Raw genomic sequence first — 144,179 nt, forward strand, 5'->3', positions numbered from 1 at the left:
AACATTGAGACAGTCTTTATCACATCAAAGAATGAAATATTATTGACCATACTCTAAAAGCTGGATGAATTTTTGTAGAGCAGCTTTTGAAATAATTGGGTCCACATTTTCGTACACTTTTTCAAAAAGCACATATCTTTGTTGGGTGCTTTGAGTGCCAAAATGCATTGAAGCCATGGTTTCACGTATATTGTTACTACAAAAAAGGGACACATAATGTTTCATTTTCCTTCGTATCTAATTTTAGTTGTGAACTAAATAGTAATAGTTGACGGGAGTAAATCGCTCGAGCCGTCCATCGAGCTTGGAGCATGGCTCCCGGTGGTCTTATTTTAAATTCATTTTCTGTATCTCCACCTAAAAATATGATAGGCAGTTCTATCAACTCTTTATAGCCATCCCTGACCGTAATATTAGCGAGTTCAGCACGGTAAAAGTCAAATAAATTTTCCAAGTTAATGTACAATTCGGAACAACTCCGCAGCTCCTCCATAGCACTGTATTTTAGTGGGATAGATCAGTTCATATATATGATGGCGGCAAGCAAAGGAAAGCATTTCTCTATCAAATATTTGCTCAAGAATAGCGCAAGAACTACTGAAAGGACCTGTTTTGGAAGCTGCAGTATCACAACAAAAGAGTTTTGAACTTTGTCTTCAAGATTCCAATATAAAACTGCCTTTCAAACAGCCTGTTTTTGTTCTTTTCTTGTAGAATTATCCAGTTTAGACTCAATGAGTTGTTTGTCACATCCATATGAAATAACCATAGATAACCGATATTCATTTGATTTTTGAGCGCTCAAAACAGGCAACATTTTCATATCCCAAGGTAAATTCACTACATGTGGTACCTCGTACTGAAAACCAATTTTATTCTTTCCTCGTGCTCCTTCCGCTTTTCGATTCGAATTCTTTGAATTGAAGATTTACCTTTGGGAAATTCATCAATGTTACACCCAAGTGCGTCAATAGTAGCTTCAAGAATAAACACATAATCTCGTACACTTTGACACCAGTCCAATGCATCAACTGACTTCGGAGTAACAAAATCGTTCCTCATTACATATTTACTTGTTCCAGGTTCTGATAATTCTTGTTCCAGGTTCTAATATACTAGTTCCAGGTTCTGATAAACTTGTTCCAGGTACTGCTTTATATGTTTCAGGGAAATCTTCTGAATTAATATTTTTACTAGAGCTCGAAGAGGAATTTTCTTGTACAGGTTCTTACAATTCCGAGGATGTTGAAGCGGAATCGTATTTTATGCGCCTGTTTTCTTCTTTGACAGCTCTGCCTGAATACTTCTTGCAGTTTTTTGTTTTGTATTTTTTTGTAAGTCTCTCTAAATTTGATACAGATTTTTAAGGTTATTCACACAATTTGGCAACGATTTGGTGGAAATGCGTGCCTTTTCCCAAAAGGTGATGCATTTTGGAATAGCGAGATTTGCACTTTCACTGATGGTTAAATTTACTTCTCGAATGTTATAAAACAAAACAGACAGAACTTGTCCGTTAGAGGGAAGTTTCAAAACTGTAATTTGGTGTTTTACGACTCCTATTAAAAATATCTCTTTTTTCGAACTTCGCAACTTTAGTGCCATGTTTCGTTCCCTATGGAACGACTATATTGCGCTCGCTGACCGGAATGTATTCGTACTGACACGTTTGACGGTTTGAAAATTGCCACGGATACCCCCCCCCCCCTCCCCAACATATGTTTTTTCTGTTTTCATTTGTTTTCTGTGTACTATTTACAGCTGTTTTGAGCTTCGCAAAGTATCGCGTCGCCAGCGTTCGCTTGCTTATGAATACACGTGCTATTTGCACGTTTAGGCCTTTAGGCGCAAGTCGGCACGGGTTACCGTGCTTCAAATTGCATGAAACTTTTTTTACAACGGTTTTGATGTAAAAGGAAAAAAATAAGAGGGTATGCGTTTAAAAAAAAATACTTTCATTTTTTTGGGACACCCTAGTGTATACGTTCTTAGGTATATATGTACGTGTTGTCGGGTCGAAAAAAAAAACTCAACCTTCATTTGGGGGTGAGCAAGATGGAAATTAAGGCCGATTTTTGAGTGAAAATTTTTTCGCGAATACAATACTTCCTTTTTTGTAAAAGGAAGTAAAAGGAACATCGGATTTTCGAAAAATCGCTTCGAGGTATTCACTCCTATGACAAGAACTAACTTGGCTTTTCTTGAAAATTAGCCGAAAGATCTAGGCACTAAGTTCGTATCCACAGACAGACTTTCAGCTTCATTATTAGGAAAGTTTTTACGACAATGACATTTTGCTGTAATATAATGACTGTCATAGTGATACTAGTAAGAAAAGCATAATAGAAAACTTTTGGAGAAACCAAATATAATGTGTTTTTATTGTTTAAACCTGCTAGTATTTTTCAATGAAGTATTTAGTGCTATTATAAACGTTATTAATTCGCATTATTGCCTGTTGCATTTTTCAGGCATGGAAACGAATAAAATTGCATTTTTTCTTTCAAAGTAATTTAAAAACTCGTTTCAACTCAGTTGCCTCCTAATTACACCTTTTAACAGAATGCAATAAGTATTGTGGAAAATGTTTAAGAAGATTAAAACTAAAAGACAGCTTTTTTTACGTGTACAAAGAATATTAGGTGTATTATGTCTAATATAAGTACCTAATCCAAATACAATAGTGTAAAAAAAAAGCTTATTAAAACACAAAAACACTTTATGATTTTTTAGACGTAATGTCATGGCGGAGCGTGAATGAAAACAATTTTACATATGTGCACGAAACAAGACAATAAATGGAATTATTATTATTCAAATGAAATTTCTTAGGACGCAATTACTATATGTGAGCTTTTATTTTTCAAGAACGTTCTCGTTTCAATTTCAAATTCGTGGAATAAGAATTTTCTTTTTTTGAGTGGTGTTAAGTTATACATGGTTGAAACAAATTGCATTTTGTTCCAAGATGAATTTAATGTTTCTTATCAGCTTATTTCGAAGATTTTTATTTTCTGTATAATTTCACCAGAATATGCTTTTTACACATGAGTCGTTTAGAGCTGAAGTGGATCAAGTCCATGAGCGACTTGACTCACTTTAGCACTAAACGTCTCGTTTAAGACAAATCACTTTGGGCTCTTACTATTGGACGAGTTTAGAGCTAAAGTGGATCAAGTCTTTCATATAGCTGATCACCCTAACGATTCGATAAAGAATCTCATAAGGTTTTCTGTATAAAGTATACCATAATGTGGTTCAAATAAAAATAAATCTTTAATTCATGTGCATTAGATTCAAATTGCCCACGCAATTGCAAAATATATTATTTTTTTTTACTTACAGTTCAGTGAACCTTAATGCAAAAAAAAAAAATCTTTTCAAAAAAGTTGTACATATTAGATGGTTAATGTATATAATAAAGTAAACCAGTAAATGGAAGGAGCAAAAATCCCACATACGTCCATAAAACAAACAAAACAACAGTAAAACTTAAACAGACAATAAAATATGATTGACTTAAACAAATAATCATAAATTTGAGACTCTTATCTCAATTTTTCTTATCTCTCTCTCCTTTTTCAATCATAAAAATTGAGCCCTTCCAACAGAAAAAGAAGCAGGAAATATGTGCCTTAATCGATTTTTAGTGATCTTTCCACGTTCGAGTTATTTCGATTCAGTTTCTAAACACACTTATCTAAAGTGGAAATTCGCATGTGATTTGCTGTTTGAGACGACGCGATCTTTCGCCGATATTTACTTTATTACTTCTTTAGTTCATGGAGAGATAAAAAGATGCTTAAACGGATTCATTTTTCTTCCTGACCTCTCCTTTTTCCATGAACCACGAAATGTGTAATTGATTTGGTTTGTTATATTGACTCGGTTTAACTCAAGAGTCATAAAATAGAAATCAGATACATTCATGAATTTAGTGCATTTTGAGCAATAAATCCAGCTGTGTTTTTACAAACTCAAGTTAAAATGTTTTTAAGGACTCTTTGTGAATCAGTTTCTCTAGATAATGGTATTTTTAACACAAACATTTTGCATCATTTAGAAACTGAATGAATATGTGAATGAATGTATTTTTTTCAGAAAAATATTGCTGTATTTGTTGATAGTCCATTTTTTCTGGTTTTTACTAAATGATGATTACACATAAAAAGAATAAATCTTAATCCGGGTGTAGTCGCGTCTTTTTATATTACGTTACCGCTCGCGTTACGGTCTTTTCCTCATCCTAGCAATCCGTGAGACAAAAAAAAAAAAAAAAAAGAATGATTTATTTTAGTGTTTGCTTCATCTAATAAAATAGGCACAATTAACGTAACTGTGTAGGTTTAGTTTTAAAGACTAGTTTCGCGTATAGTTAAATTAGTGTTTAATTCAGGATTCGGTGTGTTGTCAGTTACGTTATGGTAGTTGTTTATAGGAGGCCTCGACTTCAAAAGGTTATTAAAAATTAAGAGAGATCGTATATAATTAGTTAGGTATTTAAAATAATTCATCGTATAGTAATTTAAATCAGTGTTTATTTTATAATTCGGCGTTTAGTTTAGTTGATTGTTGTACTGGAATTGTAAAATAAATTTCATTTCTATGTTTGGGTAGGAAATAGAATGCACGTGTAATCAGTTATGTTTTGCTTTTTAGTTCCTGGGTATTTTTTGAAGGCGTTTTTTTATTATTATTTATAAGCAATCAATGAAATGGATGGTGGGATAGAGCGAAATATATGACAACGGACCGGGAATAGACCAGTAAGTGTCTACTTCTGTGCTAATTGAGAATGCAGAAAGCTAAAGAAAAGAAAATATGAGAACTTTCTTTGTTTTTAATTCTTTCTTCAGAATGAGAAAAAAGAAAACACTCTGACTTGGACATTCAAGAGCCAAGTATAAGTATTGATTCAAAGTAAAGGGCATCAGCAGCTTGAGCAAAGACATTTCAGAATGCAATATTGCGTGTTAAAATACAAACAGCCAGGGCCGTGCTAAGGGGATGGCAAACTGTGTGGCCGCAGAGGGCCCCTAAAATATTTTAAAATTAAGGGGACACTAAATTATTGTGAAAAAATATCTTCTTTGTAATGGTACCAACGAACATAAGATGTAAGGGGACAAACTTGAGTTACAGCGCAATAAAAGTAGGCTATTTTTCATGTGAACGAGTTTAACAGTCACTTTGGATGCCAATATCTTTTAGAAAATCAATATTTACGCTCTGCAACTACTATAACCCATTAAAAGCATGTATATTGACAATACAATTACAAAGTACAGTGAACTTGTGTAAGTTGACCACCTACGGTGCACTACTTTAATGGTCAACTTTAACAAGTGATCAACTTACAGAGGTTGATTTATATGATAAGGGCTGATTCCGTACCTGAAAATGCGGTCAACTTAGACAGGTGGTCAAATTACAAGGGTGCTCAACTTTTCTGGTTTTACTATAAGAGCTTTTGAATCATTTTTGTTCAGAATTTATGACATTATAAAATCCAGGAACAAGTCCCTCCACTGCGTTTTTCCTGCGTCTTTGCATGCGTGCTATACAAAAGTTAATGAACTCAAATTCATAAAAATACTAGAACGTATTAACAACCAAAAGTACTTTGAGCTCCTAAAATTTCAGGCTTCCAGTGTGATAAAATTTCCCGTAATCTGAACCTAAACATGGCAATTCGTTACGACTGACAGAATTTCAAACTCATTTTTCTATCCTTATTCGAAAGAACACCATCAAAGAAAAATCTTATTTTGAAAGGAAAAATATATGTTCTTTCTAATGATAAAGTAAAACCACTTCTAACGGACACCCCTCTATTGCGGACAAAGAAAAATTATCCTGTTAGTATCCTCATTTAAGGGATTTTACTGTCTTAACGTAAAGAAGATGCAAGGTGACAAACTTAGCTACAGCGCTTTGAAAATAAGCCGTTTTTCACTTGAACGGTTTTTATAGTCACTATGGATGACAATATTTTTTAGAAAATAGATATTTAAGTTCTGAAACTGTAACCCATTAAAAACAAGTATTTTTACACTGTAATCACGAAGTACGACCCTTTGAATAAGTTTTGTTCTGATTTTATGACAACCTAAAATCCAGGAATAACTTTCTCCACCGCGCTTTTTCACGAGTTTACACGCGTGCTATAAAAAATCTAATGAGCACAAATTTCAAAAAATATTTGAGTGTATTAACAGCGATGCCCAAGCTGAAATATTAGTGGAAGTCCGTTGAATAAAAATAAAAAAAAAATTGACGCCTCACACCAGTATAGAACTTATAATATTTTTTTTAAAAAAAGTTGAATATATATTTGTTATAGTATTAAATTGCTATATGATTTTTTAACCTTGTATTTTCCGGCATGCCGGAAAGGACCGGGAAAGAATTGTTGAAAATCTGGTGAACCTCATATTTTGCGGCACGCTGGCAAATGCGGGGTAATAAGGTAGTTTGTTTTAATTATGTACAACTTTTCACAGTTTAAAACTCTAAATCAAGAGAGATATTTTAAATATAACCAATCGCAAAAATGTTTTTGTTTTGAAAATAAATTTAAAGATGTAATACTGTTTTAAAATGTTAATTTTAAATAAATGTTATCACCATAAACAAACCACAAGGTTAAGCTTAAATCTAAAACGATAAAATTGGAGTATCATTATGACATGACTAGGATCTATAATTTGCCCCCCCCCCCTCCTGCAAAAATCACCTGGGACCCTAACCGCACACTTTATTGGATCCCCCCCCCCCAAATAACTAACTTTTTAACGAGTGATTGTTTTAAAGTTTAAGTCAATTTAGATTTTATTCTGTGATACACAAATTAAACGTTTATTTATTATTTTTTGTTTTCTCGTTAGTCCCCAACCCCCGCGTTGCGGGGTCTGCGGGGATGAAGTTCGATTAAAATATGTACACCTTATCACAGTTCAAAACCGTAAATGAAGCGAGATATTTTTAGTATAACTAACCGCAAAAATGTTTCTGTTTTGAAAATAAAATTAAAGATTAAATGCTGTTTTGAATATATATTGTTTACAATGTAATTGGTATTATATTGTATTATTAAACTCACCTTTTGTTAGGAGATTGCTTTATGTTGCGACGATCATCCATCTTCTGTTAGTTTCATTACTTTTTCTACTATCACTTAACGCTTAAGGCTGACCCAAATAATAAAGAAACAAAATTTCCCCGACCATGCGCGCTTCTGTGGTATGCGCGAACGAAAGTAATGCCAGACGAGAGTTGCGCCGTTACGCGCGTTATGTCACAAAACGGTTTACCCTCCCATGAGAAATTATCACTTTAAGAAAAAATCACGAAAAACACTAAAATTTCTGCCTCCTAAACGGGTTTCCCCCCCCCCCCCCCACCTTAAGACGAAAGAAGAATTTCAGAAAGAGTTGAGAAATCAGTCAGCTGAATTCCGACCGTTGCCGGAACCCTCATCGCCTGGTGCTCTTGTAGATGATACGCCAGACACTATTGAAATGACCCAGTTCCTCAGTGTCAAATTTCCGGATCATCCATTATCTTTTGATGAGTATGTTGCGGTAGACGAAAATTTACAGTGCAGCGATTTGATTGAAATTTGAATAAGCACGATTTTAGTGCCCGTACTATCGAAATGAAGAAATCTGCGATTTCGGAAATGAAGAAATCTGCGGAGAAGAAATCGTCGAAACCTTTGAAGAAGTAAATGAAAAAGAAGCCTTCACAATGCAATCAATGTCTTGTGTCAATATTTTGAAGGACAATTTAATTCTGAAGATTTCCTTCAAAATCTATCGGATATGGAATCAGTGATAGTGAAAAATTCCCAGATGAACTTGAAACAGGCATGAATCAAAGACTTTTTTTTTCAAAAATACAGTAATGTGACAAATAAATACTTGAAGTGTTCTCTAGGTATGTACTGTTGCATCATTGCTTTGCTTATTCTTTAAATATATTTTTTTCAATTCGTTACAACGACCATATGATGTTGTTCTCATAGGGGGTCGTTATACCGATGTTTTACTAAACATTCAATAAAAACTTTAATCATGCAGCTTACATTTTAAAAAAAAATCTGTAAAGATGGTAAAGGAATATTTATTGAAAAAAAAAAAACCATTGAAAATAATATGAATGACTTTAGAAGTTTAACTGGTTCCATGTCGAGGACAAAAATATTTTTCTGTATAAAACACTTCGAGCCATTGTTACCTCTTTTGCTAAACAAACACAAGTTGCAAATCATTCATGAATACATTTCAGAATTCTTAAAAAATAAATTTACGCTACAAATATTTAGTTATTCTGTATGTAATGACGCTAATTAGTGTATATTTCTCGAATGCTCCGTAAAGAGCTCTTAAGGATTTTATGTTCCAAAAACTTTCGAATTACAAAAGAAATAGAGAATTGCTCATCCCTGCAATATTGTAAAATTGCTTTCCAATTATTTAAAGTACATAAAAATGCCGACAAAAATGTTCTATAATGTTAAATTTTCGCCTGAATCGGTTTAGTAGATGGTAGTTTTATTACATGAGTCGGTAACTTATTAGAATGCAAAGGAAAATACTAACGGCAGATAATTACTTCTGCCTGAGTTATTTTCCTTAATACTTGTATCTAATTATTTCCACTACATCAACATGTTTATTTTGTGAAATACTGCTAAAAAAGCTTTTAGTCTAGAAAAACTAGCATTGCAATATTCTAATTCCTAAAAAACTGAATTTTAATTTTTAATCATTTAGGGATTATCGTTTTGTGCTAAGAGAATATAGCTTTGGTTAAAAATGACTAATTAGTTAATGACTGAGTAAATCTTTTCTGTAGGTTAGCGTAGTTTTTAAATAATTAGATACTGCTTTCTTAAACATAAAATTTCATTTTTACTATATGCTTATACTTATTGAGATTTTGTGGACTTGTATTTATAAAGAATCCGTAAAATTAAAACTGCAATCTAATTTCATCTTTCTTCTATAAAAAGTTAAACTAGCATGTCGTTTTCCACATCAAGTGAAATAAAATATATTTTATACACTGACTTTTTTTTTTCTAACTCTAGTGTTTTTTTTTTTTTTTTTTTTGACTTTAATGAATTATTTTTGGACTCATCTTGTGAATGACGCATAGGAATAACATCAGATACCGTGATATATTTAGAAGAATTTATTTTTTATCATCAGTACCCGTTATTATAAACCATGTTAGAGTTTCCTTAATGTCTGACAGTTACCGCTGCTACAAGCCGTGGCATTGAATGAAAGAGCTTCTCGATGTGCTGTTGGTTTTTTTCAGCCCATGCCGTCTCATACGTAGCCAAACTGAATCTGATGTGCACTCGCGTGCGGCATTCCTAGCTCATCACTCTCCAACCACTGACAATGCATGTTCTATGAACAACAGATAGCAGGCAGGTCCTATTCCTATTCCTATTCAGAGTCACAACTGACTACAACTGCATTTATGTCGAGGACTGCATACAAAGTGCCTTGCCTCCATTATTTTATATACCGATAGATGGCAGTACCATCACCGGATCGAACAGTTAATGAGAATTTGGAACTAGTCCAGAAGCTAATAGCTACCTGGTGCTAGCACCTCCAGAGGTATCGTTTCACTTGGAGGACATTGAGACCACGAGCATATTTAACGTCGCCCAGTCCCCTTTAATGACGACGGTGGGTCTTCGACCATCGAGATTCGAACTCAGGACCCTCCGGCCCCGAATCCGACACTCTACCGATCGGGCTACCACGGCCCCAGCAGGCAGGTCAAAAGAACGATGCAGGCCGAAAGACGGTGAGTTGAGGAGGATTAAGCATTTAGTGATATACTGCCGTGGGCAGATACACGGCAGTATCTGCAGAAATGAGTTTTTGAGATATTTGAAGAAACGCGTCTTGGATTCCATACCAACAGTAGGGAAATGTTGGAATTAAACGTTCTTTTTGCTCCTTTTTTTCAGCGGAAACCTAATAAGCGAGCTTGTACAGTAAAGCTAACATACAACAGATGACAAAAATGCAAAAAAAAAAAAAAGAGAAATTTGCAGTTACTGCCCTTTACCTGCACACGACAGGATAGGGGTAAAGAGGAAAAATAATTGAAATAGTCTCTATATTTAAACGGCAATCAAAGTGAAAACCATCAGCGCATGTCTAACCTCTATGATCTTAACCCCAAGGCTGTTTAAACTTTTTGCAACGCTATATTTTATGAATGATTTTTGCTAGACCTAACTATACGTCGACACTAAGAGCTCTTAAGTCTATCACTTCATATTGCAACTTTGATAGGATAAAGACACCACATTTCGTCCTTCATAAGTTTTCTGACCTCTGATTAGCATATGTTTCGGTCAATTAATTTAAAAAAAAAACATGTATAATACCAGCGACAAAGCCTACACATGGCGTTTCCGCTTAAATACATTAAACACAATTTGTGCTCCTTTATTTTTTTAATGCACTTTTAACTGTATTCAAAATTGTCGTCCTATTTTTGTCCCCATTCCAATACATATTGTAAAAAGAAAGTAATAATGAGTTAAAACCTAATAACAATAAATAAATAAAAAAATCACAAATTGTGAAGTTTATGCAAAATACTTAAACTGACGAATGTAAGAGTGATTTTTTAAGCATCAGAATTTTTTATTTGTTCTTCGTCCCGCGTGCATTTTGTGTTTATCACGAGGTGCCCAGAGGGCAACTTTCCTATAGTTCCAGAGCATTTTTTAACATTGGGACTACGCGACACCAATGTCGCCTAGTGAAAAAATCTGTCTCCTAGAAGATGCGAAATCAAACCACTGGGCGACATTGGAAAATCTGAAATTGGCTCACTCATTTTTGTAAACGGATTTCAAATCTTCGTAAAAATCTTAGGAAGACCCTTGCCTTAAAAAAAAAAAAAAACTGTCGACTCGTACATGACGAAAGCCTTCTTTTTCTTCCCTTGTGGACCGGCCCATCACGCACTCGGTGCCAGATTAAGCAATTGATTTAGCACCCCACCTCATTAGCCCTTTCATTGATGATAGCCGATAACTATTCCACGGTTATCTGTGTACAGGGTACAGGCAGCGATATTAGCCACAGAACAAACAGTACTTACAGAAATACCATTTTGAGGCGACGATTATGCATACATTTGTTTTGAAAAATGCTGTAACCTTCTCAATAATTTAAACTCTTATGATAAACTTGTGTCGCCTAGTAAAAATTCCTTAAAAAATGCTCTGTATAGTTCTACAGGTTTGTCTTCATAAAAACGTTTTTGGCACGTAGGGTGCTTTGCATTAAGGTCTTGACTCCAATCTTGGTACGGGACAAAGATAGGGAACATGATGTTCGCCAATATGACTGCTTCCTGCTCTACGGAAAGTGAACTTAAACGTAGCAAAGCTCTAAAATGATGTAGTGTTAAGCTTACTCTATACCACTTTGTCAAATACAACTGAATAAACATATTCTAATAAATGCAAAAGAACATTAAATCAAGTTTCTAAAATTTAGAAAAAGTGCTCCCAAACAATAAAGCAGTGGTCTAGACTCATGAAACTACTAAAAATAAGCAGCGATATTGACTGAAGCTAAAAAATCATGGTGGCGACACCTGGTGTCAGGCGAGATGATCTTAAAGGGACGAAATTGCGCTTGGGCACGAAACATGAATACCCTTACCCTAATGTCCAGGACAGTCTGGAAAATCCATTTTCGATTTTATTTGTCTTGGCTTAACTACTATGTCTGTATGCCTGTATGTTCTATTCTCTGCAGCTACTCATACAGAAGCAAAGCAATGTTTTTCATAATATTTTGAAAAAGCGTATTTGATATAAATAGTAACATTACATTTATCGCAATGGACTTAATGGCCTTAATACTGTCTGCCTACAGATGCCATGGGACTGGCAAGCGTCCAGTTAGGACGAGTCTATCTGAATGAGCGAAAAAATAAATTTCATGCGCATGTTTTGCTCATCTCAATGTGACTCTGTTTAATTTAGAGGTGAATGCACATCTGAAAAAGCTGACATCCCTGAAAATTAATAGATGCGTCCCTTCCCATTTGAGAACCGGATGTTAGCCTTTCCCATCTCATCGGTGGACATACGGTACCTCAACAAGGACCTCAGTTTTGTAGAGCTTTTTGATCACCAACTATGGAGTCAAGAAGATGAATTATCGGGTATGTCATTACAAAAGGGTACTTGTATGACATGTAATGTTACGGAGATATATCTAGTACTAGCCCATCTAGGTTTCGGAATGCAACGTCCATTTGCGACACATTCCGTAAGACACTCAACGGTGGTCTTCAAGTTGATTTATGGTCGAAATTAATTAAGGATTTGCGAAATTAGCAGTGTGTAATTTTCTATCGCAAAGTCATTTTAGACGTACATTGTATTTCATTTAATGACATTAAAAACACAATACTCAAATTTATTAAACGCTTAAGTGTCTTCTTTTGACACTCATATCTTATCTCTATGCAATATTCATGATTAACTAAATTGCACTAATTTTGTACGTTAAAAAAAAGGAAAGAGAGAAAAGAATAAATAATATTCTATAAATAAATTATTGTTTTTAAGCAAAAATGTTTTTGTTTTTAGAACAAAACCTTATTTTCTAGAATATCTGCAAGATTAAAGAAATTTTGTTTCATTTTTTTCTTTTTCAGTGCAGCCAATACCCGCCTTCTCGAACACACATTAAAAAAAATATTCTTCCCACGGTAGCTATATTAAAAGGTGCTCTCTCGAAGTGCATTCTTCCTGTCGCAGGAGCGCATTTACTATGTGCTGCCCTGCCGACGCATCAGTCATTCTAAGGAACGATTTTCGATATAATCTCGTATTTTAAGTGCTATGCAGAGTGACGAAAATGTCCCCGATTCTGCGGATGATGAATGACCCCTTCAGTGCTGTTAAGTTGCCATTAAGGCACCCGGTGACAGACGAAAAGTTAAAAAGTCTTCCAGAAATCAAAGGAAGTTTACGGGCGACAATATTTGATAGCTGAAGTATTTTGATGGATGACTTAAGGGCACTAAAGGTAATTAGTTCTACGTATGTTATAATTTTTAACTATGTATCGGTTGTAATCTTTTTCAAAATTAATGAGGCATTAAAAAATTCTTTTGGTTTTAGCATTTTCTATGCAAATAGATCGATCATTTTTGATGAAATCGTCTGATTTAAGAAATGAACTAGTCATAGACGGTTTTTAAAACTAGCTCATAATACAACGCAAGCTAGCAGCTGAGTACATCTTTTAGTTTTTTTTTTTTTAGTTATAAATTTCCATTTCTTAATATAAGCAGACATTCGATAAAGAGATTTTGCAGCATCAGCATAACAGGCTTTTATATTATTACTCTTAAAAACTTTGCATGTGCTTTTTTAATGATATTAACTAAAATGTTATTGCATTTAATATCAGAATAAAACTTGATAATCACTATATACAAATTGTTCAAAAAAATACATACTTTAAAACAGATGGAAAAGAATGCTGATGCTGATGATAATAATAATAATATTTAATCAAAATCAAGAATAAAAAAATATTTTTTTTTTTGACAATTAAATGCTAAATATTAACTTGTTTACAGTTAAATCGCAGTTTATGCAACAAGATAACCAATCTTCTCGATGGTGGAACGACATATTTGTTGATGTTTCCAATATATCGATGTTTTTGTCAGTTGTTTTGTTGTAAACAGCATCGATGTTTGTTGTGTTGTGTCGAAGGTTTTGCTCAAATAAACAAACAAAAGATCGATGTTTTGCTTTGTTACATTTTGTTTCGTTTGTTGTTAATGTCGATGTTTTCACCATCGAAGTTTTATGGTCAATGTTTTTTCCTAACATGAACGTTTTAAGTTCGATGTGTTTTTTTTTTTTTTTTCATTGTCGATGTTTTATACCTGAAACCAAAAATATCCTTACAAAAGTGAAATGATGTTTGCAGTTATGATGAAAGCTTTATTTTTGATTAGCTATTGGGACATTCATCACAATGGAAACAGTTCTCCATTGATAGCTGTCGATGGCATTAGAGTTATATTGCAGAAATGTGAACTCTGTTTTTTGCCAACCCACTGTGAGTTAGACAATTGAATGCTAAATGTGCGACATTGATTGTATGCATCAGTAGGGATATATCGACAGATGAACATTGATATTTTGAAACATCGGTATTTTGAAACATCGAGCTTATTACTATTTTTTTAAGACTTTTTACTTCAAATACAGAACATTGACTTCGAAAAATTATGAAACAAAAAATATAGATGAAAAAAAAATAAATAAACAAATAAATTCATAAAAAGTCAGTCCACACACATCAATGATGAAAACATTTATCTGTTGATAATAACATTAATATTTCGAAAACATGGACATCAATGTCACACTCTCCCTTGCCTGCAGTGCTTGCCTTGCTAAGCTGCAGCTATCCAGTGACTCTCATTGGGAGCTTAGTCAAGCTGGACGGGCAATCATTGAGCTAAAGCTGGTACACTTAATAATCACTCGTAGTCAATCTTTAAACTAGGAGCTAAAAATAGTTTTCTCATTTGCAAAGATACTTGACTTTACTGGGAAATAGAAGCAAACCTGTGAGATTCCGATACGTTCCACGGAAATAATCAGTAATATTTCGAAATTTTTTCATGGTCAAGTTAAAAAATCTTAGTTAGTTATTAGTTCATAAATGCTGGCAAAGAATTTATCTGTATCATTAACTCAGTTATTGGAGATAATTAGGCAGCAAAATACATTGAAAAGTTCGATATTTCTAAATATCGACTTTTTAAAGCGTCGAAGTTTTTGTTCGATGTATCGACATCGTCGATATTTTTATTTTTAACACCGATATTTTTGAAACTTCGATGTTACACCACAAAATACAAGAACGTTTTTTCAAATGAAAAATAATTTCTCAAACTCTAAAAACGGATTTATTGCGATTTTCATTCCAGATTTTAAACAAAAAATGTTGATTTTGTGAAGTTGTTTCTACCGCTTAAATGTAGGCTTATAAGCTAGTTTTTTGTTACTGATTTTCAGCTCTTCTTTGCATTCACGAATTTCTTTCGCTAATTAGAATGTTTTAGCTGTAATTTAAAAGACTGAATAAAATTACATCTCTTACAAAAACCTCTCTACCAAAAAAAAAACGTTTTTTTTTTTTAAATTATCACATTGCAAAAAATACTTTGAACATTATATTAAATCATTGTTTAAAACTTTAAAAAAATGTTTTTAATTCAAATTAAATCAACACTTTTTAAGCCTACAAAAACTCGTTCAAGTAAAAAATGCACATACAGTCGAATGTCGATAACTCGAAGCTTATAACTTGAATATTCCAATTATCTCTCGAAATTTTCATTGGGTCGCTAACTCTTGAGACTGTTGTGAAAACTTTCCATAACTCGAACTACCAATGACTCGAACGTTTTATCTGGCGCCTTACGACTTCGAGTTATCGAGTGTTGGCTGTATATGTGTTGTTACGATAATTTATGTTGGAATATTATGGTATTATATAACAACAGTGGTTGAAACATATATGCATTAAAAAAAATAACATCGATTACAAATCAATTAATTTTAAATTTAAAAATTCCAAGACAGCAAATTTTTATTTAAAAATAATATTTCATTCCCACTATATGCCAAGTTTATTATTTTGTCAAGTTATGTCGCTTTAAGGAAATGCGTAGTCCTTACAACATATTTTCTAACACGTTTTCGAAACATCTTCTTCACATTTTTTACCTATCTTTTTCGCTTTGATAACAGCGTTTTATTTTTCTTTTTTTTAAATTTCATATTATGTTAAAAATGGTAACAAACATCATTATACATGGAACTAACCGAGCGTAAAACTGCATATTGTATAAATTCTTAAAAAATCAAGTACTATCAAGAAGCATATGCTTGTTTTCTTTATTGATACGATCAGAAAACAAATCCCTTCTAGCGAGAAACAATCGAAGCAAGTCAAAGGATACATCTTAATTGATTCATTAGAGATATCTCTCTGCGTTAGAGTACTTTCTATCTGGTTTCTAAGCACACTTATCTAAAGTACTATTTCACTTGTGATTTCCTGTTTCGGTCAACGCAATTTTTCTTCGATACTCGAGAACTGATTTTCACACATAAATAGTCTTTATTACTTCCTTAATTCTTCGGAGCCGGAGTTAAGGTTTTAAACTAAGTTCTCCTGTCGATTTTAATCTTTATGGACCGTAAGGTAAATAACTGGGTAAAGAGTAGATCCGTGTCTCTGTTTTGCAAAATGTGTATAATGGGGTTTGTTTCCATCATTTAAAAGTACTCATTTTAGTCACTGAAGTTGATAGAATGAGCAAAAATAATAATAATAATAATAATAATAATAAATAAATAAATAAATAAATAAAACATAGAGCGAGTAAAAGCTTTTCTTTTCAAAACGTTTAATTTTTAATTAATTTTTTTTAAAATGTCCAATTTTTCAAACAAGGCGTGGTCTTTATGATGTCGCAAATGATCAACTTTGGCACGCTGAATGCTCACCTTGTTTGTCTACTGCGTTTCCAGATTATGATAATTGAGATGCGAATTAAATATTGCGATCTACGCTTGCTATCAACCATATCGTTACCAGTACATGTGAGTAAAGAAGCGAATTAAATATTACACTATGCGTTAATTTTCATCAGTGAATGACAGTTCGTCATTTGTGATGTCGTGTACAGAAGCGCAATAAATGAAATTGAATCTGCGCAGAGATTAAAAAATTGTTAAGAAATATTAAACCTTGTTAAATCATTTTAAAAATGGTCAAGTCATATGTTTTTAAGCATGCTCTTTCAGAAAAAAATGCTTTTGAAAATTTCGGAACCGTCCCCATTATACATTTTTGTTCATCATTCCATTTTAGAGAGTGTTACAACTTAAGATATTAGTGAGCATTGCTGTTATGTGCCAAAAATGCTTACTCGCATTGATTTTAATGTTTTTTACCTAGCTATTTCCTGCTTTTTACAATCAGCATCCTTCTTCCAGATAATGCAGTCAATATTCTTAGACTGCATTATCTTCAAGAAGATCTGGATTCTTATAGCCTTCTAAACTTCTGTTTATGCGTAACTGTTTCCTAAAGAGTCACAAAAATTCAAACAAAATAATTACCGTATAACTGAGCTCCCATGAGCTGATGTGCAAATTTCGTGATTGGTTGATGCAACGAATTTTTTTTAAAAAAAAGTATTTATGTTAAATGAATGAGTTACCAACATTGAGATGCACAAAGATTTCAAATTACTCCAGACACATGTTTCGGTGCTTTTCAATGCGAAGAAGTGTGAGCTTTGGATGATAAGTCATTCCGGAAAAGCCAAATTTTCATGCAAAAGCTCACATTTATTTGCATTAAAAAAGGTGTTCCTCGTAACACCGGAACACGTGCCTGCAGTAATTTGCAAATTTGTGCTTAAAACATTGGTAATTCATTCATTAACTTTTCAAGCACAGAGGTATTTGTTCGTTAATTATTTATGTGTTACCTTTTGTTTGATTTATATATTCGTTTATTTGCACGACACTGGATAATAATGAATGGTATGAAAGATGTTTTTCAGTTAGTGGACATCAAATGAATTATAGAATGCATCTAAATAAATAATTTCCATAATTGCGAAATGAATGTAAAAGATAATCCAAAACTCTGGAACTTGCAAATAATGGAAAGTTTCAAGTGTTTCTTTTAACTTTTTTCGTGTCATTTACGATCTTGAACTCTAGAAATTGACGGCTAGATTCACTAAGCATTCCGAAATCGCCATACATTAAGTTACAACATGCCTCGTTAGCCCAATCCTTGAGTTTCTCCTGTGTTGGTAGGACCCAAGCTGTCTTACCCCTAAAAATACTCAACCTGTATACAAATCAATTGACAATAAAGGGAAGAGAAAGTCTGCCCATTATTTACCTACTGAGTAGTCGCTTCAAATATAACAGCAACAGCACTGACTCTTGGCACCTGAATGTCAAGTCTCTATATCCGTTTCACACAAATATTTACACAAACCCTCTACCATTTTTGGGTTTCGTACGCACTTTATCAGAAAATATTTCATGTTCAATGTACTCCCTGTAACGTTTTGAGGACTGCAGAGAGAATTTTCGTCTGCAGCACCGTAGATAGAATGCACGTTCACCTTTCTTTTATTAAAGAAACCACAATTGCTTTTAAAATTCAGGTCACAAAAAATAGCCCTAAGCATCCAACTTAAAGTATTAATTTCAGTTTTTACATTTTGAATTCAAATTACGTTTTTCTCAATAACAAATTGCGATATGAACACCCCTAGTCGTTGGATTTTTATCTCCTACAAATGGCTCCTATTACAATGATAAATGCAAAAAAAAAGTCATAATTTGACTTGAAGACGTCAAACTTCAAATGAATATCAGGGATTGGGTGCGAGGTGTTGTGCGGTAGAATGCTAGATGTTGTACGCTGGATGTTGTTTTTGTTTAAAGATAATTGAGAATAGTCGGTTGGGCATAAATAAAGGCAATTCCTTGAGACATGGACGTCACTGTCCTGAACGCCAATCAAGAGAAGACAGTTATGAATGCATTATTGCTCAGTAAAAATGAAACAATTTTTTATAAGTTAAGTTACTATGTAGAAGTAACGTACACATATTGTAAAACGGAAATTTAGCCTTCATCGTCTTTTTTATAGATTTATGTAATGGCGAGCAAGTATCGACAGCAAGGGAATACTGTAAAAAAGTGTTTATATTATTCCAGCTATATTCTGAGGCAATAATTTTAAAATGCGCATATTTACTAGACTTTTTTTTGTAATAACGTTTTGAAATTTGCCTCCATTAGCTATTATGATAACTACATTTCTCGAGGGCGATCCTTATTCCGTAAGAACGCATTCGTTAAAAGAAAGTCGTCTGGCGCATCAGTCATCTAAGAAAGAACGATTTGGGATAGAATTTCACATTTACGAACTGCGCAGAGGGAGAATATGTACCTGGTTCGAGAAATGATAAATGACCTGCTTAGTAATGTTGAATGGTGACATTAATGGACACGGCGACAGTCAAAGAGCTTATATTTTCACAGAAATCGAAACAAGAAAGGTGCTGCAATATTTGATAGCTGAAATCATCTGATGGATGACTGTATGGACAGTAAAGTTAGTTCTTAGCTTTTCTAAATGTTCAAAGATTTTTCCTTTGCAAGAGTTACATCAATTTTGTGAAGCGAAAAAAAAATCATCTTAGAGTAAAATCGTTTCGCTCATCAGTAAATTACAGCTTTTTAAATGCATTATAAAATTGAATTTGTACTCTAAGTAAATAAAACATCTTTTTTCAGTCATCACTTATACGGTGAGAACGCCAAATAAGGCCATGCACACCTAAAACGGCAACATTAATTTTCCTACATAGGACAGCAAAAATTCTCTAGACTGTTTTTTTGTCATCAGAAAGCCTAACTGATGAGAAAGAATTGTCGACAAAATGTTCGATATCAGCAGGTGAAATTAGTCTTGTGCAAATTGCTTGATATTATTTTACAGAACAATTTATTTCTTTGTCGCTAACTGTAGGTTATTAGCATAGAAAAAAATCCTTAATTGATTTTGAAAGCTTAATTCATGTAGTGGACGAATTCAAAATGAAAAATGTCGCTGTTTTCCGCCATTTTTTCTAGTGATTTGATAACCCTAAAAAAGTAGAGTGAAACCCAAAAAGGCCAAGGTAGTCTTTAATAGACTTCCGGTGGCCATATTAAGATACCTAAGGATTGGGTGGAGCATATGATGCTGTGCTGCATATAGGTGCACGCACTGTGCACTGGAGTGACCAAAAAACCGAAAATAACGGAGTGTTTTTGTGCAATGTTATACAAGTGGTTGCGTTTCGTTGAAGATTATGGGGAGTTGGTACCCAAAAACCCTCAAAAAAAGTCTTTTTTTTTATAATTTTTATGTACCCAAATAGCTTCTGAACGACACTCCGTTCATGTCTTTAAAGAAATTAAAGGTTGCTCAATTTAATTATTTAAAACATGACTTGTGATCAGCTGACTCTACTTTACAGATGAAAAAGTAAATAAACACTTTTTGATGAGATTTTCCATGCTCTGCTTCAGGAAAGCCTTACTTTTCTTTTTCATTTCTGCTTAAACGAAGTTTGTACATTAACTGTAACTATGTTTAGAATGATTGTTTACATTTAGCCGATTTCGAACACGTTTTTTCCGACTGATTTACCGCTATTAATTTGCTCTTACGAGATTGATTTCCTGTGTTTCTCAACATCGAAGTTTGTAAAAATTGAGTCTTGTAGGGAGTCTAGTATTTAAAATTGTATTTTGTATGCTACAAAGCAACGTATTGGAAACGTAACGATAAAAAACGTAAAGTAATACATTTTAAGGGAAATTCTGCAACTGTGAATGAATTTGATGCATTTCAAGGTGTTCCTTTTTCTGATAAAGAAAAATCAAGGAAAACATATCTGCACGAGAAAAGAAAATTTTGTGTATATGATGCCATATGTTCCGTCAATGAAGGTAACATTCTTAGATTTAAAGCTTTTCAGAATTTAAACATTGGGCCTGGAGAAAACTGTGTCAAAGCCACTCAAATTGAGAGCAAGGTTATGCTTACAAAAATTGAAAAAAAAACTGAATTTGTGGAGCTGGAATGTATTAATGTAAGTACAATTTAACTTTTAAACGCAATTTTCTCAAAGCGTCCTTTTTTTGAAATCATGTTCCTTTTTCTAGAAAACTACTTTTCATATTGCTATGATATTTGTACCACATGTTACATAGATGTTCATAACTGTACTAAAGTGAAATTTTCAAGTTAAGTTAAATAGTTTTCTTAAAAAGCTGTTTTCGTGGTAAAAACCACGGTCCCTTTTTTTTTTCATTTTAAAATGGGTTTTTAATAAAAGTGCAATAAATCAGCAAATAAACAAAACTGTCTAAAACTTTTACTTCATTAGGCTCTTTAATATCTATTGCATACACTGAAAATTGTGTGCTTTTATCATAAAAACTTCTGAGAAAAAGGTACTTAAAATTAGCAATTTAACATTCCGCGCAAAAAAGGTACCGACTCCCCTTAAAATTGCTTAAAAAGTAATTTCCATGTAGAATCGATAATCGCAAAAATTCAAACAAATAACATTGAAAATAATGTCATAACATTAAAGAAATCTACGGACTTTCTAATCCCCCCTCCCACCCGAAAAAAAAAATTAATTAAATATAGTTCACTTTTTAATTTATAGTTTTAATAACATATATTGAATAATTTTTGAGCATAAAAAAAATTCATCCGGTTAAAAAAATTCCAAAAAAATCGAAGAAACTGGTATATCGCAAAAAATTTATATGTCAGAGAATTATTCTGAGGAGAAAAAATGTCGATTCTTTATAATGACACATGACTTGTGAAATTTAAGTTTCGTCTTTTATCTAAGTTTCCCATAATGGGAAGTCAATGTGGCATAAAGGAGGTTTCTTGCATATAAATGCGATTAAGTGGGAAAAGAACAGGAAAATAAATGTCGTTAAGAATGAACTGCAATTCCGAAGTTTCCCGGAATGGAAGAAAGGAACAGGATGAAAAAAGATGCATTCAATGAAACCATTTGTCAGCTAACAGAAAGAAACACCATCTACATTCGTAGTATCAATCACCCGGTTTCAACGTGTCGTCCCAGCCCAAGAGATCATTGTAGAGTTTTGTAACTACTTCAAGGGCTTAACACTCTAAATTTGTTTTCATTTGGATTTGAAATTAGAGGTTTTAGACCTTGCTACTTGATTTTTCTTCTTTTTTAACTTACGTTAGCGGAGAACAATGTTATTTTTTTCTGAAGAAAACAAGTTTACATTTTAAGTTGTTTCGGTTGTGTTGGAAAAAATGCGCTTGAGACTGAGAATCTAATGCAAGTGTATCTGATACCTTGAATGAAAAAGGAAAATAACAGATGAGTTTGATCATTTTAAGCTGTAGACAGTTCTATTTAATTTGGTTTGATGGGCATGTTTAAAATATAAAATGAGTTTTGTTATTAGTTAGACCAAAACCCAAAAAATGTTTAAAAATAACAAACTTAATAAGTCATTATGTCACAAAGTTAATTCAGAATATTTTTGCAGTACGAGGACGTTGTTTAATTTTAGTTATTATGCTTACTTTTCTTTGTATTCTGTACTCCTTTCGCTAATCAAATGCGAAAAATAAATTAAAAAATCACTTGTTAAAAACGAAAAGCGCCTATTGTTAAGCAGAACACGATTATTCAACCGATTCTAGATACTAAGAAACTTCCGTCGAATTGTCTGTAACGAATAGCTTAGTAATAAATACTCAAAGTAAAGAAACTACATGACATACATATTTTCTTACGTTGCGATACTGAACAGCAGCAGTATAAATCAGAGAACTGGATAAAACTTTACAAAAACCTTACAAATGTCTTTACAACTTTATTCTCTGTATGTTTTGTGGTTTAAAAGTTTTATTTAAGTAGCAGTTAATTAGGTAACACATGAGTTTAATCATACTTTTATTTTTTTAAATGCCTTTTTTTTTCAAATTTAATTAACCTTAACCCTTTTAAAGACTAGCTCTGACCGCAAATGTTTATTTTCTCTCTCTATTACAGTTGTACATATTTCTCTCTACATAAATAAATCATTATTTGATTGCTGCTGCATGCACTACGGTATAACCTTTAATGCATTTCCAGTTGTTAGTGTGGTTTTTTTAGGGGGAGGGATGAGATATTTAATATAAGTACATGATCTAGAAATATAGTCCAAACGTTTTTCAAAAGTGTAACAAACACTTAAATTTATCAACTGCAGATCATAGACGTTTGAGGACAGAAATAGGTACTGGCAGATATGAAGTTAAGTAACTAAAAGAATCCATTGGATTATCTGCATTATTAATCAAGTTCCTGCGTTTGAATTGTTTAATGGGGGGGGGGGTGAAGGACGAAATCTAGATCTTTCCTCTTACACTTTAATGTCCCAGTCCTAACTTGTCTTTGCAGAATAGATCTGAAAAATCGAATGTTGCACATCCAATTTGTTTTTGAAATACATATAAAAAGGTAAAAATAATTTTTTTAGAAGCAGTTGTAAAATTGTATTCTGAGAAATCATTTTTAGAAAGTTATTAAAATACATACAGCTAAAGGTTTTTTAGAAAATTAAAATTTTTGTCATGAAAGAAAAGGGAAACTTCTAGCAATCGAGAAGTATTGAACCTATCGACGTAAGTCCTAAAACAATCAGGTGATGAATTTTATTACCATTAAAGGTAGATTGTGGCAGTAAATATTTCATTTCATGTACTACGCTATTGAATCTACATATGTTCGTAATGTAGCTAAATTAAACAAATATATTAACAAATAAAAAAGCAGAGATTGCAAAGCATTGCTATAAAATAAGAACACAAAATACGCATGATGTTTGCTTTTTACTCTTTTTTTATATACATATTAGTAAATAAATTTCCACCCGCTCCAATACGTGCAGTAAAATAAGTTTAGAATTCTATGAAATTTGCTTACAAATGCCACAAAAAAAAACTGCCTTTGATAAATATAGCTTGCAAATTTCTTTGTATTTATCTGATAAAAATTATTTTTTAGAAATGTTTTTTTTTATGTACGTATTGAAGCAAGGCTGTTATAATTCTCACGCTAAAATCTTTAATTAATGCATAGCATATGTAGTATTAAACAAAATACCCAAAACAAATATCATTTGCTAAAATTAAAACGAATGGAAATAGACGGTTGAACAATCGTGTTGAATTTGCCGATGCCAAAAAATGAAAATAAAATAAAACATATCGATACAAATAAAAAAATAATAAAATAAAAACTTAGCTTCTTCAAGAGCCAGATGAAGCAAAGCTTTAAATAACAACAAGATCACGTGACAAAGAAGGATTGCCCATGCGTGACTACCGGAGAGGCTTGTTCTGAATTGGAAGGAAATGTTAGTCACGTAAATCGCACCTCAAAAAAGAAGAAACTAATATAAAAATGAAGATGTCACGAAGGTTGCAAATAAGTTCCACTTCATCATTCCAAGAAAGAATATTTTCTTTGCAACGCCAAATAAATCACTTTACCAACTATTTTTCAAGTTGATTAAAAAATCTTGTTTGATCTATAAATATTTTTCAAATAATTAAGGTTATGTTTATGTAATTATACATCAGTATTAATCAATGTTATTGATATTGTATTTAGATCACAATATATCGACCTGCTTATTTTTTCCATATCAGAAAGAGTCATTATTTAAAACATTTAAACTTTCTTTAATATGAGTAAAATGTTTCCCTGGAACAAGATTCACCAATGTACTTTGTAAGTTAGTGCTGCTTGTTAGAGGTATTATAAGGGTGACACAATATATCCTATTAAAGGGTGTCAAGAAAAAGACTACCTGGTTTCAAAGTTAAATATCTCAAAAATAAAGGACGATATTGGAATTAAGTAAACGGTATGCTTATTGTGAAACCCATAAAAATCATATACAGGAACTTGGAATTTAGTTTTAAAAATTGCCAACAGGTGGCGCTGCACGCTGTAATTACAATAAAAGTATCCATAAATAATGCAGCGAAGAGGTTAGTTGTTTAGCAGTAGTTTAGCCTCTCAGATATGCTTACATACATGCTAGAAATTATTGTCCAACCTCTTCGCAGATATTTCTATTGCAACTACAGCGTGCAGCGCCAACTGTTGGCAATTTTTTGAAACTAATTTCCAAGTTCCTTTATATGATTTGTATAGGTTTTACAATAAACATACCGTTTATTTCATTCCAATATAGTTTTTTGTTTTAGAGACATTTAATTTTGAAACCAGGGAGTTCTTCGCTGGACACCCTGTATTTTGAGTAGAAAAAATTATGTTTTTAGGATGTTAAAGATTTAAGTTGAAACAAATTACAGTAGATTCGGAATTATCTATATATTTTTTTCATATATTAAGTCAACCTAAAAATTAGTTAAGTTCAAATTTATAATTTGTTCTGGAAACAGAAATTCATTAGAACTAATCGATGCGATAATCACGCAAATGTGCTGTCGCTCTGTAGCTTTGAAGAAATCTTTGTTTCGTTATCGACAAATTAAATGGTAAAATTGACTCAGTTTTTAACAGTTGTTAAGGCTATATTGCCATGGGCCTATATTTGATTCTTTTATCTGACCTATGTAATACGATCCAAAAGTTAGGTGACGAGTTGGAAAAAAACTTACGCTGAATTGTTCATATCATCGAAGCACATCCACTTTTAAAACTGACTTTGAGTGACTATGCACTTTTGCCAACGTTCGTATAACTTTTGAAAGCACTCCTGAAAGCCATTTTTCTCAACCTCCTAAAGTCTCCTGCGATGTAGCTTTAACTTCATTGTGGTGAAGAAGGCAACTTATATACTAACCAGGGAACCACATGAGTTCAGTAATCATGAAAACAGTTCAAAACGCTCGCATTCAAAAGAGCATATTTAGACATTTTTTTTTTGACCCATGAACTGTATGCTTTCGTCCTAACGTTTTTCAGACATGAGGTCCTAAAATCAGTCGAAATCACAATAAAATTCGGCAAATTTAAAGACATGGCAAGAAATTTAAAACACCGCGTTATTTCATCGTATGCGTCTTGCAAGGCATCTCATTTTCATTTTGGGCCATCTGCAATGCCTGTGGAAGATGTTCTGCATTAAACCTTTATTTTGTGTGTGTTAAATTAAAGAATCACTATAAAGCTCATGAAGTGGAAAGTAGAAAGCTTTATCCAGAGGAACAACAACTTTACAACGAAATTAAACCTAAATTTAAAAATTCCATTCGTGATAATAATACATTCAGAATATTACTTTTTTAAGTGCGTTAAGTGTTAACTCTTATTAATGAAATATGTTTTATTTCTTAATAATCTGTATGAATTACTATAAATAAGTACACAAAACAGTGTAATTTGAGCTCATACACAATATAGATAATAAAATGGATAGTCTTTGATGTTGAAATAAAATGGTCACAGATTATAGTATCATTTTGTTTTTTTTAAGTTATTATCTATACATGGATTTTTATTGTCTGACCGCTACAAGGAAAACAAAATAATTTTTAAATTAAAATGGAAATAAAACCTAAAGTGTTTAGTAAAAACAATGGATAGTCAGTTGTAAATAATTTTTCAATAATTTCGAAGTGTAATATGCATTTCAAACTTATCAATATCGGAAAGTACATCCTGGATAGATGGAAATAGATATTTTAATTCTTTATAACTATTAATATATTCGACGTTCGGTATAACAACCCCTATCATCCGTACAAAACCTGTCATTACAGCTAAAAGTGGCTCTAACGTAAATGCACAACATATTGCCTGTTATTTATTCATTTTTAAAAATACTGGAATAATTTTTACAAGTTTTGTTTCAACTAAACTACAATCACTTATTATCAGAATAGTGTACCACAATACTCGTGCATGATACAATATGCCTGGTTTAAGCCTAAGTTATTACAAACTCGGCCGCCTCCATTTGAAACACCTTTGCAATTTTGATTTTCAAAGGAGTTCGACCACTGCAATATTTGTACAAGACTTAAATTGATGAATCGTTCATCTTGCCACAATTTAACCAATTTTCTACCTTTTAATCATTTTTTTGTTTAGTATCATATTTGTCAGAGTCAGTAGCATATTTTTTTCCCTTTCGACAGGCTTTCATTTTTATTTTCTTTTTCTCTTATTTGTATTTCAATAATCTGCTAATTACAATATTTTAATAAGAAGTTCTTTTAAATTTACGTTGCCTAAAGTAAACAAATTAGTTTTTCACTAAAAGAAATACTCATAATTAATACTTATAAGAGCAATAATAAGACATTACTTAAAATATGTTTCATCATTAATATTGTAATTAGCATTTAAAGTAGGTACTAAAGTAAAATCTACTTAAAATTCACTAAAATACAAAAATATACTTTTATTCGACCAGTCTCTTAAAAATTTTACTGGGGAAAGGGTCAATTCTGCCGTGAGAAGTTAATGTGCAGTATCAGCAGAAATGAATTTTTGAGATATTTGAAGAACCGCGTTTCGGATTCCATAAAGAGAAACAATAGAATATAACGTTCTTTTCGTGCTTCATTTTCAGCGAAAACCAAATAGGCAAACTTGTACCCTAAAGCTTAACCACAGGAAGCGACAAAACAGGGGAGAAAAAAATTGGCAGACATTACGCTTTACCTTCCCACGGCAAATGTTTATTATACCGAAAAGCAAGATAAACATACACATTGCTTTAGTTGAAAAAAAATGTTTGGTGAAACTCACCTTAGGGTTTAGGGGATACTCGCAAAGAGGGAGAGAAAAAGGTGGTTTAAATAAAATTTCATAATAATTGCAATGTTTTTACAATTAAAAAAAAATCGTAGTGGCAGCGTTTCCCCGTGTCCCCCTCCCCTATCATAGTACAACACTTTTGCAAATACATGTAACTAATTTTTCTTTAAGTACCAGGAGGATCAACTGCCACCTCCTGACCCCGTTAAGTGGTGGGCCTGCTTTCATCGCCAATAAGATAAAACTTAAGTGTAATCTTGCATTAAAGTTGTCGTTTCTCTGAAGAAACTTTCCACTTGATAAGTTTGATAGTGGTTCTTAACTTTAACACACACAAGTAAAGCAGGGTTTCCTATTCCCCCCAAGAGGGATAGTGCAACCCCCCCCCCCTCCTGGAAGGCCTCGCAAAAACAGAAGCCATCCGCCTCAGACGAGAAACGAATACTCCTAAAATGACACCCTAAAAATTTTAATGGAACAGTCTGTGCCACTACTCCCCCCCCCCCGGTAGTTACCCCTGAGTAAATAATTTACTTAAAAAATCTTTCACGCACTTTCTCCAAAAAATGACCAAAAATGGCAATGAGCTGTCTTGTTAGATGCAGATGTTGAATTTGCACCGTACATTCCATTTCCGAACGAAACTCGTTAAATTTGGCGACTTAACTTAAAATTTCGACAAACTTTAAAACCTCATATTTCGATAATGGGGCCACGAGGGCACGTAATTTTTGTGCCACAAACTTATTTTACGATGCTCTTCCAAATGCTACCAGTTTGGATTTTTTTCGAATTTTCTTGATCGTGTGGTTTGCTCGTAAGAATGCAAGCTTCGATTGGATGTCAAACAAATAACACCACGTTTCGTCGGACTTAGACCCGTGTGACTTTTACCTATTCCCAACAGTTAAAGCAGGGACTTCGCTTTCTTTCGTCAGATGAAGTCAAAGATGCGTTGCAGGAGGCCTTACAGGAGGATTCGAAAAATGGCTTGCAGGAGTGTTTCCAAAAGTTATACAAATGTTGGCAGAAGTGCAAGCAGCAGGCTTGTTGGCAGTGGCTTAAGGTCAGGATTTTAAAGGTGGATGTGAACTTGCTTCGGTGATGTGAACTATTCAGGATAAGGTTTTTTACAACTTGTCCCCGAACTTTTGGATCGTACTACGTATTGCATTTTGCCCTCTATTCTAAACTTCTTTTCCACAATGGTTTATTCTGTTCTTTTCAATAAATGATAGTAACTATGAAAACACAATTCCGTGAGTTCACGATTTTATTGCTAATGGTACAACAAGGATATGTTCATTTTATATGTATATATATAATATATTTATATTCATTAATATGTACATAAATGTGATAAAATATAAAAGAAGATAGTATCACGCATAATGTTTAGTACATTTCTCATTGGCGTGATTGGATATGTACAAATGACAGACACATTTTACAAATTAGTACAGTTACATGTAACAAAGACAGACGAAACATACACGTAGTACTTCTACACAGAAAATATTGTGCATTGAAGCTCAAAGCAGTTGAAAAAACAAATATCATGTACAAAACTTTATTTTTGATTTTTATGTAGTTTTGGATGTTCAATAGTAAAGAAAAAGAGAAATAAAACTTTTTGATTACGATTATTTAACCTGCTTAAACTGCCGGTCGCGTTTTTTTTTTAATTTAAATATTTCGTTTTAAATTTCTGTTTTAGAAAATCTGATTCAACTTGTACAGTTGCTCATTTAATTACTCTGCTATATTTAAAGTTATTAATAATAGCATGTTCATGAATTCTATAGAATTAATCAAAAACAGTTTTGAAGAAATTCGTAAATGCCTTTTTTTGGCTCCTTTTTCAATTCAGTAAGTAAACAAGCAGCGATAAAATACATAGATCTGTAATATGTACAGTTTAATAAAAATCGTAGATTAAAACGTTTTTAGTAGAAATTCATTTCAGATTCAAAACTTTTCTAGTTTCAATTCGAAGTTTATTTATTTATATTCTTTTTGAAAGGCATCAACAGATTATATGCCTTACTTTTTTCACACAAGAGATTACAATAAACGAATTAAAAAATAAATAAAAATAACTTTAAATTATCAATAGTAAATATCGTACGGAAGAGTTCAGAATGAAATCCTTTCCGGATAGTAAAAGAAAAAAAAAAGAAACATGTTGCATTTCACTTTTGGATCAATGATACATATGTGTTAACATTTTTAAAAAAACGTAATTTAAGGTATATTAAACATATGAATATTAAAATTAAAATATTTTTATCGTAGTTTTGTGGCATTGTTTTTGTAAAATAATTGACAGCAATGGGAACGAAAATTGCTAAGATTGGTACAAGACTTTTTCAACTTCTCCAGTATTCCTTTATTTTGATATTGAAGTTCTTATTTCTTCACCATTAAAAATGTATATCATTCAAATATCATTATAAAAGTGTGTTTAATTATTTTTTATTATCTACACATAAAAAACATGAAAATTGACAGGAAAATCAGAGAAAATACTCCAAAGGTATTGGTCGGTGCGCTAGTTAGTCCAAAAGCACACGAACAGGCAAAACTGCTGTTGGCCAGTTTGACGATGGGCTTCTGCGCATGCTGTTTAGGAGCAGCACATTTTGTCTCTTTTGGAAGATTTACCACGTTTTGTCCTTTACTTACTAACCAGTCTCGGAACCACAATGTGTCACACTCACAAGCAAACGGATTATCTGCAAAAACAAAATATTTTTTTAGATAGAGACAGGAATCAGAAAACATATCCTTTGGTCATTTTATCGTCTAATTTATTAAAAATTATATTTTTATCATTATAGCTGAAACTAATATTGATTTCGACCTGCGGTGGGCAGGTAAACGGCAATATTAGTAGAAATGAGTTTCTGAGATAGTAGAAGAAACACGTTTTGGATTTCATTCAAACAATAGAGACATTTTGGAATTAGACTTTTTTTTTTCTTTTTTTTTCAGCAGAAATCAAATAAACAAGCTTGTACAATAAAGCTAACGTAAAATGTATGACAAAAAAAATATGTTACTACCCTTAACCTGACAACTGCAGTAATGATCATAAAACACATAAAATAATAAAATATTTATAAAGTTAAAGAATAACTTAGTTACTATTTTGCGTTATTTTATTACTGTTATTGGTTGATAGTAGTACAAAATTGATAACTGTATGTTATTTATTGATAACATTATATGTAAATTAATTACGATGCGTAATTTTATGATAATTTTTCGTTGCGTTTTCATTGCTTTATAATTATAAATGATAACATTTTTTAATGGTGTTGAAAACTGCAAATAAGTTTAGAGAAATTTTATTTTGCTCTCTATGAAAAAGCATTACGAACCTATGGACATTACCTGTGAAAAAAAAATATTTGTCCTTTACGCTATACAAAAATTTGCACGTAACTTTTAGCCTTACCCCATTGTGTAGAGATAGAAAGTAGAGTTCTTGTGTTTAAACCTTAATGTATTATGCTTCCCATTGATGTAAAAATGTATTATCCATTCAGAAATGGTGAAATAGTTTATTAGAGACACTACACGTGTCTATAATAGATTTAAGATTAGAAACTCTAACTCTTTTAGCATTAGTTTAACTTAAAGAAAATTTATTTAACACTGCTTTAATCAAGATTAAGTAATAATGAAACATGTTATGCATGAATAACTGTTAAACGATAGTTGAGGCAAACTTTACTTGGCAGCGTCGTCATGATGTGATTAGGATCTGCGTAGCCTTCTCAATGCTGCCAGGTTAGGTTCTTTGACTTTTTAACGCTACATTAAAATTTTAAAATTATCATTCGGATTCAAATTAGTCAAGGGGGGGGGGATGTTTAGTCCGTTAGACCATAAAAACAAATGCATGTAACTCTAAGCCTTACCCCATTTTGTAGACAGATAGACAGATAAAGTAGAGTTATTCTTGTGTTTAAACCTTTATATATTATGTTTCTCATTGATGTAGAAATGTATTATCCATTCAGGAATGGTGAAATAGTTTATAAAGACACTAAACCAGATTAGAGACTAACTTATTGAACTTGGAAGTATATTTATTACTTCCTTATTCAAGGTTAAGTTATAAAGAAACATGTTGCTCAGGAATAACTGATAAATTATTATGGTCAGTTAAGGTAAATGGAATCAAGCCCTATTACCACACTTCTTGTAATTTTTTTAACTAAATTGTTGTGACTTAACACAAGGCATCACAAGGCATCGTCTAGAAGATATTCTGATAGTTAAGGTCTTTCCAAACAGTTATGTAGGCGCTATCATCGCTTGAATTGAATTAGGAGAAAAAAAGGTACTTTTTTAGAGTTAAATGATCTTACATTTTTATATGTCCAGCAGGTACATAAGTGCGAAGTTACTGATTTTACCTAGTTTTACATGTTATGTGGAAAATTACCGAAAATATTTTTCTATGCATTTAACCAGTTAACTTATTTTTGATGGGCAATACATGTTTTTTCATCTCCCCATAAACACTGTGCTCTGGTGGAAACTACGAAGTTTTTTATTCTTCCTATTTTCGGAAGGAGAAATTGTCATGAACAATACTTAATATGTGTCTCGAAGGTTGCATTCGACTCTTTGAATACATGTTATGTACCCTAAAAATCGTTCAAAGAAGAAAAAAAAATTCATAAATTCAAAGTATGCCTTGAAATTATATAAAATAGAAACAAAAGTAACCTACATTAAAATTTACCCTTCCAAAAAAAGGAAGAATGAAAAAGTTAGTTGTTTTTATTTCCTTTTTAAATCCCAGTTACTCTCAGAGAGTAGTTTAGAGCTCAATGAACAAAATTTTATGTTTCAATAAATCCAAAATAGCAGATTGATCTAAAGTTGAAACAGTGAAATTCAGTTTATTTTATCCAAAGCCCCTTAGCGAAGTAGTTTGACTTAGTAGGAACAAATTGTCATAATTTCCTACTGAAGGATCAGGAAGAAATTTCCACTGCCATAGTGGTACACAGTAAGTACGAACTTATATTTTTTATCAATTAAGCAAGAGCCCAAATGACTTTCAAGAGTAAATATTTAGAAATAATTCTTATTTAGATAAGTAAGTTAATAGAAGCGTACCTATTGAAAACTAAATATCTGCTCATTTTATATACTTCTAGTCATATCGCACAACCTGACATACAGCTTGAATTTAAAAGGAACATTTTGGTGAAAAAATAAATAAATAAATAAATAACCGCATATTTTAGATTTAGTTAGTTTTCATTAGTTTCGTAAGAGCAAAATAGAAAAATCGATTACAGTTGCTATTGTTATCTGAACAAAATGCCTACCATGAAGATCCAGTACATGCAAATTGTCAATCACAGATTTGAATGTGTCATATTTTAATTCCGTCAGCTGATTTGAATGAAGATATAACCACTGTGCTGATTCCAATACATCTAGAGCACCATCTTCTATCGTCTGAATGCTAAAATCGAAAAAAGAGGTTTAAAACTTGAACATTAACAACTTAGCCAAAACAAAGGAAAAAAAATCGTTAACGATTACATATTAACCATAACGTTAATTTTAACAATGCATCAAAATAAGAGTGTTTTTACATTACTAATAGCATGATGTATATGTATTTTTTCGTGATAAAATGATTAAATAGCGCGTTAGCTATCCTGGTCACCGGCTTTTAATTTTCGTTCAAACTGAGGAAACATCTTTAATTTGTAACCACTTGGAAACTTATCGCCAAGTTCGTTTTTTCTCATGGTGATACTTCTCCAAGTTGGCGACGAATCTGAACTCTAAATAAATGGTGCTAATCAACGCCAGAACTGCCAAACTGACGATGGATTCGTCTTCTTGTGTTAGATCCAAAATAGCAATAAATAGCGGAGTGGTTTACAACTATTGTCAATCCGTTAGTTTTCCTTTTAACTCCCCCCCCCCCATCCCACTCCCAACAGGAAAAATAACGACTTCCCATGTGCTTACTCCAATGCAATTCAATCATTATCTTTCTTCTACCCTCATACGTCACGTAAGTATTCTCAATATATCGCACCATAGTAAGCAATGAAACGGAAAAGGTTTCGTATTGAGCAAAGTTGACGTTTTTACGAAATCTCTGAGTGTCTATAGAACATATTAGTTCATAAACAAATTCTATTATTTTAAACAAAAAATAAATTTAACCGCAGTAATATCTTTCTCATACGACTGCGTAAGTCATCCTCTCAGACCTATAAATGAATATTGGTTTTTCATCAAATTCAGTTCAAGGAAAACAAATAGCAAAACAAAGAAATATTATTTCATTTAATAAGTTAACTTGCAAGTCAAAAACTAAGGTAAAAATAATGAAATAAAATACGAGAACATAATTTACATAAAAAAGTGAAAATTTTCTTCACTGTTTAAAAAATACCTTTGACTTTTTAAAAATTTTTACACCTAAAAAACACATAATCATTTTGTATAGCATTGTTTTTGACGATTCAAAGAATTGAAAATATTAGAAGGTTATCTGAGACACACACACACATACTTTTTAAAGTCAGATATTAATGAAAATTGAACTACTTGTGGTCTTCATAGAACTTAGGGATACCTAAAAGAATGATTACTTTGCTATAGTTGTTAATAAATTCTAGTGTTATGTCAAATTATTCAACTAATTGCTGGTTGCACTATGTTACTTGTGCATTGTAAAGCACTGAACACTTCATCAGGAAACCATACGATAGAGCAGTAATGTTTAAAAAAATCTAAATTAGTCGCAGTCAAACGTGTTTTTGGACACATAAATCATTTTTCCTTGTTTCTCCATTACCGAAATTAAAGCTCTTTAGCTCTCTGCCCATGTTTTAAGAAAAATCACTAAATTTAGCGGGTTTCTGTAAGAAATTAACGACAATTTTCACACGCTTTGCAGATGCAAATGTGAAACCGAGTGATACTTTCAATTTCTCGCCCAAGTCATAAAAAATAACAACTTTTCTTAAAATTTCTGCAGACTTTTCAGACTATATATTGATAACGTGGAACGAGGCAAGTAAGGTATGACGAAAAAAAAAGTGTCCATAACTATGTTTTTATGAGTGCTACCTATTAGTTTATTTTTCATTGTTAAATTTGTTTAGTAACGTGCTCCTCAAATGAAATTCACCATATTTTGTTTTTGTAACAAGTAAAATAGGAATAAAAAAAGAAAGCCACCATGGTGAAGAATAATAAGTTTTAGTATGTCTAATAAAATATGCAAAAATGAAACTTGCCTATTCTTTTGCAAAAATATGAACTTCAGACTCTTTCCGTAAGCTTCAAAAGACCTCAGCGAGACTTTTGTGACTAAGTTACAACGAAGATCTAGCTGCCTTAAGCGAGAAAAATTTTGGAACGCAGAATGGGGTATAGAAGTTAGCTGGTTTCCGCCTAATTTAAGCCATTCCAGGGAATCTGAAAGAAAAAATGATGAAGTTTTACATAAAAATCATGCTGATAAAGTATGTACAGATAAAAAATGTTTTTAAAATATTTATTTTGGTCATAAAGCTCATCCTAAATTTAACCGTTTTTTTAAATACTTCATTGCAACAACTGGACTTGAGAATGATAATGGCATAGGTAAAAAGCGTTACTACTTTAGCATAGAATGAAGTTTCTCTTTAGTTCCTCTCAAACGTGCATCAATGTTCCAAAAATACTAAAATATTCTAGCCGACCAATGCCGCTCTCGAGATTTTTAGCCTTGCTGTAAAAGAACCAGGTATAAAAATTAACATGTTTGTTAGTTAGAATCTTACGAACTCAATAACTCACGAATTAATAGAGATACAGAGGTAGATCGTCTGAACAGTGATTTGAACTTTGAAACTCTCAGTTAAAGGCCTAATGCTATGTCAAACTGTATATTTCAGTCAATTATCGATAACTCGAAATTCCAAACTGACCAGATAAAATATGTTTTTAATTTTAGAAAGTTTTCACAGCCAAGTGCTTGAACTCCAATGAAAACTTCATGATAAAGGAATATTCGAGTCATGAAGCTTCAAATTATGGAGATTCGACTGGATTTATTTATTTTTCACTAAAAGCGGAAGCAGACATTATCAACATGATACATTATTTATGAAGATTCATAACGTGTAAAAGAAATTATGGCGTTCCCACAAAAAATACTCCAGAGAAAAAAAATATATATACGTACTTGTCCACTAGGACCACAGACAAGTTTACCCCTAAGCTAAACTGAATACCGATGGAGCAAGTCAGTTTCTTTGTTGCTGAGTGAACCAGCAGATAGAATTTTCTTCCTTCTTTTCACTCACTCATAACACTAATTGCATGTATTTGCTTTTCTTTAAGTAAACCCGTCGTAAGTATAGAATGGCGATAGTGTAAATCATAAAATTGATATTTAAAAATATACAAGCAGCTATTCATAAAAGTTGGTGCATAATAAAGATAAAAATGTCCCTATGACACAAAGTCTCCTAATAAAAGTAATTTTTTGTAGCCCTGATTTTGATTTCTTTTTTTGTACATGTTTTTAAAAACCTTCAATTACTTGAAACTATATTAGAATGACTTATGCTGCTCTCATTCTAATCATGATAACTAAGATGGGATCCGGGGAATCGTAGTGATGCTTCCCTATTGGTCTTCTAATTTATGATTGGAGTATCACAGGATCGATGTCCGAGATCCTGCAGATCCGGCGTATGCAACGCTGGAGGAGCTTGTTAAATTTTGGACTTGAAAATCCTGTGACCTATTGTTAATATGTTCACTACGGGTATAGAAGGCAGGAGAAAATTTCCGTCCTTATCACCATTGTGTCTAAATTGTGTAAGTGGAGGTAATGGGTCACAAGATGTCTCGGGGGATAAGTCGTTTATCGGAAGTCTGTATTAGGGTCCCTAATGACCTAGATACTAGCTGTCCCTTTGACAAACACTCAGTTTTGTGACATTGAAAATGCACAAAAAATGCTGAAATGGCATATCTACCGCAAATCAAAAAATAATAATAATAAATTAAAAAAAAAAAAAAAAACAAATACATTGTTTGGCAGTCCAAGTAGAAAGTTAATACTCTTCCCCTTAGTAAATGTACAGTTTGTATTTTTTCTCAAAAATAAGCAAAAAAAAATTCTTTTTAATTGAGCAGTAGTAATCTTCTACTGTACAATTTCAAAGTGAAAACGGCAAAATAATTTTCTTTTTCCCACTGGTTGGACTTGTGTTTTTACTGCATTAGAGCAGTTTCTTTTACAAACGCACCAACAAACCAGAAACGAAACCAAAAATCTTCTAGGGAGAGGGGGGAAAGGGAAATCATAACACTCTGCGTAAACCTTCTCTTTTCTCATCGTACGATACATTTTTTGTTGTAAATATTTCACTCTGCTGCCTTGATTTAGAGGAATGCAAGTCGTTTTTAGTTTACCCTTATTTGTTTACATAGCCAGTTAAAACGCTTCTTTTAATTCTTATCTTTGATCTTTAACGAATTGAAACTTCCGTCTCAAACAACTTAGTGGAAAATTATTTGAACTTTAATTGGTTGAAGTTTAAAAGTAAAAATGTATGTTTCAAAACTTTAGCAAGTGCTTGAAATGTTCCTTAGCAACTTTTCAAAGTTAGAACGTTTAGTTCAAAGTTTTGCACGTTAAAAGCGACAACGGGGGATTTTTACTTTTTGATGATGTCTCCCTAATAATCGATATTTATAATAACTTTATATGAGTAATTCCACGGGTAACTGACTGACATTTTTTGTGCAAAACAATACTTATTGTAAAATTCAATGCAAAATATATGTAATGCAAAACATCTTTTTCCCTTTAATATTGTATTTTTTAACCTGAATTTAATGGTATAATTAAGTTTCCGAAGTACATTTGGATGATTTTTAAATATTTATAAAAAACATGGTAACCCCCCCCTGACTGACATTTTAAAAACAAATACGTCAGTCAGTTACTATGATTTTTTTAATCGCCCAAAATGTATTTTGAGAATTTAATTATGCCATTATGCTTAAAAAATACAATTTTCTACGGCGAAAGATTTTTTTTAATGTATATTTTGTGTTTAATATTACAAAATACTTATTTATTTGCTTAAAAAAATGTCAGTCAGCTACCCGTGGAAATGCCAAGGTACAGATAAAAGTATGCCAAGGTACAGTATAAACATATTCTAGATCGCTTTACAAAATTAATTTTTTTAACAAAATGGAAGTTCACTTTTTGAAAGTTAGAGGTCTCGCTCGTGGTGTATTATTAATGGACTTGCTTTACTTTTAATCCTTACATTTTGTTTCATAAACAAGTTTATTTTCTCCTAAAGAAAAAAGTATTTGAAAATGTTTATTAAAATTTGTTTCGACGTTGATTGGGTTTATATTCTAAAAATCGCACGGCTTTTTTTTTTTTTTTGTATGTTTTGCGTTGTCAGTGACTTTTTTCTATCCTTCTTTTATATGTTTAACTATTAATATTATTATTATTCTTATAATTATTGTTATTACTATCATCATTATCACCATTATTTTTGCTGTTATTATTATTATTATTATATTATTAGTATTTGTGGTAGTTGAAGTGATTTTGTTGATCACATGCTATTTCGAAAATATTACTTATCATTGCCCCAAACCTTAATGGTGCAATTCAATTTCGTTCCTGAGCTAACCCTTTTTCTCAAATTTCAATGCAAGAGAGCGATATAGATTATTCAAAATTAAGTTTAAAGTATCGGATATAATGGTTTTTTTTTTGCATTAGTTAATGAAAATCAAGAAGTATAACTGTTCTAATCGTTTTACTGATTACTCTGCGAAATTGATATGTAGGACACTTGTAGTTTTGTTCTTTTTGCACGTTTTATTTTTTTTTTTTCTGTTTCGGTTTTTGATCTTATATGCCAAAAAACACATCCAATTTCTTCAAACGTGATAGTGCAATTATCTATAACTACCACAGTCATTATGTGTAAGGGCTTAAGTTTTTTTAAGGTTTAAAAAAGTAATACTTCTAAATCGGAGGTAAAATTAAAATCCTCTTTACTTCGTAAAACATCTCAGCTAAAATCAGATTAAAACCCAATGCAGAAAAATAAGACCTTACATTCATTTATTTAAAAAAAAAACATTATTTCTTAAACTTCATTTTTTAAAGGAATATTTAACTTAAAAGAAATTTTTTTTCTTGTTCAGTTTATAATTCTTTAAAAGGTTATTGAAACTACAACTTTACATATTTAGATAACATTCTACTTCACTGAAAATCGGCAATTTTCTGAACTTAAATTACAATCAATTTACTAAATTTTTAACGTTAGCGTTAAATTTTCAAGCTCTTTACTTAACTACTTTTGTTTTTGTATCAATTTACACATACGTCGGACATTGATATTTTATTATTCAGAAAAAAATAGAATAATGCTGAAAGTTAAAAAATCCTTATTTAGTAGTTATCAATATAAATACTTGCACAATATCAGTACTTGGAATTTTTAAGACAAAAGACAGCGATAGTTCGTTGGAGTATCAATGATATTCATGGGAGGAGGGACTTTCCCTCGTTCTGAAAAAGACAGCCGTTAGGTTATGTTGTTTAGGTTCATGGGATTTGTTAGACACTGTTCATAAGTTCGCATGCTTATTTTATTATTATTACTATTTTTTTTTCATTTTATTTGAAAACATTGGTTTTTTGATAGGCATACTTGAAAGTCCTATTGTGGCCAAATCAGATTTATTTTTCAATAGAAGTTGATAAAAATAACAGTAGTTATTACACGTTTTTCTCAATAGTCAGAATTAGCTTCATGTTGATATTGGAGTGTGAAAGAAAGAAACCCTTTTAAATAGATGATTATTATTCTAGTCCAGGCAAAAGGCTGCTGTTAAGGACATAGTTTGTTTTACCCGTGTAAAAAATGTTTTCGCTTCGTTACGGGTAATTTAATCAGGCGACGTGATGATTTGGGAGAAAAGACAACGTAAAACTGCAGTTAACAACGCGAGTCATGTTCACAAGTGTCTATTGAAAAACTTATCACCGCAATTCGTATCAATCAAACGATAAACGAGAGAATTGCAAGTAGCTTCCAGTTTATAAACTCTTTTTCGCTTAATGAAATGTCAGTTCACAATTCTACAAACGGAGGAAACTTATTTGTTTGTACATAGCTGGTGGAGAATATTAAAAATTTGAAATTGTTGACATTTCTCTTCAAACACTTTATCATCATTATTATTTGAAATTATTTGAAATCATTGAATTAAATTTATCATGAAATGTCATTCATCTTCATGATTAATTTTCTCAAAAATATATAACGAGTCATGACGTAGATTAGCATAGCAATTAATGCAAATGAGACAAAAGTGGTCAGTGCTCCTCAGGTAAACAACTCTCAAAAAGTAGAACTGTTTAATTTATTAGTATTGTTATGAATGTATCATGAAACTTCATTATTTTTCATTTTTGATATTCCCAAAAATGCATAATGTGTCATATCGTAAGTTAACATATTAAGTAAGAAAAATGAATCAAAAGTTACCAGTTTTACTAAGGTAGACTAACGCCGAAAAGTAGAATTATTTAATTTTTTATCCCAAAATGACGGTGCTAAACTGTAAAATATGAATCTGCAGAACCCAAAGAAGTTACCTATTTGTTTGCAAATACTTGCATTGATTTCATTTTTGAGGAGAAATAATTATAATTAAAGGAAATAATATGTTTCAATGTACACGTGTTTCATTTTTTATAACCTCGAGTTTTTTTTTTTTTTTTTGTTTTTTTTTTATTTATTCATTTATACAAAAGATAAGCAGCTTTGCATACATAAAGTATTGCATTCAAAGTGACACACACAGGAAAGATTTACAACACAAAAGAAGGAAATAACACTCAGGGCACATTTACCCAGGCTTATTTTGAAAAATATATTTGCGATAAATATTGACTTTTTTAGCATTATACTATTGTTTTGTATAAACTTATGTTTGTGACTGAAGTTTTAATAACACGTTTGCTTTTCTACTCGGTACAAAGTTGTGCTAATGTAGGGGTTGCTCAAAGGATCGGTCAATGCTTATTGGAGTTGTTTTATTATTATGTTGTTAGCGTTGTATATCGCACACATATCGTCGCGCCAGATCAACAGTCAGATATTTAATTCCAGAAATAATACTAAGATATCTTACTTTTGCTCTGAGGTGACGATATGCAGTATTTAATTTTTTGTGCAAGTTGCAATATTCTAAAGTTCGTATCAGGCTTGGAGTAATCGTAATCTGCGTAATCGATTACATTTTTGTGTAATCGTATTCATAATCATAATCTGGCAATGAGACATTCATAATCTTGTAGTCGTAATTTTAATCAACTGTTTCTTGCATAATCGTAACTGTAATCTTAATTTCAATAATCGTAATTTCTCTTTGTAGTCGTGTATGCCTGACTTGCTGCAAGTGAAAACTTGTTAGCTGAGATTCTACTATGGTATAAAGGAGATGGAATCCGGAGAGGAGAAGAAAAAACTTCAATAGAAGCGTAAAAATGAGGATCTTTAGGCACTGCTGACAGTTGTCAAATGAGGATCATAAACGAGCCGTATCGTATGTCGCATTTGTCAAGCCTGTAATCGTAATCGTAATCGATTAGATTCTACCGTAATCGACTCCAAGCCTGGTTCGTATGTTTCTTTTTAACGTTTCATATACAAAGCACTATAAAAAGGTTGGGAGGTGAAAAAGTGAACTGTCCTAACGAATGCATTAAGCTACTTATTCTGAAACTGGTGGTCGTGCTGGACCTTGGGCCCTGAGGTGACATCTTTCAAAACAAATTGAGAAATGTCAATTGTTTTCTGACTTCATACCGTAGATACACATTCTGAATTCAAAATTTTGAAATGCTCATTTAGGTTCGGTCTTATCAAAATGTTAAATTATTTACAAAAGTTACTACTTTTAGGCATGTTTTCACTCCGACTAATCTTATCAGAAGAGCTCAGAAGAGTGATGCTAAGTGAACAGACAAACATAAATTCATTTGAATGGCATGGAGCCTCGAAATCCTTTGCACCCACCAAATGCGTAATTACGAGAACTTTTAAATTCCAACAAAAAAAGAAATTAAAATGCTTATAAAAACAGTTTTTGCTTTATGTATAATATATAAAGTTAATTATTGTCGGATGAAGCACCTTTAGGAAATAAAATACATTTAAATGTTCTGCTTATTACGTTTCTTTAGCACCAAAAAACATATCGTATATGTACAATGTTTCTCCTAGTAAGTTCTCGAAAACAATTTTACTTTTATCAACCGAAAAAAAAAGTCTAGTGTATTTTCAGCTAATTTCTTCCTAATTAAATACATTTGTAAACCAAACTACGTTTTATGTTGTATTCTATTCCTCTTTTCACGTTGAATTTTTACTACAACTGAAGAAGGAATGCGACCCAAGCTTAATAAAGAACGTGGGTAAAAAATACGTGGAAACTAGAAAAAACAGCGCTTAATTAAAAATAGCCTAATTAAATCTTAAGAAGAGCAATGCGTGTCATGTTCTAGCAATTAAACAGACATGTAATGAACGGAAAAGAACCAGTCTTGTTTGAAGTCCTGAGAATTTTTCTATTCCCAGTATGCTTTCATCCTTGATTGCCCGAATTTCTCGTTTTATAAAACTCGCAGTGAATCTTTCCTTTCTTTTGCAGCCTATACTTAATTAAAAAAGTGAAATATGTGTCAATGTAATTGCAGTTATTGCAAGTTTTTATGTGGCGGCGGACCCAATACAGTTTAACGTGGTGTCTCAGAACTCAATTAACGTTGCTAAACGTAATTGAAAAGGTTCTTCGGGTTTTTTTTATGAGCAAATATATGTCCGAGAGAAAAAATGTCTTCACTTCGTTTTTCTTCTTTTAGTGATCGAGAAATTTTCATCCAATATTGAAGTCATTTTATCATTAGACGTCATTCAAGCACTTGTTTAATTTATCTTCAACTTTGTAGACATTGATTCTTATTACGTCGTCGGGTGGTGACGTCTGTGGCATTTGTATATAATCAGATGTAGTTGCTTTTTAATCTAAAGTGTTTCAAAATTTACTTCAAATATACTTTTTCGTTTGTTTTTTCTTGAAAATATACGACAATATAACACTGGTGAATATTACGAGAGTTTTCCATGGTTATGAAATTCAAAACGAAGGAGTGCATATACTTGAACATGGGGACTCCACGAAATTCGATTTTTCAAGTCACACACCATCTTATATTTTTTGTTTTTAGTCAAAACAATTGTAAAAATAGTTTCATTTAATTTGAGCAACGGCAACTCGTGCCCATTTGCGCCTGAAAGTGTAAACCAGCATTGTGTACTAGACCGATTTTCATGTGTTCAAAATATTTTTGTGGTACATGTAGAGCTATAGGGGCAAATTTTTATTCACATTTAATTTTGAACTTACAAAACATTTTTTTTTTATTCGGCCTAGTACACAGTGCTGGTTCACACTTTCATGCGAAAGCCGGCACGGATTTCCGTTGTTCAAATTAAATGAAACTGTTTTTACAATTGTTTTGACCTAAAAACAAAAATATAGGAGGGAGTGTGACTTGAAAAATCTACTTTCGTTTTTTTTTTAATTTTTTTAGGACATTTTAATGTTCACTTTCAACGCTTGAATTGAGACCTACATAGATTTAGCAACATATAAGTAATTCAAAACAACAGAAAATCTCATTAGTTATTATTAAGACGTGCACAAGTACCAGAATATCGAAATATTCCAAGAGTAGGTATTAACAGCATAAGAAATATATATTATGCATTGAGAAGCAAGGAGTGTAAGTGGGAAAATTAAAACTTTCGAGATAAACAGTACAAATGGTAGGTGAACTTCTCCTCTGTATTGAACAAAGACATACATTAACCCTGGTTGGTCCAACCGCACAGGATGATTTAGAAAAAAATCAATGAAAGCCTACCTAGAAAGTTATCTTTAAACGCGTTTTACTCAAAATTTGAAAATGTCCACTTACATCCTTTGCTTCTCACTGCTTCATATATAAAAGCGCAATATCAAGATAATTTCTTTGTTTCCACCGTTGAAAAGAAGCTGACCGTGTTGACTGCATTAGTATACCTTTTGTGCATAAAAAAAGCTTACAATTTTAAACAACTTAGCCCTCTTTGCGCATATTTTAGCCAAAAATAAATGTGTTGGAAATATGACATGGTCTACAACAGGGACTTTGAACCTCTGAGTCTCAGCCCTCCTTTGTTTTCTGATATGAGGCCACGCCCCATCTCTCATATGCGGTAGTAAAGCCGGGAAAACGGGATTTAAAACTGGAACTGATTTGAATGGCTAAAGATAGTTGTTATATAAGAATATGATAAGTCTGTAAATAAAATTTGTTACCACACATCACTTAATTATGAGAACATATGAAATCAAAGAACTATGTGCAATTTAACTTCAGATAATATAAGATACAGGTAAGAATGGCATGCAACACCAGTTACCCTCATAACATAAATGGCGGGGCTGTCACTCTTTTGTTACTTCCTTTTACAAAAAAAGGAAACATTGTATTCGCGAAAAAATTTCACTCAAAATGTGGCCTTAATTTCCACGTTGCTCACCCCCGAACTAATGATTGATAAGTTTTTTTTTTTTTTTTTTTTTTTTTTTTTACAATCACACGCGGATAAGTGCCTAAGAACGTATAGACACCCGAAATATCCATTTTGACATTCCCCGAGTTAAATACAACGACTTTTCTCGTGACGTCCGTATGTACGTATGTATGTGTGTATGTGCGTATGTATGTCGCATAACTTAGGAACGGTATGTCCTAGAAAGTTGAAATTTGGTACGTACATTCCTAGTGTTATCTAGTTGTTCACCTCCCTTTTTGGTTGCATTCGGATGTTTCAAAGGGGATGTTTCACACTTTTTTGGGGGAAATCATTGTTAATTCTGATGCAAACTTAAGTCATGTTATAATTTGGCGGACACGTGGCAATATATCGACAGTCTTTTGGTCGCCAAGTTTTGTCGCCAAGTTTTGACGATTTTTTTTAAATCGCCAAAATGGCGATTTTTTTTTTTTTTTTTCTTATCTGATTTCAAATTGGCCACTGTTGGTGATATTTAGAGAGTTAACTATTGAATCACATTAAATTTTCCAATAATGGGAAAATAACATTAAATTGGTGTAAAAGGAAATCATGTGATGCACACACCAGGTCGTTCTATATTAGGTTACAACTATCATAAATGACACCATCAATGCCTTCTCAGATATTTTGCTCTTTTATGAATGCTGATGCAGAAAATTCACGGAGATACGTAGATGAAAAACACTAAAAACCTCAAGGGATGGAATGATAATGCGAAAATATAGACATACCGTTACAAAATAAAGCAAATTTTTGCCCTCCTTGAAATTATTCTACCCCCTCCTTTCTCTAGGATTGAAAACCCCTAGATTAAAAGCTGTTGGTGAAGAAGACATTTAGTTTTTTTTTTTGTACAAGCACTGAAAATTTAATAGATTTATTAACTGTACGCGACCATTTGAAAATTTGTGCTTAAAAAACATTAATGCTTAAAAAAAATCCCGTACAAAAGGCAACAATTTTTATTTCTTATTATGTTATCAATTCCATTTCTTGCCGTTTAAAGCAAGAAACGTTGTCTTTTTGTGTGTAGAAGTTCTTACTTTTTAATATTGCAATGCATCTGTTCTTTATTTTTGAAACAAAAAACATAGTGCATGCCACATAACTCATGAATAAAATTTAAGGTGAAAAAATACTTTAACTAATACAATTGTATTTGCGTCTGTCAACTATTTTTAATGATAGAAACTTCTCTTTTAAAATATTTTCGTATGATTTTTCGCAAATGTAAGGGGGGAAAGGACGTTTTGCCAGAAGAAAAATGACCCCCCCCCCTTCTAAATACAAAAAGATGATAATACTCATATATACTATTTTTCTATCATCTAAATTTATTCAGAAAATGTTCTCGTTTTTTTCGTAGCTTAAAATAATACTTCATATTTTTTCAGTTTTATTATTTTCTCAAGAATATATTTTAGAAAAAAATGAACGGTAGCTTTTTTTTTTTTTTCTTGCTTCTTTATTTTACGTCTTGCAGCTAATTATTTTAATATGAAGCTCTCTTATTGTCGGGGAGAAACTTTTTTATAATATCTAAATGTTCTTTTTCAGGAATATATACAATAACTCCTCTTTATATCGCACCCAATTATGTTGCTCATTCGGATACATCGTGCTATTTGTTGCTTCCAAAAAAATTAAGAGTAAATAAAACCTTACTTTACTTTAAATTTGAGACAACTGATGGGAAAATGTTGCAATCTCCGCTTAAATTGTATTTCTTGTTTTCTATTAATCAAAATTAAGCTTGAACTTGCAATTGTTATTTTATCTTAAGACATTTTAAATATGTTTATTCCCTTTTTTTAGTCTTAAAATGAAAAACCGTGAGCTATATTTCGTCTGTTTACATTAAGAAAGTCATTCTATAATAACATTTATCAAAATCTGTTTGAAGATAGCCACATCACTTATTTTTACGCTAAATAAAAGGGAACGTTTTAAGGTTTGAGATAAGTCGCAGTTTTAAATTCACCATGCTTTTTTGTTGTCTCACCAAAAGAGGAATTTAGGTTGTTTTAGGTTTATATTCCTGCTCTAACCCATGAAGAACGACGCACTACGGGATAGATTTGTGAATAAAATTCAAAAGAAATTTAACAATATTTTTACAATAATTTTTCAAATAAATAATTTTTATCTGTTGTCAATTGCTGAAATGTTGTAGATACATAACATTGCACTGCCGTGGTTAGTTAGTATAGCTTGACCACGAAAAGAAGGTGAATGACCTTAAAGCAAAATCATAATTAGTATCATTTGTAACAGCTTTTTTGGTATTATTCTGGAATAGATATGATTAGCGAGACCGTACCTCTTACTATTCGGTACTTTTTGGCAGATTCTACCTATTACGAATGATACAAATGATGTTTTGCTTCAAGGTCATCCGCCATCTATCCGTGGTCAACCTTTAAAACAGTGAACAATACTTCGCGGTGAAAAAAGAAAAAAATAAACATAATCAGAATATGGGTAGCCCAGGTACTCTTAATTGGGCATTTCTGCAAACTAAGCACAAGGGCGGTTATATCTTTTATTCCGTAGGGACTCATTAATGCCATATGAACACACGAATAGGAATTAACGAGAATGAGTGTAAAATGTGGACCAAAATAAAAGATCTGGGTCTAGCCCCTAGTCGTTTCTTTAAATTGAAGTACTCCCTGTCTATAAAACCTAATACCCAATCTATAATTGCCTCTTGGCTTCCGCGTCTGCAGCGACCACAGTATTCGGCAATGTTGGAAGAAATCTTCGTACTGAGATTGACTGAAAGTGACGAACAGAAAGACGAATGACAGAAAGAACGAATGAGAGCGATGAGTTCTTCTGTCGAAATGAGCCCTAATTCGAAGCGAAGTTATTTACTGGAGACGTTTTTAGAACAGTGATAGGAAAACTAACTGCTTGCAGTCAAACATGTAACCCCACATCCAGGACTTATTAAACGTACTAGAAAATCACCCGTAAAGATATGACAGGTGATATTGCTTCTAACTTTGAACGAAGCAATTGCGTGTTTGGTAACACTTTGATAGTTGAAATTTTAACTCTTATTCCAGTCGATTAGACCTAAACTCCATTAGACAGCGTTCATTGTCAACTATTTTTTCGTTGCTTCATTCCCCTTAAATGACACCCAATCTTACCAGTAGAATAGTTAAGTTACCGGATCGAGTTCAGCCTTGTCACAGAAGCATTTCCAAGCATGTTAAACATTACTAAAACATATTATCAAATGACGTCAGGAGCGTAACGCGATCATTGGCAATTATATATATGAGGATGTGTCCTTAAACTTGAATGCTGGATTCTATCAGTTGCAAAAAATGACATATTAAGGTTACTTTCACTGTGACTGCGACGGCAACAGAATATGTCTGTTGCTACAGACTAGTATCATATCATTATATGCGTGAGAAGCTGCTGTACCCACTGACGGTTGTACCTACGGATGCTGGTCGGGAAATTCCGGGTATCGTCGAGAGGGATCCTAATTTGGGTTCAACGTGTGTGTCACAGCCCTCTCCAATACCCCAGAAAGTTTCAACCCCATCAAACCAACATTTAAGATTCTATCATATTTTTTTCGGTTTTAGTAGGATCTAAGTAAAAAATAACATCAGCAATATCTTTTTTTTTCCGTCGTGTATTGTATTACTCATTTTTGTTGTAGGTATCATGATTCCCTATATTTTGAAGGTTTTGTTTCGGCATAACTTTATACCCAAGGACGCACAACCATGTGTACCCACAGACAGCAATTTTTAGTCTCCTTGGGTCATACTTTAGTCTTCTTACAATGAGAAGTGCCTCAAAATGGTGCCTTGTCATCAAAGTCCGAATTTTACTTTCAACAATGATGATGAATTTGAAATAGAGCTAGAAGATATAGTGTTGAAGTAACCCCCACCTGTTCTCGGATCTTCAGACCGTCAATCCCAACTATTTTCATTTGAAGTCGACTTCTCTAGATTTTTGTTGATTTAATCTAAACTGAGTTTTTTGTGATGGGTTAATTTTGGTTAAAGATTTCAATTTGTATATAAATTGAAGTTATTATGTAGGTACATAGAGAGCCATACTATCATGAATCTAGTTATTTTTTTTTTTGTTTAAAAACATATTAATTATTCATAACATTATTAACTCTCTTAAGACTAACAACTTTTTTAAAGAGTTCACTGATGTTAGTGATTAAGGCAAATTAAAAAAAGGGAAAAAACTTCGATTGATTTTCAAAGTTTAATTTTCGTTTGACATTTTATTTAATGTTATTTTCAATGGGTGTTTGAAGTATTTCAATATAAAATGACTTACGAAAATGTATTGAGTATAATATAGTTTCTCAGACCTAGTTATATATTATTTTTTAATATGTCTGTTACATCTCAACTCTAGAAATAATGCGCATGTGGCACCATCACAGTTGTTAAAAGGCTCGCACATTGTGCTTCGGCAGTCGTTGCCTGAAGACTCAGGTGCACCAAGATTTGTTTACACATTATGTTTAGTTACATAATAAAAGTGTTCTACCTACGTTTTTCAATTTACCTTTTAAAAAATACAGTCCACTATAAATTAATGAAGTGAACCTTAACAATGTCCATGGGAACAAAGGCATCTGTCCGTGGGGGTGAACATGTTGTTGTACCCACGGACAAAAAATATGGTTTTTACGAAATTTTTTCGAGATTGAAAGCATTGAGATTTTCACCTGACAAAAATTGCCCAATTAGATGATAAGCTGTAAATTCTGCCAGAAAATTTTTCCGATCGATTATCCATTCCCGGAGACCAACAAAAATTGAAAAGTAAATTTTGTCCGTGGGTACAGCAGCTTCCCCTACTATATTGCTTTGTCAACATGTTTAATTCACAATGACCAAATTTCGGCAAATCTTGGATTCCAGGTCTCCTGGGTGAATTAAGAAATATTACTGCGTCTATATCTTTTAGAAAAAGAGTTTTTCATAAACCATGATACACAAAATTTTCCATTAAAACCAGAAATAGCTTGTTTACACATAAGGACTTTCCTGGCTTTTCAGATTTTACAATTTTAGTTCAGTCTTAGGTTGTGACTATTGCCTAGAATCAGACAATTTTAACTCTTTTACATTTAGAAAAGGTTTTTTGTGTCCCAAACACACGTTCAAGTATTGTATTTAGACAATAATTGCTGTATTAAGTCGTTGTTTAAAAAAATCTGTAAAAGTTAAAAAAAATACATGTGATCATTAAAAACATGCTTGGTATAAAATAAATGAAAAAAAAAAGAAAACTAATTCCTCAAGGAAAAAAAACCTTTTTGAAAAAATACAAATCCTCAATCATATATTTAAATTAATCCCTTAGAATCAATGGCAGAAACAAATCCATGTAGACCTGATTAATTTTGATTGTAACTAAACAGTTTTCTTCATTCACAAGCTAAGAGTAATCAAGACACATTTCAACATCACACTAATTAATTAAAGAAATATATCTTGAACACACCAAGAACTGTCAGAAAAATACTGCCTTTTTTATAAAATCAACCTAACACTAAATATAAAAATGTCAGTCAGGAATTCGAGACATGTTCCTCGCTGACAACCAAAAGAGTTATATCGAATATTTTTGCCTTAGGTACGAAAGGAATAGTAATTGAAGTTAATATCCGCTACCAATCGCTTCACCTTGTCACGTAGCTATGCACTTTCCAATCACGACAATTAATCATACAAACTTAGATCGAAATAAATTGCTCGTGTATGATTTATGGCGAATTTTCCAGGTGGCATGAAATAAATTTCGGATATTAGGGTTGGTTGACGTACTCGTTTTAGGTGATTGAAAAATATTTCGTTATAGAAATAATAACGAGGAAATTTAGGATTAAGGTTTAAAATACTTTTATAAATATATTTTAACGAATTTTTATTTTGTTTTTCATCGGGGGAGGGGGTACTTCCTTTAGGAGCAGGCCCCAATTACCGCACACATTCCTCATCTTCCTAAAGAGCAACAAATTTTTGAAAAACCTACGCATAACATTTAACAATCGTGTATTTTTCAGAAAATAAGAGAAAGTCAATGATTTATTAATAATAAAAAAAACTTCTTCACAGATACTTTATTGGTATTTATCTCATTTGAATAGTTCTGTATGAGTAAGAGAGCTTTATCTCTTGAATTTCATTAGAATTTCAAGCAAAATTAAGGATAGTAACTAATTTTGTGCAATATATTTTTCTTTTATATACTGACGAATGAAGTAAGAATACTCTAAAAAAAGAATTGTTAGGTAAATGAGCATTTTTTAATATGTGTCGGGGGGGGGGGGGCAATATCCTCTTCAATATTTAATTTATATATAAAAATATTAATGTCTAAAAATGAATGTAAAAATACAGTTGTAAGCCTAAGCACAAGCAAACAATGTGACGGACCAGGGCTTCGCAGTGCTATGTACAACGGCCACGAAAGAACACTGCGACACTGTGGAAAAGTAACCGACACTGTGGAAAAGTAAACGACACTGCAGAAAAGTAAACGACACTGCAGAAAAGCAAACGACACTGCAGAGAAATAAACGACACTGCAGAAAAGTAACCGACACTGCGGAAAAGTTACCGAAACTGTGGAAAAGTGACCGACATTGCGGAAAAGTTAAATATAATTTTGCATTTACTTAAAGGAATAGCTTGGGCGTCAAGTTAGTCGAGCCCTGCTTAAGAACAATGACGCTCTCAAACAAATATTACGGAAAACTCTCCGGGAACAAATCCTTCCCTTAATGAGACTTAATATCTGAGATACGGTCTGCTCCATGACCCACCTCCTCGTAGGCACCCATGTTGTTATATTTTCTGCAATAATAAGAAGGATGATATAGCACAAGTCAAAAAACAGTATGGATAGCGCATGTTGCAATTATGTTTCAGCGGTAGTTAATGAAGTAGTTGATAATACAGAGGAAAGTTAGGTAAGTGAAAAACAAATCTTGGGATAAAATTGTATTGAAATTACTTATTAACGATCCATTAGCGAACTGAGATGCCCAAAGTATATGATTACTGAAAAAAAAGAGCATTTCAGTTGTATGTATAAAACAACAATATCCCAACAACGCCAATAAAATTTAGGCACTTTCAAAAACTCATATTTTTTCTAACTTCTAGAGAAGTTCGACCTTACTAATTCAATGTAAAAAAGAATTCCGAAACATCCCTGATTAATTCCATAGAACGTTTCGGGATTTCACATGTTTTCACCAACTTCCTGAGAAAATTATGTATATTTGTCAAAACGGTTATTAAATTACTACAAACTGCACAAATACAGATTTCTCTCGTTGTTGTGAAAAATATTGTTGGCTTCAAATTTAAAAATTACCTAAGCTCGTTTATTTAGCGCATCTGCTTCAACTTGCTTACGACCCGTACAGATTTACGAAGGCCCCAATGAGAGTAAACTAGTCTCCGGATTGCACAGCATTGCAAGAGTTTAAGGAAAGTGAAGTGCTTGGTACTTGCTTGTAGTTCTGTTTTAGTTGTGGCCTTGGTTGCAATTAGGCTGTAGTGACTTTTTTAATAAATTAGGAAAGGCCAAGCGATTACTTAAAACCTTATTTCGTTTTCTCTCAAGGTTAAAGAAACCTGAATGACTTTTAATCGTTTAGATTTCTGTATTATTTAGAAACGTTCAAGGATAATTTCAGGAAGGGTACTGACTTTTAGCGGAAAACGTTCCTGTTTTTTGCAAGATATGGGAGTGGCAGAAATTGGGCACAGTAGCTGTCCATTATTTTCCAGGAACGTTTCTGAATTGTTTTTAAAGTGTTGTTCTGTTGTTTTCATATAGGATTGGTTGAGGTAAGTGGGTCACCCCTCTAAAACTAAAATATGGATCAAGTTTTCAAAATTTTTTGCACTGATGATGTTAAATTTCATCACAGTGATTGGTTATGCACATATTTGGACATCGTGGATTTTTTTTTTCATAGCACTTAATCGAAAAGAAATTCTGAAAAAAAAAAATTTTTTTTGCGACTTCAAGCATAATTTTCCAAAGAAGTGTTTTTTTTTCTAAATAAGTTTTCATTCATTTTTATAATAATTATTTTTTATGAAGTTATACAGCAACAAAATTTTTGTATGAAATTAGATTAATAATTGTTTAAGTGAGGTCCCACTCATCCCGTAAATTTTTGCTATAATGGGTAAATGGGTCCCGTAACTATTTGGTACGTAGATCCCCCTGTAATAATGGGGATTTTAAAATCAAAAGCAACTGTGACTAAATATATGTATTAGTGAAATATAAGACAACTATGATGATTCCTAGTAGGAATTAATAGTTCAACTACAAAAACTGTTAAAGCTGGTGATTATGCATTTCTTAAACTTACATCAAAGTAAACCATGAAGTAGGTCTGATGTTGGAAGTTGATAGTACAAACTAAAAAATACTGTTGAATTTGCAAGAACGAATAGAAATAGTAACTCCTTTTCTTGGCATGGTGCAGATGGTGTTGGAGTAATTACTAAGGATGAAGTAATAATGATTCTCCCTTAGCCAACTTTATATAGAAGCAATCTCATTTAACGTTTCCAATCGCTTTTTCAACTTATAGTTTTGGCTAATTCACCAAAATTGATCTTAATTTTGAAATTTTCTGTGATACAGATTAACAGACAATACATATCTCACAAATGGACGCATTTACAAAAACATAAATCACACTAAACATTAAAATACTTTATCATGTAAGGCCCTCTAACCCGTTTTTTAGGTATGTTTCATCTAAATTTAAATGAAAGGAGGGTGTTCCACTTACCCCTCGCTGTGGGGTAAGTATAACACCAATCCGATTTTTTACAAAATATAATCATTAAGAATAGTTAAAACATTATTTTAGAAAATAATTATGAACTTTTGTTTATTAATGATGTCCAAGATAAAATAAGACAATAAGTTTCTATTTGTTTCAAAACTTTTGTATAAGGTATTAAAAACGAACTATTCTCTAAAGGGGTCCCACTTACCCAACCAACCCTAAATGATATGCTTCGTTTTTTCCATCCAGTGAAATTTTTATCACGTATACACACTTAGTGCGGTATTTCTAACGTAGAGGAACTTCAAGGGGATCTTTTGGTTATCTATATATATAAAAATGAATGTTTGTCTGTATGTCATCCATGAACTCAAAAACTACCCGGCAGATTTGGCTGAAACTTTCACCGTTTGTTATTTTTGGTACTGAGAATGTTTATAGACCAGTTCGAAAAAAATCCGATTGATAGTTCCTTTTTTATTCCAATTTAAGTCACAATCCATTGGATAAATACGAATAAAATTATCGGCTGCAGAAATTAATTCGCGTGAAAGATCTCATTGATAAGAAGTTAGCTGTTATCATTTTTCTTGAGTTTGAACAAATAAATTCTTTATTTATTGTTTTATGGATTTTCATGCAACGGGGGGAGTTAAAACTTTTTCTATTTGATATTTTTAGCAATTGACTGATCTTGCAAACTGCGTGAGTACAAAATTTGAGTATTGTCACGGCTTCACTTGATACCTGGACCGATTATTATGAAAATTGCTATATATATGTATTTTTCCACGGAGAAGGTGCATAATATGCTCATTGAAGCCACTCGCCACCAGGTGCCACTGCAGAGTAGCAACTTCTTCCCCGTTTAACCGATTGTCATGAAAATCAGTATAATGATGTATTTTTTTGTTGGCGTAGCAACGCGTGTCGGGTACAGATAGTATCAGATAAAAAAATAAATCAAACAAACAATGACTTATCCAATTTAGTGCTCACATGCGAATACTAAATAACAATGTCAAGACGCTATATTTGTGTCTAATTAGAATAATTAAATTTTCCTTAAATATTCTCTTAAATTAATATTGAGAAAGTGACTAATGTAAACGCCAAACTCACCTACATCCTAAATTACCTCAGAAACTTGTGTTTACTTCTTTGGTTCTTGAATTTCATATTTAAGAATGAAATCCTATCATTCTGAAATGTTTCATTGACAAACAAAAGGATGCTTTTTGGATGAGCAAAATATATTTCTAATGATTTCATGCATTATTCCGTGTTACCCGCAATGAGTGTACTACAGAAATCTTTTTACTTTTTACCGCTACTGTTTTTACTTGTGTACTTGTCCAAACATGCAGTGCTCTATTACACAATTTATATATAGAAGGCATATTATATGGTTTATGTAGATTTAAATGTAGATTCAAAGTTCTCATTTTTAACGATCCACACTATTAACTACATTCTTCTATCGTTTGCATAAAAATAATAATTAATGGTAAGCTTCTTATAAATAACTTAAGAAAAAAAATCTTTTTTTTTTTCAAAGTTTTCAGATTTACACTCAGTATAACCGACAAAGGCTTCATATACATCTTCATTCAATAAATATTGTATACATAACATGTTTTAAAATTGCATGAATCTTGTTTTTCAATGCGTTTAAACTACATTTTACAGAAAAAGGGTACATAAAAAGTAATTTTCCCGGTTGCATATTTTATTTATTTTTTATTATATACGTGCATTTTAATTACATGTTTTAATGATTATGTATCGAATTGCTGAGTTTTTCCAAACAAGGTACATGCCCAATCTCTAACTTTTATCACACTTATAGGATTTTCTTTGAACTACTTTTATTATGTCCTTCGGTCTATTTTATTTAATTTCAGTTTAATAGTGTTTTCGTTCTGTAGCCTTGAATTTATTCCTATTCTTCCCTTTTCCTTGGAACGTACATTAAGCTATTTCAAACATTAATCTCAATCAGTAAGGTTAGTTTTAGAAGCACGTACTGATGGGCCTATTTGGGGGGGGGTGAACAGCTAAATGTAGAAGGAGCAAAGTTCTTTTTTGTTTTTACTTTCCTTGATCCTATATCAAGAGTCTTTAGTTCTTTTTTTTTTCAGTCTCCTATTTTAGAACTACTGGAGCAATGTTTTTCACATCTTCAATGTTTCCTCTTATGCATTGCGCTATGTTTAAAATACATAGTTTCATAAACTTTTTTTTTCTTATATATTTCACACATGTTTCTAATACAGAGTGGGGCGTGGGAACTTCCTTTTTTGAAAATGAAATTGAAAAAAATACATACCTAAAAATTCTCAAACATAGATACATAGATAAATAGGTACATACGCTCAGTTTTTAATTCTATAAGAGAAACAATGTACACTTACATTTGGGTCAACCATTTTTTATTATTCGAAAATGAATTCTCACAACCTCAAAAATTGTTCAATACGTTAAATATTAAGTTGTAATTTGAAATACTTTAACCTGTATCTGATAAATCAACACAGTTAAGATCACGTAAAACAAATATTTCGAATAAGTCCTGATATATCCTGTTATAATACAATTTATATATATATATATATATATATATATATATATATATATATATATATATATATATATATATATATATATATATATATATATATATATATATATATATTTTTTTTTTTTTTCAGTTTGAAATATCAACATAGATTTCAAAATATTGTATTGTTTTTTTTGTGATAATAGAATGATTTAATTTGATTGAATTGAGCGATGTATCATCCCTTTTTCTGTACTTAATAATGATTTCCGTTTAAAACAAATTACATTCCCATATACAAAGCTTTAGAAATTTGAATAAATGTTTAAACAATCTGTTGAAACAATTTTAAAAACCTTGTTACTTGAACTAGTTTAAAATTTCCAATTAGTTTCTTTTATAAGTATCCGCAAGAAGTGAATTTCTTGTGAAACTTTCAGAACGTTAAAAATACTTAATGAATTACTTTGGAAAATTAAGAACTTTTTTTAGAAATATTTAATTGGGAAAAATTTAAGCTTTGCTTTGTGCAAAATTAAACTTGTTTAAAACGTTCAAGATAACTTCAAGTACTTAAATGCTTCATTAAGAGTAAAATATTTTAGGGTGCAATTCATTTTTAGCTTAAGTTTAAAACTTCGTTATGAAAATTATTAGCTATTATTTGTTGAGTAAAAATTAAGTTTTAATTGAAAACTTACTTTTTATAAAGCTCAAATATAATTATTCAAAAATGAAAACTAGATCATGTTTAAGTCATCACTCTCTTCTTCGTATAATTAGTTCAATGTAGATTATGTGGGGCGCTCTTTGTAATATGATTCGCTTAAGCTAAATTAGAAGAACTTCTCGAAATTGTTGATTGAAAAGCTTAAAAATGATGAAAATGTACATTTGTTTCAATGTTAAATGTTAAGTGGGTCAGGTTTTATAGCAATTTGAATAGAAAAAGAACGTATTTGAGGACCTTTACCCGAAATGAACTTTATGATTGAAATTTAGAGTATGGTATGCTAATAGCTCAAAAAAAGGGAGGGGGGGAGTATATAGTCTACCCAAGGATTAGATGGAATTGGCTAACGTCCAGTTAAGACTAGTGTATGTCAATGAGAGGGGAAAAGTAAAAATTTGATCTGCGTGTTCCGCTCAGTTGAATTATGACTCTGCATAATTTAAAGGCTAACGTGCATCTTCAAAAGCTGACCTCCCTGAAAACTAATAGATCAGTCCATTTTTGCCTCTAAACCGGATGTTTGCCTTTCCATCTAATCAGGGGTCAGATTGTAGATAAATATTATTTGCAAGAAATGTATCCCTGATAATTTGATCAATCACCAGTTTTGTGCCATAAGTTGTTAGCACAAAATTTCATGGTCAGCTACGTCACTGTAAGTTACAATGATAACAGGCGCAAAGTAACAATAATAACAGAGTATAAGAGTCACACCGTGCCACATTTTTGGCATCATTCATGTGACTTTCCTGGGACGTCACTGCAACAACTACTTTGAAAGTGTTTACATTGTGGCAATAAGGAGTTAAATTCCTTTTGTAAAGTTAGTGCAAGCTGGCATTCGTAAGCAGCTGCAACCTGTTAATGACGTTCTGTGTTCGTTACTATGAAAGTTACGTTTTTCTGAAAGTGACTGAGTTGTGACGCATTACAAGAGCCACAATATGACACATTTGTGACATCTTTCATGTCAATTTCTTGTGATGTTAACCAGCAATTAATTTGCAAGTGTTTACTTTGTGAATATAAGGAGATACTAATTTATAATTTATTAAGACGTTAATGTCTCTTTGTGCTGGTACCGCAAACTGGCATTTGTAAGCTGTTGCGACCTGTTAATGACTTTACAGTCTCACTTTGTGACAGTCGAAAAGCGTTCATGCTTTCATTGAGTGACAGAATAGCGCTGCATTACAAGAGTCACACTATGACACATTTGTGATATCTTTCGTGTGAATTTCTTCTGATGTTAACTAACAATCAATTTGCAACTGTTTACTTTGTGGATATAAGGAGTTACTAATTTATAGCTTATTAAGAAGTTAATGTCCCTTTGTGCTGGTACCGCAAATTGGCATTTGTAAGCTGTTGCAACCTGTTAATTACTTTACAGTCACACTTTGCGACAGTCGAAACGCGTTCATATTTTCATTGAGTGACAGAATAGCGCCGTATTACAGCGGTCACACATGACACATTTGTGACATCTTTCATGTGAATCTTGTGACGTTAACCAACAATCAATTTGCAAATGTTTACTTTGTGTATATAAGGAGTTACTAATTTATAACTTATTAAGACGTTAAAGTCCCTTTGTGCTGGTACCGCAAACTGGCAATTGTAAGCTGCTGTCACCTGTTAATGACTTTATAGTCATACAATGTGACCGTCACAACAATTTCATTTCCAGCATTTAAGCTACTGTATTGCCGAGTAACGAATAAGCTATGCCGAATTTGTTTATTCAGAGCCAGCTAAAGGCAGCAAAATGAGCAAAATACACAGCAAGAAATAAAAAGGTAAGTTCTAAAGAAAAAAATAATAATAAAAGGAAATTTATAAGTAAGTCTGAAACTAGGAGATTTAAAATTTAGCAAAAAGAATGTTGATTTAAAGTTTGTTTCAAGGAAAATGACAGTCATTCAACATTATTAAACTTCACAAAAACATGGCAAGTATTTAGGAGCATTTGTTCGTGCTTAAAAACCCTCGCGGAAAAAATAACAATAAGATAAGAAATGAAAAAGAAAAACAACCTTTTTGCAGGAAATGTGGTAGAAATAACGTTTAAATAGGATGAAGAATGAATTTTTTTATGAAAACACATCCGACGCAAGCTCTATTTTTGAATTTAAAAAAAAAAGTTATTAATCAACTAAACACGTGTCTGAAGTGCTTTGCATATGTTGTGTTTTTTATAATGCTACTAGCTGCGTCGCCCGGCTTTGCAAGGTGTACCCTGAAAGTTATGTCAGGTCACGCGTGTTCAAAAATCAGGCTTAAATTGAGAGAAAAAAAATACTGTAAAATTTCCGTCAAAATAATTATTCTTAATGAAAGAAAACGGCAAACCTAAAATTTCCGAAGAAATTAAACGCAATCCTCCATAAATACAACTGAAATCCTTGATTATCTTTTGCTGGCAGTACAAAAGAAAAAAAAAATACCAAATTATAATCAAAAGGTTAAAATTTTACCTCAAAACAAAAACAAAATTGTATTTTGTCGCAGTCGAGGAAAAAAAAAGAGGCAACCCATCTGAATGGTTTTAAAATGAGATTACGTAAACGAAAATTTTTCGATTTGATATTGGTGTTCCATCAGGCTTAAAAAATGCTTTTAATGTTTTCCCCGGTGATTTTAAAGAATTTGTTTTGATTTTTTTAATTCAAAAGAAGTAAAACAACTTAAGCGTTACTTTTCGTGGGCATTCAAATGGAACATGAAGCTAGAAAATCAGAAAATTATTTCGGGTAAAAAAGAGCCATTTAATGCCATTTTCGGACCCTAAAATTAAACTTCGAATAGTTCGGTTCTTTTTTTGACTTTTAACCCCCTCCCCCTACGTTCCTTCTCAGGTGGCCTAGTACCTCCTTGCCAAATTTGGTCGAGATCCGACGCAAACTGCGGATTTGTATAAGGAGCACACGTATTACACACACATAAATTTATATATACTCTGTTTTATTTATATACATTGTTGTCAATTGGATTTACTGTAGCTTTATTTTTTCTCTTTATATAGTTTTTACTTGACTCGTTCGAATAATGTTCTCATTGCTTTACTGCGGACAACTGTTTTTTTTTTTGAGCAATCACGATTGCTTATTGTTCTCACTTTAGCGTCTTTGAGGTCCGGTTCCTTTTACAGTTTGGACTAAGGGCTTCTGCAGCACTGTCCCCCGAAATCCGCTTCTTCTGTGCTGTGGCGTCCATGTCCTACACTCGCGCACGCTCACACACGCGCGCCTACATGCATACACACAAGTGTACGCACACACACAACTATACACATGTAACTGCCCAGGAGAAGGAGAAGGCTTGGGGAGACACGAACCGTTTCTAGAAACAGTAACTCCAATGAGTATGGTCCTGTGGCAGCTCGTGATTGCGAAAAACATAATTTGAATTCAAAATTTCAGAATCCATATAAATTGTAATATATTTTTTTCTTTTTCCCCGTGTCGCTGGATTTTTTCTATACGTTTTAAAACATACGCTAAAATACAGTTTTTTTTTCACATCACATGTAATTTTGTTTTTTTATTAACGACTTTACACTGATGCAAAGGTTAAAGTTCGACTTCGAAAAAAAATCTAAAAATTTCTGATAGTTTCTATTTTCCCCCCTCTTTTTATTTTTTCGCAATGTAGTTGATGTACAAAACAATGGCTTGAAAAATGGATTCAAAATTAGAACTAATCTATTTAACAAAAAAAGATCGAAGTAGGTTCTAATTAATTTTTCGAAACAAAAAAATGAACACCATGAAAACTATGCGATTTTGATGTATTTAAAGCAAAAACATTGAAATCGGCATGAGTGTTCAGAGTAGTATTGAAAAATTCAAAGCCTCTGTCAAAGAAAACTATTCGTCTATGAAAAGATATATATTTCCTTTAGATGTTATACTATATCTTAGTTTTTGTCTTTTTTTTTTTTTTTTTTGGTTTTTTTTTTCAACATTTGTTTTAAAAAAGAAAGAAAAAAGAAAAATCTTTCTGCTCATATTTTCTTTTTTCCCGTGTGTGTTACCATCATTTTTTGTTGACAGTATTCTAGATTTTCAGGTGTATTTTTCTTTTTATAGAATGGTTGTGTGTTGACTTCATCTCATAAGTTTCTCCCTCTGTTATGTTACCACCCTATCCTATCCTTTATATGTCACTGGAAAAGTTTTCAATCCATACTGTCTCGGCATTTCATACAAGGACTAAACTTAAAATGAACAATTCATATTGCACTAAAAAAACTCAGTAAAAATTCGTATTTTACTCGTTTCTTAGTAATTATAATGTAGAGTGGTAGTGAGAAATAGGTAAATTTTAAAATGCTACTCCGGTTTAATCCGAAGATTACTAGCTTAATACCCAAACTTTGCATTAAATTTACGAGTTGAACTGCATTATGGTTGCGGAATCTCGCTGGTGAACTAAATATGCTTTATCTACCGGTTTTTTTTTTGCGCTCTCAGCTTCAATGAGAAGACATCTGCCTCCATTTTGGTTACTCACTGTTCCAAACTGATGAGTTTATAACAAGGTGGACACTGCAGTATCTGGATTGGGTAACTGGGCTTTCGGTATCTTGCATGTAGTCAGTTGCACTATGCGGTTTGTTCATGCAACTAAGTAGTAACCCTTAGCTACGGCTAAGGCAGAACTACATGCAATTTGCAGACAACCGGAGAGTAAGGCCTTTTTTCCTTGCTATGAATTCATCAGTCCGGAAAAGACAATAACCGATCTGGAGGCAGATGTCATTTCATTGAAGCTGTGAATGGCAACAAACTGGTAGTTAAAGTAAATTTAGTAACCTATATAACAGAACATTTTAGCACTTTTCTTTACGATTTCCATAAATAAAGTTGTTTTTCTATGTGTATATTACATTGAATGAAAAATGCTTACGGAAATTTTGTAACAATGCTCATATTTCGAAATGTTTGCGGAAGCTGATGTATTTGGTATAAGTGAATGTTGATATTTATCGGCTAATGTCAGCATTTACACCAAAGTTTGGTGTTTCACAGAAACGTATGTATAACGATTGCAGAAATCAAAAAAAGTTTCTTTTTTTTTTTTTAATTTTAATGAGGGAAGCTATTCTGAAAGCAATTTTAAGCAGTAAAAAAGGTAAACGTACTATTGTGCAGCACTTTCACTAATTTATATTTTTCACTATATCTGATACACTTCATTCGATAATGGTGTGATTTGATTTATTCCTATTAGATTTTATACAAATAAATTAGACATCTTGAACTTTATATTTAGTTCAAAAATTGTGGCATTCTACAGAAACAAATAGTTTGTCCAAGTTTGCAGAAGAAAATGCTTTAAATACAATGCAATGGCTAAATCCATCTTCTACTCATGAATTTAATATTTTTTGGCCTGAAGCCATCGCAAGATATTTTTACCATGCTGAGAAAATTGAAGTAAATCTAATGAAAACTCTGAAAATTGTGTTTCGTAAACGTTAGCAAAACCATCGAAATCCAGTTTTATGACACAGCGAGTATGAAATTTAATAAACTCTGAATTTTTGATGAATTTCATTTTTTTCTTATTTTTATCATGTCACATGCTATACAATATATTGTTCTGATTTTTTAAAAATGTTTTTTCCTTGACGTTACGTTCTTGGTTTACGGTATTTATACACAAAAGAAAAGATAATATACTTTCTCTGCTTTTCGTAGCAGTATCAAAAAACACTTATGGCAGTTTTTTTTCTTTTTTGTAATAAATCTATATATATCTGAACCAAGTATTCAGAAAAAATCCTTCTACATTTGTTGCGTACCTTAGCATCATTTTTATTACATCGTCTTATTGCTTCATAGTGTTTATCTTTTGGCAAAAGTTTAATCGATAAAGTTATTTGGCGAAGTACATACATCATATCATTTTCACCATACTTGTCCGTGAAAGTCAAATAAAGAGATAAAAAAGAGCATGAAAAAAATACTAATGCGTCCAAAAAGTATCGCTAAAATAAAAAAACAAAAACTCATAAATACATAAAATAAATTAATATTAAAAATTTAAACATTAGAACATACAGTTTTAAGATGAGGAAATATGTATCTTACAGTTTGTAGGCCTGTCTGTCCCCACCTAATAACCTTTTAATGAATACACGTTGCTATTCAAAAGTAATGAGCCTTCGCTTAAAAAGACATATCTATTGAGCTGATCGGTTCCAGTGACTAATATTTTGGAAAATATGCACCTCCTGCAACAATGTACTCCTGTATGCGGCTTTTCCATGACTCAAAGGCATACCTGAAGTCCTGTTCCGGGATATCTGCAAGGGCTACCTTATCGAGTACTTGAATGTCCTCAATGAAATCGAAACGTTTCCTTTTCCACGCTGCTATTAAAAGTGGTAAGAAGAAAAAGTCAGGAGGTCACAAACCCAGACTTTAGGAAGGCTAGGGCACAATGGGAGCGTTGAATTGAACCATCTTCAGTCAGAACTCTCGGCACAAGTTTTGCGCAGACTTTCCGCATGAGCAACTTCTCCGTTACAATGCGTTGCACCGTTGACTCCGATAAGTCCAGGACGTTTGTTCTTAGTAGGGACTCAAACACCAGTTCGTGTTCAAAAATTCACACTCATTGCACATTCACGTCAGTATGGACCGAGGTCCACCGTCCAGACTGGGGTTCGTCAGTCACCATTTCCTGGTCTCACGAAAGGAATCGTGTTACTTTTCTACTCACGAATGGGACAGACAATCAGTCCTAAACGCCTGTTGAAGCATTCTGAACGTTTGGGAAGGAAACCAAAAGAAAAATTTGATATAATTGCGTTGTTCTGACGAACTATCAGTATCGCCGTGTCACGCACCACCGTATAGGGTTACTGTTAAATCTGACGATACTGCTTCGAAAGCTGGGAGGCAACTGACCTGCGTTGTGCTATTTACCCACACCACCGTCGTTGTCAAGCAGAGCGAGCTGCAGGGTGTGCATGCGTTAGTATAACGTAAGGTTCATTACTTTTAGATCGTACGATGTAGTTCAATTCTAATAAACTTTTTTTGCTCGAACAATCTTGACTACAACACCTTATTTTCATTTATTACTTTATGATTTGAGTTTTTTTTTGGAATGCCAAGATACTTAACAGCAGCACCTACGGTAAAATTTAAGGCAAATATAAATTTAGAACTTGAAGATATTTGCTTCAAGCAAAGTTTGTTGGGAAAAGCTCTTGATCAAGATCATGTATAAATTTATTTTGTTTTCTTTTCTTTTTTTTTCTTTGCTTTTTTTATTTTAGCATTTTAAGGGTATTTATAAACGATCCAAAAAGGTGAAACGTTATGTCTGTGGGGTATTTTCAAATCTTTTCATTCCAGAACCAGGGACAAAAATTGTATAGATTCTGATTATATTCTTAATTTTTGATTTCAAGAAACAGGGAAAAAAATCTAAGTAAAAATTGAAATACCATACATCGTAGATTTTACATTGACGCAAATCAGAGGTGAACATGATTGAATCAAAATGAAATGAATTTAAAGCGCAAGTGCTTTCGCCAGAGTGACGAAGTCGGACAGAATATGACCAACTCCCGCATCCCACTCCAACTCCAGGGAATTTTAGGGATTTCTGCTCTTGCTTAGACTCATGTACCCCAAAATCAATACGACTCCAACTTAACGACTCTGACTCTGATTCCACTGCCATGGCAGAAATGTCGACTCGGAGCGAAAACGACAGACTACGACTCTTGGTATATAAGAGCTTTCGACTCTTGACTCCGACTCCAATTCCTTTTCTTCAAAATTAGTCCGACTTTGACTTCGCTGCTCAATTTCTTACTCTGAAATAATGATTCTTGTGATGATTTGTTTTATTTGCATTCACAAGTTTTAATTTATTTTATCTGTTTTTTCTAACGAGAAATAAAAGGAAATTCCTTGTGCTACAGATTTTTCATCGAAAAAGAAAACTATGAGTCAACAATTCTTAAAACTTTCAAAAATATTTATTACACCTATTATAATCTTTAATTTTTATCTTAGATATGCATTTCAAACAGAAAAGAGAAGTTTTAATAAAATTAAAAGCCATTTTTTAGGTTAACTGAAAATTTTAAATGAAAATTATTGCTTCTTGAGGCTTTTGCGAAATCAGACTCGAGAATCCTGACAACACTGATTAGAAAACTCTTCACTCTATGGTAAATTGTATTTATCAATAAATTATATTTTGCTATTAATATAATATAATGGGTTTCTCAATGAATAACAGAAAGATTTCTCAAATATATTTACGTGAATGGATCTGAAATACTATCTGAATGTACCATTGTTATCAATACGAGTATTGCATTGAAGTAGTCTCCCAATACAAGTTATTATTAATGTTTCAAATCAATTTTATTTCATGGCGCTTAACCAAGTTACGCATAATTGAACTGTATTTGAAATATTTTTTTCATTTAATTTGAATTTATTAAAATTTTCGTAAAATGGAATTGCACAATTCTGACCACGCACGACCCCCTTTTTTCTAAAAATGGTAATCCTTCGTGTGCTTCAACAAAGTTATGTACGGAAAGCTTCAATTTAATTAAAATTAAAGCTGTAAATTTTCTCCTAACTAAAAATCACCAAACTTCAATTTCTTTTACGTGTATAAGAACAAAGAGAAATTTAATAAAAATCTGACTTGTTTCGATTTTTCCTTCCATTCCAAATCTGTGACTCTAGCAGGTTTTTACTTTTTATTTAACCTCTTTCTGTTATGTCTATTGGAATGATTTTAAAAAAAGAAAAGACAGCTCCAAATCTATTCGTAAACGATGGCAATATGTTCGAAATTTAATAACATTCGCCCATGTTGTCAGCTGCACTTGATACTAGAAAGAAAAGTCAGATTTTCAGGACTTTTTTCTTTTCCTAGTTCAAGGGAAAAAAATAAAAATTTTCATTTGTTTCTTCCGAGAACAAAGTTTTCGTTGAAAAGAAACATAAAGCAGACAGCTCTTTTCTCGTACTAGAATAAAGAAGTATAAATAAAACATCACGAAAAGTATAGTCTCACAGTCCCATTTTAATCGACAACATAAACTTTCATTCAGAAAAAAAAATAACGTTTTACGAACAAAATAAATTCGCTTCTGTGGTTGTTTGTCCATTCCATACCAGTATGTTAAAATATAAAATAACAATATGCTTTAATAAAAAAATATTAATCTTCAAACTAATACAATTTTTAAATTTATTTTCAGAAACAATAGGTAGTACAGGGTGCTTCAAAAAGAGTGACCCGATTTCAAAAAAATCATAACCATTCAGATTTTAATGTTTCATTAAACTAAAGTATCGTTAGAATGGGGATAATCTCGAGTTGTATGGAGTTTCTGACAAGTAGCACTAACTCTCTTTCTCCGTATGCCATTACAGTGTTTGTGAAAATGACGACTTCACGACAAAAATCGAATTGTGTTTTACGCTTCGCGAATTGCGAATCCGTAACAACTGTTCAACGTGGTTTTTGTCAAGAAAACCCTGGCGTAAAACCTCCTGCCCGAAGACCCTTAGAAAATGGTCTAAACAGTTCAAAGACACGGTTTGTTTGTGTAAGCAGTCGATGCAGACATGCTTGCAAAAAATTTGGTACGAATTTGACTATCATGTAGACATATGCCGTGCGTCCAAAGGTCGACATAGAGAGCACCTTTAATTTTGTATGTAAAAAAACTATTATCCATGTAATATAAAATTAATCTAAAGTGTCTATTTTCAATAGTTTTTATAATATATAGGCATCTCAAATCGGGTCATTCTTTTTGAAACACCCGTATATATAGCGATTTTTAGAAATCGTGTCATAAAAACTTAAGTGATTATCGTCAAATACAGTTTCATATCCTCTATAATAATCAATTATAGAGTAACGCTCCTGACGTCCTCAACAATGAAACTCGCGCCACGGCATGATAATTTGATAATGTTTTGGAAATGTTTAACATGCAGGGAAACGCTCTATTAGGACATGGCTGAACTGGATCCGGTAACTTAACTGTTTTGCTGGTAAGACTGCGTCATTTCAGGGGAATGGAGAAACGAAAAAGTGGTCAACAACTAGGGTTAATCCACTGGAGTTGGGGTTAAAATTTCAACTATCAAACTGTCATCAAACAGGGAATTGCTTCGCTCAAATGTAGGAGCAATTTTCACCCGTCATACCCGTCACTCGTGTTTTAGTCCCGTTATGGGGGCAACCATCCCCCCATCAGGGGCAATTTCCCTGCAAATTCTCTAATATGGGGGTATAAAAATACTTGCACATATTGACATTATGTCCATGGAAAGCTCTTTTTTTTTTCTGCTGAAGATGGCATCTGTTTGAAATTTCTAAGTAGAATAGAAAATGTGTTAGAAGATTTTTAGTTCCATGTTCGAAGGCTCTCGTCAACTATGGATGGCTGATTATTTTCCATTTTAACGGAATTTTAATGTTATTAATGTTTTATTATTATTATTATTATATTTTATTTGCGCTGATTGGACTCTTACTCATTTTCTAATCAACCTGCAGGTATCCCGCCAAATTTCTTTGCGGAAATATTTCAATATCTGAGGCATTTGGCAATTTTTTGAACCGTCGTAAAAATTCCGTTATACCGTTTCTCGGTTTTCACCATGTATCCAAAATATCGCCGTTATAAGAAACTTTAAAACTTTTGTTGAAATGCAAAATAATCCACCAATTAAAACGACGCAAATCCATAAATAGCACAAAATTTTTCATTAGCTTGTCTTTTTGCACAGTTTCAAACAATCGCCAATTTTTAACACTTCCTTTAAAAACATTTCGGATGAAAATGTTTAGTATCATTTTATGATCACCAAAAGTATCTCAGTGTTTGGCGAAAATATCTATTTGATGAAAACTTTTAACAGATTGTTCTACGAAGCAGAGAGAGTATTTTATCCAAGGTATCCCAAAACTATTATCGATAATTAAATTTGGCAACATTTAAAATCGCACCAAGAATACACAATAATTGAAATTTCCCAAAATAACTAAAGCAAGTATATGGAGATTACGGGCGGTTACATTTTTTAATACCGTCTGTTCTTCGATATCCATATTGATAGGCTTGCCAGATTTCTGAAATGTTCAACCATGACACCATAATACCGCCTCCCCCTCCCCCCCCCCCCGTAGCGAGTATTCAAAAGGGTACAACCCCTGTGTGGTTTTTAAAGAGTATTGGAGGGTAGTTCATTCTCATTGCTGTGAATAAATAATTACTAATTATGAGCCGAAACCAGGGTTAATAAATAAAACATGACGCAAACAGGTACATTTAAACACTTTTATTTTTTTAACCTTAATAGTTTTAAGTTACTTTAGTAAGAAGAAACACTTTGAATGAGGACATTTTAAGAAAATCTTTTTCTTTTTTTAATCTTGCTGTAAAAATATTCACAAGTTAATCCAATTTTAGTTTTGCAAGTCAATGTTACAAATTGGTACCTCAGAGCCGGACTAACGCATGTCACATAACCGCTACTTTACAGGAGGTAGGGAAAACATTTGTCTGGCGCAGAACGCGGGGTCTTTTAAACCTTGGTAAATAATTTCAGAGGTTTTTTTTTCTTTCTTTAATTACATTTGCTTGGCTCGATGTAAACTTGGATTCTACATACAGTGGAGTAATAAACAGAAAATCGCAATTTTTGGACTTAGTCTGGCTCTGAGGTACAGAAATGTCAAAGTGAAGGAATGTGAAGGATCATTTTCTTAAATAATTCTAAACAGTTATTTGTTTTCTGATTTTTTGGTCATCTGTAATCAAATTTATATTTAACGGACACGTGTAGTAAACCGGCTGGGACATTAGGACTTTATCTGAAAGCCAGGACCTCTGGCAAGCCTTCATATAAAGAAGATTATATAAGGTTAAGGACTATGTTCAAAAAAAAAAAAAAAGAAAAATGTATAATTAACTGAAAATCTTTTTTAACAACTGAAGTTTAATTGCATATTTTCGAAATTCCTTAATTTTTTGGTTGTTTAAATGTCGTGCTTTCGTTCTTAATGAGTGCTATTTTGTTCTTAATATTAGTGCTATTTTACTTTTATGGGTAAGGAAGAAGCTCTATTTGGAATCTTGTCAAAGCAGTGTGTTTTGAGTTCTTTCAATTAAAACAGAAAACGAATGAATGTAGCAATTGTTTCTCACAATTATTACTGACCCAGGCAACGCCGGGTATTTTCGCTAGTAGTAGAATATATGCCAAAAAGGTCAAAAATAAAATAATTTCCTTTTGCTTTCAACGGCGACATACAGATTTCAGTTACCCTTAAAGAAAATGTGGTATAATTCTTCCTGAAGTATCAGAAAAAGCACGAAGGTTAAAGCTACGCAACATTTAAAATTCTTGTATTTACCTGAATGATCGCATTGTATTAGACACACAGAAAAAAAAGTACGTTTTGCTAATTATGCTGCAAGGTTTACTGCAGCCTTTAGTCAAATTGCATATTCGGAAAAAAGAAGTTAACAACAAAAAAAGTTTTCACTTTTCGATTTACTGAGTAATTCAGCCCGGATATCAGACCTGGCAAAATTTATTGAAATTCAATATTTCTTTAAAGCCGTTTCAATAATATTCTTTTGTGATTTAGTAGAAAATATTTGGAAAAGAAAAATCGACTCTTATGCGAAGTTAGAGTTCGTATTTCATCAAATAAATGCTTGCTTGAATTGCAACTGAAAAATTTCTTCTGGCTTGTATTGACAGTTCATATTTCATCGATAGTAAGCACAGAAATCTAACGAGTTGTTTTATCATTATTATGCTTGTAATAATCAATAGTATCTATTGAAATTCAGTTGGGTTGTGAGGAAGGAAATCGAACTTCGAACTTTAAATTTGAAAAAATATCGAAATGTTTTTTCAAAAAAATTCTTTTAACTTTTAAAAAAGAAGAACAACACACAGAAGAAATGAAAAGTTATGTACCATTCTTTTTTCAATGGAAAAATAATAATTCCAGTTATATTATGAAAAATGTACACACACAGATATAAAATGCATGCATGTGTACTGGTGTAAAATGTATGTGGTGGAAGTTAAAAACAAGTTTTCATTTCTTCCAATTTTTCAATAATAAGAATAAAATATCAAGTGACTCACTTTGCTCACTTTCAAGGCATTAAAAATAATCATAAATTACAAAGAGTTTTTTTGTTCCTTCTTTATATAAATGAACTAGTTCATAAATTAAACAGCTGAATTTAGTTTTATTTTAAACCTGCTGTTTAAAATAGTTAAATTTTGAAATATAAAGCACTAAAAGCTGTGAACTGAAAAGAGGGTACCACTTTTTATTTCATTTACCTGTGTGCTAGTCGTAGTGGTATATTAGCGTATCGTTCATAATTTAAACAAAATTATGTGTAAGGTAAAATAAGAATTATAAATAAATAAATAAATAAAATAATTGAAATTAATAAAATTAATAAAATAAAATAAAATAATATGAATGAATGAATGAATGAGTAAATAAGTGAATTGATGGACTGATGGACGGATAGATAAATAGATAAATTATTTGATAGGTAAATATAAAAATAAAAAATACACAAATATATATATATATATATATATATATATATATATATATATATATATATATATATATATATATATATATATATATATATATATATATATATATATATATATATATATATATATATATATATATATATATTCAACGGGGCATTTTTTCCTGTGTTTACAATTCTTATTGTCGTTGGGATAAATGTTTGAGGAAATGGAAAGAAAAGTTTTGCGAACCTAGTTTGCCTACTGCAACGTGAAAATATTCAAAAATATTGAGGGCAGAACAACATTGGAAACCCGAGACGATGATCGAAACAAATGAGATAGAACTCTTGTGTGGTGTCTTGTTACTTCAAATCTTCAAATCCAGGAATAAGGCCCTCTGTGCGTCATCAAGCATCCTCTATAGGAGAAAACGGAAGGCGAAAAAAATACCGATTTTAAATTTAGAAAATATATGTTTGTTTGACGTCATGTTTCTGAACATTAAGCATGCCTGCATTGTTTTATTAAAAGTCTTTGCAGGATGATACATTTATCTTTATTTAGCATATTTTTTTAGCATGTTTCCACGCTTTGTAAAAGCGATATGAACTTTTTTTCTAGTTTATTTTTGTGTTAGAGGGTATGCATTCAGTTTCTATTAGGACTATTTGTAATAAGCCTCCTGGAGAGAGACTCCCTGCAAAATCTCTTCTGGAAAATCTCCTGAGGAGGGACAAGGGTTATTTTTTAGTGCCAATCGTATGAAATTTTATACGCTATACAAGTTTTTCTTTTTTTAACGGACTTCAAAAAAGACGTTCCCAATTTGTCGGAATTTTTTATGTATGTCCCCCGATAACTCAAACACGCAGAGAACAATTAGGAAAATTCTTTTGTTTTCTTGTTTGAATAGGTATACTTTACAGGTGATCCAATGGTCATCAGGTCAGAATCTAAAGATGGGATCCTGGAAAAATCTAGGAAACTCTTTAAGTTCTATGGACAATGCGATTTCTGTTTTTTTTTTTTTTTCTTTTAGTGACTCGTGAATATTTTTCGGATAGCATAATTTGATAACGTCGAACTGATGATGAAGACAATTTTCTTTGTAAATAATTGCGCGTTTGAACAAGTCTTTCTTCAGTCTTCGGAAGTCTCTGAGACACTGTGCTTTATTTCTTTCAATATTTTGCTCATCTCAGCTGTTTTCAGACTCCTGTGCTCGACGATTTCTCATTCGAGATGTACGTAAGGAGTGTGCCAAATACTCCACCCTACGTACTTATTTTATATTTACACCACAAAAAGCAAAAAAAAAAAGTAATTTTAAATAAAAAGAACCGACTTCAAGAAACAAAGATTAACTAAAAAGTTTTTTAAAAAAAATGGTCGTACTTACATAAGATTTTCTGCCCAGACCTATAAATCAAATTGATTTTACAATTCCAGTACAAAAATCAACTATACTAAACACCCAATCATAAAATAAACACTGATTTAAATTACTATATGATGAATTATTTTAATACCAAACTATGTACGATCGTTTAGTTTTTAAGAATCTTTTGAAGTCGGGACTTCCAATAAAGTACAACCTAACGTAACTGAGAACCGACCGAGTCCTAAGTTAACATTAATTTAACTAAACGCGAAATTAGTATTAAAACTGAACCTACTCAGTTACGTTAGGTAGTAGTTTATAAGAGGCCCCCGACTTTAAAAGTTATTAAAAATAAGCAGATTGTATATAATTAGTTAGGTTTTAAAATAATTCATCGTATAGTAATTGAAATCAATGTTTATTTTATTATTGGGCGTTTAGTTTAGTTGCTTTTTGTACTGGAAATTTAAAATGAATTTGATTTATACGTTTGGGTAGGAAATCATAAGTAAGTATGACCAATTATTTTTTTACTTTTTAGTTCCTCTGTTTTTGTTCTTTTTTTATTTGAAAATAATTTGTTTACTTTTTTGTTATAAAAAAAATCAAAAATGTGTTTATTTGAAATTTTGCAAAAAAAAAAAGAGAAAAGAAAAAAGATGAAGTAATGTTAAAGGGACAGGTTAACAGTTATTTTTTACTGTAAGAAATATAAATCCAGTCATTATGAAATATTAAAAAATATTTATTTGGATATACAGGGAAAAAAATGTCCTAGAATATTTGTCGAAGATGGAAAAAGTGGATAATTGCACGTTTCCCTATTATAGAAAACTTTTCTTTATTTTATTGAATTTACCTGTGCTTCTTTAAATTTGATTGGTAATAATGAACTGTAAAATTTCAATCAAAATCCTTGTAGATTAGCAGTCAGCATCTAGTTAGTTATATAGTAGTAAGTTAGATAAGATAGTAAGTTAGATAGATTTAAGTTTAGCTAATAACCTCATGTGTTATTTTCGTTGGAATACGCTAAATACAAGATTAGTAAGTTGCTGAAGACGACTTTTATCAAAATAAAAATTGCCGTCATTTAATTTGAGATTTTGTTGTTTTAATTAGTTAATTCATGCCTTAAATAAACATTTTAAATGTTCCTCCGTTTTATTCCTTTACAGATGTAGGAAAATTTTCTTAATCTTAATTTCGCGCGGACCAACAAATTTAAAATTAATAAACTGCATAATTGTTTAAAGCTAGAATATTCAGTAATATATTTGAAATATCAATATTAGTGCATAATTTTTATAATATTCCAGGCCCCACAATGTATGCCCGTAAAAATTTTTAGGTCCAGAGAATTTCTCTTTAGAATCTTGATCTGTAGGTGTTCTAATGTGAGAATATCTTGGGTAGACATGTTGAATCCTGCGCGAAATAATTTTACAGGCCATCAAAGATAGCGGCCATTTTGGTTCACTTGCTCATTAGGTTTTTCGCAACGTGCGTACCTATAAATTTTATTTTTAGTTTTGAACTGAAATTTTTGGGCCTTAGAAAGTCAATTAATGTAATAGTTATGTCATAAAAACCGCTCTGACTTTTTCTACAATTTTTACGTGAGGTATCTCTGACGTTTTTTGTTTAACATTCTAGTTACTTAAAAGTGTACAAAAATTAATAACTCTTAATGAAACCAAACGATTTCAAAGTGTAAAACCTTTTGTGTAAATCAATATTTTTCAAGGTCACCAGTGCAGCCAGCAATATCTTCTGTAGGGGTTTTTTCGATCAAAAATACCTTCTGAATGGGTTTTTTCGATCAAAAATACCTTCTGAAGGGGATTCTTTGATTGAAAACACCTTCTGAAGGAGATTTTTTGATCAAAAATACCTTACGAAGGGGATTTTTTGATCAAAAATACATTATGAAGGAGATTTTTTGATCAAAACAGCCCTTTCATATGCATAAGCTACTGTATTAAAATTTGCATTCATGTTAAAACCAGTAGCTATAGGGATTCCCCCCCCCCTGTCGCTCCACGCTGTTCAAGGTTATTTATCGTCTGCTATCAAAGTAATTGTTTTCGAGTAAAAATATTCCACAGTTCCAAAAACTTTTTGTTTCATGTTTTTCTGTGACAATAACCATTTTAGCAATGGCTGATATTTCTAAACCGAGTTCAGAAAGTTTTGGTAGGCAATTGAAGACATCTTGAAGACAGTTTTAACAAACTAATATGTAGTTTGCAAAAAGGAATCAAGAGAAAAATTATGTTCTTCGACAAAAACAAGTTCGGGAAGCTGCTGAAATACGCAAAGACGCAATATTGGAAAACGCGGCAAGAAAATATAGTGTGTCATTGCAGCAAACTAGTACTATAAGAAATACACAAGAGGAAAAACGCTAAAAAAAATGGTAGAAAAAAATGCACAGACAAGTTATTTTGAAAGTGAAAACAATGTTGTAGAAAAATCAGAAAGTGCTGAAGGAGGTCCAAATGAAGACGAAGTTTTTGACAGAGTAGCAGATCTTAACAGCGATATGAATGTTTCTGCTGCGAATTCATATGCAAATCCAAGCTGTATAAGTTCTTATATTCGAAAGTATGAGTGAGAAACCAATACACAGTCTGCGCAACATCTATCCTCAAAATTTGAACTATTTAAAAAGGCAAATGAAATATTAAAAACTCTATTAAATGCTGGGCATGGATTTATTCTTTCAGAAATAAAAGAGTTGATGCTCAATGCTCAATGTAGATGAAAATGCATTGGTTTTTATTAATGAAACAAAACTATTTCTCGTAACAACGTATAATGAAAGGATTCTTTTCTGTGCTTCCTAAAGGAAGAATGCACTTTTGTTGGTTTTTTTTTAGTCATTTATCTCCAAAAGTACTTGCTGCTGCTTTTAGCTCACAAGAAGCTGTGAAGACTGCAGAAAATCATTGAGAATCTTGAGAAAATCATTATAAGATGTTGATTTTAGACTACAAGAGAAGTTCTGCTAAGCGAGTAAAGACTGTTCAGGATGCTCTTGGCTCAAAAGATGAGGAAAAAAGTCAAATAATGATTCAATCGCTACGCACAAATATTGAAAGCTTGAAAACAGAGATTGAGTTTTTGTTAAAGGATGTAGTGACAAATCAGAACTGCGCAAGGGTTGGGAAGTGTTTCGTTCACTGGTATCACTTGTAAAACACTTGATTATTGCTGATCGCGAAGAAAATTACAAATCATACGTTCAAACTGTTGAATTACTGTTTCCAGTCTTTCGTGTATTTGATTGCATCATTTATTTACTATATGAAACATGGTACGTAGAGAGGATAAGGGCGCTAGAAAATGAGTGTCCCTACCTGTAAGAAAAATTCATTCAAGGTAAATTTGTTGTTAAAATTCAATGCTGTGAAGCCAGAGATGAAATTGGAACAAACGATTCAACGGTCACAGAAAAGTGCCGGAGAAATTGCAGGGCAGACGAGAAAAAGTTGCCGGAGTGGCATTTAGAGTATTATGAAATTTTAATGATATGCAATGTGTTTCGTGGTCTTACTAGTTCTCATTTAATGGATCACTGTGAGAGTGTCCCGCATTCTTATTTTTATAGGCAATCGTAGCCAGTATTTTGATGAAAATGTCAAAAGACTTGTTGATTTTATCTATCAACATGTAAATCCCTATGATATTTCTGAAACAGAGCAACTTTACAACTTTCTCACTAAACAACTTGTGAATGGTAGTGTCAGGATTCGCCTTCTCAGTATCATGAATATCATGAATCATTGATCAGAACCGTACCGCCAGTTCAGACTGGATACATTTTGTTTAAAAAATTGTCTGATTTACTTTCCAAAGTCAACCTACCATGCTTTGAGGCACACAGTTCTTCATAAAATATCACTTCTAAGCTAATGGGAAAGAATCAACCTTAACAAGGGTACAGAGACATGGAAATAGCGAAAGAAAGGGGAGAATGCATTAAAAATATTTTAGCTCATGACTTGTTTCCAACGAACACATTATGTGATGGTCAGGGGCGTGCACAGAAAATTTGGGGCCCTTCACAAATGCCCACAAATGTTTCGGCAGCCCTTCCATATTGTTTAAGCACATATTTCATCCCTATTTTTAAAAATAATAGGCCCCCTTCAGGCTCAGGCCCGGGCCAACAGTTTTCTCTTCTCCCCCCCCCCTCCCCTGTGCACGCCCCTGGTGGTGGTGGTTCACCTACCAAGCTAGATTGCAGAAATATCCGTTCCCAGAACATTTTTTATTTAGCAAAGTATCCCCAATAAAAACTGCCTTCGTTATATATTTCATGCCACAAGTCCGCTAAATAAAGAAAATTTTTGGCAAAGTTATCAGCAATGTTCTGCATGGATTCATTCCTGTATGTTCTTTTCATGAACTTCATCCTGTGTTCGATAGTTATTTGCAGCATGTTGTGAAATAATCCGAAAAGATGAGAAGCGAATCAACTAAGGGCAGAACAAACATTGCTGTAATTGACAGAAAAACACTAGTACCGATGCAGGTAGAAAAATTCTGGTCTTCAGTATCAAATAATGAAATTTTACAGTAACTAGCACGCAAGGAAATAGAAGAAATGTCCAAAAATGCTACGTTTTCAGCTATTGCTAGTGGTTTAACAGTTAATGAAGAAGCAATCTGCAATACTTTTCATAGGAGATTTGCGACACATCATTGAAGAGCTTAATTAGAATAACTCAAGAGAAGATGCAGATCTACGAATTTTTCCACACATAGACTGGGCTGATAAAAATTGCTCAAAAAGAGTGGCTGCGGCATCAAATGATACAGACGTCCGTCGTAGTGCAATAACATGCAATGCAAAAACAGATCGTAACCTTTTTTAAAAGTAACTAATCTTGTATTTTTCGTTTATTGTGTTGTTGAAGAAACATGTATGTGATAAACAGGAGTTTAAAATGAGCATTTTAAATTATTTATTAATTTTTGTACCCTTTTTAGTAACCAGAATATTCAACAACAAATGTCGGAGATATCTCCACGTAAAATTGTGGAAACAGCTAGAGCGGCTTTTATGACATAATTAATACATTAATTGACTTCCTTAACTCCAAAAACTGCAGTTCAAAACTAAAATTAATTTGTTGGTACGCCCGTTGCGAAAAACGTAATGAGCAAGTGAACCAAAATGGCCGCTATCTTTGATGGCCTGTAAAATTATTTCGCGCAGGATTCAACATGTCTACCCAAGATATTCTCACATTAGAACACCTACAGATCAAGATTCTAAAGAGAAAATCTCTGGACCTAAAAATTTTTACGGGACTACATTGTGGGGCCAGGACTATAACTACTAAGGCATTTACTAAGGAATTTAGAAAAATAAATAACATTGTTGGAATTGAATATTTTTATCCGCGTAAAAAAAGAATGAAAGCTTCTTTCTCATTCTTGAAGCTTAAATGACAGATGATTTCTTTAAACATCAAAACTTCGGAAAGTAGGGGATGGAGAAAAACGTTTGAGCGGTTTGAAATGCAGATTTGATTAAACACTGGATCTTTCATTATGCGATATTTTTAAAGCGAAATAAAAATTTACCAACGTATTTGAAGAAAAATCAACAAACATATTAAAGTTTTTCCCAGGACCAAAAAATTTAACAAAAACAAAACGTGAAAAATATTTTGTTGATTCCTTCATTTTTTATTCTTTTTTGTTTTAGGAAAAGAAAAGATAACGTTCCCAGCCCTGCCCCAGGATACTTTCGCAGCCTTAAGAAAAAAAAAACACAGAATAGAAATGAATTAAACTTAAAAACAAACCTACATTTTTTTACCCTTTGAAATAAAGAGAAAAGCTGGCAGCAAGCGCTAGAGGAGGAAAAAATGCGGATGGCGTAGAAACAAAAAGAAGAAATCCCTTTGAACTTCTTCAGTTGGACACTCCCTTTTTGTGTTTCTTCTATTTTTAAAGCTTCCTTCAGTACTATAATAGGAATTATTGAAATGCCGCTTACGATTTTAGTTGCGTAATATGCTGTATGATTTTCCCCCCTTAGAGTTGAATAGGCAATGGATTTTTTACATCATGAATCTTATTTGTTTTGATTTGAATGTTATTTATATTAATTGAATTAAGTATTGTGTATAAAAAAAAAGAAAAAAAGCCTATTTTATCTCAACGGTATTTATTTGGATTCGAAATTCGAATTTATATATAGTATCGTACAATTGTTGTAACCATTGAAGCGAAAATGGAAGCTTCAATCTGCACATAGTTAATACATGTATTGTTATTTAGCAGAAACTTTCGTTATTTACCTTAGGGTAAATCTAAAAATGGTCAGTATACATTAAAACACATTTTCGGAAAACAAAAGGAGCTACAGTAAGGCTCGCAAATGAAGAAACCTTTCACTCCAATTAGTTGGCAAGTAAATGTATACAAAATTCAACTTTTCTTTATTAGTACAGTTTTATTTTATAAAATTAGCTTTTATTTTTAAACTAGCGGTACCCACACGACTTTGCCCGTAGTAGAAAATTAAAAGGTTTTTTTGCTCGCCTGTACATTCACAAATAATGTATGGTGAATTTCTCGCTAATTGGCTCACATGTTACGGTTCCACGTTATGATAACTTGGTAATTTACTCGTCCATCTTATGATAATTTTGCTCGGGAAAATGCCCTTAAAATTGGAATATAAAAAAAAACAAAATCGAATTTTCGAAAAATCGCTTCGAGGTGCACACTCCAAGCTACAAACTAACTTTGTGTCGAATTTCATGAAAGTTGGCCAAACGGTCTAGGCGCTATGCGCTTCACAGAGATCCAGACATCCTTCAGACATCCAGACATCCCGACCGACATACTTTCAGCTTTATTATTAGTAAAGAAGATGCATGCAAACTTATAAAATTATTTTATCTATTTTAAGGATACAAAACGCAGCAAATTTTTGGTTGTCGTCGAAGGGGAAAAAAATGTAACACTCCTAATCTTTCGGCTCGTGTATGTATTAGAAAAAAAAATAACAGTGCCAATCGACATTGACCTCTTCTTTAAAACTGCGTGAATGATGTTTTAGTAAAAACCATATACGAAATTAATTGAACACAAATTGAATTTCCGCATTAGAACCCCTATTTTTCTCTCCACAAATGAATGCTCACTGCAAAAAGCAGACACAGTACCAAATTTTATTGCATTCCGACCTTAGAACAAAACATATTAACGAACACAATAAAAGGACTGCCATCACACGTAAAATGCTTCTTTCAGGGGAGAATTTTACCATTCACACATTAGAATCACATTCAAAATCTTCTGTTTTTCCTTTTTAAATTTATATAGAAAGGAAATAACTGAAGGTACTGGCTATGATACGTTAACTTTAATTAATTAGATAAACAATTCAGGGATCCTACGGAGAAGGTTATTTGCCATAAATAAACTTTTTAAAAAAAAGAAACAAAGATAGCTGCCCTAAATTCATCTGATTTAAGACTAGCAGAGAGCTGAGTTTTTTTTTTTTTTTTTTAGGGGGTTCCGATACCGTGGTTGCTTTGCGCGTTAAGCGATGAACTATGTAATTGAAGTAGTATTTTGAGTTTTAAAGCTACTGTGATATTTTTATGTGTTTTGGCGATTAGTTTTAATTTCCAAAGAGACTTTAATATGTCTTTTGAACAGGTGTGTGCGAATTAGAGTTGAAGAAAAATGAACATTTCACATCAGAGGAGGGCCGGGGGGGGGACGTGGATTTTTTTTTCTCTCTCTTTTTGATCAACGGACTTCTTTTAACTTCTTAGCTCGGGCATCGCCGTGCAGTCTCTGCTAGTTTTATATAATATTGAAATACGATACGTTACTTGGCTTTTGAATTGCATGTATAGTTTAAAAGTAGTACTATTTCGTCCACATGCCTGATTTCTTCCCGCTAAGTTTCTAACCTAACACAAGGTGTCGCCACAGGCGATATGTTTTTGGTTGCAGTCAAAAACACTATATATTTGTGAGCGTTTATGACTCTAGTTCACTGCGTTTCTGTTTGGGAGCCCTGTATATGAGATTTGAAAACTTTATTTAAAGTAGTAAAATATGCTCTTTTGGTATGTTGAAATTTGTTTTTTTTTAGTTGTATTTGACATATTCGTTTAAGGTGAGCTGTAAACTAAGTGATCTTAGCGCTTTGCTACTTTTAGGGTACTGTACGTAGAGCAGGAAGTTTCAGTATTGGTGAAAATAATGTTCCTATTTTCGTCTTCTTTCAAGATTGGAGTTGAAACTTTGATGCAGAGTATGTGCGTTTTTATGGAGACAGACACGGATATAGATATTTAGGGTCGTTGCCCGACAATATAAGTAATGACATTGTCTTTGAAAAAGTCTTCTTTCTATAGATGGAAATGAAATTCTATTGTTTCAGTTTGCAGATTCCTAAATGCTACCGAATAATTTTAACCAAAATTCGGATATCCTTAGAACACCCCTTCTAGATTTTTTTTAAAAATTAAAATATGATATAGTTTTGAAATGTTGTTAATTCAAATCTTTAAACATACTGCGTAAAATACCCAAATTATTTTTTTGCAGTCGCAAAAGACATATTAAATTTTATTCCCCCTCCCTATTTGCATTAAAATTAGTTATCTACCATACAGTGGGTTATTTCAGCATTGCATGTAAGAGTTCAAGAGATGGCTTAAACAGGGCGATAGGTTTATTTATCCTTTTCCTTTTTTTTTTAATTTTATTTATTACTAGCCGCCTGCGGCGACCAGCTGGTCCGCCTTTTTACGCCATTCGCTTTTTTGCGCCAGAGTTGCCGCCTTCGGCGGCTGCTTAGACAATTTAGCGACGGTATTAATCAATGTTTTTCTCTTTTTTCTCAATATTATCATTCACCTTTTTACACCAATATTGCCGCCTTCGGCGACTGCTTAAACAAATTTCGTGGCGGTATCAATCAATCTATATCTATGTATATCATTAGTGGTTTGAATAAAATATTTTCTAGATCTATCTCCAGTTCCGTCGTATTTTTAAAGGAGGGGGTACGACGTACTCTTCATGCAAATTTTGTCGAAAAATAACAAAAAGCACTTCCACTTTTATGTGAAAGCATTGTTTTTTCAAAGTCATGGTGTGTGTGGGGAGGGGGGCACTGACACCCCGTTGAAATTCCTTAAATGACGGACATGCCTCTTTCTTGCTGTCCATCTGCTATATCGAACTCTATATTTGTCTATCTATCAATCTATACGATCTGCGCATATCTACCTCCTGACAGTACAATCTTTTTTTATTTATATAAGTATTAATTCGAAAACAAAAACATTTTTTGTCCACTCAACCTCTATCTATCTCTGTATCTACCTAACCTAACCGCCAATTCGTAACAGAAACGAAGATCATGCAAAAAATCGCGGACTTTATTTATTTAATCAAAATAGCCCTCAAAAATAAAAGCTCTTTGTTCCCCGTAGTGTTCAAAAAGTAGCGCTTGCAAAAAAAAAAGAAAGGTGAAGAGAAGGCAAACGATTTCAGTTGGATCACGTGATGAGGCAAACTTGGAACTCAGCCGGCAAGCGAACAGCGCGCGTTGTTCTGCCATTAAAAAAATTGTAAAAAAAAACTATTGCGTATTTTTCAAAACTTTTTTCTTCTGAAGAGGGCGGAATGTTTTTACTATAACCAACTAAAATTTTAAAATTGAGGGTTCAATACTTGTCACAGGATGGGTTTCGAAAAAAACTAAACCCAGAAAAAAATGTAAAATAAAGGTTTTTTCAAAAATCAATAAAAAATACAAAAATTGCTCTATCTTCAAAATTTTTTCAATCAACATATTTAAAACTAAATTTCCTACATTATAGTACAAAAAATATTTGTGTGGTGCGATTGGTTCGGGGTCTGTGAGGTAAAAAGTACTAAAAACTGCAAAAAAAACGCATAAAACATTAAATAACTTTTTTTCTAATAAAAATATCAAAAATCGAAGCCCGAGGTGCACTTTTTCAGCAAAAACTGCACCTGTATACCAAATTTCATCTTTCTAGGCCTTACCGTTTTCCTGGGATGCGCGCCACAAACACACACACACACACACAAACATCTTATTTTATTATATGTATAGATTTTTTTTTTGTTCTTATTCCTCAATTTAATTGTGAAGCAGCGAAAGGATTGAATTTAACAAAATGTTGTATATAAATTAAAATGATAATGCTGATTACAAAACTAATGAAAATGGGAGAGGTTCCATTCATACTTTTGAAGTTGTTGCTCATTGTAATATTGAGACGTCCCCTTAAAACCTTTGTAATTATGTAATTACATTAAGTATCTTATTATAGAAACATTATAACTTTCCATATTTCTCTAGTGTAAATATTATTCAAAAAAGGAATAGTACTTTTTTATGTGTGACTGTAACACATAACAAATTTAATTTTTAAAAGATCAAAAGAATAATTTTCATATTATTTTTAAAAAACTATAGTTATTTTTAAAGCAAAAGATACATAGTTAATTTCATAAAATCATTCTTATTCTGGAAAAAATGCTTTTAAATTATGTTTCATCATAAGCCAATTCAGGTAAAGATTTAGCTGATACTAGAAAAAAAAGATGGTATACACACGAAAGTAGGCTCGTTACTTTATAGAAAAATTTCTTGTGTACTAAAAAACCATAGTATTTTAAACAAAACAATTAATTTTCCTTTCATATATATGCTCACTATGTTCCCCTAGAAAAATTTCAGTTGCAGCCAAAGAACGTTAAAAAATGGTTTAAACTGTTTCAGACGATTATCAAAATTAATAAATGAAATCAAATGTTGTATATATTTTTCTATTGTAGCTAATTTCCGTTTTTCAAAGACAAAGAATTTTAAGGGAAACATATTTTTTATTCGCCTGAATTAAGAAAAAAATGTTTTCAATCAGCAAATAATATGACGTTAGATGAAGCATAAAATGAACCTGTAAAGGTTTGAAAACCTGTCCTATGAACTTTATATTCGTAAAAAAAATGTTTTCCATTTCCAAGAACATTTTGGAGTTTAAAAGAAAGGCTGAAATTGAGTTTTGCTTCTCATATTATCGTAAAATGGCAAAAAAATATCATTTTCGTAGGAATTTCACCTTTTCGCATGAAAACGATACTTTTAAAACTTTTTTTATATTAAATTTAGTTAGAAACGTAAGTTAAACCAGAAGCCAAGTTACACCTTATTGCACTATACATAAAATACTTTTTTCCCCTTAAGGTCAAAAATTTCTTTCTAAGCTACATTTTCTCTATTTAGATATTTATTAGAGTCTTAAAAGTTTGCTATATTTTGAAGCATGTTTTTATTAAATTATGAAAAGAATATTCGTTGTTACTACGGTTTTAAGAACAACAAAGGAATTAGTGTTGCATAACGTGATAAAGATATATTTCCTTCATTCTAAATACTACTTTAAGAAACAACGTTTTATTTATTTTCATTATTATACAGCTTATTATTTAGAAAACTAGAAACCTTGTCAGTCGTTAATTGGTTGAATTGCAATGAGTGCTGTAATTCAGTAATAGTTACAGGCAGATTCTGTCAAAAAGCTAAAATTTTAGGAGCAAGGCAAAAAAACTAGGCACCAGAAAAGTTATTTCTTAGTGCATATCAGAAATTTCAGTGTAACATGGATTCTGAAACTAAAAGAAAAACTAGTCGCAGATGTACTTCTTTCAGTCACCTGGTTGACTTCGTGTCCAGACTTTGTCGAACCCTAGCCCTATAGACAACTTAAATACTCTTATGTACCTTTTAGCTTTAATTTCTCCCTCTCAACCAAACATAGGCTTATTTGTTTAAGTGCGTATCTGTGTAAGTGCGTGGCTACATGTCCGTCTTTAACATCGTAATTCAAAAATGGATGAACCAATTTTCCTGCTCGCCGCCTTGTCTAGTGGTCAGAGAAGTCTGACTGTGGAAGGGGGGGGGGGGGTCTTGGTTTAAATTCCGGCTCAGGTATGGATGCAATTGAAGAAATACAAGTAGTTTTATTTTTTCATTTTCCTTGATTTTCCGTTCAAAAAAAAAAAAAAAAAAATCAGTATATTTCTATTCCATTTGTTCCGGCCTGCTAGATTAATCTTTTAAAGAACTGCTGTCCGCGGGTAACGAAGGTTGCACACCACTGTTCGTAATTATGATACATCGGGGTTAGTGTTCCCTCAATTTCATTATTTTGTGTTACTGCTTGTTAAAGAGTTGTATGACCTACATGACAATGCCTTTCCTATTTTTTATACATGAACCAAGTTTTATTATATTCTTTAAATGGTTTAGAGTCTTATAATTTTTAAAATATAAGCGTTAGAAATGCTAAAAGCGAGTTTTAAACTAAATTTTAAAACTTAAAGTCGTACTGTAAATATGTAACAAAAATGTTATTTTTATTAAAAGAAAAGTTTGAAAGGTAAACATTTAAAACTACTAAAAAATTGAGCCCCAACAAAAGTATTTAAAACGTTGGTCAAAAATCATTTCAAAAAACTAAATGTTTATCTTGATATGAGTTGAAAATATCTACGACATTTCAAAGAGAAAACGTATTTCTGTATGCGAAACAAGCACGGAAAAGAAAATAGTATCACTACTTGAGTGCGGAATCTTCAAACACTTTAGTAAATCCACGAAATGCAAATTTTTCAACAAAGCAACTCTTTCCGGAGCGAGCAAAATCCTACGGTTTCTGCATTTGTGTTCGGAAAGAGCGTGAATTTTTGAAAAGCCCTCATAAACTCTTCTGAATAGCTCACGTAGAAGTTGAATGGAGAGGAAGTTACGTGATTATGAAAATCTCTCTCAATTGTTGTCAGAACATTCCGCTTGGGAAATGGCTAATGGGAAAATTACGGATGAAGGTGTGGCTTTTGGGTACACGCAGTTGTGCTTTCCGCAGGTTAAATTTTGCTCTGGATTGGTGGGGAGTTGTTTTGTTGTTTAAAGTGAAAAAAATGAACGTGTTTGGTCTTTAAGGCATGTGTTATTTTGTTAATAATTTTTGAAGAGGACATTAGTAGTGCATTTTTTTATGAAGTAATGAAGATTGATATAAAAACGTGGGCTGTCATTTTTGTTTTTGTTTTATCTTGTCCTGAATACATTGAACATTTTGCCCAATTATTCCACTTGAGGAATGGCTAATAAAACAATTATGGATGAAGGTGTGGCTTATGGGTGCACGCATTTGTGCTTTCGGCAGCTAAAATTTTGCACAGGGTTGGTGGGTAGTCCATCTGTTTTGTACTTTGAATGGGTAACAATGACCGTGTTTGGTTTTTAACGAATGTGTCATTTTGTTAATAATTTTTGTAGTTAACATTTCTAGTGCATTTTCTATGAAGTAATGAAGATTGATATAAAAATGTAGGCAGTCAATTGTTTTTAATTTTTTATCTTGTCCTGAAGATATTGAACATTTTGTCCAGTTTTTCGCTTGAGAAATGACGAATGGAAAACTACGGATAAAGGTGTGGCTTTCCAGTACATGCATTTGTGCTTTCAGAGAGTAAAATTTTGCACAGAGTTGGTGGAAAGTTTATTTGTTTTGAAGTTTTAAAAGGAAAAAATGAACGTGTGGTGTTTCAGGCATATGTCAGTTCTGCTAATTATTTTAAAGTAGATATTTGTAGTGTAATGTTTTAATGAATTAATGGAGATATATATAAACTGAGACTATCAATTACTTTATTTTGCATGTTTGTCTGATACATCTTAACGATCTGAACCTAAATTTCAACTAAAAAGTTAAAGTTAATATTTAAAAATTAATATTTTTTTACCCAAAATTTTGGAAATTTTCGATATTAACTTACCAAATTAAAAAAAATAAATAAATAATTTTAAAAATATTAATAAATTGAGGTTCAGGTTATAAATATAAACTAGATAAACATACATTAAAAGTTTTACAGATATATATAAGAAACTTTCTGAGATATCATGCGCGCAAAACGAGAAAACCGAAGAAACCGGCACCTGAGAAAAAGAGGCTTAAACAGCTACTGTTAACATAAATCTCTATGGGGAAAGTTTAGGCATTTTTACAATAACTCGAAAAGTTTTTGGCGTATAGTAATAAATAAGGTATCAAATTGTTCAGAATTAAACTGTGCATAACATATATTTTTTCCAGAAAATTGAAAATTTTGAAGTTTAAAGGTCCTTAGACCCCTTGTGAATTAAAACATAAAATTTTGTACTCACCATGAACACCATGAAATGCATCCGGATGAATGCTCCGTATTCTGTTGTCCTCTAGATCGAGAGCAGATAAATGTTTCAAAGTAACAAAAGACTCAGGTTCTAATTCCACTATGTCATTTCCCGATAAATCAAGGTCGCACAAGGAAACTGGAAGATTTTCGACCAAAATTTCGGATATGTTGTTTTCATGCAGTCTCATTCCTTGTAAACAGTTCAGTCTCTGCAATGCGTAACGAGGCACTTGGCCCAAGCGGTTGCCGCCCAGATTGAGTCGTGTCAAACTAGCTTCAGTCCCCAGAAAAGCACGACTGTCTATTAGCCTGATTTTGTTTCCATACAAAGACAGCCACAGCAAGGATTCAAGTTTACTGAATGCGTGGGCTTCTAAAGTCTCGATTAAATTGTTGTCCAAACTGAGAGCGGCAAGTGATTTCAGGGTGGAAAGTGCCCTCGTTGGAACACGGTCCAGACAATTCATGGCGAGGTCTAGAGATTCTATTTTTGACGCATCACCGGTGAAGACGTTCTGTTCCAAAGCAGAAATGTTGGACTGTACAATGATCAAGTTTCGGATGTCTAATCCATCTAGAAGGTTTTTCGGGAACATAAAAAGCTCAGCTCGAGTAATCCTCATGAACCAAAGTGTCTGCCTCGTCAGTCCAACGACATCCAAGACTTCACGGAGCTGAATTGAGCTGATGTCTGCGCACGTGACATCAAGTCCGTGAGAACGTTCAACACAACTACAGGGGCTGACGTGCTGGGGTAGGGGGCAGTCGTAGTGTTGTTGGCCATGGCTGCAAACGATGCATGTGGCTGCCGTCATGATGGCTGCTGCCAAAGATGCAAGATTCATTCGAACGTAAGCCGGCAATAGAAGCATGACCGTAAAGCCGGTAGTTCGATGCCAGATGACAACATCGTCATCCGAAAACCTGAAAGGTATAAAAAATACAGGGTTAGCATCAAACAATATCCCGATTTTAAATATTTTTATTTCATAAATTATTACACTTTACACAATAAATGATACATAAAAATAAAGATAAACATTCCAAGTTTCTTCTCATTCACAAATATTCGATGTGTGAGTAAGCCTTTCGTAACGCGATGCACATCTAACCTGTGTTCTGCTTCGTTCTACACATTTTGGAATATTTCACTGTCAATTTTTTCGTAATGCTACGCATATGCGATCTTTCAGTTCTTGCAATGTTGTAAGCAATGGTGATGTATAAATAGTCTTTGATGAAACCACTTTAAAAATGACATGGAGTTAGCTCTAGAGTTCTGGCTGGCAGCCAATGCATAAAGGGTAAATCATCATCACCTGCGCGGCCAATCCAGTGCTGCGGAACGTACACGTTTATGTAATCACGTAAGTTCAAAAAAATTGAATGTTTATCTTTATTTTTATATTATTTATAGCAGAAAATTAACAAAGTGTAAGTGTTTAAGAAATATGAATTATTAAAACCGGTGTATTATTTTATGCAAACCTTGCATGCATGTAAAACAATGTAGGCAGTTTATTAATCTAGTGCAACAGATTTTCAGTAAAAAAATAGCTTGTAGCTGTAAAATTAATTTTGTATTAAAAGATTAAATAATGAAAGCGTTTTAGGCAGCAGAAATAGTTATGTTTTACATCGGAAAGGTGACGGACCTATATCAATTTTGTCTAAGTTTCCATTAACTTGTGCAACTGCACATTTAAATTTAAATATTGAATTAGATAACTCCAATTTGCATTGTGGGCTGTATGTACTTGTTTTCGTAGTGTGTAATGAATTTTGTATAATAATACAATTGTTTTTTACCATATAACGTTTCGAATGTATTTATTTTCCACAATAAGTTCTATGCAATGGTCTTTAGGACTGGATATTAGAAAACAAGTTTCTTAAGTTGTTCAAAATGACAGCGTACCCCAAAATGAATTTCTTCTTGGAGCATTCGATGCAAACATGCTAAATATATCTCACAATCCTTCTTCACTTCTTGGAAAATATTTGTAAAAGAAAAATTCAACAATTTCCCATCATGCAAAAATTAGTTGCTTTTGTCAGCGTCTCATCAACTAATCATTTCAAACTGTCAATCATCATGGAGAAAGATATTATCATAAAACATGTATTTTTTGAGACAAAGGTTACTACAGAAAGTGATATCAACTGTGCGCATTTTTAGTTTTCGACAGAGTATAGTTGATATCAGCAAAGCATACAGAGAAAATGTTGAAGAATGTTATGGCTTTCTTAGGGTTTTCAATTAAAACTTTAAAATTGATATAAACTTTAAAATTGAGTATTTTCTGCGTATATAGACCATAGCGTATGCGAATATTGCGTACTTAAATAAAGCGGGCTGTTACTTTTCGTAAGTATTTATATTATCAAGGCTGAAAAGAAAGAAAAAAATGAAATGTAATAAAATGAAATAAATGAACAAAGGAGAAGTAGATCATTTGAGAAAGAAACTGTTATTTATTCTCTCATAGACTATACGCGATGAAATGAATGAATGCGTTAAAACTCATTAATTTATTTATTTGATAGAAATATTTGACATTGAATAAAAAATGATTAGAAGATACTAGATTTGAAGTGCATCTCACCGGAAGTGGATCACCTTTTCCATTTTTTTCATTTCTATCAAAATTTTGCAGTTGTGCAATGACTTCTTTAGAGGTTTCAAAAGTTCACGATCTTTTACATTGGTGAAGATAACCGACTGTCAAAATTCAAAATTTGTATCTAATTAGTTATATTTTGTATAAAAAGAACAGAAAAATAGATGAAACGTAAAAACCAGTCAACAGGAACAAGATAAACCAAAAGCTGAATTAAATTTATGTACTTTGCACTTTCAGTTCTACCTGAAAATTTGTTGTAGAAATATTCTTATGACGTCAGCGAAAAACTTTTTTTTTTCTTTAATGTAACAAATACTGTATTCAAGTCTGTGTTCAATATGTTTTTTCTAGTTGATCATTTTTAATGTTTGCCAGGTGTAAGTTTTTTACCGAACCTATCTTCTATTTCATACAGTTTAAATCCTGTACACCCAAATTCAAACATTAAACAATAATTTTGCTTTAAATACGTAGGTTGTTTTTTTTTTTTTCAAGCTCCGTTTTCACAGTAGGAAAGCCAGCTGGGCTGCAGGTGGCTGGTTTGCGTACTAGGATACTGCACATACCCTTGTCCAAACACTCAGTTACTGTCGAGTCCAATCTGCCATTTCCTGACACGAAAACATGGTAGTCTCATATCGAGTCTCTCGTCAAATGTGAATTGAGAAGTGTTATTCGTTTCTTGCAAGCAGAGGGTAACAAGGCAGCGGAAATTCATCAAAGAATAAGTCGTGTATATATGGAGATAACTTAATGAGTGCTGGTGTTGTTCGTAAGTGGAGCCGAAAATTTAAAGAGGGCAGAACTAATGTGCATGATGAAGGGGGTCTGGGATGCAAGTCTGTGGCTACAGACGACCTAGTTCAACGAGTCGACAAAGCGGTTAAGGAAAATAGAAGATTCACGATAAGTGAATTATCGATGCAATTTCCAGAAGTTTCAAGATCGTCCCTACATTCTATAGCTATAGAACTGTTGCGTTACAGAAAAATGTGTGCTCGCTGGGTGTAAAAAATACCGTCAAAAATCTATTTCAATCATTGGCGGCAACGTTCTAGAGGAGGGTATAGAAAAGCTTGAGCACAGGTACAACAAATGCCTAAATCGTCAAGGTGATTATGTGGAGAAATAATATGCATTGTACCTTACTTTTGATAGTAAAATCTTTTTTGTATATACAGCCAAACGGAGCTTAAAAAAAAAATAACCCTCGTAATATGAGATTTTAATGGACGCTTTTAGTCTCTAATTCCATAAAAAGAGTATTTTAATGTATGTTTCACATCCAAAGTTAAACAATCGCTGCGATTCAAAGAAAGTTGTAAAACTTAACCCCAAACAAACACATGGTCTTAATAATATTACGTTAAAATCTTTTTCTGCTTTAATAAAAAATGAACCAATTGAAATTATTTGTTTTTAATATTTAAAATGAGTAGTTTAAAATATATTCCAAAATGTTTAGTTGTTAGGAGTATGGCAAGACAAAATATAATCTAAATGTGTCCAAATTTTAAGTTTCCTTTTTTTTTCTTATCATATCTCTAATAACATTTTTGCTTGTCATTTGAGTTTATGACGCATTAAACATTCATATTTCGGAAGCTTTTGAAATGTGACATCACATGTTTATTTTTGTGGAAATAAAAAAGTCAGAAATTCACTGAAATTGATAAAATTTCTAAAAGTTGTCAGTGAACTTTTTGAAGTACTTTTTCTTTTTCTGTTACACATTAACACCATCCTTCTACATTTTTTTGGAGGAAGAGAGGAACAAATGCATAAAAATAGTTTTTAAAAGCAGTATAATTTTGAGCTTCAAATATAGAATTTCGAAGTTTGAAACTTTATTGATTTCTATCAGTCAAGTAAATCACACTAATTAATTATATGCAATTGGAATATTGTAAAGTTATCTTCCTAAAACTTTACACGAGCATTATTTACGAAAAAAATACTGTTACTTTAGTTATTTTTTACAGTTTTTCTTTCCTTGCCAACTGCTTTGCAACTAAATCAACGCTGAAATTATACCACATGTGTACCTTAAAATGTTCATCGTGTAAAGCATACATATCATATAGACCACTTATGTATCATCATTTATTCTAATATATTGATAGAAAATCATGCTGATAAAATGAGTAACTCCTATCACAACAAATTGAAGCATAAGTACTGGATAAATCCGTATTTCAATAATTCCGTTTAAAATTATAAAAAATAACAATTATGCAAAAAAGGAATTATTTATTTCGTAGTTTTTTAATTGCTAGCTTAATGTTAAATATTTATCTGTCAAGATTTCTATTGTACCGAAATTTGTGGATCTAAAGTATAATGTGCGTCAATTTTGATAAAATAAATCTTCTCTCGGTTAACCTCCTTTTTTCTGCATTATCACAATGAATAGTCTTTATATAAAAAGTTTAGCAAATTTCACTTCATATCTATTAACAAATAACTTATAAATAAGTTACATATTAACTCTAAAAAATACGATTGTAATGAACTTGAAATTTATTAAAATGAATACTTAATCTTTTGATAAATGAAAAAAAGGAAAAAAATGAATTAAATATTAACAAAGTCTCTCCTAAATCATTTTTCATTCAACAAACTAGTATTTCGTAACGTGAAATTGCAACATATTTTCCGCGTGCAGCACCAACTATCTAGCAATACTTTAACTATGTTCTTAAGCATATGATTTATTCGAGTTAAACAACGTAGTACTTCCATCTGATATCCGGTAGCAAAATACAAATATCCAAAAATTATCATTTTTTTCTTGGCAACTTACAACTTGTAAGAATAAGTCAAAGTGTTAAGACAAGAAAGAAGCTTTTACATGATAAAAATCATTGTTAAATCCGAACTATTTCTTTTTTTCCACTCAAATCAAAAGCAGACTAACAAAAAGAGAAACAGAAGAATGTGATAAAAATCCACTGTTACATCCAACCATTATCTTAAATCGAAGCGTCAGTATACTTAGAGTATAATCCCGGTCCTTATTTAGATTTACCTTGTCGGTGGATTTGTCACTAGGTAATCCGATAAAGCTCAGGACGATATATGTAGGGAACTGACAGATAAACTGTAGAATGCTTTTAGCTGCAACGCCATAGAAATCCATGTTCACTTGTAATTACTGTTATTTTGGACATACGGATTCTCCTACCAGCCGATTTTCACTGGAGTTTGATAACTTGGTTTACCAGTAAGTCCTTGGATATTATTATGGTTGTTGTTGGAGCATAAGTATTTATCAAATAATTCTCGCAACATGTTTCTCTAAAGACAAGTTGGATAGTATTCAGAGAGTTAGGGATACGGATTTGTTTGAGCGGAAGTGAGTGAGAATGTATTTTAGTCATTCATTGAAACTCTGCATTGGATATTGCTTTTGTTTGAAGTAATGTAATGTGAACTTGTATTGCTAGTACAAATTGTACATCATTGTTAATTTACAGCAGACATAATGGACTTTATCTTAGCACTTGATCATTATTATCAACAATTAAAATTGGAAGTAAAAACGTTTAGTAAAAAAAGTTAGAAAATCGATTGCATTACTGCATAAAATAAGAGTTATAGTTGTATAACAAAAAAAAAAAAAAAAAAAACCCTCATAATTATGCAAAATAAAAACGTGGCGTTACTTTTCAAAATACGTTATGTGCAACATTGAGAAACTGCACATAAAAATATCCATAAATGTTCCATAAGCATTAAAAGACTGATTTTGGAAGGCTAAATTGACGGGAATAAATCGTCTGTTTGGTTATCTGTTAAACTGTGTTCGCGTCTTGTTCTCTTGTATGTACCCTATCTGGGTATTTTCTGAGTTTCGGTGAATGTCTGTCAGTTTATTTTAAAATATCCTTAGAGTAATTCATTCCTACTAAAATTTTGCGTAAAATGTGTTGTTGAAAATACAACAAAATTATATTTGTCATTGTTCGATCTAAATACGTTCTTAAATTTTAGCAGCTCATAGCATGTTTCGGAAAAAAAAATGTATTTCAACGAACACAAGACACTAAATGTGACTGTTTGAAGGACGTAAGGTACAATATGTTGTTGTAGATAATTTTACTGGAACCATAAAGCGAACCAGAGCCCTTATCCTCTGAAACCGCAGACTGCTAGCGACAGTGCTCAACAAACTAAAAGCTAATGAGCGTGTATATGCCATGCAGACCTCATAAAGAAATCATTTTTGGAATTCAAAAAATGTTGCTTTGGATATCATTAAAAGACCAAAAATGATAAAGTCAAGTGTGGTGTTGAGTACCTCTACATTAACTTCAGCAAAAATTTCACATTTGACTGATATACGAGGGTTATTTCAAAAGTAAGGTGAGTTTTGATTTTAAGAAACATCAACCATTTTTTTCAAAATAATTGTTTTATATTTACATTGTTAACAAATTTATTCATTCTTCTACATAATTTTCATACTTATTTAAGCATTTATCACATTATTCAGCGTGCTTTTGAATGCTTAAACCATAGAAATCGGCCGCCATTGAGAATAACCAGTCTTTAACAGCTTCTTTCGTTCCATCATCTGTGGAAAACCGCTTGCAGCCAAGAAACTCGCTTAGGTAGCGGAACGAGTGGAAATCAATCGGCAGCAAGTCCGGACTGTTCGGTGTGTTGCCCATCTATTCTTATTCAAAATACTTGATCAGAGCTCGAATTTCTTTCTCAGTATAGGATCTGGCAATGTCATGAAACAAACACTCCATACGTCAAAAGGTTGAATTTCTGTCGCTGAAACGTTTCTTGCTGACAAAAACCGAATCACAATCGGCAGGATGATCAATGGGGTTGTTTCCTTCAGTCAAAAGTACTATTTTTAATCACCAAAGTTGATAGAATTAAAAAAAAAAAAACATGGACCCAGAAAATACTTTTATTTTCCCAACAATTTTTTGTAAATTATTTTTTTCAAATGTCCGATTTTTTCAGAGAAAGTGTGATCTTTATGACGTAACAAAAGATGTACTTTGGCGCATTCCACTGGCGCGATAATTGCTTACGTTTGCTGTCTAGCGCATTTCCAGGTTGTGATAATGAGCAAAGTAAATATTGCGCTCTACGCTTGCTATCAACCATATTGTTGCCTCTACATATGAGTAATGAAGTGGCTTAAATACTGCGCACTGCTCTAATAGCAACAACAGTTCATCATTTATGATGTCATGCCCAGAAGCGGAAGAAATGAAATTGAGTTTGTGCACCGATATAACTTTTTTTTTTTTAATTGTAAACTTTGTCAAATTATTTAAAAAATGGTCAAATCCTTTGCTTTCAAGCATGCTCTTTCAGATAAACATAATTTTAAAATTTCGGAAACGACCTCATTGAATCGATTTCGTAAACAGCACACAGCAACGGTTAACAGCCCTAATAGTAGTTAACCAATAAATACTTTTGCGCTGAAAATCGAAATAATCAATTAACCAACATTTTGAAGCACAAAAATTGCTGCTCACTGCTGACACGTGTTCCAGTGTTACAATGAACACCTTTTTCAATGCAAAGAAGTGTGGGCTTCTGGATGAAAAGCCTTCCGAGAAAAGCGAACTCTCGAACTTTTCTCGGATGCCTTTTCCTATAGAAGCTCACACTTCTTTGAATTGAAAAAGGTATTCCTTCTAACACCGAAACACGTGTCTGCAGCAATTTGCAATTTTTGTGATTCAAAACATTGTTTAATTGATTATCCTAGTAGTAGTGTTTGACCCGCAAAGCATACCGGGAGTCAGCGCCGATGCGTGTTTTAATGTCCGCATGAAATTCAAACAGTTATGGTGAATAGGATCTCACATTTGGGATAGTCCTTGTATCTAAGTATTTTCATCTGTAAACGTATAATTATTTTCTTTTAATAAATCTAATCAATTTTAATAAACTCCATTAAATTAAGACTGGTGACAAGGAAGGGATTCGGATGGGCTGTATGGAGCGAAATCTTCAATTGACAACACAAAATTTTCATTTCACGAAAACAGTTTGCAAACAAAATTGTTTTTTACCACAAATATTATTCGAATGCTAACCATTACGCTGACGTGAAAATATTTGGAATATATTCTACGTTACGAAATTAAGCATCAAAAGATGAATACCTACTGCGTATCTTTGCTTGAAACTAATAAGTCAAATTGGAAACATTTAATTCAAAGCATGAAATTTCTCATTTTGAAATCAATGCAAGTCATGCGATGCATTTATCGTAATTATATATTCAAACAAAATAAATGAGCGGCATAGATCCAATTCTTCATTAAACATTGCATTCAGCCACCAAGCAGGTTTCAACCTATAATTCTTGTCATCATTTGGCACACCTCGATATTGGATTTGTCACATGGAAATTGGATAAAATCCTCGTGAGTAATTCTCAAGCAGACATATGCATTATCTAAAGGAAACGTGATTAAATAGTGGCTCACTCAGGGTTTGCCTTTGATTGCAATTACTTGTATCACGGAGAAGACACTTGTCCCACAGGATTTCATTTTAAAGTATTTGTCAAACAAAAGATGCATTTTATCATTTTGATAATCTTATAAAATTAGTCTATATTCATTTGCTATTTTCTGAAACCCTCTTTTGAGGTTTTTAAAATTATAATCTTGTTTTGCGACAAATGTTATATTTGTAGAAATAAAGATGATGATTGTGTGAAACACATAAATGTATTTTTTTATTCTTTATTTGTGCACTCTGCTTGTCTTAAAGGCCACCTTTTGGTTCAGTGATCATTCTGCGATACTTTCGCATTTTCCTTTGTCTTCGATTTTTTATACTTCACTCTGATCACACAGAACATTGTTTTCCAGTTCTTGAAACCTGTTTTTTATTTTTTTTTTACTTTTTTTCCTTGTAGTTTGTGCCGAAAGCACAATAGCGATTTTTCAGTAGCTATGCTTATAATTGGACTAAGCCTAACCTGGCAGCGTAGATTACATCTTTATATGACTTTCATTACAAAAGATGTTAATTAAAAAACCCAAAAAGCAGCGTTTTTCTCAATTTTAGTAGTGAAAAAATACTGATTTAAACGTTAATGCTAACCTAAACAACGATTTTTTTTGGCGTTCGATAGGGGTAGGAACTTTGAAGGTACATCGATTACGTGTTATAATCTTTTCTAGAGGACTCTAAATACAGTTCTAAGTGTTTATTAACGCAATTGTTTACGATTTCATTGTTAACCGACAATGAGAGAAAGCTCAATGATGTAAAATTTTGTTCTGATTTCAGTTTCTATTTCATTAAAGATGAAATACTTGTAATTCATTTCAGTACATAAGAAAGGCTTTTAAAATAATTTTCAGTTTTCCTTTTTTTACTCTGTCTTTTCAATCAGCAAATTTTTCTAGTTCTGAATTTATACTTTCTCTCATGTCATGGTTTTTCTCATGTTCTCATGAAAAAGCTCAAATGGTTTTAAATTTTGTTTCTGCTCTGACCTGTTAAACTTATCTTAATATGACCTCGGAAATTAGAGTTTTTTTTAAAGTTTACAATTAAATCATAGTTAGTAGTAGTACATCATTTGTGACGTCATAAAGACCACGCCTTATTTTCAAAATCAGACATTTTAAAAAACTAAGTAAAAATTGAGCGTTGGGAAAATGAAAGTTTTTCTAGCTCCATGTTATTTGTTTTGCTTATTCTATCAATTTTTGTAACTAAAAGTAGTATATTTGACTGAAGTGAAGAACCCTATTATTTTCCTGAATTGCATTTAATGTTGAAGGAAAAATTCTTCAATCGTTGTTATGGAACAATCTTTTATAAAATAGGTTGAAAGAATCCCATCCTACCTCAGATGCTGTAACAAAGAAAGCCTTCCAAAATAAAAACAGAAAGACAAACAATCATCAGAATGAAAATACGACAGTTTTGACAAAGTTATGCCTTCTATTCAAATTATATTAAGAACCAAAAGAAAACATTAGCGTGCCTCTGAAATAGGAAAGGGGGGATAATACTATTTTGTCTTTTCTTACAGTTAGTTTCTACGTTTCCAAAAGTAAAGAATATGATACATTCATGGAGCGGTGGGTTTTTGATAAAATCCATATTGACAGCTTGATGGATATTTTCTTCTTTATTCAAAATAAGAAGAGAGTTTCTGAAAGTCATCTGTCACTCTTTCTTTTACTTTTTCTCACTTTTGCTTCGATAATTCTTGCTTTCTTTCTCGTTCATTCTATTTTTGCATTTTTCGCAACAAAAGTGCAATAAATATCTTACTCTTTTTAGACATGTTTTTGATAAGAATGTCTAATGGTAATGTTGAGAATAAATTAACTGTCAGACATGTGGTAAACTTCAAAGTTGTGAAACATTTTTCCGTACTGAAAATTTTAACAGCTTCAAAATTTAGATAGTCAAGACGAAAATCAACAGTTAAAATTCAAAAAATATGATGCTACGTAATTTAGAATTACATAAATGAATATTAGCAAGAAATATAAATGATATATTTTTAATCATTTCTTTCAAATCAAAGTTCATGCCGAAAAAAAAAAACACAAAACTTTAATTTGTGTTTTTTATTTTGTGTGAACCGTATTTTGATTAGGATTTAACTGCTTCAAAAAGGATTTACGTGAAAGCTGCAGTTGGAATGAAAAGTGATATAAATTTATAAAAAAAATGAAACTACTTCATATTGATGAATTTTATTCAAAAACAAAGGAAGCACCTAACAGCAAAGTTGGAGTAAGTGCCAAAGTTAATGGCTTGGAGTTAACTCGGTTATAAAAATCTTGGTTATGACGTAAAGCTCATCATTTTATCAAAAATAATGATTGAAAAGTGTGATCACAACAAAAGATTGTTGCTTAAGAGCTCACAAATGTACGAGTAAGTCTTTAAGCGAAAAGGTTTGTCTATTACATTCTTACATTATTATTTCTTTGATGAAATACGAAGGCAATTCGGAAAGTAACCTCCAAATCGCTGTAAATAAGACAAACCAGCACAGAGGAAAAACATTTAATTATCAAAGGTACAACTCTCCTCTATTTTTCAACCCATAGTCGCCGCCATTATTTAGGCACTTGTCGTACCGTTTTACCAATTGATCAATTCCATCTGTATAAAAAGCGGCTGCCTGCGATTTAAGCCAATGTGTCACTGCGCTTTTAAGTTCCTCGTCGTCAGCAAAATGCTGTCCCCCAAGCCACTTCTTCATTGCAGTGAGCAGATGGTAATCAGAAGGAGACAAGTCTGGGCTACAGACGACCTTCCACTCCGTGATTCGTCATGGATGCGTTGTGTGATTCGTTCTTCCGTCCTTGAAAAAGCGCATCCAAGGACGCACTACACATTCACTCATAATGTTTGGGCCGTATACGGAACACAATTCACGATGGATATCCGCTGCTGACATTTTTTTTTTATTTTGGCCAAAAGAAATCTTATCACTCCTCGCACCTCACATTTCGCGGGACTATCTATGGCGGCACTCATTTTGTCACGCTATAACTAGCAAACGCTTGGTCCTACAACATTCTTACCCTCCCACTGGAAGTTTACCGAATCACAGATTGCTCGTGCATTCCATTGAGGGCGCTCCGAATCGTACTTCCAGCGCCACACCCAAACGGCGGTTACTTTCCGAATTGCCCTCGTATATAAACCGTAATGGGTGAGCCAAAATGGTACTTTTGCTGAATGGTTCAAAAGTGTTTAGCATGATTTGTACCATTTTTGAATGGTGTACCCACTAGTATAATTCAACGAATAAAAAATCTTACTTTTACGGAATGCAAACCAAATCAGAATAAAAATTACTGTTTTAAATCGTTGATATTTTTTTCATTTTTTGATTATTTTCTTAACTGGAAACCTTATATAACATTATACATTATAGACTCCCAGATCTTTCAATAAGCAAGATTAAGCTAAAATAAATTCATATGTTCATTGGGCCATTTTTGAAGCTTAGATTCTAGCCAAACGGTTGTTAAACTATGTTTTTAGTCTCTCATATAGTTTAAAAGAAAGTAAGTAATTACGAAATTATCTTTCATCAATAAATTTTCTTCTATGCAACGTAAACACATAAATAATGCAAAATGTTGTTTGTGTTTTAAATTTGGGAAAACTTCTGGTTGTTTGCATAAAAAATATTCGATTTTTTTTCGCATTTTACTTCTAATATAGGTACAACCGTGTTTAATAGTTTTAATATATGGCAAATTATACATTAATCAATGCTTAACATATACTTCATGTGTTAAAGTTAACGAAAATGCAAATTGTAATAGTTAAAACATTTTATTGATAAAATACCCTCCTACATATTTTTATAATGAATTGGATTAGAAGAATTACTTAGAATTCTAATTCTGGCACATATTCACTCCTTGTTTCCACAAGACGGAATGCATTCGTGTTCCTATTTCCAATACCCTAATGGGTTTAAGGGCGAAGTTGATTGTGCATTCGAAATTCGAACAGGAATCAGGAAGGCAGAGAATGTTAACTAATTAAAATTGCATTCCGGTTTTAATCAAATGACAGTTCTGCTTGATTAGTCCATGACCATTCATTATCTCTCTTTGGTGCACTTGAGTAAATAAATCAATAGGTGGCTTAACAAGGGCATTATATTTGCTCGAAAGTCTAATCAGCTGCAATTCTTCATGGTTTTTACTCGGTAAATAGCATTTTGCAGAAAAAAGAAACTTTGAATCAATTTCCAAGTCTTTATTGAATGTGTGCTTAGTTATTCAGTACGTAAACGTGTAATATGAAAACTGTTGCACTTTCAGTCTCGGAAAAGTAGTACATGTGATTTATTTGATTCAAAGCTTTTTAACTTGCAGAAAATCATAAAAGACAAAAAATATTGCTTTAGGAACTGTACACTCTTTTAAACACGCTGATATCCGAAATGCAAAGATATTTTATGTTTATATCCCTCGAAATGTATGAACGAAATCTATACTAATATTATACAGAGAGAGGACGAATTTTTGTGTGTTTGTATGTTCGAGGTAATCTCTGGAACCATTGCAACTATTTGAAAAATTCTTTCACTGTATGAAAGGTGACTTCTTACTGAGTGAGATAGGCAGTAATTCGAAAAAAATCCGATAAATAGCTTTTTTTTTTAAATTCCAATCTAGGCCCGAATTTCACGTAAATTGCCTATTATTGGCTATTAAGGAGTGAAAAATTTCTTGCACTAATTAATATTATATATCGTTGAAAAGGGTAGAATCTTCCGCGTTTTAAGCAATTTGTTTCAATGCTCTAACTTGATTACGACGGGAGTAATTTGCGTTTTTAGCTCGAACGTTTTTAGGCTTAGCTGAAATTTAGGCACCACTTACATCATTAAATCTATCAATAAAAAGTAAAGGAATTCTCCAAGAGTTTTCTTTTTGACACCGTTGGAAAATGCGACATTTTGCACTAAAGAAATATCTTGACCTATATTCGACAAAATTAAAATTGTATTCCAGTTTTAATTTTGCAGAAAATCGTAAAAGACCAGTAATATTGCTTTAAGAACTATATACTTTTTTAAACATGCTGATGTACAAAATGCAAAGATATTTTATGTTTATGTTCCTCGAAATGTATGAACGAAATATTTTATAAAAAGAGACTAATGATGAAAACGTATATTTTTAATGATACTAATAAAATTTTGGTTGCAATTTATACTTCACAGTTTAAAAAAAAAAAGCACATGGATTTTGTTCTGAAATTGTCTTTAATGTAGATTTATTTATAAAATAAAATTAAAAAAAACTTTGTTGCACTCTTTGACACACAGAGTTTTAAAGGTACTGAGGTTCTTCTTTTCTCTGAATGTAAAATTAAAATAGGTCACTTAAAAAAAATCCAAAGCAAAAAATTATACTGTTATTTACACTAACAACATAAGCTTTTCTTTAGACTTCTAAGAAAAACTTATAATCATCCAAATCTCGAGACATCTTACTTTAAATCATAAATACATTTAAGAACCTAACTTAATCACAAATGTACTTAAGGTTTAACTTGAAGTGTTTTATAGCGAGCGTAAATGAAGTTTAGCGCATATAATTTGAAAATGAGTAAATATACATTTTCTTTCATTGAAAAAACACTCAAGTTATTAAACTTAAGAATATCCCAAAGTTTGATTAGTTCAAGGTTCTCAAGAAATATGATAACTTTTTTAAAGTTAATTATCTCACAAAAAAAATTAAGCTACAAAAATTAGTAAATTCAACCTTTCTGGAATGGAGAGATTGCGAAACTGTAGGTCACTTAAGGTACACGTGAATACTTTAAGGAGTTTATCAGTGGTTTTGAGATTGATTTTTCATTATTAATAAATCTCACAGCTACGTTTTGGCGTCCACAAAGTTTTAGAATAAACATACTGAAAAAACAAGTTGGAAAAATCGTTTCTTTTAAGTATAATAAGTCAGTACTTTAGGTGATTAAAAATGCTTCAAGAAGTGTAAAAACTATTTGTGATATTTTTTAAAAAGTAGCTCTGCTTGCTTTTGGTTAAATCTACGAGCAAAGAAACTAATCCCTGATGAGATTGAATCCCAAAGCGTATACCAGACTCTGGAAGATGAAAGCAATCTACCTCAGTCGTTTTCTCCTAAATCATGAGTTCTGATGTCTTTAAAGCAGAGTGATTTCATAAATCGAAGACGAAGTTCGTGAACAAAATTTTATCTTGCATAATCCTGAGAGATGGGGCTTTCCCTTTAATCAAACTGAATAATTGCCATATTCCTCCTTTCCAACAAAATGCCGGTTACATTAAAATTCTCCCTTTCCAATTACGAATGGCATTTAGTCTTTGAAGCTTAAGAACAGACATATCCTAATCACAGAAATTGACGCAGTATGATTCTTAAAGCAGATATTCAGAACAGCAATAGGAATATTACTCAGATTTAGTTTAATGTGGTCGAAAAATTTTATAACTGTAAGAAACCAAGAAATTCTGAAGTTAGAAATTTCAGCAAAAGTTTCAAAAATAAATTACTTATAGAAATAGTGTATAAAACTTTTGTATGTATTGATGAAATGCAGATATTAATGCTGCGACTAAAGGCACTAAACGTATATTTAAAAACATTAATAGTATGGTAAAAAAATAAAAAAAAAAATCATCAGAAAAAAATGGGTTTAAAAAGTTAAACAGAAATCGACTTGGGAAATTTTGAAAAATGTCACACACGTAACGCTTAAGAAAAATTAATTATACAGACAATTTAAAACATTAAAATCTTTTAAACCACTTAAGTATAAGTTAGAAGATCGTGATAGTTTATAAGCTTGACATTTACTATTTTATTCGTATTCAAATAAAAATTAATTTCATCTTTATTCTTTCTTTTCGCAAATTATCCTTTTAATTTAAATATTTACTAGCTGCGTTGCACGGTCTAACTTGAAAATAATAGTTGCTTCAAGTGGCGCATTTTCAACAATCAGGCTTAAATAAAAGAAAAAATAGCATTAGGTTTCCCGTCAATGTGTAGGTAAGAGCAATTTTATGATTCAAAATTTAACTTGAGACTTCTTTGGCTTTGTTTTCTCAATTAAAAAAATGTTATCATTGTTTGTTTGCCTCACTATCCCGTTTTACGGATTTTCTGGAAAAGCACAATAAGGTGGGTTGACCCCCCCCCCCCACACAGAGTGGTGAAAGTACCCCTATGTGAATTCTTGAGCATTAAAGGATGGACCTGTCCCAAATGCGGCGAAGATCGGATGTAAACTGAACTTGAATATTGAAAACCCCCTTGGGGGGAGGGGGTCAAAGCCCAGGGGGAAAATTTTTCCATGTGAGTTCTTGAAGACCAAAGAATCTCAGTGCGCACTTTGGCAAAGATCCGAGTTAAACTGTGGATTTTTATCAGGAAACTCCCTTCAATTGCTGCACGGGGTCAAGCACGTAACGCTTATAAAATGATTTTTGTTGCTATTGTACTTGCTTTAGAAAAAAAATATTTGTGGAATACTTACTTAGACACATGCACAAAAAATACTGTTCATTTACCTTTTAAAACTTCACAAGAGATTACAAAATAGTATGAAGTATAGCTAATTTTCAGATTTTCTGAGTCACACACGTAACGCTGCATTTAAAATTTTATTAAAAAAATTAAATTGTCCTAGAAAAATAAAACTGCCACCTAAATCTTCATACATATTTTCTGTTAGTCCGGAAGAAACTGCCAAGAAATATTTTTTGAATATCATATTGATTTTTATTGTAATTTGCAACGCAATGGTGTCAAAAAGTCACCCACGTAACTTTTAGTCTTTAATAAATTGCTAGTATTCAAATATAACAAAATTCCCGTTACAACGAACATAATTTGAAGTTCGTTGTAACTATTTTGCTTTCTGATTACGTAAATTAGTTTTGTTTATTGGAAGATATTTTAAGATACTTTAAACTTTCTTCTTTATTCGTCATTACTTCAATTTGTCGAGAAAACAGGCTTAAAATGGTAATTATTTAAACATAAGAAAGAAATATTACTCAATGCAATATTGACTCGTTTGAAACCAAAGTCGGATGTTTTATTTTCGTTTATAAATGTATATCTGGAATTTATTATATATATATATTTTTTATTTAAAACCAGTTTTTATCTTTAATGCGTGATTGAAGCAATTCTACAGAAAGACACAGAAATAGATGATGAGTAGGAAACACTATTTCACTTCTTTTCTTCTCCGCATTAATAATTATAACGAAAATAAAATCACAGGAAAAAAGTTCATCCCCAGAGTCGCCGACACATCAAATTTCCTCCCACCTTAAATATATCAAATGGCATGATTGAAACTGAAATACGGGTGGAGGGCATTTCCGTGTCGGCGAAACTGGGAGACACAACAAAAATTCACATTTGTTTATTGAATCAGAGAGACCTTTGTTGAGTCGCATTTAAACACCGATAAAATTTTCCTGATCACAACAATTGTAATTTCTATTTAATGTAAAATAATCAAGATAAAAAAAAATCGCATTAAAAAATTACGTCAGTTACTTAATTTCGTGAACATAACCATAAGAAATTTCAACTAGGGGAAACTTTGCTTAATGAAGTTTCGCCGACACATCAATTTTCCTCCCACCTTTAATATTAAAAGACATGATTGAAACTAAAAAAGACGGTGGAGGAGGGGAATTTCGTGTCGCAAAAACTGGGAGGGGGGACGCCAAAAAATCACATGTATTTAATTAATCACTAATACATTTATTGGTTCGCATTTAAATGCCGAAAACATTTTCCTGATCACAACAATTGTAATTTTTATTTAATGCAAAATAATTAAGAACGAAAAAAAATACGCATTCTTCACTTTAAATATACTGAATTTGGTGAAAATAACTGTCAAATGTTTCAACTAAGGGCAACGTTCCTTAAATTTAAAATTCGGATGTTCTTCCCGTTTAATCTGCCTGCTTCATCTTCCCCTAAAAGTGTCTTAACTCGAGTAGAAAACCTTGATTTTCAGGATTTAAAGCACTTTGCGTAAGAATAGTGAAATATCTTCAAATTACGCACCCTTTCATGTAAGGATACTTCAGCTGTAAGCCGATTTAACAAACTAAACCTCAAATGACAAAATCTTGCGTTTTCTAATTAAAATCGCTTTCCAAATAAAATGAGATTTCCTGCGTAATAAAGAGTCTCTTTTTGGTTGATTAGAGCTCCTGTAATTATTCAAATTCGTGCGTGACTTTGCAGGTACATCTAACGAAACACGTTGTTGCAAGTTCGAAATCAGATTATTGTGAATTCAAATTTGCTTTAGAGCAAGACACAATGATGAATTTCCCCATTCTTAATCTGACGTGGGTATTTGTTTGAATTTAAAGTTTAAGTGTTCGATAAATTTAGTATGAATACATTCATTGTTTGGTTGAAACGTTTGTAGAGAATAACGTGCATAAATTTGAATATAATGTGAGCTTTTACAATGGGTACAGGAATTTTAGCTTGCTGTCCAAGAATCGCTACAGTTGCAGTAGCATCCTTTTGTGTCTTTCTTGTTGGTAATGTCTTCATTCTTCTTCAATGTTTCGTGCGTTTTAAAACATGGAAGATTAACAGTCTTCTTCAGGAAGTGCAACTACATCTGGTACAATTCATTCTGATACAGCAGTCCCAATCGTTATGGGCAACACACATTCGTTGCATACTTCCCTTAAAACTCATTTATGTACAGGATTTTTGTAGTTGAATGGAAATACAAGATGGCTGCTGTACTCCTATTTGTCTACTTGGTTGTGCGTACAAAAAGTTGCAAAAGTTTATTTACGTTTTTGAGTACACTTTGTACGTGTATATTTAGGATCATAGTTATTATATCTTTATACAATTTATGACAAAAAAAAATGAGCTCATCAAGAACTTGCTTCTCAAAATTGTGAGAAGAAAACGAAATTTTTAATGCGATAGAGCAACAATGATATAAGAAAGTGGTTACAAAATGAAAGGAAAATGATCATTTATTACTGAAAAAATTTAAAACTTCATGGATTTTTAAGTTTCTTGCTGAGTCACATCTAGTGAAAATATACGAAGTGATGTAGTCCAGCATTGAAGCATAGTATTCTTCTGCGATGTCATACTTCATATCGTAGCAGTTACTGCAAAGCACCAGTAATTCGATTATTAAACTCATTCGATCAAGCTACACATAGCACCTACAGCTGGAGTTACGTTATGTGGTGATATCGTGTACAAAACATGGTTACCGCTAATATTGATTCACATCACTATACCAACCAAACGGTACTTTTATGTTATGCTTCATTCACAGCGTATTTCCAATTACTAAGTATCCCAAATTGTCACAATGGGTTGTGTTAAGTCTATACAGAGTTTTCAGGTAACCCAAAACTTTCCGAAGAATACATAATATGTTTCTTTTAAATTATTTCTAACTCCAGAAAATATGCAACTACTTGCATATGAAACGGCTGTGCAAAACATGCATCTTCTTGAAGTGTCTGATACATGAATAAACCATTGAAGAATGGAAATAAACGAAACTTTTGATGTCTGATCTTCTCTCAAACACGCCAGTTAAAAAACTATTGGCGAAAGACCCCGCAGAAAAATTAGCGAAGAAAGTGAGAAATGGAAACGAAAAGGATGTATCACTTGGTAGTAACTAAAACAAATGCGTTGAATGAAAATAAAAGAAAAGTAATTCCCAGGAAGTGTTTCAAAATTGAATCTGAGTCTGAAGATAGGTTGAAGCTTTATATGTACTTGAACTTGACTCTAACCCAGACAGAGTAACTAGTTGCAAAACAAGAATAGATGGAGAGCAAGACTTGGTGTGCACATTTCATATAAAAATATGCACACATTAAATTTGAAAAGGACTCAAAAATGGGAGCATGATGAAATTGTATACCTGATTTTATGCATCCTCATTAGGTCAAAATATAAAAGAAGAAAAATGTGTCCACTCGCCCCACTCTCCCCAATACAGGGTGACACGTTTTAACCTGCAAGACCTTTATTTTTGCATCTGTTAGTCCTAGGTGTATACTTCCAGTTGCAAAAATGTTCAAAATCAGATGCAGAGCTTAAATATTGAAAGTATAAAGCAAAAATAAAAATGAGCCCAAAAATACAAAATTAAACTTTATATACGGAATTCAGGTCCCCTAATTAATATTTAGAGAAATAATCTCCATTAAAAACTATTACTGACACAAAAAACTTGATATTTGTGCGACTAAAACTCAAGGAAATATTCCAGTTCAAAGTTTTAAAGGACCGTACAGAAGACAGATTGGAACTTATCGCCCTTTTAGAAGAATGACAGGTCGTCAAGGTAAGGAAAACAAGGTATTTTTATTTTTCAATGCTATTCAAAAATAAATACAAATGTTATGCCGTGATACGCAAAAACACTACAAAACCTCGAACAATTTGAAAAATCACACTTTACGCACACATATAATTTTAAACACCGCTATATTTTCTTCCAAGATGTGTTATTGACGACAAATGAAAATTGGGTCACAAAACGCTGCGTTTCATATCTCTGTGAATATTGGTCGTACTTATTTCAAATTTTTGTGATAGAATTATTTGTCAATGGAGATTATTTCCCTAAATGTAAGTTAGGGGATCTGGAGCCCGTATAAAAAGAAAAATTTTGTATTTTTTGACTTATTCTTATTTTTAGTTTAAACATTCAAAATCTTTACTCTGCATCTGATTAGAAAAAGGTCTTGCATGTTAAAACATATCAGGCTGTGTATATATATATATATATATATATATATATATATATATATATATATATATTAAAATCTTGTTTTGACCTTACAAATCCGCTTACTACTTTATATTTTTTCACAGTTTATTTTAACATAAAGTAATGGATTTTATGTGACTTTCAGTGCATCATTAAGAATATATTACAGAGTTAATAACATTTTAAAGTCTTTAACTTAGCTTTAGCGCTTGCAATGGATTAGAAAAATAATTTTAGCGTAAAAAAGGTTAGACGAATTGAATAACTCTCCGTAGAAGAAAGAGAAATTTGCCATTTAAGTGGAAAAAAAAAAGAAAACAAATCAAGCTAATAATGAAAGAACTAGCTAATGTACTGTAAAGAAAGAAAGAAAGTTAGATTAATTTAAGAAAAAGTTACGAAAAAAGGAGAAAAATTTCTCAACTAATTAGATCGCTTTAAACTGAATTGAACAGGTACTATTTACAGAAGTGAGTAAGAGTACTTCTTTGTATTTAATGTTTTTTGAAAAGAAAATCTGATGAATCAATTCGCAAAATTAGTTGCTTTATTTCCAAGTTTAAATAAATACTTCCTTCTGTAATCCTTCTGTAAAAAGCCAGCTAATTTCACTTACAGAAAATTTCCGGTGATTAACGAAGTACTTCATTGCATATTTAGAAAAAAACTGCTTTTGTTGAAATTTCCAGTATAAATTTGTCAAATATTTCTTAAATGTTCTTAAAAATTCACGAGACAAATGTATAATATGCTTCGGTGCTCTACTGTATTACATTGTTTGTCTAAAAAAATATGTGCTTTGCCAACACTTTCTTTTTTTAATTTCCAGTTCAAGTTAAATCATGGCAAAGGAATATTGATAATATTCTGATTGCAATTTTCGCCTTGTATGTTTTATGGTAAAATGTATTTTCTATCAATAGAACATTGAATTATATTTCTAGAAACGAAGATAATTTACTGATAACTTGATTCTACATTTTAAGTTTGATTTACATACTTGGACCACTTTGGAAGACTATTCTCCAAAGGTTTAAAAGTATTAAAAAAATTGTTAATTGTTCTAGAAAGTATTATTTATGTGATTCACAAACTCACAAAAAGAGAAATGTCACTTTGTACCGTCATTTTTTCTGGTATTTTTATGTTCCTAGAAAAAAACGATATTGAGATTGTTGTCCGAAAATGCCACGATTGGCTTCAAAACACTTCGTCGCGTTATCTTTATTTAAACACCATATGATTGGGTAGAGGATATGATCCTATATTATTAATCTTATCTCTGTGTGTGTGGGTGTGTATGTAACATTATATCCTCCGGACTGGCGGTGTTTACACTGCCGATTTATAGCCAACAAACTAGATATGTATATTCATGGCAATCATTAGTATTTTGTATTAAAAAAATAACATTTTAATTTTATTTTAAAATAATATTTTATTCATTTACATTAAGTTTATATAAGTACATACATGGTATTTATTTATAGTTTGGGTAAAAATATGCAGTTTTCTTTTATTTTTAAGTTACAATTAAATCGTTTATCTTAAGTTTATATCAAGTGTATGTACGTTTTTTTTTATTTAATGAAATGTGTTTTTCAATTTGTAAGAATATATTTCGTTGTAACGTATATACTTCGTATCATGTCGAATCTGTAAATACCAGTCAGTAGTGTAAGACTTCTACTGGCGAGAAAGGAAAGTTAACAACAGCATCTGCTTTAGTTACCCCTCTACGCAATTGGAAAATCGATATGGAACCTACTTCCCAAAAAATATTTTAATATAAACATTTTCCCTGCTGCCAAAAAAAAAAAAAAAAATAAAAAAATAAAAAAGAACAAATGTACTTGCAAAAATAAACAAACAACAATAAAATGGCAACTTAAAAGTCTGCTCTTATCTTTACGTTAAAACATAAAGGACTTCGAATTTCTCCGCCAAAAACTGAACACATGTATGAAAACTTCAGGCTGAAAGTAAAAACATATCGTAACAACACTTATTATTTCATATTAAAGACCATGGCGGCGGAGTCCAAGTCAGTCTCATTTTGGGGTTAAGAAGTAAGAATCTGGATTCGATGGTTTTTAATTCAAGGACTCGGAGTCAGATTCCGTCATTTTCTCTCAAAATCTGCAATTCTTCCAATTTTTGTGGAATTGGAGTTGGACTTATTTTGGAAAGAGTCGGAGTCGAGGAATTTAAGAGTGCAATAATCGGAGTCAGTGATTTTCCCTCCGTGTCTATTTTTTTCCAAAGCTGCGGAGCCAGATTCAGAATCGGAGTTTCGGAGTCAGATTAATTTTCGGATGCAGGAGCCGGAGTTGGACTCGACGGCCTAAAAATTCTAGTCAGAGTCGGGAGTTAGTCATCAAGAGCTATTTCTAACAAACTTTGTTTCGAACCAAATCCGCCTTAAAGTTCGGGATCTATATTGTCTTTTAGTTTCCCCGTAGGTTCTAATGTTAAGGGATTTGAACTAATGAAAATTGAACGAAATATTGTTCAAATCAGAAATAAATGTCTATACATGTTCTTCATCAAAAGCATTGTCGAACAAAGTTTGTTTGAAACAAATTCGCCTTTAAGTTTTGCCTTGAATTTCCCTGTAAGCTCAATGTTACGTTTTTTTTTTTTTTTTTCTTTGAACTGTTCCAAATTGAACGAGAAAATGTCAAAAAGTGAAATAAGTAAATGCGGTGTCCTTGCCGAGATCTTCTGAAAAAAAAAAAGTTGGTTCGAATCGGAATACTCACTCAAAAGTTATTAGGGGGGAGGGGACAGACACACAGACATCTTCATTTCGATACCCTACTTTCCAATTTCTAATGTTTCGATTTTTATTTATTTATTTTATTTATTTTTGTTTATTTTTAATTTTTTGTTTTTAGCTATATTTTTCAGATGCATTAAGCGTTCTTTCATGCTTTTTTCTTCTCTACAGTATAAAAACACAAGTATTTCATGGCACTAATCCAAAAATAATAGACTGATTTATTATTGATTAGCATATTTTTTATTTCGAATGCAGAATATTCTGTTGCTCCTGCAGAGGATAAAAGAGTATACTTCTAACATCTTAGAAGAATAGCAGAAAATATTCTACGGTAAAGATAAAAGGGGGAAAACGGAAGAAAATGTAGTAAAGACTGTAACAAAAAAAGGGACAGAGAAGGAGATAAAAGAAACGTCAAAGTAACATAAAACGTGGAATAAAAGAGCAAATGGAAAAACGTTAGAAAAAGAGCTTTTGTTCTAATTAGTTGAACATGGAATAGCTCTCCTGAGAATTTTTAACAGAAAATGTCTTTGTTTTTAATTAACGTCTGATTAAAAAAAAAATCTAATGAAAATATATTCTGTGAGAAAAGGGCTCATCTAAGATATTAAACATGGCAAAAAAATAATAAAATATAACTTAAAACTTATTTTCCTTAGTTAAAAAGAGCAAAAAGGAAAAGGAAATGCAAAATAATGTTCCTTAGAATATCATCATCTGTTATGAATTTTTCCTGAAACGACATATTTTGTTTACTAATGAAGATAATTAAAAAAAAAAAATTGTACTAAAAAAAACTATTATCAATACATCTCAGAGCAAGAATTTTTCAATAGCTCTTTGGAGGAAAAAATGCTTTTGTAGTAATTAGCTTATTTATATGCATAATATGTAAATAATTCATAAAAAAATTATGTGTGATAGTTTAATACATTCTATCCCGATAACACATTGTTGAAAATAAAGGTACAGCATTTTACCGAGATTGTGGTTTATTTTTAGACTTTCAGGATAACGTATCCTATCCCTTGTTTCGTTAAAAGTATTACCTTTAGAAAATCTTATTTTCATCTAAATGTAGCTACAATCTGACAATAATATTTAAATTAATATCTGAATCAAAAACATTCAAATAATCAGAATTACAATAGCCAACAAGGACTCTTTTTCTTTTTCCTTTTTTTTTGTGGACAATTAAATTAACATTTTAAAATTAATGCTTATATCTAAAGGAATCAACTTAAAACATTGCTGCTATCTTTTGTGTTCTCATTAAAAAAAAAATACCACGATGAAATTCTTTTGCGTTTTCTTGCGTTTATATTATTTTAAAAATTGATTTTACGTATATTTTACTGCCCTTGAAATTTCCCCCGAATATACAAATACAAATACAAACACAAATACAAATGTGACGACCAGCAACAGGCTCTTGGCCCAGCTCTAGGCTGGTCCTAGTCAATTAATTAGTCCCCAATGAAGATCAATGGCCCTCTTTAAGCTATCCACCCCCTTGTTCATTACCACATCTTCCGGTAAGTTGTTCCAAGTGCCCACAACCCTACTAAAGAAGTAGTTTTTTCTTAATTCCAGGTTAGCCTAAGATTTGAATAGCTTATAACAATGACCCCTCGTCGTGCTTTCAGTGCGAAAATTTAATCCATTAACATCATTCATTTTGATAAATTTAAACAACTGAATCATGTCTCCTTTGCTTCTCCTTTGCTCCAGACTATACATATTAAGCCTATTAAGTCGGGTATTATAATCTAAATTTGAAAATCCCCTTACTCGGCTAGTTACCCTTCTTTGAACCATTTCCAATGCTGAAATATCTTTCCTCAGATAAGGCGACCAAAACTGCACAGCATACTCCAAATGGGGTAATTTAAAGGTATATAAAAAACAATTAAGTAATAAAACTTTGTGTGAATTTTTACAGCCATTTGCTTCTAATCTGCTATTTATCATTTCCAATCAAAACTAGAAAATCCCGAAGAGAAGTTGCTTATTGCAATTTAAAACTGTGATGTTAAATATTACATCTCAATTTATCATATCCAAAATAACAAATCATCTTACAAGAAAAAAAAGATTGCTTAAAGAGTTTATCTATTTATAATACATCTATTTTAACAAGTAATAATACATGAATAGTTTGAAACATAAATTTTAGATAAAACTAGCATGTGTACCAAATGCCAATTTATTTAAAAATCATTTATACGAATACAATTACTTTATTTGTAAAACAATTTATTTACCTGAAAATATGTAAACTGCGGTTGTTTTAGCTTTTTACATCATCTGTTAGTTTATTTTTTGGAAATAAATGCCTGAAAATTGGAACAACGTTTTACCTTCTATAGTTGCAAAAGTATTATTATAATAGTGAAACTTACAAAGAGTTTAAAACATGCAGCAAATTTGTGTCAAGATTTCGCCAATTTCATTGTGAGATATTCTGTCTTTCTCTTTCAGAGCAAGCAGTAAACTAATACTTAATTAGAACGCACTCAAATTCATTAGAGTAATTTTTACTTACATATCGAGGGTTTTTAGTTTTCCGTTGATATTTTCATTTTATATTCAAGGGTAAATAGAAGTTGATTTCGAATTTACATTTTAAGCACTAACATTAGACCAATATTAGTGTTCTTATCTCCGGTCGAAAACATATGGTCGAAAACATGCTGAAAACATTTGTGCAGAGATAAAAATAAATAAAAAAACATGTTTCGCTTTTCAATGTTCTATACATATTCCGTTTGAAAAAAAAATTAAAAAAAAAAAGAAAGAAAGAAAGAAATTCCCTTTTCAGAGTCGAATCCATATGAGCGCATGATAATGAAATTTGGATTTTTTTTTTTTTTTTTTGAAATATAACGTCTTTCTTTCTTATTATTGATTTCAAAATTTTTACATAATTTTCTTTGGATCTTCTTTCTTCATTCAAGTAAAGGAAAAGTGGCACTGCAACGTTGAATCGAAGAATGAAAAAGCCACTTTCTGATATTGGCGAAGATCCAAAGATTTAGGGGATTTTTATAATGTATTTTCCTTTTGAATTTTCGAATGGTGCTCTTGAAAAAAATATTTTATGACAAGAATAGAGATAGAAAGATGTCAGACTATTTTCCGTTATGCATACAATGTCTTTTCTGGGAATCCAATATTTTACTCCTGAGAATTTTTCAGCCCTCAAAGAATGAGCCCTGTTTTGGGTATTTTTGTGCGGATCTGAATTTATAAATCCATACACGATCTTGAAATTAAACGAGAGGAAATATTAAAAAGTTTGTTGAAGTAATATCTGCACATAAAATGATATAATGCAATTAATTTAAAAAATGAATCTATGCTAATATTTTGGCAAATATTTTTATTAAAACCCCGGTTTAGAGATTTATGATTTTTACTTCCTTTTACAAAAAAAGGAAGTATTGCATTTGCGAAAAAATTTTCACCCACAAGTCGAACTTAATTTCCATTTTGCTCAGCCCCGAATGAATGTTGAGTTTTTTTTTTTTTTTTTTCGGCTCGACCACACGTGGATGTGTGCCTAAGAACGTATAGACACGCGAAATATTCATTTTGACGATTCCCGAGCTAATTACAACGAGTTTTCTCGTGACGTCCGTATGTGCGTATGTGCTGATGTATGTCGCAGAACTCAAGAACGGTATGTCCTAGAAAGTTGAAATTTGGTACGTAGACTCCTAGAAGGGTCTAATTGTGCACCTTCCCTTTTGGTTGCATTAGAGTGTTTAGAAAGGGATCTTTTGCTCCTTTTTGGGGGGAAATCATTGTTAATTTCAATGTGAACTCAAGTGATGTTATAATTTGGCGGACAACTGCCGATATATCGCCAGTCTTTTGGTCGTCAAGTTTCGTCACCAACTTGGCGACCTTTTTTTGTTGTTAAATTTGGTCTCAATTCGGCCACTATTGGTAATATATAGAGAGTAAACTATTGAATCACATTAAAATTGCCAATAATTAGGAAATGCCATTAAATTGGAGTAAAAGGAAGTCATGTGATGCACACATCAGCTCACTTATTAATGTTTTTTTGGCGTACATGTGAAATCCAATTGGGTCATTCTACGAAAAAGTCAACCGCTTGTCCCACAGGTGACGGGTGTTTTAAAGGGTAATGACAAAATTTTTAACTTAAGATATCACACATAAGTTTGTAATTTGTAAAGCAGAAATTTAATGTTTTAAAGTATTATTTTTAATGACTTTTAGGAGGTGTCACGTGCGAGAAAAAAAGAGATCTTCCGTTAATGGGCCAATTGCTGTTACACTAAAATAATAGCTGGTGCACTAAAGTTCGCCAATATTTCCTTCAAGTATATGAGTATTAAAAAAAAAAAAACTTGGTAAACCAATTAGCTTTGCTGTTAAGATCGATATGAATTCAAGAGTGTGCCTTTTTTACGACAAAAACTCTAAACCATAAAATAAAATTCAAAGAAACAGTCTGGAAAGGTGTGGTGAATAGGAATTGAGTTTTTTATTAAAGAAAATCACTTAAATAGTATTATTTCTCGCATCAATTCAGGCTCTGGCAAATTCATTTAATATTGATATGAAATAATGTATTAGGAAATCCGTATGATGTGCAAATATTTAAACAAACAAATTAGGTTTTAATTTTAATTTAGAATTTCCACCGGACATTGACAAGAACTAATACTGACATCACTCAAGGCATATCAATAAGGTGTATAAATTAAAAAAAAAAAAAGATTTAAAGTCTGGGAAAATTTAACACTCAAAATATGCATATGAGGCAGTGAGAAGCAAAGAGATGTAAGTGGCAAAATTCAAAATTTGGAGAAAACGAGTGCAAATGGTAGGTGAACCTCTCCTCTGTCTTGGGGCAAGAGATAGTACTAGTAGGCCTGGCAAGTTTTGTTATGCAGGATGATTAAAAAAAAATCAATGAAAGCCTACCTAGGATCGTATCTTTAAACGCGTTTTACTCAAAACTTGAAAATGTCCACTTACATCCCTTTGCTTATCATTACCTCATATGTAATTTAAGCAAATACTCTGAAGATTAGGTGTGTGAAGATTCTATTCGTGAGAAAGGTATACTTATACAAACTTGATGAAATACTGCCTCGACAATTTAACACTTAAAATAAGGATATATAATGGGAATATACTTTGTATATACTGAGTCGACAGCTCATTTAACTTTAGCACGAAATACTCTATTTTAATGACCTCACCAAAGGAAGAGAGACGTTAAGGACATCCAAATGTTCCGATATCATTAGGGCATTAAACAGATGACATGCTGCCAGTAATTGAACTGCAATTGAATGGTTTGATAAATCATGTTTTCTATCTTAAAATGTTTAAAGGGTTTTATTAGCTTAGTAAGGCCCTTTTACATAATCTAACGACTGCAGCTGCTTGTACATTACACAGCTGTCACTTGGCTACGAATTGGTAGATAGCCAAAGCTTAGTGCCGCAATGGGATCTAAAAGAGCATGCTTAAAAACATAGGATCTGACCATTTTTTAAATAATTTATTTAAGTTTAATATTCATAAAAAAATTACTTTTAACCGGTGCGATTTCATTGTTTACGCTTCTGCCGATGACATCACAAATGATGAAATGCCATTCACTGTTGCCATTCACAGAGCAAAATATTTAATTCGTATCTTTACTCACGGGTACTGCAAACAATATGGTGGATAACAAGCATAGAGTGCAATATTAAATTCGCTGCTTGATTATCATAACGTGGAAACGTGATAGAAAGATGCGCCATGCATCAATTGCGACGTCATAAAGCCCACGTCTTGTTTGAAAAATAAAAATATTTTCTTGGTCCATGTTTTTTTAAATTTTAATTTTTTTTTTATTATTGTTTTCAATAAATTTCAGCGACTATAAGTAGTACTTTTGAGTGAAGGAAACAACCCCACTCTCTAATGTACAGTTTTTTCAGTTAAGAAAACAGTTTCTGTCCTACTGACACCTGAAATTATTTAGCGAATAAAACATTTTCAGAAAAAATTGAAATTCAACATTTTGTGTCTCAAATCTGGGAAATTTAATTTTATGCATAAAATGGAAGCCTACACGAAGAAAAACATTATAGCAGTAAACAATGAATGAAAAAAAAATTTTCAAAAGTTTTTTTATAAGCGAACTTCTGTGCGAACCTTTACCGGCAGGAACATGTTCTATTAATTGAAATGGCGCTTAGAATGTGACGTTAACTATATGAAAAGTAAAAAAAAAAAAAAAAAAAAACAAATAATTTTAAAGTAACGACAAAATACTTTTATCATTACAGTATTAAATAACTAATGACTAGTAGTAGATAATGGAAGAAATAAGTAAAACAAAAATTAGGCATTAGGTTTCTTTTTTAACTGCCGTGTATTTTTTGAAGATAAAGTAAGCACCCCAGTATGAATATTCCTGTTTTCTATATTTAATTTTAAAAAAAAAGATGAAAAAAATATAAAAACAATGATGAAAAAAAAAAAAGAAACAAAAAACGTTACACGTTACACAAAAATTTAGATTTCTTATTCAAGATGCAAATTGTAAATAAAGTTCACTAAAGAAATTTTTCGGAGTTAGGCTGTTGTGCATTTTAGAAATAAAACTATGTTTTATGCAGTACATTGTGTACATTTCTATTTTTTTCTATAAAAAAAGCAAAACAGACGAAAATGTACTTTTATAATAAAATAGAAAGACAATATAAAAGTAACGCCGAATTTTTATTATTTTATTTGGGGCAAGTATTTTAGTGTAGCAGACAATTAAAACTGTTCTTGTTCGAAAAACTAAACTTGTTCAAAATAGTGCGTACATTTCTATTCTTCATATAAAACAAGAAAAAGGGGAAAAATATTATAATGAGAAAAAACAACAGCTTAACACAAAATGTAACGTTTTTTCTCATTCAAGGTACAATTTGTAATAATTTGTAATTGACTTTCTCCAAAGGAACTTTTAGGCAAGGGCTCTAACTTAGCCCTCTGTTAAAATTATACTTCATACGATACAATATATAACTGGGTGTTTCATTTTAAAAGCCTAAAAAGGGAACCAAATTACTAGAATGGCAAAACAAAAAAGCTACGTGAGGCAAAATTTTCGGTTTACTCGTTCAATTTGAAACTTGCAATGAAATTTCTCTAAAGGACATTTTGAGACAAGTTATTTTTTCTATAAAAGAAAACGCATTCAAATTTCTTTTTTTATGAAGACAACAACAACAAATAAAATTTTTGGTTAAAGGAGCCTTTTACTGTAGGAAAAGAAAAATAAACTAACGCGAAATTTCCTATTTTCTTATTTAAACTGGGATTTGCTAGTAAATTTTTCTATAGGAAATTTCGGAGAAAGTACTTTATTTCATCACATAATCAAAACTAATTTATATATTATGATACATACATTTCGTTCTTCGTGCATAAGAACAAACTGAAAATAATTGCTGTAACTGGAAAAAAAAACAACTAAATACAAAATTTCCCGTTTTCTCGTTCAAGATGCAATATGCATTTGAATTTCTGCTAAAAAAAATGTAGGGAAAAGTACTTAGTTGCATCAAACAATAAGCACAATGCTTTAAGCAATATGATATATAAATTTCGGTTTTTCATGTAAAAGGTGAAAAAGAAAATGACTGCAATAATGAGAAAAAAAAAAAAAGCGAAACAAGAAGCAACGTAACACAACATTTTCAGTTTTCTTATTCAAGAAGCAATTTGCAATTGAATTTCTCCAAAGGAAATTTTTGGAAAAGTACTTATTTGCATCAAACAATTAACACTATGTTTTAAACAATATGATACATAAACTTCGGTTTTTCGTATAAAAGGCGGAAAAGAAAATAACTACTATAATGAGGAAAAAAAGCAAAACAAAAAGCAACGTAACACAAAATTTCCAGTTTTCTCATTCAAGCTGCAATTTGCAATTGAATTTCTCCAAAAGAATGTGATTGAGTCTGATTTCGCTTTTCTAGCAATTTTTCGATGATTCTTCTCTTGTTGCCTTTTTACGTGACAAGCTTTGAAACAGCTGAAATTGCAAGCTACTGTGTTTTGAAGTGACTTCTTTGACGATTCTTATTTTACGAATTTGAAAGCGGGCTGACTTTTATGCACCATACAAAACGAAATACAATGGGAACGTGTACTATTTCATTTCAAAAAAACCTCAATTCAAATAGAAAAGGAACAAAGCCTTCATTTGCATTTGAAATGTGGAGTTCTTTTCAGAATTAAGGACTTTTTCAAATCCTTCAAGTTTTTTTTTTTTTCTTCTTTTTTAAGTTTTCTAGTTTGTTGAATTCTTCAATACACTGAAAAATCAAATGGATGAATTCATGCTTATTTGCTGGTTACTCTTTTTTTTAAGTTTACGTTAAGTGCATTAATATATATGTTACCGTGTTAAAGTATATACTGCAGTTATTTTATAGAATACCTAGTTATTCCATGAAATAACTGATAGTGTCCGTTAAAGTGTGTAATATGTTATCAGTTTGACACTTCAACTAGTTATTCTATGAAATAACTATGTATAGGTATTCTATAAATAAACTAATGATAGACAATTAAAATGAAAAAGAAGCAATTTATTTAATTTATGCAGCGTATAAATGGTATTTATGGAAACGTACCATAAAATCATTTGTTACAGCAAGGATTACTAAAATGACACTTGAAATTACAAAGAACGTTATTTCTAAAACAAAAATATTTTTTGTTGACATACTGGGTTTTACAGGAACTATTTGGGGACAACACAGGGGTGGAAGGTAAATGTATTTGTCGTGCAAGATATATGATATAGATTATTTTACTTTTTAACGGACTGCAGATCGTTATTCTATGAAATAACTAGTTAAACCATGAAATACAAGAGAGTTTTACACTTAAAGGGACACGATCAGTTATTCCATGAAATAACTAGGTATTCTATAAAATAACGGATTTCATACTTTAACGGTAACAGATACACTAAATGGAATTGATTGCAATACCAAAAATTTAGATGATGTAAGTAAGCGTACTTTTCAGGCTTTGAAACAAACATTTGTCTGTTAAAAATACACTAACCGTGTATTGTATTGGGATTTAAGTGAATCTCTACGTAAAACTTTTGAAATTATAACTGTAAAAAAAGAAATATCGATCATTAAGTGAAATGAAAAAAATTGCTTTTCATCAATAAAATATTTCTCGTACTTTGTTTTTTCTAGTGGAAAATCGAAAGAGCAGATCTGCATAAAAATATAAAAACAAAGTTTATAATTGTACTAGGGGGTAGTTCCTTCTGCAAACTTCACTAGCCAACCCCGTTCGTCATGTTCGGTGTCTCAATTCCGCCTCATACTCGTTCATTCAACATTCATGTAAAAAAAAATTTATACTAAATATATAATGTATAATAATCCGTGTGCTATGTTAAATCACTTGTTAAAAATTTCAAATACGTTATTATTTTGGAAAATGAAATAATTTATAAAAATTGAAACATTATTTTGTTGTTTGATGAATTTTTCGACTTTTTGCCTTTGTTCAACGGAAATATTAGAGACGATATAACGACATAAGTAGTAGAAATGTTAAAAGACAAATTTTCGAAACTGATGCGCTTATTTATATAAAAGTATATATTAATATTCAACGCATATATATTTCAGTTTATACTATATGCCCTCCCCCCCCCCTCAAATAAAAAAATCCAGTTTAGGATTTTTGAGATTTTTCTTGGTTTCCCGGTTTTGAGGAGGGGGTTGTTGGCGGGTAAAGAAACATGGCTATTACTAAAAACAAAATTAATATATTGCGATATTTTTAGAGACATAGAAACTCGTAGTAAATGTTAGTCTATATATATATATATATATATATATATATATATATACATGATTTTTCGGTTAAGAAAGTACTAAAATTTAACAGAAAAATAAACAAGTTTCACAATTGCATTCCCTTTTTGCGGTTCGAGTCAAAGTTATCTAAGCATTTTTTTAAATAAAAAATCCACCTTAGTTTAAAGCAAAGCAAGATTTATTTGAAAGACGGCAGAATTGTAACTAACCATGCAATTGTTTTGACTAAATTTATGTGCAATATGATACTTGACAGATAATATTACGTAACATATCAAATGTTTTTTCCAATAAGTAACGATACAAAAGATTTTTTGAAATCAAAGGCTTTGATTTTGACGCAAAAAGGTGCCCGTTGTGAATCAGTTTCTGAAAGTAAGATTGGGTCAGATATCACTGAAACTGCGAAATTTTCGATGAAATTTTTTGCCATTTTACGCGAATTAGTGTATTTTATTTCATTCCATTATTATTTTCAACCCTCTGCCATAAAAATGATTGAAACTATACGTAGATAAACTGAACTGCTTTTTTCAAACATAAACAAGTTATCTTTTGTTTCTTAACTGATGTTTCCTGTTACTATTTCAATTAATAAAAAAATGAAAAATTCCAGAAAATTTCATGTTTCTTTATGCATTTCAGTGTGCGATCAGACTTTCTTTAATAAAGAGTATGTAAAATAAATAACTGCATATTTAGAACCATTCTTCAAATTTTAAATTGAGGTACATACTTTAACATAAAAATTTTTAAAAATTAATAAAAATGACTGAGAGCAAATATAACAACCGTCAAATCAGAAAAAAATAATTAAAATAAACAACTGTTTACAAAAATGGGAAAATGTGGAACAATTTCACAAAAAAAAATATAGTTCGAGAACCGTTTTAGAATAATTTATAAAATTAGAAAAATCACTCTATTGAGTTAATGTTAGGGTCTGGTGGAGCATAGTTGTCATAGATCAAATAAAGAGCTATATATTCAAAATAAATGAAAAAATGATGGTAATGCTTTGTCTTTAGATCTTAACAATTAGAAATTATGTTCTGAATTGAAAATTTTGAAACTGGCAGTATTTTATTTCGTGAAAAAAAAATTTCATGTGTGCACATGAGACATATTAACATCTAAACACTTCTTGAACTTCTTTGTAAAATACTGTTTATTAAAATTTTTAGCAGATTGGTTGTGCAGGCAGCTTCCCAGATGTCTCTAGAACACGTCTGCATGAACAACAAAGTTGCATTCATTTTATAAAATATTTTAGAACAACTTAAGTAAGATGGAGTAAAGTGGTCATACGTTAAACTTAACATATTTCCTTCATAAAATATTTTAATCTTCACTTATAAGGCAGATATCAGTTAAATATTAAGTTTATTAATAATTTACTGTTCTTCAGGTAAACTGAATAAAATACAACTGAGTTTAAATTTGATATAGCATATCTATTGAATTCAAGCAAGACCGTAATCCTATAATATTTGAAAACAAGTCACAGAATTTTTTCTGCAACCGTAGCTTTCAATTTATTCTAGTAGATTAATTTATGCCCCCCCCCCCCCCCGTTTCCCCTTTCCAAAAAAATCACCTGTTAAATATTAGTAAAAGGCAGAAATTTAGGACGAAGTATTTCGCATGTAATGATTGAATAGATAAAGCTTGATCATCTTTATTATTTCTTTCGTTTTTTAATTAAATAATATATTTTACGAACTCTATTTGAGTTTACTATTTTCTTATTATGTAATTTAGGTAGTTAAGACGTTATTCGGGTGCTATATTTAATATACGTATCCCCAAAGAAATAAAACAATGCAAATTATCACACTCATCCTGATGCTATTGATGAAATCCAGGAGTGAAATACGATTTAAATTCCTGGTAAAACTGATGTTTGCTACGACCCATGAATACGATGAAACCATTTAGTGTTATCAGAGTGAATTGTATGAGCCAATTGCTATTTACAAGGCAGTGTTGGAAGGTTATGAACATCCACCACGTGGTCATCTTGCGTTTCATGTTATAGTGCTGGCCAAATTAATAGACTAAGACTGTTTTAAAAGCAAATTCTTTATTGATTACATAACTATAGACACATTAACGAATAGTGAAATAATTATCTAATATTTAGTGTGCATTCTCTTTTTCTTGATAAGCATTTTAAGTCTTTTTGACGTACTTTTCACAAGGTTTACACCATTTCTTAACTTTTTAAAAAAGGAGGTAAACAATTCTTTATACTCACCATTATACATTCTCACTAATTACCTAAAACTAACTTTAAATATAACAGAACACACTAATAAAAAAACTAGTGAACTGTTTAAGCTGATTGAGGTTATGTTCTTGGTAGCAAGATAAACAAAGAACATAAACAAAGCAGACAGTGCTGCCACCTGCAAACATGAAATTGAATAAAATAACGTAATAATCAGTGTACAGTATGTACTGTACTTTAACAGTAAAATAAATACTATTTTAGAACAAATAGTGTACAAAAACAAAAAAAAAATTCTTTAGTCTAATAATTTGGCCAGCACTGAAATTTTAATTTAATTAGGATTTAGTTCTAAAAATTAGGAACTTTTGCACATTTTGAAATGAAAGGGGAATTCTGTACACTGCTCATATTTTCCTCATCTTCTCTGTCAATGGGTATCATCAGAATTGTCGGTGTCTGTTACTGGGGGTCGGACCTTTTTTCGAAATGGAGCAAATAAAAATAGAATGAAATCATTCAGAGGATCCAGAAGCAGCCAAACGTTAAATGAGATGCCGTTGCATGAAAGAAAAAGTTTTAAATGTCTAAATACATTTAAAGGCTCAGAAAATTAAGTCCTAGAAAACCTGAGAGCGATGTCTTAAGCATGTCTGTTACTGGTGTTATTACCCTACCTCCCTCCCCCCCCCCCCACCTATTGAAACCCTTGACTAATCTTTTTACTTCCCATTTCCAGTTAGCATATATTTAGTAAACGTTTTATATTGAAAACGCTAAATCAGTAACTTTATAAAATGCATTTCGGAAGTTAAAAAAATACTCGTGTCAGAGTATCGAAGCTACTTCTAAAGTTTATGCACGTTCTCTCCATTTAAAAGTTAAATTTAAAGCTTTTGAAGAAGTATTTTGATCTAAATGTGATACAGTTTAGTCTATGCTAAGCCTTTTTTTTATTTCTAAGGCTATTCTAGGTTTTTTTAGTACTTATGAAGTACTTTTTACGTATTTGACAAAGTTCTTGCGAAAAAGAGCTTGTCAAAGAAAGTATCACTCGAAATCTTAGGAAAAAAGTTTGTAAAAAACACACTGCCTTTTTCCTAAGTTAAACTTGATTTTAAATTAAAGATCTTTTTACATGCGAGATTTAATGAAAAAGAAAAAAAAAACAGAAAAACACATGCTCTTTCTGTTTCGATAAATCAATACGCTTTAAAGAAATTCTCAATGAAATTTAACCATTTTTCAAACAGGTCTTCTTCAGATATAATCATCTTCTTGCTGTGTTGTTTCTCATCTCTTTTTTTGGATGCATCTCCCTTTCTTAGTGAGCTTCCGTAAGTTTCAGCTGATAAATGGAATTAAGAAAAAAAAGAAACAATTTATGACATTGGCATGCACCCAACTTTTTGTTATTTTCAATGAAACGTTATGTTTCATTTTAGAAAGAAATACATGGAACTATTCTTCCTCAAAAAGGAAGTTAGCTTATTTTTTTCCAGGCTCATTTGTCTTTCTTCCTCTGTTTTTTGAAGACGTTTCTCTAGGCTTCAGGTTTTTTGGATTTCAATGTATTTTTAGCAGCATTTTTAAATATGAAATGAAATAGTAATCTGTCAAAATATACCAAATCAGAAAAATGCAGATCTTATTAAAGGGCGTCATTATAGTGAGATTGAAATAAATGTCAAATTAAAGGAGAATTTGTGTAATTTAAAAGTCACATGCACATGTTTTTTTTTTCTTTTGAATTCATAAGCGCAAGTGTTATGACCTTTCAGAAATATTTTTCCTAAATTAAAAAGTTCAATACTCTTAAGTATTTGACATGGAAGAGAAGTGTTTTGACATTAAAACACCCGTGAGTCTTCGTCTTTTTTGCGTTGCCACCTTTTGAACAAGTTTGAAATTGTCTCCCAACACGGAAATTAATAATTTACTTCTTTTTTTTTCCAAAAAAGAAAAAAATGCATAAGTTCCAAAACGAGCGTTTGAGCAAAATACGTGTTCTTCCTAAAAAGTTGACAGTAAAAGGATAAACGGTTTTGAGTGAAGGACACATGCTGTTATTTTGTAAAGCACAGGTCGGGTAAAAAAATGCTTGGGGGACAAATGAGGCCAGCACCATTTTTTTATGTAGAGTAGCAAAAATTTCCTATATCATGATTTTATCGTCATCCAAAATTCTAACTGATGAGAAAACCTCATCAACAAGCAATTATATCACAAGGCATCAGTATAGCATATGTGGATGACACAATAGTGTTTTCGAAACTTTCTGATTGTATTTTGCAGTAAGATATGCTTCTTAATGGTTCACAGTAGCTTACTATCATATAAAAAGAAACTGTTAACTCTTCTAAAAGCCTACTTTATCTAGTTGCCGAATTAAAAAAATAAAAATGTCGTTGTGTTGTCATATTTTCCTGTGATTTGATAAACTAGAAAAGTAGACTAAAACGTAATAAAACGTCCATGGTTAGCATTTTTAACACTGTGGTGCCAGAACAGTGAAGTAGCGGGTGTAGGATTTTATCCTGCTGTGCAGCATATGCTACACATATTCGCATAAACTGTGCGCATGAGTAACCAAAAATTTGAAAATAACGATTAATCAGTGCCCCGAATGTGACGATTAATCTTTCTCATTTTCGTGGAAGTAAAAATAAAATAGTTGATATTCCTTTTGGGTTTATCAAATGTTGATTGATATTTGTTTATATTGAAACTAAAGAATTTTTCAATTATTTTTGGTTATATAGAACTTATTAACTATTTTTTCTCTTCTTGCCCAGGGTTGTCCTTGTTAGGGACCATGCTCCATATGAGACCAAAACGACTTTCTTTGCTTAAAAATGCTGACAACCATAATTGAAACTTAATTTCTTTTTTTTTTTTTAATATTTTTTTAGCAGTTGGTTTATCCATGTACGAAGGAAACAATTGAAAACAAAAATGAAATGTGACACCATGAACCACAGGATGATCTTATTTGGCTCAATTATATTAGTTGTAATTGCAAAAGAAACGTTTGAAAGTAAATAATAATAAAAAGGCATAAGTTGAACACCTTTTAATCATGAATATGAAAAAAGACTTTTTTAAGTTTAAAGACGAAAGGGCAAGTTTTTTTTTTGTGTGTTAGGATGTTCCGACGGGAGTTGTTATGTGTACCGTTCAAATTTCTGCGAGTTTCGATCACTTGTTTGCTTTATGTTATTAAAGCAACATGCTTGAAAAATACTAGAAAGTAAAATAAAGTGTTAGTAAATTAAAGTAAAAACAAACAGGTTATTGCTAAAATTGACCATAGTTAAATTTTAAACAAGTTTGGGCCACGTTTTTACAAGATTCTGGTTCAATGTATAGGGCTAATATTTTAATGTAAAATTTAACATTTATCTATGACTCACACCAAGTGCAATTTTTTTCCACAGATAAAATTTGACGTTTTGTTTGTTTTTTTACGTTTTAAACTTTTTTTAAAAACTTGTTGCGGGCATGTTTCTGTAATTCCGTTTAATTTCCCACATAGGTTATAACGTTTTTATTAGATCCGTGAGCCTGTGTATTTTATAGACACAGTCAGGCGTTAAATATTTAAAAATATATTTTACATAAACACATAGCCTGACACAAAATTTACAATTTTTATTAACGGTTTAAACTTTTCTTAATTTGTTGCGGATGTGTTTCTATTATTCCGTTTAATGTTCTAGATTATGACGTTTTGATTAAGTCCGTGAGCATGTGTAATTAATAGACATAGACAGGCGTTAAATTTCCTATATATGTTTTGACTTTTACATTGATAAGGAAATTTCATTTTATCTCTCTATTGTAAATGCTATTTTCACATGATTGCTCTTTTTTTTTTTTTTTTTTTGTTATTTAGCATTTTTCAATACCATTCTCCAAAGCAAGTTGAATTTAACATTCAGAAATTGAAACTGACATCATTCAAAGAAAATAATTCTTCTGGTATTTTTTTTTATTTTTATTACATTGTTATTCCATTATTTTCTTTTATATTCGCCTACTCATTTTATGTTTAATTTTTATATCATGTTTATTATTCATATTTGTGCAACGATGCAAATATGGTAAAATGTAAACACAAAATGATTGGGCACAAAATACATTCACTTCTTTATTTTCACCAATGCCCCATGAAGCAGATTAAAATTTTTGAACTTTAATGGCATACATTTATTTTGTTTACGCAAACACTTATCATTATTTTTTCATAGTTTATTTAAAATACTAGCTAAACCCACGTATATTTTTTGTGCCCTAATATCTCTTCTTTATTAAAAACGGTAACAATGAACACAACGTTCACGCAGTATATGAAACATTTTATAAGAATCGTAAGACACATTTTACTGTCATAGCCGAATTTTATCATTGGTTTTTTATCATTATTATTATTTAGCTTTGTTTTTTCTACTATAACTTATAATAAAAATATACACTTCCGTAATAAAACCATAACTATATTAGGAAGTATTTTGTATGCTGAGAAAATTCACTGCATCCGTAATTTTCGGGCCAAAGCTTTAGAAGTTGATTCTTTCATGACTTATGAATAAAAACCACTAAATAATAATATGAATGATTATAATGATGAATTTTATCGGTTGTAAGAATCGGTTGTGCGTTCATCTGTGCGGGTACTCGAAAAAGCAGTCTCCTCCACATAAGTAATATCGTATATAAAGGGGAAAATTAAAGCTGAACTCTAAAATAGAAAAATCCTGGATATGCCAAAAAAAAAAGAGCATCTTATATAATTAAAAACTCAGCATATGTACCTATGTATCTATGTATGTCCAAGCTTCTTCTCCCGAACGACAGTGAACTGACTATCGAACCAGGTATCGATGGATTCGTAATCTTCCCGTCTTCATGTTTGGCTATTTAACATAATCCTCCGATAATAATTAGGGGGGATATCAACTAAAAACTATTAATTATGACACTTAGATTTCGACATAAAACCCCTATTTTGCGAAGGCTTTTCTCCATTCAAATTAGTATTCAGTGCTTCATCTCAACTTTCCGCAACAATGCTTTTATTAAAATGTATGGAGAGTGAAGAAAATCATTGAGATGAAAGATCTGATGCCATTTTTTTCTCGAATATAAACAGGTAAAATTCTTTTTTTTTTTGTTTTTTTGTTTTGAGGCATTTCCTGTAATCAGGGGATTTAAAATCCTTACTTTTTTGGGGATTTTCCGCAATCTGCCGCAAAATTTCATTGTTTTTTTTTTTTTTTGGTTGAATCCTGTGTGTTGAACTCGTGTCACTTAACATAACTTTTATTTTCGTGGTGGACCGTGCAATGCCGGGCGACGCAGCTAGCATTACAGATAAAATTTGAAGGCCCAGCTGAGTTCTCAATTATTAAAATACGTCTTTAACGTTAGCTCTCCTGAGCTCTCATTAGCTCTCCTAAACTTAATTTAACTGATAACCTTTGGTTCACTGCATCCAGTTTCATTGTATTCAATATTGTGGAAGGTGATAAAGAAACTCTTGGTTGTCTTTTGACTAAATAAAAATGTAAATGCCGGTTTCTTTTTTTTTTTTTTTTTTGACTTTATTTAATATATTTGTTGTTTTTATGTAAATATTTGCATAAAAGTTATAGAAATCAATGAAGTCATCTTTTTTTCTTCTTTGACTCACGGATGATTTTCTGATTTCATTGAAGAATAACCTAAAAGTTGCTAACTGGCAGCAAAAAATATCGGTCCTTCAACTGTGGCGTAGTTATGTGTTACATATAACAGATGAATTGCAATGTTTTTTTTAATTACTATTTATTATATTAAAAAATTAAAGTTATTTTGAACTTTACAAAGCACCATAGTAACAAGATTCAAACTTCCTTTTAATTAGAAAAAAATGTAAAAGTTTTGAAATTATAAAAAAAAATGCAATTTTTTACGATTATTGTGTCCCGGACCCCCTTAATACAACTTTGAATGTAGTTTCACTTGTTTCTGCTCTACCTTCAGTGTTTTTTCTACTCCTTTTATTTTTATTTGAATCAGTATCCTTAATTCGAGGTATTAACAATTTATTCTTTATTTCTCTCAGTTTTTTTCTTTGATAGAATCCGATTTTTTGGATTATGTTGCAATTACGCAAGTATAGTTAAAAATAAATTATGTTAGTTCTTCACCTTCAAATTGTTACATACAAGCAGGTAATATAATAATGTATATTTGTTAAAAACTAGGGGCAACCCATAGATGATTCAGAAATACTATTGACTAAGTTTTTCCTAAGTAATAAATGCGTTTGCATTTTAATGTAGTATTTGAACTGCGGAAGAATATTTTAAGTTATCTATTAAATTTGTTAACTCTTATGATTGCATTTTTTCTATATTCAAATTATGCAGATGTTCAAATGTAACGAAATTCTATGCACACACTTATTACATTTGATAATATATTTGTCTTTCATATGCTTTACAAGGAAAACATCAAAGAACATGAAGTTAAAGAAGAAAAAGCAATCTTGATTTAAGAAGACGGTGAAATAATGGAGAAGAAAAGACTAGCAGAGTAATCTAAAAGACGAAATAAACAAACAAGTATGAAAAAAGAAAGAAAAAGAACTTTTTTCTAATTAGTTGCACATGGGGCAACTCCCCCGAGGATCGTTAAAAGAGAACCTCAGTTCTTTCTCCGAATATTCGGGTTTTTTAAAGGGGACAAATAGCTAAGTGAAAACACATATGGGTATGCAAATGCACCATTCGAATTACTCATTTTGAAGGGAAAAAAATGGTAAGTCTTCTTTTCATCAATTATTTTCATCTTGCAGTTTGCGCTTTTTTTTCACTTCGAATTTTGCTTTTTAACGGATTTCTTTTAATTGGAATATTATTTTATATCATCACAAAGACGGTTGAGATAAGAAAATACATTTTTTGCACATAAAAATAGAGTTAGAAAGAGCGCGTTCCATTTGATAAATTGTAAAACTGATGCCCAATATATCTGTTTTTATCGTATTTTGGAGCAGAAACTTTAATAATAAAAAGAAATCATGCACCATTAGTTTTTAAATTTTTTCTTTTTTTTTAAACTATATTTAAAATTTGAAGCAAAATTTTCATTTTAAAAAAATTTTAAAAAAGGTTGAATATTCTTGTTTTGTCGAATCTTTTCGAAAAAAATGAGTCCCCCCCCCCCACTCCCGCAAAGAAATACTAATACTGTTGATTCTAGTTTCTCAACTCAACCGGTGTCAACATTTTTGGATTGTTTTTGAACAGCAGAGAGTTGTCCATTAATATTTTTCAAAACACATCAGGCTCATTTGCAGGTGATTTTAACCCAATCAAACAAAGAATTGAATATTCGACTCACTTTTAACTGGTACAAGGCAGGAATTGCAAAGGTGATAGTAGTCAATTGTTGGTTGTGATGTAAGTGAATTTTATTGTGTGCCCGGCTTGAACACAATCCATTGTACTTCCTTCGTAAACGGGTCGTTTTAATCAGTTTAATATCCAAGAGTTCATTCAGAACACATTGCAATATTTTTCATTCGTGATTTAACGTCAATTACTGCGCAAAAATAAACACCTAAGCAATCCACTTGTTCGCTGATATTTTCCCCATATGTTCCGTATAATGTCGTGCTTAGAAGATTCCTTAATAATGCCCATCTGTTTATTCATGAAGTACATTATAACCATAATGTACATCTGCGGAAAAGTGTTCTTACTTCAAAATTCATACTACGTTTGAGAGTCGAGCAATAAGAATTTAGGGAAATTCAGAATTAAATGAAAATCTGCTTTAATAATACACATTTTTTATGGGTATGTACACTGGTGTAAGAAATTAAGAAAATTTTCAGATATGGTCAATTCTCTCCAGAACTACTGGGCCGATTTTAATGAAATTTTGTATGTACATACATTGAAACATTGCAAAGCAAATAAATGTTCAAGATTTAAAATACACACGCATGGTCATAAATAACATTCGTTAGAATCAGATGGTAAGAAACAGCGGTTGCAAAGTTGAACAACAAAATTGGTTAATGGGGGTATGGACCCCTCTAACATACCTATAGATCTTGCAGTGTGACTCCATACTTGAAATGAAGTAGTTTATGGGATCCTGGGGCAATTGTTTAAACTCGTTCAACAACGTTGTTCTCGGAATATGGATGGTCCCCGGAGAGGTGATGCGAGTTGCTATTGTTCTCCCGAGAGCGTCCCAGACATGCTCTATAGGATTGGAGTCTAGAGATCTGCTTGGGTAAACCCTCCAGTGAACATCCTCCCCTTCCAGAAATTCGTCGACCAGAAGATCTCTATGTGGCCTTGCGTTAACATCCATCAAAATTAACCCAGGACTAGCAGTACCTCTCAAAAGGTGAGCATTGGGCTTCAAGACTACATCTCTATTTCTCGCAACTGTCAAAGAGCCTCTTTCAAAGACATGGAGGGGTGTGCGGCCACCCAACACGATGCCTGTTCAGACCGTCGACCCACCACCGTCATAATGGTCGATTTCGCGTATTTTAAGGGGTAGGTAGTGGGTTCCTGCTTCTATCCAATGAACGTAGGACAATAATAGCCGGTTAAGCTGAACCGGGAGCCACTACCTGCATTCCACTAACCGCGAAATCAACCACTTTGGAGGAGGAGGTTTGACGGTCTGGGTAGGCATCATGTTGAATGGCTGTACGCCTCTCCATGTCTTTGAGAGAGGCTCTGTTACAGTTGTGAGGTATGAGGATGTGTCTTGGAGCCCTACGCTCAGCTCTTGAGCGGCGCTGTCAGCTCTGAGTTAATTTTAATGTATGTTTACACAAGACCACATAGAGTTCTTCTGGTCGATGAATTTCCTGAACGGGAGGATATTCACAGGATAGATTGGCCAAGCAGATCTCTAGACTCCAATCTTATAGAGCATGTCTGGGACGCTCTCGGGAGCGCAATAGCAACTCGCAATACCCCTCCGGATACCCTCTACAGCCTGAGTATAGCGTTGTTGAACGAGTGGAAAAAAATGCCTCAGGATCCCACAAACTACTTCATTTCAAATAAGGAGTCACACTGTGAGGCCGATATGTCTGTTACAGGGGATCATATCCCCTACTAACCCATTTTTTTGTTCAATTTTCCAACCGCTGTTTTATACCATCTGACTATAAAGAGCGTTTTTTATGACCATGAGTGTGTATTTTAAATTTTAGATGGCTATTTGGTTTGTATTGCTTTAATGCATGTACATACCAAATTTCATTGAAATCGGTCCTGTAGCTCTGGAAGTAATTGACCAAATCTGAAAATTCTCTTAATTTCTTACACCAGTCTACATTAATCTCTCGTAAAATGTGTCCAACAAAATACGTTGTGGGCAGACTATTCCCTCAAAAGTATTAAAGAGGAAAAGACAATTAGACAGATGCCTTTTTATCCCATATCAATATTCCTCTTTCATTCATGAAAATCAAAAATTTTAAAGTTTTTATTTTCAACGTTTTTTTGTTTAGGTAATATTTTTACTATTCATTGAGCCTCATATTGTACTTTCGGAAAAAGTTACCCGAAAGGGACCACCAAATGCTCAAATAAGGTTTTTTTACAACGATTATTTTTTTCGTTCATCAAAAATATTAGAAGCTTACTATTACTTTCAACGCATTTTTGTATTGGTAATATTTTTTTATTATTCATTAAGATTTATTTTGTACTTTCAGAAAAAGTTATCTAAATGGGACAAACAAATGCTCAGATAAGGTTTTCTTACAATGATTATTTTTTCGATCGAAAAATAGCGGCACGCTTTTTTTCTTTACTTAACCAAACACCCCAAATGTTTCGACTCTAAAAACACGGAAAATTAGAATGAAGTATTTGCTCACACTCAGTTGCATTTTTACTCAATCATTAATTTTGTTTACACTATTATGCATTCGAGTTATGAACTATTTAAACCAAAAATTCCACATTTGCGTGCGACTCTCGAAACATTTCGATATTTTCAACACGTTTAACCTCGCCAAATCCTTCAGTTTTGATTAAACAAAAATAAAGAAATAAAGAAACAATCAGATAAACAGTTGCTCAATAAATCGTAAAAAATAATGTACGCAGCCGTGAGAAAGTTATTGATTGCATTTACATTTATAAACTTTCTGTTGGCTTTGGGGATGAATGTTAAAAATAAAAGTTCGAAAGTAATTTTAACGAAACGCATTAGAAGTTGTCGGTTTCTTTGAAGTCGCAGATGGGATTTTTTAAACAGATAAGCAATCTCTAGGGTGTTTGCAATTTTTTTTTTTTTAGTTTAATTTAATACTTTAACTTTTTAGATTTTAGTTGCATTTTCCTACCACTTTAAAGGTAATGCATGGAAATAAAAACTTTTCTTTAAATCTGAAACATGCAATAAAAATAGAAAAGGAACTTAAATTAGTAAGCATGTGCAGAAAAGTATAATTTTATCTTGTGGAGTCTGTTGCATTATTCTGACGAATGAATGCAACTAACCAAATTGAATTGAAGATGAATTATATGAATTTTTGTCAACATTGGTATAACATTAATCTTTTTTTTTCCTTTTAAATTTCAAACTAGTCGACCCGTGCGGGACTCCGCACTGTGCTTCGAATCGTTTCATAAGGCATTTCGCTCTTTAAAAATCTCAAAGGAAGAACATTATGAAGAAGAACCGAAGAAAAGTAAGCGCAGAAGAGAAGGCATGTAATTTAAAGACATCAGTAACAAAACCTCGTTAAATACAACGTTTTGATCATCGCTCACCTTTTGGTTGTACGTATTTTCAATAAAAACATAAATATCATTAAAAGTGTGGCTGAGTAGTGAATCGTGAAAAAGCAATAATTGTGCATGTGAAAAAACTGGTTGTGGCAAATACAGTCCTGCCCATGTGAGCATCTGACGGGAAAAAAAGAAACATTAAAGAGATATTAATTGGCACGGATTCGAATTGGCGCCATTTTGATTAACAGCCCGACACCCCAACAAACCTAGCAATTGCGCCTTCCGTTTCGAAAGCTATTCATTGAAGAAATGCGTAGTAAAAAACAGCAAAAAAGCATTTTGCCAAAAAAAAATAATGATAATAAGATCATGCTTCTATGTTTTGTCATTAACCAGCATGATACGATTTAAAATTATTCGTAAAGCATGGAATTTCATTAAAGAATGACGAAGATCTCACGTAGCGATTGAATTAAACATTCTAGAGAAGTAATAAATTAGATTGAAAATAAGTGTTTTTATCTTTGAATATTAAACTATTTCACATAGAAGGTTGCTCTAACCGTTACGGATTAAATGACCACACATGTTTCTATTTTAATCGAGTACTTAAAATTCAAAACCAAAACCAATTGAACTGAGTCCGTTTTTTAAATGTAATTTTTCGAACGTAGACAAAATGTTTTTTCTTTTTTTTTTCAGCAGAAAGCAGAGGAGTAGAAAATGACTTCTTACTAATGAAGTTGATAATTATTTTAATGTTTTATATCGTATTCGAGCGAATAAAAAGTTAAAGGTTTAATGGGTGAAACTCGTAGTTTCAATTTGGCGTAGTATTTTTTCATTTGTACAAAAGGTCGAACACTACTATTAGAAAAGTCTACATTTCAGCATACAATGAAAATGTTTTTCTCCACAAAAAGGATTCCCTTGAGGTAAATCTAATACTTTTTTTATGCTTACATTATGCTTAGTGGTCTGGACAGAGTCAAAGCTTTAAAAAAGAGGAAGAACACCCTGCGATTAACAGTAAACTTATCTGAATGGTAACTGTAGCCTGCATAAAGGAGTCGAAACACCAAGTAGCATTCCCACTGCATTTATTTCATTACGTGTGTATGTTATGAGTACATGTAATGCGTAATACTAATGTAAATTTGATATTATGTCGGACAGTCCAAGCTTGCCCGAAGTTCAGATAGTTTATAGTCGAACGCTCTACCGAAAAAAAACTTATCAATTTAACCGAACAACTAAGTCCAGTGCTTTTAAGCTTTATTAAAATATGAACACACACACACACATGCTTTTTTTTTTGCCGAAAGCGACATAAAAAATTGGAAAACTGTATTAGAACTTTGCTTAAAAAAATGCGTAAGAACTACAGGCTGCATCAAGGTTTTGAAACAGCAAGGGGAGTTTCCGAAAACTTGATTTTTCGACCGTAAGTCTATTTTTCATCATTAGCCAGCCTGATTAGTTTTAAAATGAGAGGGGAATAATATTGAAATTTTTTACAATTTGTTACAGCAGGTTGCTTGAACCGTTATGACTTAGATGGCAGCACGTGTTCATCATTTAACAGCACGGTTAAAATACAAAATAAATTGAACTATGCTCTTTTTTAGGCGTAGCGTTTCGCATGTAGTAAAAATGTGATAAGCTATTTGTTTTTTTGCAAAAAGAAGAAAAAATTTATATTTTACCCTTCAAATTGAGGTAGTAATTTGTTTATTTGTACAAAGAGTCAAAAACTCATTAGAAGAATATATATTTCAATATACGATTTATTATTTTTTTCTGAACAAAAAATAATTATATTGTAGTCTGAAATCTTAAACCTGTTCATTATATTTTCACTTACATTATGCTTTAATTTCCTTACCGGAGGCAAAACTTCAAAAAAAAAAAAAAAAAAAAAAGCCTTACAATTAAGAATCAATTGAGCTCCATGTTGCGTCAAATTTCCATAACAGCAAGGACCGTTTCCATCTCATCAATTCCCTCATGTTTGTTATTAGATGTCCATGTAATGCGTGATATTTCTCTAATTTTTTTGATGCAGACTATCCGGACATGGGCCCGAACACGCATTCTCCTGGTTACCAGTCGAACGCTCTGCCGATCAAGCTATTCAGCTCTGCTGGTTACGGTGCAAGTTAAAGTTATAAATTTAACCGAAAACCTCATTTGGTTCTTTAAAACAGGTTTTTTGGCTGAAAAAACAATTTTTATTCTGTGGGTCTTTTTTTCGTCAGTAGCCAGCACGATAAGCTTTAAAATAAGGTGTAAATCAAAGAAATCGATCAAGAATTGAGGAAAATCTGGCGTAGAAATCAAAAACAGGCTACAGAAATAATATATAAGGATGAAACAATAAAACTAAAATCTAAAGAAAACATTAAAACTAAAATTAACTTTTTAAAATTGAAAACAAATCATATATTGATTGTATTCTAGCTGTTTAATTGTATTTTATGTAGTAATGATAGTCTTGCCTTGAATTGACACGCAATGTTTGTCGATTTTGTAACAGTCAAAAATAATACATTCTGTCGCTGTTCTGTAGCATGTAATATATTTTCCTCTTCTTTTTTTTCTGCTGCTTTAAATTAATATTTTACCTTTTCCAAATCCAAATATTAAGATTTATGCATAACGTTTTGGCATAATTTTGTACCATATGTAAGACCAAATTGAGGTAGTATGGTTGGGGCAAACCTAACCTGGCAGCTTCGAAGTACAGTGATTAGGATCTGCGTAGCCATTACAATGCTGCCAGGTTAGTTTGGTCGCAACTTTATTCCATTATTATATGCAAATTATTAAATATAGAGCAGCTGTGACGCGCAGTTAGGGGGGTGGAGTTGGAGTAAATCCCATAGATTCCTTGGTTTCAACATATAATGCTGATCCTATTACTGTAGCTTTGCGTGTAGTGAGTTAGGCTTATCATTATTGTTAAAGAGTAAAAAATATGCTTATAGAGCAAGTAGAGATGAAAACAATAAAACAATCGGGAAAAAACCTAAAAACTTCGGGGAAAAAAATTTCCGAAAAGGATTATTTCTGGTCCAAAAAAATTAAATTTTTTTCTACTTTCCAGGAAGTTTTGATTAAAATTTTCAGCAAAAAGTGTAAAAATTAGAAATTTCTCATAATAAATTCTGTTGCAATTTCCTTCTCCCTCACTCGTTCCTTGTATGTTAAAATATTGTCTAACTTTAATAATGCAATTGTGGTATGATAATATAATTTTTATAGCTAAAAAAACATTTAATATTTTTGCACAAAAAATTAATGTTTTTGTACAAAATTATCTCAATACATTTAATTAAGAAAATCGTTAGAGGTGAGGGTATATTTATATTATATAGTATATATTATGGCTGGGACGATGTTGGAATTTCTATATCTGTATGCATCGCCAACCTTACATCGCAATGTTGCGATGCATCATGCTGCGATGCAAGTTTTTTTTTTAAGAACTTTATTTATAATTGCTTGATTAAATTTTACATAATACATTCAAGATGAAAAAATATAAATCACGTTGGATACTACAAGCAAATTCTTCATCAGCAAGAAATTGTCAAAAAAAAAAAGTTAAAAGTGCAAGAAAGCAATAAATATTACAGACATGTGTTTAGAGATTTCAATGAACTTATTTTTTCAATGCAAAAATATGTAAACAGTCTCCTCTGCTTGCTTTTAAAAAGGGGTTCCTTGAAACGTCAAAATACGTGTGTTTTGGTGAATGATTATAAGATATACTTTGTTCATCAATAGGTTTTCCGTCAAGACTTTTAACAATTGAATTTCCTGAAAGTTTTGGGAAAATGGATGTTCTGGCTTGCTACTGATACTTCCCCACAGAGAACTTCCACACATTGAACTTTCTGTAGCGAAACCAATATCCTTTGTGAAGTATTTATTTTCCTTCTTCATGAAACAAACAAGCGAACTAAATTTATAGCTGCTGGGCGAAGCACAAACGTAGAATCTGCAGTTGAGCTCAAACTGAGACATTGCGTTGTAAAGTTTGGCTCATCCATACATTTCGTTCAGATGTCAGTTCTTATTTTTTTTTTTTGTAATAGTTCCTGATCAAATGACTCTAAAACATTTTGTTTATTAAGTGAAATATGAGACAGAGAACAACTTGGTTACACTAACTCAATTTCATTCAAAAGTTCAGGCATGACTTCTTGTACTACTGTGCTTAGCACGGCCGTATACTAAACTGAAACTCTAGTTTAAGTTTTGGTTCAGCTTTAAAAAACATTACCCAGTTTTGCTTTAGGATTTCTGTTGGAAATATTAAAAAACAAACAATAAAAATTAGTTTTGATTTGGACTGGATTGAAAAAAATCAAAATTCAATAGCTTTCATTTTCAGATAGTAAAATTGCATTGCAAGGAAGGAAAATTATTCTTATTTTTCTTTTAAACAATATCAATCATGTTTGGAAGTCGATAATTACTATCATTATTTCAAGTGTCGAAGGCAATCTAAAATAGAAAATGTAATTTTTATGACCAGACACACCTTACCCAATATTATTGGTTGAACGACGATTTGACTTATTCCTGGTGTGTGACCAAGAAACTCAATTATTAAGGGGTCTAAAGACCCTTAACCTTCAAAATTTTTGATTTTCTGGAAAAAATATATGTTATGCATAGTTTAATTCTGAACAATTTGATATCTTATTTATTAAGATACGCAAAAAACGTTTCAAGTTATCAAAAAAATGCTTAAACTTTCCCCATAGAGATTTATGTTAACAGCAGATGTTTAAGCTTCTTTTTTCTCATGTTGCGTTTTCTCCGGTTTCTTGTTTTGCGTGCGTGATATCTCAGAAAGTTTCTAACATATATCCGTAAAACTTTTAATGCATGTTTGTCTGGTTTATTTTTATAATCTGAACCTAAATTTATTTATTTTTACATTATTTATTTATTTTTTTGAAATTTTATAAGTTAATCTCAAAATGTTTCCAAAATTTTGGGTGAAAATATTTTTGTTTTAAATATTAACTTTTTTTTTAGTTCAAATTTAGGTTCAGATCATAAAAATGAATCGGACAAACATGCATGGAAAGTTTTGCAGAAATACATAAAAAACTTTCTGAGATATCACGCACACAAAACGAGAAACCGGCACCTGAGAAAAAAAGAGGCTAAACAGATGCTGTAAACATAAATCTGTATAGGGAAAGTTTACGCATTTTTACGATAACTTAAAAATAGTTTTTTTACCTATGGTAATAAATAAGGTATCAAATTGTTCGAAATTAAATTATTCATAACATATATTGTTTCCAGAAAGTCGAAAATTTTGAAGGTTAAGGGTCCTTACATCCTTTAAACAAAAAGTTGTTGTTTTTTTTTTTTCAATTAAGCTTACTCTTATGTGTATTTTCATCAAGCAGAAAAAGAAGATGTGTTCATTGCATATTTTTAAATGCTTAAGGGGGTCCAGGACACATTTTGAAATTTTTTTTATTATGTACTTTAGAGTTTTGAAATTTTTTGAACTGATTCATCATTTATTTAATAAGCAAAATCATAACATAAATATGAAAAAAAAAATTTTTTTTATTTAAATTTAATTAGTTTTTTTCAAAAAAATGGGGTTGCTTTAAATTGCTATAACTCAAAATATTTTTGGTCAATTTTCAATTTTTTTTCAAAAAAGTATGCACAAATATCTAAGCTTTAATTTTTATTCGGCGATTTTAAAAATATTGATTCAATAAAAAATAAAAAATATTTGAAGAAAATTTTCGAAAAATTCGAAGATACTTTTTTTTAAAAAAATCATAATTTTTGCAGTAAACGTTTTTTTCAAATTCGCCGAATAAAAATTAAAGTAAATTGCTTGAAAAAGATATTCTCCAAGTTTCATTACTTTATCTCTATCGGTTCCTGACTTATAAGAGTTTGAATGCAAGAAATCGGGAAAAATTGCATCATGGAGAAAAACGCGTTTAAAGTTTTAAAGTTATGTACACATTCGTTAGATGCATGCAACAAAAACAACTATAACTTTCGTTCTATTTAAGGTAGAAACAAGATTCAAACGTCCTCTTAAGCAGAAGAAAACGGAGCAATTTTTCAAATTAAAAAAAAAAATTGCAAAATTTGAGGATTTTTGTGTCCCGGACCCCCTTAACCCTTTATATGTCCGAAGAAAAACAGAGCTTTTAAGAGAAACCTTTTTTTATTCATAAAAATTCTATTTTTCCATGTTTTCCAAAAATAAACCCGGAAAAAAAAACGTTTTTTTTCCACCACATCTAAGAGCAAGTAAAGGTTTTGTTTTTTAGAAAGAAGTATTCTTAAAACTTTTTAAGGCCCAAATGTAGATATTATATTTTGGGTTGTCTTACGTTGAAGGAAGGTTTAGGGGTGGGGTTGGAGTAAATCCCTTAGATTCCTAGGTTTTTAATATATAATGCAGATCCCAGTACAGTAGCTTTGTACATGCAAGGACTGCTGTAAATCTAGCCTGCAAGAATGTACGTTCCGGCTGCAAAAGTACACAGCATAATTTTCTTTATAAAACTATAATTTATAAACTTAAAATATATACTTGAAAACTAAATGTAGTGAATTAGGCTTATCAAAATTGTTAAACAGTAAAAAATATACTTATAAAGCAAGTAAAGTTTTATATTTTAGAAAAGGTATTCTTATAACTTTTTAAGACCCAAATGTAGACATTATATTTTGGTTAATCTTATGTTGAAGGAAAATAAAAGGTGTCGTATTTCTTCTTTTACAGATATATTTCACGACATTATATACTGATGCGGGTTTTACTAAGATAAACATTTCTTGGGAAACTCATCAATAATAGTTATCTCAGCAAGATAGCATTGCAACTGGGCTACTCAGTGTGCTAGCACAATATTATTCCAAGGAATTAATAATTGATAACACCAGTTGCCCGTTCGCTTCTCGGGAAGTCCCCAAGGGTCTGTCCAATTCTCTGCCTTCTGTTCTCAGATTTTCTGAATATCTTGGATACTGCAGGAAACGATAACTGTTTTGACATCGTCTTATCTTAGAAAATATCATAAAGATTATAAAATTTACTTAGCCATATATAAAGTTGGTTAAAATAATGTCGAAGCAAATTTAGTCTGCAAATCTTAGTCTTTAATTTTCAATGAAATTTGAAATATTTATTAACAGTCTAATTTGCAATAATGATTTTTATTGAGTTTTTAATTAAAAAAGTTGCAAAATAATTCAGACAAATATGGGTAACATCATTATTATTATCTTAAATGTGAATCGTTTCATAGAAACGTTGAGGGGTTGATGGAGTTACACAGTACTAACAAAATCCAATGTGATAAAAAGTGTTGCTGCAAATATTTTCAATTTTAATGGAGTGTTATGTAGCATTAAATTTTAAGCTTTTGTTTTGAAGATGTGAGATACTTAAAAGAGATTTAGTTTTATAAGAGCTTTTAAATACTTACCCACTATTCATTTGTTCTAAAAATGTATTTTTAAAACTAATGTGTGAGGTAGATATTCTTAATTTTGGCTGATACAAAAGAAAAAAAAAACTGTGTCAGCATGTGTAAAAAATTTCAATTACTCGATCTTGATCAAGTCCATCAATGAAACCAAAACGTAAAAACAAACGCTTCTGTGTAAGTTAAAAAAAAAAAAGAAACTAATCCACTTTTCTTCCATCTACAAGCTTCTTAAACAACTTTTCGCAACAGCAAATTATTAAGAAATAGTAATATGTAATTAATTATAAATAATTGTGATTTGTACGCAAAATGATACCACTTCAAAGTGAAAAACCATTAAATATCTTTGGTCTAATATTTATTTCCAAAAAAACAAATTGAATTTTTGAATAAGAAAGTGTTAAGAAAAATACAGCAAAGAAACGAAAGGTAAAGTACATTTGGAACAACGTTTAATGCCATCAGTTTCCCGAGTAGCAGTAATATGGTAGTAGTACTCCTATGCATATAAATAAAAAACTCTTTAAGGGTCCAGAACACAAAAATCGTCAAATTTTGTACTTTTTTTTATTATTTAAAAATTTTTTGCATTTTTTTCTGCTTAAAAGGATGCTTGAATCCTATTTATTTCTTAGTTAGAACGAAAGATACAATTGTTTTTGTTGCATGCATTTTTACCTATTATTATATTTAGCGTTAAAACTTGAAACGCGTTTTTCTCCATGATGCAATTTTTCCCGATTTTTTGCATTCAAACTCTTATAAGTCGAGTACTGATGAAGATAAAGTAGTGAAATTATATATATATATATATATATATATATATATATATATATATATATATATATATATATATATATATATATTTTAAACTATCTTCGGATTTTTCGAAATGTTTCTTCGAATATTTTCTGTTTTTTTATTGAATTGATATTTTTGAAATCGCCCAATAAAAAACTAAATATAAGATATTAGTACATATTTTTTGAAATAAAATAAAAATTAACCAAACATATTTTTAATTTTAGCGATTTAAAATAACCTAATTGAAAAAGAAATGAAATTCAAATGAAATTTTCTTTTAATATTTATGCTATGATTTTGCGAATTTAATAATAGTGAACAAGGTACAAAAATTTCTAAACTCTAAACTGTTTTTTTTTTTTCAAAATGTCTCCCGCTCCCCCTTGAAAATATTTTGCTACAGTATTTTAATCATAATAATAAAACATCCTGAAGCAATAAATATATAAATAATTTTTCTGACCGAAAAAATATATAAAGCTGAATATGGAATGAAAATGATATTAATAGTAATAATAAAACGTTCAAGTGTAGCAAATTCAGTAATTCAAATTATAAACTCAGTTTTCGTTAAAAACATTAAATTATATTTAAAAAAAACACTATATTGTGCTGAAGGTACACTTTCAGATTACTATATGAGCAGCATTTTATTGAAAATCGCTACTGAAATTTTCTATCCAAGAATAAGTTTTACAGTTTGAAATATCACCTGGCCTCTTTTGTCCTTCGGGGTATTTGTCGCACTTGAACATTACAGATAATTCGAGAAGGGCGTTACCAGGCGTACTTGAAACTCAGAGTAGAACTACCAAAATTAATTTCATGGATGGGAAAGTAAAAGAGCTATTTTTTTAAATCTAACTACATCACATTTACTTATGCATTGTCATCAATGTCAACATGTAAATTATAATATTAATTAACTGTGTGCAGCAATATTACGTCATGGTCATTATTAGACATGCTGTGTATGTCCTGATAATTACTTGAAAGGTAAACTTATTTTTTCACTGTTCTGAATTTAGGAAAACCTCGAACCATCAAATACCGAACAATCGTAACCATACTATATTTCGTACCTCACTTTGCAGATTAAGCGAATTTTGGAAAGTCAAAAATAGTTCAAAGTGAAATTATTTCGATTTGTTTATTTAATAAATGTAAGGTCATCGTATTAGTGTCTGAAATGTATTTTTAGAACATAAAGGAAAATAAGTACTTAAACCAAAATTTTTTCTTCGTAAAAAATATTTTTCGGATTTTGCGTAGAAATCGCAACTTAATTGTTTTAACCATTAGTTTGATAATTTTATTTCATTACTTCGGTAAAATTATGAAACAAACTTTCGTATTCCAGCTGCCGCTTTTCATGAATTTTCATTAAAGAAAACATTAAAGGAGTTAATGATTTTTCGCGCATCAATGTGATTAGATTCAACTTTTAGGGACAAGCCGTAAATGTTCCTTCCATAAAAGTTAGATTATCCTTGTCCGTAACGGTTTATTACTTTAGTACGAGAGTGGAATAGGGAATCCTGGGAAGTGTCGTCGCTGCCACACTACACTATGATCCTCCGGGAAAGATTACTGTCGGATAACAGTCCGTTGAATCCTTGCTCCGATTGCCGTGACCAATTGCCTTGACAGCATTTCATCGATTGGATCCTTAGTCACTGGGGTCGAAGGAGGAAAGTTCAATTTAACCGAACGTCTCAAAGGATATTCTAATTCAAGATGTCACGTAGAACCAGAAAGAGAAATGCTTTAGCCTTTGGTATGGGGTAGAAACTTGATGGAACACTTTTTCTCTATGTCCAATGTCTTCCTTTGGTCGTGCTGATAATAATTTGGTAACGTTTTTACGTAACATATTGTTTTTTTTTCCCATGCAATTAGGTGTATATAGGGTATTCCGTTTTAACCTGCAAGAGCATTATTTTCGCAACCGTTAGCCCTAGGTGTACACTTCAAATTGTAAAAATGTTCAAAATAAGATACAGAGGTAAGATGTTGTAAGTTTGAAGTAAAAATAAAAATAAGTCAAAAAATGCAAAATTTAACTTTTTATTTGGGCCCGAGGTCCCCTAACTTATATTTAGGGAAATAATCTCCATTGAAAAATAATTCCAAGACAAAAAATTGAAATTAGTACGGCCAATATTCACCGAGATATGAAACGCTGTGTTTTATGACTTACACCACTTTTCACTCGCCGTCAAAAACATCTTTTAGGGGAAAATATAAAGGTCAACAAGTGTTTAAAATTATATGTGTGCATAGAGTGTGGTTTTTCAAATTGTTCGAGGCTTTGTAGTGTATGTTTGATCACGGAATAACATTTGCATTTATTTTTGAATAGCAATGAAAAGTATGAATACTTTTTACATCGACAACTTGTCATTCCTCTGTAAAGGCGATAAGTTCCAATCTCATCTTTTGCATGGTCCCTTGAAACCTTAAACTGGAATATCTCCTTGAGTTTCGGTCGCAGAAGTATCAAGTTTTTTGTGCCAGGAATAGTTTTCAATGCAGATTATTTCTCAAATATTAATTAATGACCTAGGGCGCGTATAAAAAAAATTTTTTGTATTTTTTGACTCACTTTTATTTTTGCTGAAAACTTTCAATATATTAACTCTGCATCTGGTTTTGAACATTTTTGCAGTTGGAAGTATACATCTTGGACTAACGGTTACGAAAATAAAGGTCTTGCAGGTTAAAACGGAACACCCTGTATACTATTTTTGGGTAGTAAATGTATCAAACTGAACTACATGTACCATGTGTTAATAGTGGCTGAGTGTGTTGAAGCAGAATTAAGTGTGCGCACTTTGAACCGTGTGGTTATAACTAAGGATACCCTGATTAGAGATACACATAGTTCATACTAATGAACATATGTCCTTGAAAACTTGGCAAAGGGTTTATGTAACCAAATAAAAACCGAAAAAACAATAGGAAGATAGGAAGATAATAGTTCAGACTTTTTACAGACAAGTGGCACTTCCTTATTTTCCTTATTGTAATTCTCATCAACAAACAGCTGCATTTAATAGAAGACACTTTCTTGCTACTGCTGAGTACTCTATAACATAATTGGTTAGTGTGTTTTCTTCATTTTCACCTGATAATATTATTTTAAGCTTAAGTCTTCTTATCGAAAAGTCCTTTTTTCTTTATTCACTAACTTGAATGCCAAGTTCCAGTGACTTACATCTATGATAACCACCTCTATGTAGGTCTAAACCAGGTAAAATTAGTCATAGCCAACGTGAATATCTTTTCATCAAAATATTCTACCTCTAAAAAGCACTTTTTGCCGTCAAAATGACCGGTTCAAGGTTTGCACTCTTGGGTTTCTGTGTGGTAATATACGGATTCATAGTTCACGATAATCCAGATTTTGACTGTCTATGCTGTCAGAAGAAACACGGAGATGTGATATAAGAAGATTTTCACGGAAAATTTTAAGCACCAGTCTTAAAAACGTAACTTTAGTCAACATTTAGTTGCTTTTAGGAGGAAGAAGAGGGTGGAAGTATCATATGCCTCCCCCCCCCCGACAAATTTTCAAAAATGACTTAAGCTATTATTTTGATTTAAGTTTTGGTAACGTAAACGGAGAGTAGGGATGAGGTTCCTTCCAAAAA

The 144,179-nt window shown here is 31.8% G+C and overlaps 1 protein-coding gene across 1 annotated transcript; it reads right to left on the minus strand.

Annotated features, from left to right (window-relative positions):
• Positions 1-28,767: 28,767 nt before the first annotated feature.
• On the minus strand, positions 28,768-91,373 carry LOC129226754 (chondroadherin-like). Its single transcript, XM_054861385.1, has 6 exons — positions 91,263-91,373; positions 88,217-88,332; positions 85,600-86,534; positions 34,791-34,971; positions 32,850-32,989; positions 28,768-30,230 (listed from the first exon to the last, which is right to left on the minus strand). The coding sequence occupies exons 1-6, from the start codon at positions 91,371-91,373 to the stop codon at positions 29,974-29,976; spliced, it is 1,740 nt and encodes a 579-aa protein (XP_054717360.1). The 3' UTR covers positions 28,768-29,973.
• Positions 91,374-144,179: the final 52,806 nt, after the last annotated feature.

The sequence above is a fragment of the Uloborus diversus genome, chromosome 7 (genome assembly GCF_026930045.1).
Source record: "Uloborus diversus isolate 005 chromosome 7, Udiv.v.3.1, whole genome shotgun sequence".
NCBI lineage: Eukaryota > Metazoa > Arthropoda > Arachnida > Araneae > Uloboridae > Uloborus > Uloborus diversus.

Bases quoted from the DNA above. Each gene is read 5' to 3' on its own strand.
- LOC129226754 (XM_054861385.1), bottom strand. From the start codon at position 91,373: ATGGATTTCTATGGCGTTGCAGCTAAAAGCATTCTACAGTTTATCTGT. The intron at 32,990-34,790 runs GCAAGTTTCATT...TTTCGATTTTAG, and splicing joins ATATTTTTGCAAAAGAATAG to CATTCAGACGATAGAAGATG. The intron at 30,231-32,849 runs GTAGGCATTTTG...TTGTTTTTGCAG, and splicing joins GCATGTACTGGATCTTCATG to ATAATCCGTTTGCTTGTGAG.